The following is a 121,896-nucleotide window of genomic DNA, read 5'->3' as shown; positions in this document are numbered from 1 at the left end:
AGTTGACTATCCACTCCAGGGTAGGGAGAGTCAGCGGAGATGTTGGAGCTGCTCCTCCACCTGCAGGGTTGCTTTGCCTTTAACACTTATTTAGACTTTCCTGGAGTTGTTGTTGGACATGGGAAAACTCCCAGAAACCCAGGGCCTCAGTTAAGCCACCTGGTCCATGGTATTGTCCAACTCCTAAGCACCCTGACACAATGCATGGAGAAGAAAGGATTTTACTTTAAAATTGGGATTGGGAGCTACTTTGGCTCCTAACCACCTGCTAATGTGCTGTCATGCCCATGGGCCACATAGTGTTAAGATTCATCTGTTCCTGTAAATAACATTTGGGGTTTCTTTGAATATAGAAGTACTTAGAAAATTAAAAATAGTCATTCTTATCCGAATAATCAAATTACACCTACACGATGCAAATAAAACATCACTAAACACCTTTTCTTTTCTAGGCTGTAGGCTGAAAAACCTTGCTAAGAGTGCAAGCAAGCTTGCAAGGCCAAACGTGGAAGAAAACGGTCAGAGTCAGATATACACTTGGGAGGAAACATGGTTTTGAGAGATTATAAACCAATGCTAACACTCACACCTGCTGTCTCACAGACACCTAATTTGGAAAACATGTTCTCAAACAACGAAAGACCAAGTAAGAGGAGTGATCAACAATGAACATGTTTGTTAAAAGGGGGCAACAAATACTCATCTTTTCTAATAACGATAAATCCATCTCCTCTGCACACTCCACAGATCACAAGTTTGATTTGGTTTAGCTTTCAAAGATCACTGAAACAGAGACAAGGTAGAGAGGGAAGTTTACTGCCGGCTTTGCAAAGGGCAGCATCTGTTGGGGAGCGGATGCCGCTGTCCTGTCTGAGGGTGGTCTTCTGGGCTACAGTACAAGTGCTTGTGCATCAAGTATAAAATACAAGCCTTTAATCACATAGATCAGCTTTTTAGCTTCTGTAAATTTATAAACAAAAAAAGGATAAATAAGGCACTGTACTTTTAAAAACTAAAACGGCTTGGTTCCAAGTTTAAAACCCAAGGAACAACCAGAATATAACATATAACTTCCCTTCCTCGGCCACAGAGAAAGGCATTCTGCAAGTTCCCTTCTCCATCTGAGACGTAGTTTAGTAGGATACCTTACATTGGTGGCCTCCATTAGCTGCAGGGCTGAAAGGCTTGGTAAGCTTATAGAAAAGCAGATTCTGTTAATGCAAAATAAAGGGTCACTTCTACGGCAAGGTGGGACGCTTGAGTGCCGGCCGTCGGGTCACTTGGCATCCAGCCGTCTCCGTTTGCTGTGTAAAGAATCCAGCTTGGCCTTTAGCTTGCGCTTTCTCTGGGCGGCACTGTTCTCGGGGCTTTTGGTCAGGGGTCTGGCCCGGGCCTTCCCACTGCCCTGTTTCCTGTCTGTGGACTTTGGCGGCCTTGCGGAGGACTCACCTGTCCCTTTTTGCTTGGCAGGCTTGGCCAGTGGCTCCGAGGCACTGGGATGGGCAGGCTTTTTGTTGGCATTCTCTTTTTCTTTCCTGGAGGGAGGGCAGCCCTTCCCAGGGGGCTTTTTGGGGACCCTTACTTTATTTTCTTTCAGAGAGATCTTTTTGGGCAGGGGGCTGGTTTTGTCTCGTGCGGCTGGCTTCTTGGTCACAGGGGTTTGGGTAGGGCCATCAAAATGCTTTTCTTTGCTGGTTTTCAAGGCTGGTCCTTTGTCCTTGTTGCAGGGAAGAGCTTTATCCTGTGCGCTACCTTCGTTTCTCTTTCTTTTATTCTGACCCTCGGCTCGAGGCAAGCTTTCCGAGGTCTGCTTCCCCTTTCTCCCCTTCCCTCCCTCAGTACTCTTGGGCTTGACAGGAAACCCATCAGCATCCACTTGCAGGGCAAGCTTGGGGGACATCAGGGGGTTGATGCACACACTCTTCCGGCCCTGTTTGCTTTCTGCAGACACACCAGGTGATCCCTCCGTCTTCTCATTCTTGACCAAACGCTGTTGGGCCCTAAGTTTCCCTCGAATGTTAGAGTATTTCCTCAGGATTCGAGTACTGGCTGGAGTGGGCAAGTTGGTAGGAGGATGGTGGTTTCTCTCCTCCTTGACCTCCTCTAAGCTGTCATCTGAGTTGGGGCCGAGACTGATGTCACTGCCATCCTCTGGCTCCACTGGACCAGGATTCTCTCGGAACTTAGCCCAGAGCTTCTGTGTTTTCCAATTATTCCTAACAGGAGTAGCTCCAGGAAATTTCTTTAAGTGTTTTTTCAAGCGCTCTGCCTGTAGCGAACTCGGATACGGGCTGGAAGGAGAGTATTTCTGAAGAGGGTGCTTAACAGGGGGCGAATCTCCTGGCAGACGGGTGTTGAGCTTCTTCACAATAACTAGAGACCGAGTTTCCGTCGTCTCTAAGAACCACTTGCAAACATTAGATAATTTAAAGTTGGTCATAAATAGCATCTGAACGGGGGAGAACTTTTGTACCTCCAAAGAACCCTTACATTTCCGCGACCTTTTCTTGCTTTTCCAAATCTCCTTCAGTTTATCTGCCTTGTTCCTGGCTTTGGGTGTTGTCTGTGCTTCTTTCTCCAACTGGATCCAGCCTTTCTGAACTTTCATGTACTGGGCATTGAAGTTGGCAATGAGCTCTTGATTCTCCTCCTCAGCACACCACTCCACAAACTTGGGTTGGTCATCCACTACTGTGTCCACATTATCATCTTCAACAGGATCTCCACTCGTGGAAGCTTCAATTTCCTGCGGCACTGGGTTGATGGATACAGTTTCCTTCTCTGAAGTAGTTTTTGTGGTATCCAAGGTGCCCAGGGAATGTGCATATCTTAGGTTGTAGGTTGAAGCAGTCAATCTTTTAGGTCTTGGCATCACTGTTGGTGGTCCAGTAGCATCACTACTTCTACTACTTGACACCCCAAGTGAGCTAGTTGGTGCATCATGATCATCTGAAGGCTGGGCGTTTCCATTGTCTGCCTCACCTACAACCTCCTCCACAACCTCCTCCTGGGCTGTCTTCTCTTCTGATTGTTCTGGCTCCTTCTTACCCAGAATCCTTTCAGAGGGAGCTTGAACATTTGTCATACTTAATTTAGACTCAACACAGATTTCTAGGCTCTCTGCAGGCAAGGGCTGGCCAGCTGTGGTTACAGGATCACGGCTGGGGAACATCTCCCTTTTTTCTACCCTGACTTCTTTTGCCAGCATGGTTTTGAAAGTCTGCCTGGTGATGATCCCACCCACATCACTCTCCTGCTCAGAATCTTTCTCAGAGGGGTTTTCATCAGGAATTGGGTTTTCTGTATCCTCCAGAGTCTTTGCTTGGAAACTGCTTGTCAGCAAGTTGTCAGGTGAGGTCCCCCGAGACTTTCCTTCTTTTCCGGAACGTTTTGTAGGATAGTTTCTTGAGGACCTCATCTCAGGACATGAAGAGGGAGAATCTGAAATTTGATTTCTTAGGCACCTATCCGTAGAGGAAGAGTCTGAAAGTTGACTTCTTAAGCGCCTATCAGAAACTTCGGTGAATTTCTTGGCTTTTTTCTTCTTGTCCAGATTCTCTTCAGGAGATTCAGTGTTAGGGTTGCACTTATCTTTTCCTGAGATTTGTCTGACATCACTCTCTTCTCCTTCTAATTCTCCTGTATCAGCTGTTCCCTCCTTTTCTTCATCGGGATTTTCATCAGTGAAAATATTGCTTTCCCTCAAGGATAGGTGCCTATCGAGCTCCTGAGTGTCTTCAACCTTGTCCTCAGGACTGATGCTAGTGTGAGCCACAGAGCTGACCCTGGTCTCAACCTCAGGATTATCACTTGTCTGGCCCTCAGAACTGAGGCTTATCTCAACCCCTGGAATGACACCTGTCTGGGACACAGGGCTGATGCTTGCTTGGGGCTCAGGACTGATGCTTGTCTCAACCTCTGGACTATCACTGGTCTTAGTCTCAGGATCGATGCTTGTCTTAGTTTCTAAACTGATACCTTTCTCCACCTCAGGAATATCAATTATTTCGGCCTCAGGACTGACACTCATCTCAGCTTCTGGACAATCACTTGTTTCAGCCTCAAGAGGAATGATTTTCTGGGCCTCCAGGCTGACACTTGGCTTAGCCTCAGGACCGACATTTGTCTTGGTCTCAGGACTAACACTTGTTTCAGCCTCAGGAATGACTTTTGTCTGGGCGTCAGGACTGACAATTATCTTAGCCCCCGGGCTGACACTTGCCTGAGCCTCAAGACTGAAGCTTGTCTGGAACTCGGGGTTGGTGCTTGTCTTGGCCTCAAAGCTGATCCTTTTGTTTTCCTCAGCTTGGCTCAGACTCACAGTAGGTTCCAAGTCCATTGGGAGACTTTGATCTTCTGAACACGGAGGACTTTCCTCTCTACTAACTATTTTAGGAGAGGAAAGAACTTCTTCTCTGCTTCGCTCAGAAATGCTTTCAGTAGAGGGAACCAGGTTACAGATTTGAGAAGCAGTTAGCTCCTCTGTGTCCAACAGTTTAACTGGTTGTTGATCTTGCTCATGGAAAGATACCCTACTTGTGGAAGCAACCAGTGTGGAGTGGCCTTCTGGTAAGTCTTTTTCAGGAAGGGGAGCAGGAGGCAGCCACCCCACGCTGGAAGCTATCATTTCCCTTGATCTAGAACTGCTCTGATTCAGTTCATCCACCTCAGGCTCTTGAGATTCATTTTCAGATGAAGTGGTTCTGCCTCCTTCCTTGAGGGAGGTCATCTCCTGACTGGAGTCTTCTCTGGACAGGTGCATACAAGCTCTAAGTCTAGTAGCGGAAACTGGGAGGGTCTGCCTGGGGGTAACTACTGCCTCTGATGCCAGCGCTGAGCAGCTTGTTTTTTCCTGGGAGTGCAAATTCCTGGCCAGTGTACGAACAGTTGGCAGCTCACAACAATCACCATTGAAAAAGTATCCACGGGTACTCTTTCTGGCAGTTTTCCGAGATGACAAGATTGATCTCTGATTCTCAAAGTGGCATTCTGTTATTGGCTGACTGATATAAACGACATCACACTGGTTATCGTAATCGTTTATCCGCAACCCTGATGCCCTTTTACTTTTCCGGGCAGTCTTGATGGAACTTGACGTTGTCTTGGATCGTGAGTGTCCATTAGATGCTTTTTGTACAACTGGCATGGGGCTGGGGGCTAACCAGCCCTCTTTGGAATGATCGTACTGGCCTTCATCACTGGGATATATATGGTACCCCATCTTATTTTTTCCTAGTGAGTGAAATTGGTTCTCTTGCTTTGGCCTTGTGTCTTCTTCATGTGCCTCTAAATCTTGGCGCAAAGGTGTTTTCGAGCTACACTGTAAACTATTCTCCTTGTCAGCATTTCTAGGCATGCTCCCTAGAAAACCCGAATCCAAAGCTGCTTCTGATAAAGTTTTGATTGAATTTCTTTCAGACACAATACAGCTGTTGCCCGCCTCACTGTTCTCAGAGGCAATTAGACTTTCTACTAGGGCTGAGCTCTGTGTCCGGTCTTTATCATCCTCAGATACGCTGGCATTTATGTCTTGCTCCTGTTCGATGGCTTGACTGTCCACACTTTTGGAGATGTGGCATAAGTCTAATGAGGAAGGATTAGATGCAGTGAGGTATCCCAGAGTGGAAGTATCTACTGAACTACCAGAATCAGGTTTAGTGGTTGGAAGTTCAGAGAAATTTTTCTGGACAATAGTCAAGGCATTCTCTCTTCCATCTACCGAGTTTGTCTCAGGAGGAGGCTCCTTAAGGGTCTGGTCTGTCAAGTGCAGAGAGCTGGGTGAGCCTGATGGGTCTATTAACAAATTTTCACAAGGAGGAGACTTCGTATCAAGACACATAGCATCCTTTTCTTTGTGCGTGTTGCTCAGCTGGGCACAGCCAGTAGTACAAGTGGACGCTTCCATTGCTCCAGAATCAGAAGGTGGCAGGTCCTCGTTGCCTGGCTGAGCTTCAGTATACAAGTCGTTCAGAACACGAATGAACTGCTTCTGATGATGAGTGCACAATTTGACCATAAACTTCTCCAGTGGGGACTTCGATTGCTTGTTAGAATCTACTGCTATTGCCTCTGCTGCTGAGTTCTCACTAGACAGACAAGAGAAAAAAGGAATTAGTGTGGTCATTTTCCAAAGAACAATTTTTACATAACGAAATTCACTTGATGCTACTTCTACCATATGAAGAGTAGGTACTCTGAATCAAGCTGCTTCTCAGTCTGCCCAGATACTTTTGATTCCACAAGTATAGAGCATGTCTAATTAAAATGCAAGGAAGGTCAACCACCTTCTTTTATTTTTAATTTTTGGCAACATCATCATATTCATAGGGATCATTCAGAAAAAGATCTTCATCTTACAGAGGAAAAAATACTATTAACAACTTAATTTTTTTCCAACTTATATTTTGGTTAACCCAAGTTTTATCTAGGCCTTCTATTCCTGTTAAAAAAAAATTTTTTTTGGGGGGGGATAGGTAATGGTTTATTAGGTTGAATCAAATTCACTGACCAGATTTTTGGAACTGGACAGCAACAAAGGCTGTGACTGAAGACGGCAATGGCCCGCCGAGGCCTGTTAAATTACTATTGTTTTATATGTCTACAGACAAAAATGCAACAGTATTATAAAACCTCGTGTAGAAGTACCATATATACTCGAATATAGGCTGAGTTTTTTCAGCACACTTTTAATGCAGTTTTTGTGGTAAAATTAGGTGTCTCGGCTGATATTCGAGTCGGATTACACTTCAGTATAAACGGATACTAAGGTAATCCAATCCAACCAATCTAATCTTAATCTAATCTGTCACTGAATCAAAACTGCCTCATAGCAACCATAGGACAGGGTAGGACTGTCTCTGTTAACTCTTTACAGGATTAGAAAGCACATCTTTCTTCTGTGGAGCAACTGGTAGTTTCAAAATGCTAACCTTGCACATTGCAACCCAATGCACAACCACTATGCCACCAGAGTTCCTAGAAAAGTGAGTTAAACTATGTATGAAGTATCAGACATGGGGAAAGATATCTGCACAAAGCCTTCATCTAATTCATAACAAAGCAGAAAAGTGCAGAAAGGGAGACATCGGATGGTGTAAGATATGACAAAATAATAATTTATAAATTATCAAGGGTTCATGGGGGAGAGGGGAGCAGGGAGGGAGGGGAAAATGAGGAGCTAATACCAAGGGCTCAAGTAGAAGGAAAATATTTTGAGGATGATGATGGCAACATATGTACAAATGTGCTTGACACAATGGATGGATACGATGGAATGTGATGAGTTGTACGAACCCCCAATGAAATGATTTTTAAAACAGTAAACACATATACACACGTCTTAGTCTGTGATGTCATGAGTATCTGAAAAGGCCGTAAAGAATAAAAGGGAACTAGGAACTAGCTACCTCACACATACCAGGAAATCTTTAGGTGTGAATAAACGAAGTAGTATTATTACAGAAGCATTACAATAGGTGACTGGTTATCCTGGACTTGAGAACACATGCTGGCAATGGGGCCAAAGACTGAAAAGAACAAAAGCACTGAGCCTGACATACACGTATATGCATTTTTCTGTATGTATACTGTAAGTTTTATTTAGTCAAAAGGCCGATGCCATTCTGTAAGTCAATTCCAACTCTTGAATTTAAGGGATTATATATAGGACTCCAACAGACTCCTTGTACAGGGTAGGCTTCCTAAAGTGCTTCACCAAGGAGTGGTTTAGCAACTTGAGATTGGGGAAACTAGGGCATTAGGAGGGTGGTAGCCACCTTAAGGAGAAGAGAGGTAGGGCCCCTTGTTTAAGGAGTCCACTCAAAAGTAGTTTATGGAGATGTATCAGGTAATACCAACAGCATTAACTGTAGGTATAAGATAGTGTGCAGGAAACAATGGAGGGTAGTTCAACCACTTACTAGCTGGGTGCCCTTGGCTGGGACAATGATTTTGAGTCTTAGTAGGTCATCTACGCCTACCACTTAGGACTGCTACAAAGGAAAACCTGCCATTTCAGGATGGTTTCTTGTCAGTCAGCCAATCAAATCAGTCATGTGTGTGTAAAGCAAACTAAGGGGTCAAGAATACCATTAGTGCTTCCTTACACTTGAGTGCATTTTCTGGATACGAAGCTTACCCTTCAAGGACCACGTAATTAACCTGCTTTACATTCTAGAAGGATTTAAAAAATATTGCCCACTCAACACATGTATTAATGAGGGTCATTAATACAGTCATTATTTTTGAAGTTTGGTTATTTTTATTGCTCATTGATGGATTTGGGGCCATTTTATTAATCCTACTACCAAATGAAAAGTAAAATCTAGTGATACTCTGAATCTTACTAACATTTTTTCTGGCTTCTTATGGGCTTCCAAATAGTCAGATGTTTTCATCAACCTGATTTATACTTATTTATATTTATAATGAGTTTTACTCATTAAGCTAAGGAGCCAGATCCCAAGGAAAACGATATGAATGGGGGTCTAGTCAGTGCCATGCAGTTGATGCTGACGCATAATGACCCTATAGACAGAGAAGAATTGTCCCTGTGAGTTACCAACACAAACTATAGGAGGAGCAAGCCCCGTCTTTCTTCGGGGAGTGGCTGATGGCTTTGAACTGCTGAGCTTGGAGTTAGCACAGCCCAATTCATACCCGCTCAGCCACAGGAACTCCTCTGAATGAGGACATGGAAAGAGTTTTACTACTGTAGGGCCTAACAACTTTGGCTGCTCAAGAGTATTGATTCTTAGTTCAAAGTTCAGAGATGTTGCCGATATTTTTCAAGGTGCTATCGTTTTACTAATGCATCAAATACGCCTAGCAGGCTTCAGACGCTGGTGGAGAAACAGAATGAAAACATAACAGAATTTTCCCATGAATTTCGAAGCCCCCTCATGTACTCTACTTGCATTTTAGCAATGCCTACAAAAGCAGACAAAAGTCTGTGGGAAAAGACTGTTGAGAAACCTCCTGGCATCCTGTTTTGTAGCATACGTACGGGCTGTAGAAAAAGTGAAGACATAACTGGCTCTAATTTAAAGGGACAAGCATCAGCCAAAGCCTGAGCAGCTCACCCGGAGGCCGTTTCACGCCTGTGGCTGCCCTCTGGAAACAAGCTTTAGTGCTTGGGCTTAACACTATGCTTGGACATGAGTGCACTCCAAGCACACATATGCCTAGTGAGAGCGCTCTGGGGTTTAAAAAAAAAAAAGAACCCCAAGGAAGTCTATTCTTCCACAGGGATGCTCACAAAGAGTAAAAATAATAAAAGAGTAAAAATATAAATAGGAAGGCAGATATCTATTTCATAACACTAGAACAAGTGAAGGTGGTGCCTTTACAACTAAGGACACAGAGAGCTTTTAATGTGAAACAATGCAACGTAGCATGTGGGTGTTGGAAAGTACCAGTATCAGAGAAGTTACCAGTGGCTACAGTGCGTGAGGGAAGTCTACAATGTCCTGGTGAATCAGTCAGGTAAGGTGTAGACTGCTCTCATTGGCCACATTATTGGCCAGCTCAAAACCATCCACACATCAGCAGTGATTGCTCCCCTTCTTGAAATTCTATGCCAGGGTGGTCTGTACAATTTATTGGCAAATGAGGGGGCTTCAAAACATTCGTGGAAAAAAATGAAGTGAAAAAGAGATCGTGTAATTTCCCCATTAATTTTTGGAAGCCTCCTCAGTCTTATTTACTGAAGACCGGAATACTGACTGCAAAGAGCAGAGGAGGGGGGTTGGGGTGGTGGGTTGTGTGTGTCTGTGTGTCACTGAAACTTGTCTGTACATGTTGGACTAGGGTGCGGTATACCACTGATGAAGAATACAGCTTTCCTCTAGTTCCTAAATGCCTCCTCCCTGGGGGGACAGACAACAGAACAGGGGGTAAAGGGAGACATCAGACAGGGCAAGATATAACAAAATAATTTATAAATTATCAAGGGCTTATGAGGGAGGGGCAAAAAAGAGGAGCTGATGCCAGGTGCTTAAGTGGAGAGCAAATGCTTTGAAAATGATGAGGGCAGTGAATGTACGGATGTGCTTCACACAATTGAAGTATGTATGGATTGTGATAAGAGTTGTATGAGCCCCTAATAAAACGCTTTAAAAATAAAGAGGTACTTGTGAGGTTCCAATGTCTTGCAGGCAAAGGTTTTACATGACAGCCTTCACGTTAATACGAACCTTTGGTCAGGAGACATTAGACAGCTGTAATAGCTAACTTTACAACTGCAATAACAAAATTGCTTTTGACCCTGACTATGCCTCTAATGATTATCTGGCTTTCCAGGTTTGATTTTCACTAGAACATTTCTCAAAAGGATCAAAGTTTGGATACTTTTAATTTCATACTACTTGAATTTTCAAATTTTGAAATTATTCCCAACTTCCAGAAATGTATTTTTTTTCATTTTTTTAAAAATGGGGGTTTGCCAATTTTTCTAAATTTTAAACTACTCATGGCCTTTAAATCTAGCTACTCAATTTTCTGATAGTCTTACATCTTTAATAGAGCCTAAATATTTATAGCATTTCCATTAACATCCAAGACCTCAGCAGCCAGCATCTAGATTAGAGCAATTCATCACTAACTTAAAAGTCTCTTTCACTTTTCTGCTCAGAGGACTCTTCAACAGATGAGTGACTTTCTCAATCAGAAATACATAAAAACCACTATTAAGGAACAGCTAAGACCATAGGAATTGGTACGTAGGTAGAAAGATGGGAACCAGATTTCCAGCATGACCTTGACCACTTTTGTCTTTCTGACCCCACCTTACTGCTGAATTCTTCAGGGTGTGGTACAAAGATAATATTCATAAAAACTTTGAAAGTTTCAATCCTATCTTTAATGATTTACTCAGTGATGTATTCCTAGATCAGAGGGTAGACACAGCTGAACTTGCTACTTAGGTGAATAATGCAAGACTTTTATTTCTGAAGGAAAGCATTCTTGGAAGTAATAAGAAATGGTGGATGGTCAACACTTATATTTCCTTAGGGTGAAAGATCAAATAGAGGGCAGATTTGTCAGAGAGCTGAAATGCTAAGTTTAAGAATTTATAATTTGGAAGAATTAGATTTAGGTTCTCTCTGCAATATCTGGTTCTCCAACTAATAGTAAGATTGTTTGATGGGCAACTTCAACGTCACTGCTGATACTGTGACTTAAAAAGATCATCAGATATTGAAAATGTTTTGGGATCGGGGTGTACTATGCTTAGAAGAAAAAGGCAATTCGAGGAAAGCAGGGGGTGTACTATGCTTAGAAGAAAAAGGCAATTCGAGGAAAGCAGGGAAAGGTAAGGGGGCAACGTTCTACATTTGAATTAGATGACAAATAACAGTTTTAAATAGTCTCTTATTTTGAATACATAAACACCACCTCATATCCCTTTTAAGGCAATAAGTTGTCATCTCTTGCCATTTAATAATCTGAAATTATGCTCTCCCAATACCTCAGTTCTAGTCCTTTCACCAAAATTTAAGTGTAGTGCTTGTAAAAATTAGCAGATAAGTTCTTGTTCTGTGCCAGGGTTGTCTATTACACGTGTTTTTTGGTACTTGGATATTCCACGGGCTATGACAAAACTGCCCGTGAAGTATACAGAGATTTCTGCCCCCACCTAGAAAGCCATGCATAAATTGCATATCCAAACCACGTAACAACCAAATTCTCTTTTCATAGACCGGAACTAGGAGAAATGGTAAACACTTGGACAATGGTGAGACAGAAAAGTGAGAAATAAAATTAAGATCACACAAAGAAAAGTGACTTTAAAAATTCAGGCTGTTTACTACCTGACTTACAAGTGGCTGAATTCTGTGAGAAAACAATTCTCAGAGTTCTCCCTCCTCAGAGATCAGGAAAGGGTGGCATGTGCGTGAGGATCTATACATGTGTATGCATAGTCCAGGATGCACCTTTTTTACCTCCTGCTGCTGCTCATGGCAGCAGGGCGTCTCCTTCTAGTGCGGTCGAGTGGAAAGAGTTAAGAACTACCAATAAAAACAAAAGGCCTATCTTCATAATAGCCCTGTATGTTTAATGAATTTTCAGTCTACTTCACTAGGAGGGCAAAATGTCAAAATTATCAACTATGATCTAAATCAGGAGAAAGGGAGGTGTTTCACAGGGAGATTACTAGGCACGAAGGTACGTTTGCTAGCCTTTCCTACTGCTGACTGAGTAGAAAATGTTATTCAGCGTAGATCTCCCAAAAGATAGAAAGTACTCCTTGGACTGCTAACCCCCAAAGTCAGCAGTCTGAAAACACCAGCTGCCCCAATAGAGAAAACCAGGCTTTCTACTCCGGTAAAGAGTGACAGTCTCAGAAACTCATGGGCAGTTCTAGTCTGCCCTATAGGTTGCCGTGAGTCAGCACCAACTCAAGGGCAGTGAGTTTTTATATTGTGTTGAGTATATCTTACTTTTCTTCACATTGGCCAGATTGTCCAATTTATTAGATTACAATAAGGAATATATTCTACCACGGTGATTATCATGTTCATTTTTAAGGTATTTTTACTGTATGGGCAAAGGTACTCTGGAAAAAATGTATAATCAGAAAAAACTTTAAAATGGATTTTAGGGACACCCCACAAGGACACTTCCCTACCCCCTACACACACAAACAACTTCACAGACAAAAGTGACAGGATGATCTGAATGGAAAGGGAGTATCACTAACCTTAAATGTGTCAGGGAATCCTTAACCAGCTTAAATGGAGATGTAGACATTAAAGGCACAGATGAGAATTAGAAGGGCAGGATTATGTTTGAGCTCATGGCAAGACAGTGAACCTTTTAGTTTGTGTACGCGTGCGCACACACATGTATGATTAAAATCTATGTTGTTCTTTGGGGGAAATGACTCGAATAATGAACCGAAGATACCATTAAGTATGCACAATGCAGAGGGATGCACGTCACCACCCTTTCCTCGCGACACTGCTTTATAAGAGGAAGGAACAGTGAGTTCTAACACTGATAAACTGGTCATCATTTACTGATAATTTTATAACAAAGCCGCACAATGTAGTGCTGTAATTTGTGTGCATATAAGTTTTATATAGTTAACTAAACTAAAAATTCAAGGAGATCAGAAACTTGTTTTATTCTCACTGTGTACCAAATGTAACTGAACACAGTGAAAGACAATGAAAGACTAAAGACTGGTAAGTAGATGATGATGAGCTAAAATGTACTTCAACAATCTCTTCCTAAAAAGTTACACACATTTACTCAAGTCAAACTAGAGGAGTAGTTAAGATGAGTTGGCTAAGACTGAGCGGAAGAGTCTCTGGGTATTGTCAATGGTAACATACTGTTGGTTTGAGTCCACCTGGAGGTGACTCGGAAGACAACTTCTGAAAACCCAGTCATGGTATGCGCTGTGGAGCGCATTCCTACTCTCACACACAGAGGGCCACCATGAGTCAAAACCAACTTGGGCATGTGGTAAGCAAATTATAAAATCAACATGCCAAAGTGACGGTCCTTCCTTGGCATGAGTATTGTAGGGCAACTCATTGTGTGAAATAAATTCCCTAAGTTTGTCATCTGAAGAAATTAGAAGGATGAGGACAATCGTGACTAAGGCAGAGGGTTCGACGACCACCCTGGAAGAACTTAAATAAAACAGCGTAAACTGTTGGAGGCTCACTAAGAAGGGGACTTGGTACTCTCATGTACAGGGATTTATATTTTTAAAAAGCTGATTTGGAAGAAGGTTTTAGAATACTCAAGGATAGCACACACAGAAAAAGAAATTCCAACGACATATCTTAAATTTGGTCAGGGTAAAATTTTCTTTAAGGTAATTTTTATAAAAGTATCGGCCCATTCATAGTCAACTCTTTATGAAAACTTGTTTTAAGCAAAGGTGCAAAACCCCAAGTTTCTAAGTGCATTTCCTGTTACTTAAGAAAAGGTCTAAAAGAGGCTGCCGACTCTAATTATCAATTTTTGAACAAATTCTTATCTTACTTCCCGCCTAGCAGAAAATTAATTTTTAATATATTCCAAGCTGAAATGAAAAGGCCATTCATAGCCCAATACCCACACTTTACATAGCTTTCTAGAATTCCAACTTGAAAGACCAATTTAAAGTTATCAAATAATCCTTTGTTACCCCGTGCTGATGATTAGAAGTTAGCAAAAAGAGTAGATGTTGGGGGGGGGGGGAGATTGAAATCACTCATCACTGAAGAACAGTGAAGTAGTTCTAATTCCATGCTTATTCACTGATATAAAAAGAATATTGTGAAAAATTTCAGTATGATAACGTCTATATCTCCTCAAACCCACAAAAGGTCCAACAATTTGCAAGAAAATTGAAGACACAACGAACAGTGTGTAGCTTTTGGAAGCAAATAGTAATAGTCTAAAGATAAGAAGAGTTACCTACTATGTTATTAATTTTAAAAAATACTTTATATTAAAGGGGTATTCACTTATTTCAAGTTTTATATCTGAATAAAAGTGTGTCTGAAAACATGATAAAAACTGACAAGCGCTGGGAGGGAGGGGGGCTAAGGGGGACAACGCATGATACAATTTTCCATCCCACTTGCCTTATGTAATTTCCCTGTTTCCCACACCTTGCTAAGGTGAATTAATTCTAAAGTAGCAGCTGAACTACAAAAGAAAATTCAGATGCAAAGTTCTTTCTTTAAATGTGGTCATAACAACAGTGGAGCTCACTCGGTATCACTAAATATCAACTTGAAGAATCATTAAAACAAACAACAAAGTCATTTATGAGATGCTAGATTATAAACCTACTACAGTGATGTGGAATGAACAAATCTTTATTGGGCAAACAGCCTCAAGAGCACCTAACAACACTGATCTAGTCACCTGATTAGAGTAAATGATGATAAGGCAAATAGTTATAGCTTTGAAATCTGAAAAGGAAATACAGTTTCTAGGACAACACCTATAAGCATGTGGCATAACTGAGTGCAAGAAAACGAAGTCAGAGACCAGCTTTAGTATCAACAAAAACTTTGATTTTAAAAACATCAGGGCAGAAGACAGAAGTAGCTAGATAGCCCATCTATCCGAGATAAAAAATAGTAACTAAAGGATCAATTACCAATAACAGTACCATATTTAAATACTTAAAAAAACCCACTATTATTTCAACTTGTCTAAGGATAATTACATCTTGACCTTGAAAACGCACCTCTATGTCTAATTGTTATCACTACAATCGTTTTTCACCTCGATCCACGTAAAACAAATTCTGCACAAGATATAATACCCCACCATTTCATCAGGTTGCTCTTTATTTGTCTTAAGAAAGGCACTATCGGAATCCTTTCTCATCAAGAGCACAATTACTATGTCAGCGGGCAGTGCTGCACCTACAGATTGAGACAGAATTCGGTAGTAGCAAGTGCTACAAATTTATAACAATTACCAACTTTGGTTGCCAGGTACATTTAGAGTACATTTCTTTTACTCCCTTTGATATTTTTAAAAAGAGAATGAAAACCTTATGTAGAAACCAAACTTTAAAAACAGTTTTTCACAACAAAATTTATTAGAAGAATAGTGGTTTTGAAAAGTCTAGCATCCAGTGAGAACTACCATACACAACATTACAGCTGGGAATGTTTCTCCAAAATGTCTGGTCAAATAATACAATGGAACCATTAAATCTTACACATGCACGAAAGAACTAGCGCTTCTGACATACAATGCAAAGAAAAGGGGAACCACATGGATTAAAGTTTTAAGTACTCATCACATACATTAAGACACAGCTTATTTTAGTCCAGTCAAAAATCAGAACTGCATTAAAAATTTAATGTAGTGCAATCAAACAAAAAAACTTAATTTGTGATCTTAAGTGCCCTACTACATAAACATTGATCACAGCAAGGAACAAAAAGTTCAAATCACACAGTACAAAAAATCTGTAAATAAATATAAACTACAGTACAAGAGAAATATTAAATTATACAATTCTGTCAAACTGTAAACAGTATATTGAAATGAGGTCCATAAGAGTAAAGGGGTTCCTGTTTTGTTGCATGACACTTAAACTTGTAGAAATCTGAAAAATGCCATTTTCCGTATCTTCAAAGGCTATGGGGCTTTAAATGTGGAGAGAATTCCTTTTAGATGTAAGATATCAAATGTTAAAGCAGAGGCATAATCTACATATTGTTAACCACAGAAAATACTGCAGAAAACAACAAGGCGAGTAAGGACAAAGACCTCTTGTAGACAAGTCTTAACATTAAAAATGAAAAGGGTTAACACCTGGAGTTAAGAACATCAGAAGAGACTTGTCAGTGAGGACTTCAAAAATTCAAATTCTGACAAAAATGGTCTGCTGCTAAGCAGATTTAGACCTCTGCTCATTTCTGACATTTTACATATACAGGTTGCAACACCAACTTTGGCAGGATGACTACTAATAAACTCAAAGCACTCCTGGCCCAATGGTTCCTTCACAGTGGCCAGTGCACAGAATTCTCAAAAGACATTGCATAAACTAGAATGTAGAGGTCAGATACCCAAGGACCAGTGCTTGAATTTAGTAGTAGTTATGGTGCAGAAGCAAGAGCCACATTGCAGAAAGGCTGCACCTGTTATCGCTTACAGAAGCAGCAAGGAATGTTACTTTCATTGTGCTGGCTGTAAGTGGCATTTAAAATATATATATATATAATTTAACCTTTGTATGTGTGTGGCATGCAGACTGTTGTTTTTAATACACTGTCAACAGGAACCCCCATATTATCTGCTCAGTAGTAATAACTGAATATAAAGAATGCCACTATAAGAGTGTGAGGCACCGTGTGCTGGAGAGTTATATGCAGCTTTAAAATCTGTTTGGCTGAGTTATACCTGGATACCTGAACTGAGTTTTTAAGTTGACATTCATCAAAGATGTGCTACCAGCACGTTGAAATAAAAGCAAAACAGAAAAATACAAGTCACTGTTAGGTTTAAGAATAGCATTAAAGTACCTGAATTGAGTGAGAATAGTGTGTAAACTGTCCCTGAGGGTTTTTACAGTGTGTATAAGATGGATTCCTAAGAACATCAGTTTTATTTAACAGTGTGGACTGATAAAATACCAATATCTGATAATTTAAAGTGGAGGTTATAAAGAATTGTATGCAAACACTCCAAATGTGTATTTTATACATTTCTTCTCAAAGCAGCAATAAGCTGCTGTAAAGTGTACATCCCATCAGAACAAGCAACATGTGGGAGTCAGATAAAGGTTTCTTAATCTGGTTTCCTGACAGCACAGTATATCAATATCCAATGACTATATCTTTCCTAGATCAGAATGTAACTAATTTTGACTAGCAATATAGGATTAGATTTTTAATCAAACACTTTGCTATTACATACTAAAATTCCTTAAACTTACTAATGCTGGTATACTAACCTATTTAATTATCCCCCCTCATTTTAGAAATATACCCTTCTACAACTTAAAAACATTAAGATCCATTTTCAGTCCTCTGATGTAAAAAGCATGTCAGTGAATTATTATTAAAAATTTACACAGTAAAAAGGCTTGAATTTCAGCCAAAGATTCTAAATACTGCTCATTCCCTGAAGACTTGAAGGGAGAGAGAATCCCTACCCATTTTCCTAGTGGTTTATTTTTCTAAAAATGATCTGAGACAGTTTTTCATTTGGGGTACTCTCCCCTTACCTCCTCTCAAATTCCAATTCTTAAGCTCAAAATGCTTAATGAAGTGGTGGTAGTGAGGTAAACACCTAGAAATGTTTAGAAGGTACAAAATGTTGTTTTTAAAATTAAATAATAATTACTTATATAAATGTGATCTGACGCCATATTATGTTTTATTTTCTTAAATAAGTATCCTAAAACTTACAGTACCTAAGACTCTGAAGATAAATTAAGACTTTAGTGTTGTAACAGAAAAAGTGCTAAATTATCCCTTTTCTAGTATTTTAAGCGATTCAGACAAGTGCTTTCCTAGTGAGAGTAGTTACTGTATACCTTTTAAACCAAGCAGGAAACAGTCAACTGGATGAACAAAAGAAATGACTTTTCGGAGTGTAGCACCATGTAGTCAATAAATTTAAACAGGAGTTGTTTCACTTATTTGGGGGGTGGGGAGTAGGGCAAATATATTCTAGATTGCAGTTCTATTTGGCTATTGACAGTTAAAAATCCCTGCTCTACTCTGTCAGTGTCCTGTGTCCAACTACCCCACTCCCTCCCCCAGTACACACTATCCACTGAGAATCTATAATCTCTACAGAGATTAGCTTAAAATTTGTTTTCAGGACATACCTGAGAAAGGGTGCAAGTATGCAGAACAAGGAGCCCAAGACTGCACTAATACTGGTTATAAGTTCATAAATTCTTTCCCAAGACAAATCTAAAAAGTCTAAGAGGTATGGATCTTCAAATATGTCTTACTGCTTCAGGTTTTTTTTGGTATGTGTGTAGGGTCATTTCCACTGTTGAAAAGATCATCTTGAACTTGTTCGATGACAGTTCAAGATAGGGTAAAAAGTTCATTTCCTCATTCGAACAATAAAGATTAAATACTATGATTAAAATATTTGTTGCATCCAATAAATCTACCATTAACTAAAAGTGCTTGCTTTTCAGCTTTTATTAATAATACAGCTCTGAAAGAACTGGAAACCTTAAAATTACCCCCAAATAGTTGCAAGATGAACTGATGATCAATTGTTTGTCAAATCAACATCAATTAGCCTTGATTCTCATTTTCAAAACAATCTAAAAGATTTTTATGAAAATAGCCCAGCTTTACCACATTATCAATCCTATGACTCATTTTTAGTATGTTAGGGGCAGATTCTTTATTTAGCCTCTTCTCAAAAGCCTATGTACTTTCCCACCTTCCTTTCCTTTCTCAGCCCTCAATCTCCTTTTTAACATTTAGGGCACACAAATACAGTGTTATGCTACAGGGCTTGTGTCTGCTTCTCTAAAAGGCTACAAGATTATTGGGGAGTAAAAGAGAAAGGATTAGTACAGATTTTCCTTCCTTTTCTCTTCAGTCGCCACGTTCAAAAATCTTACTCAAGCTCAAAGATAAAATGAATCTGAAATAAACTAAGAAGAAAGAGTGTAGAAGTCTGCATTTCTTGTAGCAAAATTATACATTTTCCTTTTCAGTATATTTTAAAAAGCAATGATTTTTTAAAATCCCTATGTAGCTTGATAAAGAGAGCTGAAAGAGAGTTGTTTGACTAAAGTCCTTGTTGATAACCAGAGTATCCACCCAAACCTAATTCTAAAGGAAAATTGTATTTGCTATCTTCAGAAAGACAAATTTTAACACGTAATTTTGACCATTTCCTATGAAACAATTTGGTCTATTGCATGCAGTATTAGCTTACCAATGGCAGTAATATATATTTATATGAAAACGACCTCTGGCATTTAGAGAAAAAGAATTACAAAAGCAAAATTAAATGATTTCTGAATGAAATCTATTGGGATAATACCATGTATATACTTGTGTATAAGCTGAGTTTTTCAGCACATTTTTAATGCAGTTTTTGTGGTAAAATTAGGTGCCTCAACTAATAATTGGGGTCAGCTTATATTCGAGTATATAGTTACTATTACATAAAATGATACCTGTGATATATCCATTGTTAATGACTGAAAGTAATTTCATGTTCTGACATGAGTTAAGAGCCATTAATTTGTTTTATAAAAAATAACTGACTCTAAACTTCACTCTATCATGGGTTAATAAAGATACGGAAATGACCGAGGTTTAGAACAAGACCTGGCACCGTGTGCTTACTTGGGAGTAGAGGAGGAACAGAGTGCCCAGCAGCCCAATGGTTGCCATGCACTGCTTAATGACAGAAGGGAGTTATGATAAAGGGCTTTACAGGTAGTTGTTTTCCATTTAATTTAGAGTTCTCTCCAGAAAATTGGGAATGAAACTTCTCATTGTGCCTTATTCTTTCACTAACTGATCCCATACAATTCATGTTACAGCTCAGGTAAAATGTTGGGGAATGAAAATGCCAATCGGTTGAGGTAATGGTTTATATAAGATAACCAGAGTCTAAAAGCACTTCAATATTGGAAAGCAAAAGTGTACCAAATAAAGCTAATACACACTTCACACTTGTTGAGCTTGCTCACCAGAACTAAACAGTAATTAACTTCACATAAGGACCCCTATTATCACACAAAGCCTTACTCATACTCATGATCTGCTGCAGCAAGTTTATCGAGCAACATCTAAAAACTTCAGAACAAACTTAATATTAAAAAGTATTATACACACAAATATAAATTATTTTTCCTGAAAGAGACTTTGTCCTTCATAGTATCTGGGGAACAGGAAAAAAGTGTATAGCTCATCACAGAGTCCAGTCACTTTTACTACTGTCGAGCTTGATGTCTACATTGTCTCAGAAATGAGAAAGCCAATGACAAAATACCAGCAAGAATCCTTCCATAGAATTTATAGTGCTTCTGATTTCATAATGTCATAGCCTATCTATTCTGTAATATTAATGTTCTCGCATAAAAATGCAATCATTGACCTTAATACAGTATCTCCCAGTTATTAGTTGAAGTAATTTCATCACCTACCAATTGGAAAAGGAGAGACAAAAAAAGGCTTTTGTGACAAAGACAGTTGTGAACTACACTTTCTCATAATATAAAAATGGCCAAAAAAAATTTTGGGCCATGCAAAACTCTGATTAGCAGAAATTAAGCATGCGAAAGGCCAATCTCTATTACACATTTATGGGGACATCCCCAAATTAGAATATCTACACTGAAAGTGCCAATACAGGATAGTGGCAAATCAAGAAATAAATCAAATATCAAAAAATCACTGCGGCACCAAGACTGACAACCAGCCATGTGATGAACCACCTCTGAGAAATACAAGGTATACTGGAATTCTGAACACAAAATTGAACATTAAAAGTGCACCTGAATATTACAAACTAACTTTACAAAACCTACAATAAGGGAAAATATAACTCTTCTGAAATATTCAGCAGCTTTAATTTTTTTCAGTTTATTTATTTTTGAGAGGCTCATGAAATTTAAAAGGGACCACTATCTAATTTCAACCATGCTTCACAAAACAATAATGGCTATTTTATATTGCAGTTACCAGTGTAATGCAATTAGTGCTTTAAAATAATCTACACATTTAAAAAAAAGAGAGAGGCAGAGACAGAGACCTTTGGAGGAAATATGCTTATTCAAAAGCTTCTTGGAAAGGAAAGGTTACCTGAATATCAAGTCATGACTGATCTCAAGTGTAATGTTTAAAAGCTTCACAGACATGAATATTACAATCTTCAGGTCTCAGGACTTTAATCTGAGAAACTTTAGAGTTTGGTTTGTTTCTTAAATTCACTTTCTAACCAAAACAAATAATAAAAAGTACTCAAATTTTCACTATTTACAACTCTCAGCCTACAGTCTGAAATGACACAATACAGTTCTCTTATTTAAACTGCAGCATTAAAGGGTAGGCACACCATTCTTCTGCTGCTCGATTGTCATCCACTGAAACACACATAGAAAATATTTATGTTAGTAAAATGATCACTCCATGTACACTACGACAAAATTTACATAACTCAACTCATACATCACTTCTATAGACTACTACATAGGATTAAACCTCTCTGAATAGTAAAACTCTACAAAATTTGATTTTTAGGGCCAGATTTTAAAATGGGCCTTTTATGATGCCTTTCTGAGGGGGGTAATAAAAGTGAGCACAGAGGACCTTTTTTGCAGCAATCTTGGGCTACTGAATACCCCAAATAGCATACAAAAAGATGGCCGCAGGTTGTGTGCTGACAATGTCTTAGGTGTGGAACAAAGTCATTTCTTCATAAGCTTATCCTTTGCTTTCAGCAAACTTTCTACACCTTCCTTCAACTGCAGATGAAAACCACGTATCTCATGTGTTTTTATTGCAACTTCCAGCTAGGCTGGAAAAGCAGTCACAGACTGCTATGGAACTCCACCTGCTTTTCTTGTTGCAAAGACGAGAAAGCGAAGAGGAAACAGGCTCAGTCATCCACTCATTTGAACTGCTACATAAAATAAACAAACCAAGAAGAATGCAAGCCCAGGCTATGTTAAGAATGAGCAGTGCATGTATTTAAAAAACAGCAATGGTGTGCCTAACCTTTGAACACACAGACTATGGAGGGAAAATGTCCTCCACGTGATTTAGTTATAACTGCTTCAAAGTTCCCAGACAATAACCTATGCCTTGGGGCTATCTGGATCTACTTTTCCTCAAACTGCCAGTAGTCATCTGAAAGCAACAACATCAATTTAACCAATGCTCTGATCTGATTTTTCTAAGCATTTAGAACACTACAATGGCCAGCTTTGCCAGAAGAATAGAATAGAGTGTATGTGGTGTGAATTTTGTTTTGCGCAAATATTAATTTGGTCAGTGCAAAATTAAATCCCATGGGCTTTACTTATGTTATTCTTGAAATAAAATTGTATAAAATCAAATTTCCAAATAAAATTAGTCCTATTATAAACACCTGTCTTTTACAAACAAAACCCCCCAGATAGATGTTCTTCAAGGAATGTTTGTACAAATGTGATCTGAAATTGTGTGCTAAACAACCCTGAAAACCAGGTTAGTATCTGAAAGAGTTAAGAAGTGAATATGGATGTAGGATGCCAAAGAGAAAAGAATTAACCTAACAAAATCAAATAAAAATGAAGACCCAAACCTGCACTATTATTTGGATTAAGAGAATTTCTAATGAGTTTGATTCCTGATTGAATTACTGTTAGAAATGACATACAACCTAAATCTATATTAGGTTACTGGGGGTCGCATTTTTTTCTCACCAGAAACATGAAACCTTCCCTAATGTGGATGTTGGGGCAGACTACTGAGGATGTAATACCTAGATATCGCTTTTGCAATACTCTATGACTTATACACATTTAATTCCCTGTTTCTCCCATCCCCCAACACAGATCTTGAATATTTTAAGCTAGTTCATAAAACAACATTCAATCGCTAGTTAGCAAAAGATCCGATCTGCAAAAGGATTTAAAGAATACAAAGAAACCTATTTTGCTAAAACTGAAGCATCCACTCTCTTTTTATGCAATGTACCCTGACTGCTCCTGAGTAAGAACGGAGCTCGTCCTCCATGAGATAAGGCTATAGTCTCACCTGTTGGTGAGACCAAATTCTACCCTTTAAAATCCCAAATGAAATTACAGCAAAGGTAGTGTTATAAAGTAATTAACTGAAGCATTTCTGAAGGTAGTGTGTCGACCACCTTTCCCACCTCCTTCCCCTTTGGGTGAGCACTGAATAAATTGTTAATTTATTAAGCAAATTTTAAGAGTTAGAAGAAATTATAAAATATAAATGGACCCAAACGATTATTTATCATTAGGTAACCAAATTCTTCAAGTTCAAAGAGTTCATGATTCTTGTGCGATTTCTTTAGTTTAATCCCTTCAATAGTTGTGTCAGTAAATTTTTAAGATGGCTTTCTAATTTGTAATGACGAAGCTCCCAGTGACCGAGGAGGTGGCTTCTACAAGGGGGCGCTTTTTTCCTTTTTTTTTTTTTTAAATAAAGGCAAATATAATTTAAGGGGGGAAAAACAAAAACAACAATAAAAAATGAAAGGAAAGCATGCAGGCTCTACAGGCAAGGAGTCCACTTCCATGTAACTGGGTTCTGTGAGGTAACTCAATTCTCTTTTGTAGAGAAACATGCAAAAGGCGAAACAATATTCTGAGCCATACTGCACATGGACATTTTAAAATATGCACATTCTGAATGCACCTTTCATTTCTGTACTCACAAGTCAATGCAAATTCTGCAAAAACAAAACAAGTGTCACAGTAAATGAAGCGAGGTGCACGCAATGATAGTTCAACAATGCAGTAGTGCTCACCCAGTTTGTACAGTAATTGGCACTCTACAGTATTCCTACTCGTTTTTTGATTCATTTGCACTTTGTGCTGCCTCTCCCTGGGGATCTAATTCAATCTTTACAGAGACATCTGGCCCCTCCGACCTCATTAATTTCATCTTTTTCTTTGGAGGGTTTTTCAAAGTGCCCAGCCTCTCCTTTACTTTGTACTCCAGTGTACTGTGGGGAATCCCATAAATACTCTGAGCTTTGGAAACACTCATTTTTCCACTCATAACTACTGAGATCGCTTCCTCCAGTATCTCACTGTTGTACTGTCTGTAACGCCCTCTTTTCTTCCGAGGCTGCTTGGAGCCAGGGTCTCCTTCTTGATCCGATGTGGGATATGGCTGTCCAGAGGTAGACTGCTCAGCATCTGAGCCCCAAGAATCAGGTCCAGCATCTAGCATGCTTTTTCTATTTTGTTTTGGAAGAATAGCCCTTAATTTTTTACTAAGCGCGCTCTCCGTTTGTGAACCCATTACCAAAGAGCTATAGCTGTACTGATCACCAGTGCGAGACTCCCAAGAAAGATCCATTCCTCGAACTTGTGGTATCTTTAAATCTACAGGAGATGAATGGCTCGCATCCTTTTTTCCATCTTGTTTTGCTTGAAGTGCCATTTTTGGAAAGGCAGAGTTTTCTGCAAGAAAAGGAAGGTCACTGATGTTGCTGAGTGCACCATTCCCCCTGAATTTCATACGGCTGAGGTTGAATTCATAGTGTGGTTTTGCCCAAGAGGCTTCCCTGGATAATATTAAGTGTTGTCCATGATTCTGTAATCCAGATGGCCCAAGGCTGGCAGCTGTGGACAATTGGTTTCTGCTCAGTAATTCTTCACTAATCTGCAGAGATCGAGCCAGTGGAACTTTGAGTGATGTGGAGTGTCCAAAACCTTCCCTGGTTCCATCCTGTAAGCTTCTTGGGGGTACCCCATCACCACTCCGAAGTCCGTCTGGGCGGTACTGGCTGGGTCTCCCAGGTCGCCTAATTGGATGGAAGGAAACTGATGTGAGCAGGACTTGCACAGGTAGGGAGGGATGGGTGAGGGGACCACTCCTTTATTAGAAGGCCTTGCTTGGGTAACATCACTTTGTTATTTATTTATTTTTCTAAAATTAAAAAAAAAAAGGTCTCTGCAGTTAGTTTTAAAACTTGTTCATGAAAAAAGAAAAAAGGGAAAAAAAGAAAAACAACAAAAGAAAAAAAACCAGAAGCTTTGGGGGCAAAGAAAAATTAAACCTGTCAGTTGGTTCTCTCTGGCTGGGTTCACAAATTTTCGGAGAAAAAGTATCGCGCAACTGTCTGAAAATAGCACCTTAATTATGAATTACAAAGTAATCATCAGTCTCCATAGACCTACACAGAATTGTGTTACTAATGTGACGTTACCACTAAACAAGTACAGTAATAAAAGAGTAAGCCAAATCATTTATTTTAATGCAACAGATTAAACATTCATGACAAGAACAGCTACAAAACTGAAACTGTTTACATTGGTGGAACCCATAGATAATTGCTCATTCAACCAACAAACAAGCTGAAGTCCATTATCAAAACTCAGACAACTTCAAATAGTATTCCTTATATTGCTTAGAAAAAAACCTCAGCTGCCAGCCAAAATTTAATAACAAAACCAAGATACCTATTGTATTATAACTTACCATACTTCTTCACTTTAAAACATTATCAGTTGCAGATACATGAGTATCACTGATTCTGCATTTAAAATATATCAGGCCTAAATTACCCTCTATTTACCCTAAAACTTCCCCCCTTACGTTCGAGTCAAAGTAATTATCATCCAATACATATAATTTTGTAGTAATTTTCTTTGGTTTTAAAAAAAAATTCTGAAAAATATTAAGTGCAATAAGTTTTCAAATAAGGCTCTCCATACAAATTCTTAGGTTTTGAGTTTCACAATGAAGATGTCAATATTAAAAATGGCAACTAGCAAGACGTGCTCAAGGGGAATGATTTATATGAACTAGGCACAAAAGTGAATTTTGCACAGCTAACGGTACACCACATATCTTCTCCATAGGCTTCCAGGGACTCTGTGCTGTCATAGCAATACCATAAGGATACTGGTGTATTTATCTCCCATAAAACAAAACCAGATAGAACATATTTTCCAAAAAAACAGAAAAACACTTTCCATTCAGAGGGATTAAATAGAGCAACTTCCAACCATTTAATATATGGGCCTGTTACTCAAATTTAAAGTAAGCTGTGAGAGTTATTTATGCAAACTATACTTGGTTTTCTCCTGCATGTTTCCTTAATTATACAACGTTAAGTCAAAAATATATAGCTAGATCTATAGGTATATGAATGAAACCCAATTATTTGGAAACATGTTGACTTATATGTAGTGTAAACTGCAGTAAAAAGAAGGGCTTAAGGGAAAAAAGATTGGCAACATACAAAATAGATTAATAGTTATTTTTAGATGAGAAAAAAAGAGGGAGTTACAGAAAAATGATAAAATTTTAGAGAAAATAAAGGGAAGTATTTTAGAAGTCAGTAAAAGAATCCCTCAATTTGAAGGTAATCAAGAGTAAGTTGGAAAAAATTCGTCTACTGTGGATATTACCTGTTACTCTAATATCTATATAGCTTCTTAAATTTATATTCTAAAAGTTTCATATATCTGTTTTAACTAATTTAAACTTATTGAAGTTATTTTTCATACATAGATGAAGTTCATTTTTAATCACAATACAATTATAAGGAAATGCTTTTCAACATGGCTTCTGCTACAATCTTCATGGTCTGATTTTTCTAAATGGTTACAATGTACGTAATGTTGGAGGATTAGATAAATCTTTTACTGTTCAAATTAAGTTGTCAGAATTAATTTATGCATATTAATATCAAAAGTGAGCATGTAACACTGTCCTGACACCATAAAATAGCTATCCATCAACATCTACAACCAGGCTAATCTATTAGAAAACAAACAAAAAAATTTTCTGAACTGCAGTACAAGGTTAATATTGCAGTTTAAATCAACAAACAAAACCAAAGCAAAAACAGACAGACAACACCCTACTAGAGATGCCAAGTTAAATACTGGAGTACAATTTTCATTGTAAAGCTACAACATACACCACATTGCCTTTACTTTAGGGTTCTTTAGCTAAGGTTTCACGTTCCAAAACACTCCACAACAAAAAGTCCAAAGACATAGTCTTGACATACTCCTACTCTTTGTACTAGATTGAGAAACATGATCTACTCTAGTTAGCTTCAAGCTCCACAGATTATAATTTTACTAACCAAATAGACTAAAAGTCATTTTAGAAAAGTCCCACCATGGCACAGTCTCTTTACTGGGTTAATTCTTACAATATTCAAGGGAGGCTGACATCAATCTTTGATCAATGATCAATATAAAATTGTTAGGCTACAAGTATTTTCCCTTACCCGTTCCCTTGAGTACTGGAGCAGCCTGGAGAATGGCTCAGGGAAGTGCTGCCAGCACATGGACTTTTCTTAGTGGACAGATCAAGGACACCGTCTGTAAAGACACAAAGAACATCTGAAGATATTAAACCCTAGGGCAAATGTGAATTGCTGCACAGGCTAAAATGAACAGAGCAATGGGTCTAGTCACCTGTACAAATAAATTTGCCTTATCTATTGTATTGTTTTTCCTCCTGAAACTGTACACATTTAACAAAGTGTATCACCACCAAGGGTTATGTATTTTATTAATGGAGGCGAAAAATAGTGGGCAATAAGAGATCTTAGGAGAGTGAAGAATTAGAAATGCCAGTTCATACTATATGAGCTGCTGCACTGGAACTACTAGGCTCACTTTCTAAATTCTTCCTCATTCAATGTCATACACTACAAAATAAAAACTCCCAAAATCATAAAAGTTGGATTTTTAATAAGTCACATCTATATACTCTATAATGCAGTTGTTTACAATCTGGGTGAGGGTTTTGAATAAAATTGCAAAAAAAAATCCTATGTATGTAGTCAGTCTTTTGAAGAAAGCTACAGAGATTCAAAATTCACCTGAGATATTTTAAAGTCAGGTTTTTCCAATAATAAGTATTGCAAATTGGTGGACAAAGTTTAAGAAAAGAAGGGATAATGAAACAGTTTTGGAATTGGTGAGATTTTTAAAATGTTAGATCACATAAAAAATTAATTACTAATATATAAGATTTTACCACTCCAAGACTTTTTCTCTTATAAACATATTTAGAAATCATAGTTTGGACTTTTAAAACTACTATTAAAAAAAAAGAGCTATTCATTGCAAAATTAACAGAGCAAAATAATTTCCAATGCATCTGATTTTCAGGCAACCAGCAGAGAGCGACTGTTATCTAGTTACATTAAAACATTGCATGAGTATAGAACTTAATTTATAACGAGTGTCTGAGGTTACTAACTCCCTACTTCAGGCTATTAGAAACATATGAGGGGTCGCTCCCCTCCCCCCCAAAATGGAATTTCACTGAGAAGAAAGAGCAGAGCTTTTGAAGTACACATTTTTCCTGCTAGGTGAGCTTAGAGCAACTCGCTGTGTCGCCTTGGAAGGTTCTCTCTGGTCACAGTGAAATTTTTTATAAAAGCAGATTCACTAGAACCCCATTTTGTTGTGATTGCCAGTTTAATAAAATAGCATGTGGCTGTGAAATTTTGTTTCCTGCTCAGGGGAAAATGCCACAGAAACTCTTGTGATGTTGAACAGAGCCTGTACGAGTGATTTTCTCATTTCAAAAAAGGTGAAATGCAGACTGATGACAAAACTCATTCTAGGCGCCCATCCATTTCCTGAATAGATGAAAATGTCGATTCTTAGTGCATTTGGAGTTACAGGTTCTGAAAAGATTGACTAACAGTGTGCAACAAAAAAGGCCCAATTTGTGGCAGACGGGGGACTGGTTTTGCTAACATAACAATATACCTACTCTTGCAGCCATCTCCATGTGCTAGTTTTTGGCAAAAAAAAAAAAAACCCAGCATGCCTCTCTTGGCCCACACACCTTACTCACCTGACTGACCTCGCTGTGTGTGACTTCTTTTTGTTTCCGTGAATGAAGAGGGACATGAAAGGACAGCGATTTGGCGATGTAGAAGAAGTGAAGAAAATGAGGGAGGTGCTATCAACCATCCAAACATTGAAGTTTGAAAAAATATTTCCAAAAATGGAATCGAAGATTGGAAAAATTATGGAGAGTACTTTGAAGGTGATAAAATTGTTTTGTAAAAAAAATTAAATACAGAGCTTGGGGAAGAAATTCCTATTTTGGGGGGATACCCCAGCGTATATGCTCTGAGTTTATAGACAAGCAAAGTTTGCTTTCACCAAGATCTAAATCTCTACCTCTTAGAATCATTAACATTTCAAAAAATATAATTGTAATCTTATGGAAATAAGTATCCTAACACATGTAGATATCTAACACACAAATGCACTGCTTCAAAAACTCAATCTGAGTATTATTTAGACTTTTCAGTGTAATTAAATAGGCAACATATTTTAAGTCTAACATTTTGATTAAAGCTGAAAACATACTAAAATTCATTAAAGAAATGTAGTTTTAAAATGTTTCCTTTACATGCTAGTTACTATATAATCTTCTATCTCCTTAAAATTTATCTTTGTGAGAATACATTGTCAATAAACACCTCAGTTATAACACTAGTGATAGGGAGTTAAATTTGACTAAGTGGCTTCTTTGTAATGCTATCCTTAACTATTACTAAAATTAGCCTTTAAATATAGTCTCAGTCTATTATTACTGTATTCCTACAATAAATCTGAAGATTTTAATGCCATATTCAGAGCAGCAAAAGCTTTATAATCATTAATGTGTATGTCTATGGGTCCCTAAGTAAGACAGATGCAACAAAATCAAAGGTCACTGATCAATGTAAATATTGGACAATGAAAAAAAAAATCACCTGCTAAGAAATCTCTCAGAATTAAAAAAATCTTTGTTGTTTATAACATAGGGAGGGGTGGGGATAGCAAAAGAAAACTACTTAAAAAATACATCCTTAAGTAAGCAACTAAAGTCAGTTCACTAAATGCAAGCTCTTCAAAATAACCTAGGCTAAGGAAGACAAGCTCCTTTAATTAGATTTTAAAAATTAATTTTCCAAAATACATATTTCTCATCAACAAATCCATACATATTTCTCCAGACTTTTAAATTTTCTACAGCCATAAATCAGTATAGATACCACCAATTTATAATTTATGATAGTACAATGTCTGTGTTGAAATATTTGATATATCTTGTAAAATGAGATAGCAAAGCAATATTTGATTTAATCAAACACTTCAGAAACTAAAACACTTGCTAATAAGCTATTCAACTTAAGATCTTCACCAACATATAGTCATTTTGAAATACTCTTTAATAATATGTGTGTATATTGTGTTAATCAAATAGCGAATAAATCTATTATTTCCATAATTCCAAAATTACTACTCAACCTACAGGCAGTCCCTGGGTACAAGCATCTGACATAGGGGCAACTTACTCTTTAATATTATGTAAATCTGGCCTCACTGTGAAATGAGTGAGCCAAACCCTAATCCACAATAAATTCTTCTAACAATTACATTCACTTGCTGAATATTCAGCTTTTAAATCATGGGAAAGGCCCCAAACATTTTGTGGCAATTTAAGTAAGATTAAATAAGAATCATGAGCACCTGGTCTGACTTACCAACAAATTCAACTCCAAGAAAAGGAAAGTATCTTCTTCAAAACTTAGGAACTGCCTATACCCCAAAATTAGTATCTCAATCTACAGCGTGTTCCATTGTTGTCTTCTCATTTAAAGACTTCTGATATCTGTCAGTTTCTTTTTATAATACACAAATGTTTTATACATTTTTAATGTATGGCCTTCATTTCAGAGCTTAACTTCTAACATAAAAGCAAACTTATTTCTAAGGTGTTGATTTTAAGGCTACTGGTGCATCTGGGAGAAATTAAAATGTTTATAGATGTTCAATTAAAAGCATAAATGACACTGTTTGCAGAGTGTAAAATGCTTACAGAAATATCAAGAAGCCTAAAGTTCAGTAACAACTGTAACTACTTAAGTTTCCCAGGTTGTACATTAATCATTACTAATAACTAACTGCTTGTGGGTAGGGTAACCACTTTCTCCATCATTGCAGTCAGGAATAATTTAAGAATCACATTAATTTTCATGTATTATTGCTGCTGCTGCTGCCCTACTGGCCAAAAATTTCCTTCTCCCCAAATTAGTGTGATTAGATAGAGGAGACCTTGACATCAAACCATACCTTGTCCGCTAGGATCTGACTGAGACTTTCTGACAGTAAGGTCCAGAGGCGAGTCTTGGTCAGCCATGAGAAGTTTGCTGAGCACAGGGTTCTGAGGAGTCGCAGCCGAGGGAGAGGTGGCGACTGGAGATGCTTTCGGCAGGCTTTGGTTCTTTGTGCTATTGGGCTGGCTGGGGTCCTGAGTAGAGCTAGTTTTTGAGGTATATTCAGCAGCAAATTGTTGGATCATTCGCTGCATGATCTCACGGGCCACTAGGGGGATTTTGGGGTTGGAGACCCAGGGACTGTCTGTAAACAAAGATTTATTTACTTTTAAAGTGGGACATTTACTAAAAAAGACAGCTTTCAATCAAACAAATTTTCATCTTATTTTTCCCCTCAAAATGCAATATCCTAAAAATAGTATTCCTTCTTTGAATTTTATTTTAATTTCTAAGTTTATGAGTTCAAATCATTATAAACAAACATTTTCATTAAAATGTTTCTAAACATTTTCCACCCAGGATTACCAACTTAAATAAAGGGAGAGTAAATAGCATGTCTTGTGGGCAAGCATCACTTACCTGATATAAAAATCCCAAAGCCTCTCTTATGAAATAATCACCCTTGTGTTTATCATCTAGATGAAAAAAGACATTGCCTCAGCTACCCCCATCTAATTTTAATTTAATGGCCACATGAATTCACTGACTCACAACTCAGCATTGGAAAAAAAATTTTTTTTTTTTAAAAAATCTTAAAAGGCAAAAAGGATGAAATAAAAGGGGCAGTGTTTTCTAAATATAGTTACTATCACAATTCTATCATTATCACACTTTAACAGTGTAATCAAATCAAGCTAAGTTTCAAAAGAGTGGGGATTTTCTTGTGTATATTCACCACCTAATCTTTCTTGGTATAAAGGATGCATTTACACTAGGTTGATTAATAAATGGATGAATCAAATTGATTGTCATCTATTCTTTTAATCAACTAGGGACATATGATCTGAAGAGTAAGTGACCTGTTCTGGTTTTTATACATGGTTAAGACTTTTGGGTTAGAACTGATCTTAATATTCCTTCTGTGACTTCTATTCCCTTTTACACTTCTCAAATGTGGCAGACACACCACTGAACTCACTGCCATCGAGTCAGTCCCTACTCATAGCAACCATACAGGACAGACGATGGAACAACTGCCTCCTAGTTTCAAGGCTGTGATCTTTATAGACACAGACTGCCACATCTTTGTATTGCGGACGCTCAGCTTCCTTGGTTGTTTAAAGATTACGTATACAATGCAAAATACCCACAGAATTTTGGAGTTGTTAGGCACTTAAGGACTTGATTTATAGATTTTAAAGAATGACATTATTAATACCTAAAAATCTCCACCCACACAAACAAAAACATCACAACCTCACAGGATACCTAAGAACTCTCTTCCCCCTGCCCCCAAGACAACATTCAGTGCCCCAAAATACCCATGAAATCAAAATACTTAGGAATTGTCTGGAATTTAACAAGGCTTGCTCTATTAATAAAGTCATCTCTGTTATATTAACAAGGATGTAGGTATTGAAACTTAGTCCTTTCTATAGAGATTATAAGTATGAATAGGCATTATGAGTATTCTCAAGAGTAAATATAAAAAGTATTCATGTAGGTGCATTTCCATGGTTGACAATGGTTTCTTAAATGTTTTAATAAACAGTCCAGCCATACAGGGCTTTATCAAATGCATACTCAATGGATTTTCTCATTTAACTTTATAGTTAGATAGGTTTTCTCATGATAAGGGCAAATAATGTACAGATGTGGTTTACACAATTGACGTATGTATGGATTGTGATAAGAGTTGTATGAGTCCCTAATAAAATGTTTTTTTAAAAGATAGGTTTTCTTTCTGTACAGCATATTATCCCCAATAAAGAAGTTTGCATTAGTATATATTATTAGATTGTATACAATTTCATATTTTAATATACTGTTATTGTTAGGAGTATCTTGTCCTCTTGTAAAGACTGAAGATTATATACCATACAAAAAGGGAAGTTGCCAAACAAGAAGCAAAATGTGTTAAATTAGGTCAATAAAGTTAACTCAAAGCTTTGTAAAAGCCATGGATTTTTAAGAGTGCAGATCATAAATCACTAAATTTGAGTTTTGCAGCACATTTTGCCTCTTTTTGAGGGACTAAATCATGAATATGTGACATCTCTGCCACTTGCATTTCTATGTCTTCTGAAAATTCTTGAACAGTTCATTCTTTTAGTTAGTTAAAACACAATGTCCATGAATACATCTATGCCTAGGGGAACACCCACTGATAAAAATTAGGACTACATTTAAATACTACTTCACAACCATTATATATTTTAAAATACAAATTTAATGCTTAAAATATGGCTTAATTTTCCAATGGAAGTGACAAAGGAGGGTGGGAAAATGTGATCATCACAGCTGTGGAAGGTGCAGGCTTTTTGAATTGGAATCTATTATACAGTGCACAACCCAAAAGTCTACTTTTAACTGTGCTTCTACCTCTGAAGTATACCATTGTATACTTAATTAAGACATACAAATAACAATTCTATAAACAACAAAGCATCTTACTTATTTTCAAAAACCAAAATATCCTCTTCAAACTAAATTGCTTGTCCTACCTCTGGATCCTTAATATTTTTTAGATACTAAACAGTACCTATGGCCATTATTGAGTTATTCCCAAGATTTTTAAAAATATTGTAAAATAACAGCATTATTTCCTAGCATTCAATTCCAAAGCAACAGATCATTTTCCAAGCATCAGATGACAGGTTATAGACATATATACACATTTAACTCACATACAGTTTCATAAGGGACTCAATCCTCTTTAAAAGTTTATTGTGAGACTAATTCCAAGAAAACCCCCCACCCTACAAAGAGAATGTACCCCAAAGAATGCTTTATACTTCCCTGGCAAAGCAATGGGAGTAAGAGAAGTTGAATAAAATTTCTCTTTGGTAATCTTGCTTATGCACATTGTTAACTCTCTCTACTCAGACAGGACCCCTGGTGGTACAGTGGATTACATGCGCTAACCTTGAAGTCAATAGCTCTTATCCACCAGCAGCTTTTGTAGGAGAAAGATGCAACTTTCTACTCCTAAAAATATTTATAGCCTCTGAACCCCGATACAGAGTAACTATGAATCAGAAAGAACACAATGGTAATTCAGCTTTTTAATCTTTTTTTTTATTATTCAAAGAGTGGATGAAAAGTAACTTAAGGAGAGAAGTTCTTTTCAGATAAAGAAAGCTTGAGTTAGGACCATATCAGACCATGATTTAATATACATCCTAAAGAAGAGCTACAATGATATTATTTGGTTTATTAATAGAATCTATCTACCAGTCATTAATACTTTAAATATGAACTGCTTTGATAAGACAATCACATTCATAAAACTAACCAAGAAAATAAGATTTACAGACAGTATTTTGGAATTCAAGATGCTTTATGGGAATGCTAAATTGAGGATGAGACCCTAGGATGAGAGTTTTAGGCCAGTGTGCAAGCGCGCATTAAAAGAGTCAAAGTGTAAACTTCTAAAGGAAGAAACTGGATCAGTGAAAAATAGCCTCCTATACACTCCTTAATTTTATGACTCTTCAACTCAAACTGAAGTCTAGCAAATGAACAAATTTAAAGAAAGTGGAATCAAATTGCTGAAAACTTTTTTTACTTTAAAAATATATATCAGGATAATCTTTATGTTTGAACTAGAAGGGGAAATGTGCCTAAAGAAAAATTCTTTGAAGGAAAGATTTACTAGAATGACTCTTGATAAGAGGTCATCTTGGCGTACGGGAAATATAATGTGTTGGTAAGGAATAGAGCTGAATGTTTTCCTAAAGACCTTCTATTATCAACACATTAGTGAACAACTTTCCTATTTTCATACATATTTATATCTTTTAAAGAACTATTAAAGAATCTGACAAAAGTTTCAAGGTGAAAGATTATGTGGAAAATGCCAAAAGAATAAATTATTAAAACACTACCACAAATATAAAGTAGAGCCAAGTTATATGAGTCTGTTTCTCTAATTTTAATAATTAAAAATATTAATCATAACAAGAGTATTAGATCAAAGAAAGTTGCTTTAAAATTTAATTTCAAGATTATGGCACTGGTTTTGTGTATATAGAAAGCAATCTACCTAATAAAATACATAAATACAACTTCCTTATATTTTTCACATTTTAATAATAATCTGAACTACATAGGTAACATTACATGGCACCAACACTTCAGAGCAAAGGAGGGAAGGGGCAGGAGCAGGGGTTGTCTTACCCTACCCTAAATTTAATTTGATTAGAGAAATACAAAGTAAATAATTAGATAAAGTTTTAAAACATAATAAAAGACAAGCAGATGCAAAATGTTATTCTTCACTGAAACCAACCTTTTCTATAAAAGACTGCATTGAGGAACTCTTCTGCTTGTCTCTCGAATCGAATGATTTTTGCTTGCTCTTGTTTAAGTAGAGCTTCTTGCCCAGCTCCCGAAGCTGGTTCATCCAGACCAACTAAGTGTCCCTGCAAAAATATTTCGTAAAATATTTGCACAAAAATGTCCCCGCATTTAACATCAAATGCAAAGATCCATAAATAAACAAACAGCTATAAAAAAACTAGTTTCATTTAAATAATTTAAAACTTCAAATAAGGATTAAAAACATCTTCACAAAAGCATGAAAACAAAATGAATATATACATATCTTTTAGACAGTTTTTAGTTTGTGGTTTTTATTTTGAGTTCTTGCTTTTTACTTAATTGCAGGTAAACTCTACTTAGACTATAATTCCCAAAGGGAAACTTACCTGAGCATTAAAATATATTGGTTTGTATTATACTTGAGCAAATTTCACTGATGACCCAGACAGAGGCTATTTTAAAATAGTTAAAAAAAAAAAAAAACCTTTATATCCAAAATTTCATTATACTTGAGAGCCATTTGTTCGTTCTACTCTTGATTTTGTTTTTTTCCAGATACAAAATGCAAACATTTTTAAAGGCCATTAAGAGGAAACTCAGAATGAACATATCTGAATTCAAAATCCTTTTCAAGAATACTGTTTATAAAACCATAGCTCTCACGTGTTTAGTGGGGTATAAAACTGATTGACTGGATAGAGAAACAACAGAAAAAGAAAGTCTATTTTTAAGATTCATGTAGTGAAGATAAACATGTTGGTATCTTTTGTTCCAATTATATATACCTATGTGTGTGCTTGTATATGTTTGCAATATGGAATATTAAGTCCCCATCAAGAAGTTCCAAGATGCCACACTGGACTATTTTAGGACTACCCTCACCAGTCCCCAGACTGCTGAACAACAGAACTGAATAACAACACACTTTTCACGTACTTCCACTCTTGCAGCTAAACAATAATCAGGTCACTAACAATGGAGATTAGATTAAAAGTAAAACAAAGTTAATATTTTAGGGGTAGTTAAGTTCTACTGAATACAATTTACTTAAAATCCCTGTATTGTACCAACATATGAATTGGGACAATGTCAGCACAACAAAAAGAAAGCAAACAGCTTGAAGATTTAAAATATATACAAGATACTTGGACCCAAATTTCTTTTTGATTTTACAGCACTCAAACTGTTCTGTATGTTGTAAACAGTTTAAGGTGGAAAACTCTTCTGAGTACTCTAGCTTAAATAATTATCCATGAATCTCTCCAGATATGACACTTTAAGTTGGCCACAAAATTTGTTTTAAAATGTTTAGGCAAAATATTTTAAGTGTTACAAATCATCATCCACTACAGGAAACTTTATTATTACCACAGTACTGGCCAACTTTTGTAAAGAAAGTTTACAGATATTTTTAAAATGAGTCATAAATAAAATAATATGCATTAAATAGTCCAATAAAATTCCCAATTGTTTATTCTTGGTGTCATTTCACTGGCTTTTTAAAATCATACATTATGGGGCTCAAAATGGTTATTAACTAAATATTACTCCTACTTTCAGAGACTTTGAGCCAGACTTTTGTGAACAAAATAAAAACTTCAATGTACTCTTTAGCTACCTTCTAATTTAAAGGCAGAGCAACTAAACTAGGACACAGTAAGAGTTATTTGAATCAACCCATAGTAACTACCTGGACTGGGACATATACAGAAATTACTTTCATTGATTCATATCAATAACGGGCACCACGTTTATTTGTTTTAATAATTTATTGTCGGGTGTATAAGCAAATATGGAGAAGAAAGCAGGTGGTGCCCCGGCTAAGCAAGTGGCCATCTATCTCAATAGCAACAAAGCCCAAATGGAAGAAGCACACCAGCCTGTGTGATCACGAGATGTCGATGGGATCAGGCACCAGGCATCAAAGAACAAAAAATCCTATCATTGTGAATGAGGGGAGAGTGCGGAGTGGGGACCCAAAGCTTATCTGTCCCGGGGAGGAGACTAGTCAGTCAGGGTGCAGTATAACAATGATGAAACATACAACTTTCCACTGGTTCTTTAATGCTTCCTCCCACACTATCATGATCCCAATTCTACTTTACAAATCCGGCTAGACCAGAGAATGTACACTGGTACAGATAGGAACTGGAAAAGCAGGGAATCCAGGACAGATGAACTCCTCAAGACCAGTGGTGAGAGTGGCAGGAGAGAAGTGGGGTAGGAAAGAGGGAACCAATCACAAGAATGTACATATGAAGCCCTCCCTGGGCGATAGACATCAAAAACGTGGGTGAAGGGAACTGTGTAAGAAGGAAGGGTGTAAGACGACAAAATAATAATTTATAAATGATCAAGCTTTTGGGGGGGAGAGGGGAGATGACCCGATACTTGATTGCTCAAGTAGAAAGCAAATGTTTTGAGAATGATGATGGCAACCAATGTTCAAATGTGTTTGACACAATAGATGTATGTATGGATATGATAGAGAGTTGTACGAGCCCCCAATAAAATGATTTTTAAAATAATTTATTAAATTATAATTGACATGACATTTGATTCAACTATCTTAAAGTTTGGTGTACTCATGGAGCCATGGAAAGATTAAGATAATTTAAATTAGATCATTTCGTTCTAAAAAAGAAATTCTGCACCCATCAACGGTTCACCCTCATTCTCCACAACTACCACACAAAAAAAGGTCAAAACCAAACCCACTGCTGTGAGTTGATTCCACAGAACTGCCTCAGAGTGTTTCCAAAGCTGGAGATCTTTATGGAAGCAGACTGCCATGTTTCTCCCTCAAAGTGGCTGATGGATGTACATGCGCACCTTTGGTTAGCAATCGGTGTTTAACCACTGCACCACCAGGTCTTCTACTCCAACCATAAGCAAACACTGAACTGCTATTTGTGGCTCTAGGTTTCTTTATACTAAACTTTTTAAGTAGAGTCATGCAAATTTTTTGCAACTCAATTTTTCCATTTAGTATGATGTTTTCAGGGTTCATTTGTGTTGTGGCATGTATCAGTATTCACACTTTCTTTTCACTGCTAAATAATATTACCTTGTATGGATTAACCTCAATATGTTAATCTATTCATTAGTTGAGGGACAGCTGGGTTATTCCCACTTGGAGCTATTCCATTATAAATATTTGTGTTCATGTTTTTGTGTGGATGTGTATTTTAATTTCTCCAGGAATATAATTTGAGAGAAACTGTTGAATCATATGGTAACTAGATAACCAAAACCAAAATTATCCACATCATCATCAAATCAGTACTGACTCATAGCAACCCAAAACAAGGCAAAACTGTCCCTGAGGGTTTCTGAGCTGTACCACTGTATCCGAGTAGAAAGACCTTTCTCTGGGGAGCCACTGGTGGTTTCGAACTGACCTTGTGATTAGCAAGCAGCCCAACTGGTAACCACTACATGCCACCAGGGCTCTTATTTTCCAAAGATGCTGCCCCATTTTATGTTATCACCAACAGCAATGTCAAGAGTTCTTGCTACAGGATCTACATGTGACCTTTTCCCTGGGGGACGAACAGAAAAGGGGGTGAAGGGAGACGTAGGAAAGCATAAGATATGACAAAATAATAATTTGTCAATTATCAAGGGGGCAGCGGGGAGGGAGAGGAAAAAAAGAGGACCTGATGCCAAGTGCTTAAGTGGAGAGCAAATGCTTTGAAAATGATGATGGCAATGAATGTACGGATGTGCTTTCCACAATTGATGTATGTATGGATTGTGATAAAAGAGTTGTATGAGCCCCTAATAAAACGTTTTTTTTAAAGTTCTTGCTAATATCCTTTTCATTATACCAGATGCTAAATGTTATCATATTGGACTTAGATTTGCATTTTCTACACCTAATGGAAATGGTTAAGCGCTGAACTACTAACCAAACATAGCAATTCAACCCACCCAGAGATGACTCAGAGTATTTTTCTATATTGTTACTGGGTACTTGAGTCTCTTTTTTGGAGATATGCCTATTCAAAGATCCTTTGTCTATTTAAAATTCAAGTTGTTTTCCTTTCTATAATTGTTATTAAAGAATCCTTGAGGTATTCTGGATATAAATCCATTATCATATATACAGAGTCTGAAAATATTTTCTCCCATTCTGTTTTCTCATTTCATTGATGGCATCATTTGTAGTACAGTAAGTGCAAAATTTTCAGTGGAATTCATTCATTTTCCTTTTGTTGCTATTTTTATGTGTTTGTTTTTGGGGGGGGCAGGGGAGCTTGATATAAAATCTAAAGAACTACTGCCACGGACATGAAGATTTATTCCCGTGTTTGCTCTTATGCTTAATTCTACTACATTTAAAGTCAGTTTTCTGCATGGTTTATGATCAAAGTCCAGGTGCATTCCTTTACTTATGAATATTCAGTTGTTTGTTTCACTACCATTTTTGGAGTGCCTTGGGACCCCATTTTTAAAAAAAACTGAAGAATTAAGGGTTTATTTATAGGCACTTAATTTGATTACATTGTTTTTTATGTGTATCCATATACCTTTGCCACATTACCTTAAATATTGTAGCTTTATGGTGTTTTAAAATTAGCGAGTTAAGTTCTTTCAATTTGTTCCATCAAAAAGTTGATTTGACGGGAGTGTAAAGACCCAAAGCCCATGTGAAGGCTGCTGTACATCCCCTTACAGAAGGGCCACAGGGGGAAGATGAGCCAGTCAGGGTGCAGTAGAGCAATGATGAAACAGACAACTTTCGTTGTATGAGTTTCCTCCCCACCATCATGATCCCAATTCTACCTTACAAACCTGGCTAGACCAGAGGATGTACACTGGTACAGACAGGAACTAGAAACACAGGGAATCCAGGGCAGATGATCCCTTCAGGACCAGTGCTGAGAGTGGTTATAGCGGGAGAGTGGTGAGGAAAGGGGGAACCGATTACAGGGATCTACATATAACCTCTTCCCTAGAAGATGGACAACAGAAAAGAAGGTGAAGGGAGACGGACAGTGTAAGAAATGACAAAATAATAATTTATACATTAATAAGGGTTTATAAGGAAAGTGGAGCAGGGAGGGAGGGGAAAAATGAGGAGCTGATACCAGGGAATTCAGTGGAGAACAAATGTTTTGAGAATGATGAGGGCAATGAATGTACAAATGTGATTTACACAATTGATGTATGTATGTATTGTGATAAGAGTTGTATGGGCCCCTAATAAAATGATTTAATTGACTTGGTTACCTGACGTTGCTTGAATTTTCTTGTGAATTTTAGAACCAGCTTGTTAATTTCTGCAAAGAAATCAGCTGGACTTTTGATAGGGATTACATTAAATTTGCAGATTGGGGGTGTATTGCTATCTTAAGTCCATTCAATCAATGAACATGACATCTACTTCAGATCTTTCATTTAACGTTTTGTTAAAACATTTTATCTACCTTAATGCTACTATAAATGGAATTTTTAGAGGGAGTCTCAGTTTGTTTTCAGGATGCTCTTTGCCAATGTTTAAAAACAAATATTGTTTTCTTTTTTCACCTAAGAATTTACAGCTTTGGAAAAAAAATTTTAAATTTACAGCTTTGACCACAAAGATCAACTTTAACCCCCTCCCTGAGAGATGAATAACATTAAAGTGGGTGAGGGGTAATGGAGGACAATGTAAGATATGAAAATAATAATCTATAATATATCAAGGGTTCATGAGGAAGGGTGGGGCAGGGAGCAAGGAGGAGAAATGGAGAGCTTAAGCGGAAAGAGAATGTTTTGAAAATGATGATGGTGGCATACGTGCAAATGTGCTTGACACACTGGGTAAATGTATGGATTCTGATAGGAGATGTAAGGTCCCCCAATAAAAGAAAGAAAAAAGAATTTACAGCTTACAGAAGCCCTGGTGGTGCAGTACCTAAGCGTTCAATTGATAACTGTAAGGCTGACAGTTTGACTCACCAGTCATGCTCTCGCAAAGACAGTGGTATACTCTATCCCATAGCATCTCTATACTGCACTGCAACCTAGGACAGGGGTCCTCAAACTTTTAAAACTGGGGGCCAGTTCACTGTTCCTCAGACCCATTGGAGGGTCGGACTATAATTTTAAAAAAACTATGAACAAATTCCTAGACACACTGCACATATCTTATTTTGAAGTAAAAAAGCAAACAGGGTAAAACACCTGGCGGGCTGGATAAATGTCCTTGGCGGGCTACATGTGGCCGTAGTTTGAGGATGCCTGAGCAGCGGTTCTCAAATCTGTAGGGCACGGACCCCTTTAGGAGTCAAACCCCTCTTTTCACAGGGGTCACCCAATTTATAACAATAGCAAAATTACAGTTAAGAAGTAGCAACGAACATTAATTTTATGGTTGAAGGGTCACCAGAACATGAGGAACTGTATTAAAAAGTCGCAGCATTAGCAAGGTAGAGAATCACTGCTCTAGATAGTCACTATGAGTTGAAACTGACACATTATCATCAAGTTTGGATTTTTGTTTATTTGCAGCTTATCTATTACTCCCTGTATACTGGAGGTTTTTTTTATTTGCTTTCATTTCTTTCAACATACTTTCTACTTTTCTGAGATTTCTCTCAAGTTTAACTGATTATTTAGCAATATGCTGCTTAATTTCCTCACTTGAGAGGGATTCAAAAATTCATGCAAAATAGAATCGAAAGATAATGGAATAGAAGAGAAAGATACATTTTTAGTTGTGTATTTCTCAAATTTCCTGCGTTACTGGTTTCTAATTTCATTCATTGTGGTCAGTGAATATACTTGGCATGATTATAATCCTTTTGAAAGTTACTTACTGGTGCAGCATATGATCCATGCATGTTCTGTTTTAGTTGGGTAGGGTCCTATAGATGTCTGCCAGGTCTAGTGGACTCAGCATTATTTAAGGCTTTCATATCCTTGTTCATCTTTTGCCTAGTTATTCTCTCCATTACTGAAAGTGGGTCTCAGTGTATCTGTTATTGTTGGGTTGCTGCTCCTGTAAAATTCAGTCTCAGAAACACTATACAGGGTTGATTGTAAGATGGAACTAACTCAATGACATTGTTTTTGGGTTTGTTTGTTTTAGGAGGGTGGGTTATGAACATACGTGTATTAACATTACTTTCAGAGTCTGTTTCTCTTTGTTCCTTTCTACGAATTCCAATTACCATTTGGATGTTTTCCCCTTTATGCCATTTCATTATGAAAAGATGGTTTTCCCTGGACCTGCTATTTTTTGTTGGTAATTTTTGTTCTTGCAGTGCTTTAAATGTCATACCAATGCTTCTAGGTCCCTTTGCTACTGATGAGAAGTTAGCTATTATTCTTATTGAGGTTTCCATTTACAAGATTTGTCTTGATTTTCTATTTCTTTCCTCTTTTTTTTTCTGGCCTAAATAAAAGACCCATACCAGGGATGGGGGTGGTGGGCAGTTATAGCAGGCAATTACAAACCACCTTTGAGAGAGTCTAGATGGTGATCTTAGCAGACTTAAAGGATTTTGTTAAGCAGTGCAAAGTGATTAATAAGGCATATGTTTAATAACTCCTCCTTCTTTCTCTTGTTCCTGAAGTACGGGAGAATTGAGAAGTCAGTTAGGGATGGCAAACTGATGGCTTGAGACCTTGAACTTGGGCCTCACAATGTTGAACATATTTGAATTAATTTAGGCTTAAATGTGTTTTCCTCTTTTCCACATATTCTACCACTCCCTATTGTTTTACTATAGCAGCTTTTCATCACTATATTTTGGTTCCTGAACTACTTGTACTAAGGTCCCCTGAGCCACGATGATTGTAATCTGCAGATAAACTGCAAGTAGGCCACAAGGCACAGAGTTGGATAAAATACAGCTTGTTGGCTTGACCAAATTAGGTATGGCTTCTCCCTGCCCAGCCCCTAGTATTCTAGTCACAGCCAATATGGTAGTAAAAGGAACAGCGAAGGACTTAGAAAATTCAGGAGGTAAAACCTTCCTCACCGAGCATAGGAGCCCTATTCAAACCACACATGAGCAATGGAGGGGGCCACAGGAAATCCCAAGAGCATAGGCAGGAATCGCATCAGTGATTCTCAACACCTGATCCCCAGAGCAACTGCTTAACACTTTGGAGCTTGTTAGAAATGCACAGTCCCAGGTTCCCCCAAGATTTTCTATTTCTTGTTGCTTTTAAAAAAATTTTGCCTTGAATTTCAACATTTTGACTATGATTTGTCTGACGTGAGTCATTTAGTTTATCCCATTTTGTGAGTTTTTTCTTGGAGGTGTAATGTTTTTCATAGCATTTTGAAAATTTCGTCTATACTTTCTTAGAAACTATTTTACCCCTTCCTGCTTTTTGATTCAATCACGATGTATACCATGGTGTGAACTGTGCACATTTCTTTGAGGATGTTTATTTTTCTGTGTTGTTCAGATTGCCTAATTTCTTTTTTTTTTTTTCTAAAACACTTCGATGTGGCTGTTCTGCTAGCTCAAAACTATTATGGAATTCTCTAGAAAACTATTTCAACTATTCTACTTTCAATTTTAAAGTGATTACTATTATTTCTCAGCTGATCTCTTCTTAAAGGCTATCATCAGCACACTTTCATTTAATTTGCTTTAAAAAAAACATCCTTTAAGTCTGCTAGGATCAACATCTAGACTCCCTCAAAGGCAGTGTTTAATTGCCTGCTATGACTGCACACCACTCTCATCCCTGGCATGGGTCTTATTTAGGCTAAAAAGAAGAGATTTAAGGAAATTTTTCTCTGGAATTTGATCACCACCTTGAGTATATGCTATTCTTCCTGTCCACCAGGTTTTTCTGGACTTTCTCTGATTGTCTTTTTCATTTTCTCTCTAATTTCCACTAAGGTTCTGGCTGATCTGCCTCTACTGGTATCACATACCTTGTGACAGAGTTTATCTTCCCCTAAAGGGTTCTAGGCTGTAATTTGTACAGGAAGGAACACTGGTGATACTGTGGGCTCGTACTGGGTTGCTAACCAGGAGATAACAGTTCAAACTTATTAGTCACGCCATGGGAGAAAGATGAGTCTGTCAGCTATGGTAAAGCGTGACAGTCTCAGAAACCCGATAGACTGGCATCAACTCAATGGCAGTAAGTTTGGATTTTGCTTTTATTTTTATAGGAGCATATTGCTAATTCTTCCTCCCATGGAACTGCTAGGTAGACTCAATTTGCAAACCTTTTTGCTGCACTGGGGCTCTTTACTTGCAGTCTGCCTCCATGACTGTCAACTGACTGCCTTACTGTTTATGCAACACTCCAGGAATGAATGCTCCTGAGTCTGGTCCAATAAAACTTGGGTCTCTTTTACAGAGTGCTTCCATTCTATAGTTTCATCCAACCCCAGGAGATTCTTCTCAGCTGTCTTTTCCTGGTTTTCTGTGTTGACTATCTTCATCACTGCTTCCCAAAGTGGGCGATACTGCCTCTCCTGGGGAGGGAGGTGCTGAATGATCAAGGGAGGCATATATCTACACTTTAACCTGGGTTATGAGCTATATAGTAAAAGAGATTTTCATTGCCAGGGGAACTGAGTATTTTTTTTCTTTCTGAAAAGGGGATAGGAAGCTAAGTAAATTTGGGATGTATGCCCAATTCTACCTTACAAATCTGGCTAGACCAGAGGATGTACACTGGTACAGATACAAACTGGAAACACAGGGAATCCAGGACAGACAAACCCCTGGGGACCAGTAATGAGTAGAGATATTGGGAGGGTAAGGGGAAGGTGGGGGAGAAAGAGGGAACCTATCACAATGATCTACATATAAAACCTTCCCTGGGGGACAGACAGAAAAGTGGGTGAAGGGAGACAGTGGATAGTATAGAACATAAAATAAGAATAATTTATAAATTATCAAGAGTTCCTGGGGGAAGGAGGGGAAAAATGAGAAGCTGGTACCAAGGGCTCAAGGAGAAAGCAAATGTTTTCAGAATGATGATGGCAGCAAATGTACAAATGTACTCAGAACAATGGATGGATGGATGGAGAGTGATAAGAACTGTACGATTCACCGATAAAATGATTTTTCAAAAAAATTGGGGATCTATGAGCTAGAGTATGAAAGATGCCAGCAGCTTGCCCCTCCCCCTCAGTGAGGAGCTCCACCATACTCAGTGGGAGGAGTATACCAGATTTTGCAGTTCTGAGAATTAGATTTTCTTGAATACATTTTTTTTCTATTTGCTGTACGCGCCTAAGACAATGACTCCAGAAACATTTAAGTCATTTTAAAAAATAAATTTCACCAGTTAAATGGTTTGCTTCCCCCCCTTCAGAACAAAAACCAAAGATGAAAAATTGTATAACCTATCTTTTTCCCCAGCTGCATCCATATTAGCCAAGTGAAGAATTTTAAACAATGGCGTATTAACAAATTATAATTTATTCCGATTGTACACAAATACACTGATAAACAGCAAAATGTTCATGTAATATATAACTAATAGACAATAACAGACAATAAATAGAAAGTGAAATAATTCCTCATACCCCTTCCTCTAGCTCTGAATTCAGAGGCATTGCTGTATGGCAAAGAAAAACAAAATAACCGGTTTTACCCTTACTAACTCAACAGCTTTGTTCCTTGCATTTAATGTACTTATTTATAAAACACAACTTGTTGGCCCACAACTATATAGAAATGAAACTAGCTGGGATTCCACACATACAAAAAATCATACAATTTGGTTCACCTAGACTGGTTGGTTTTTGTCCAGAGGAACAAATAAATCTGTAGTAAAACGTTCCTTAGACTAGAGGAGGGCAAGACTTCATTAGCTTACTTTAGACTTGTTATCAGATGAGGCCAACCCTTGGTGACAAAGATCATGCTTGGTAAAGTAGAGGGTCAATGAAAAGAGGTCACTCTCAATGACGTGGCCTGACACAGTGGTCACAATAATAGAGTCGAGTGTGTGCACAGTATTAGGAGGACGGCTCAGGACCTAGCAATGTTTTGCTCTTTTACACACTGGATCACTGTAAGTGAAGACTAGAAGGAATGGAAAAAAACACATAGATACTATGTGTCCAAGAGCAAAGGCGAGAGGACAAGGAGGGGAAGGAATGCTAGATCAATGGACATAAACAAGAGATTGAAAATAATAATGATTCAATATGAATTTTTAAAATTTTAACAAATGCCCCCAAATAATTTAAAAATTGTTAAATGGGAAACTTGCTGTGTGTATACTTTCACCTTAGACACTTTAAAAAATTTTTGTGTTTGTTTAACCGTCAATGACATAAAATAGTCACCCTTCTAAGAAATTCCACTTATGTCACTTATTCTTTCATGGTCCTCAATTAAAAATCTGTAGTCTATTCACATAGCTACTACCTAATAGTCATTTTGTACTTTCACTGACATTATGAAAAAAATTTTCCTTTGGTTTTCTGTGATTGCTGATATAGATGTGTGTGAGTAATTTAATTTTGTATACTGCTTTCTGGGTAAAGCAAGGGATATATATCTTTAGTTTTTCTGTTCTCTGGTACCTCGGTAGTTTGTGTCAATTTTCCTATATCTTTTTTTAAAATAATTTTATTGGGGACTCCTACATCTCTTATCACAATCCTTACGTACATCCATTTTATGTCAAGCACATTTGTACATTTGTTGCCGTCATCATTCTCAAGACATTTGCTTTCTACTTGAGAACTTGGTATCAGCTCATTTTTTCCCTTTCTCCTCGCTCCCCTCTCCCTCATGAACCTGTGATAATTTATCAATTATTTTGTCATCTTACACTGTCTGATGTCTCTCTTTACCCACTTTTCTGTTGTCAGTCCCCCAAGGAGGAGGTTATACGTAATCCTTATAATAGGTTCCCCATTTCTACCCCACCTTCCCTCCACCCTCCAGGTATCACCACTTTTACAAATGGTCCTGAAGGGATCATCTGTCCTGGATTCCCTGTGTTTCCAGTTCCTACCTGTACCAGTGTACATGCTCTGGTCTAGCCAGACTTGCAAGGTAGAATTGGGATCATGATTGGGGGGGAGGAGGGGGAGATTTAAAAACTAGAGGAAAGTTGTAGGTTTCAGCGTTGCTACATTGCTTCCTGACTAGTGCATCTCCTCCCACCACCCTTCTGTAAGGGTCCCTAATCTGCACTTCCCCTCCATCACAATGGTATGGTTTCTATATTCTTTGGTGCCTGATACCTGATCGCTTCGACAGTAAAAGAATATAGAGGAAAGAACTGGGAAGCCAAGGGCATTTACAGAGGTCTAAATACAGGCATGTACATATGTAACTATATTTATATATATTAGGGAAATAGATCTATGTGCATATATTTATAGGTTTAGTATTAAAGTAGCAGATGGACATTGGGCCTCCACTCAAGTACTCCCTCAATGCAAGAACACTTTGTTCTATTAAATTGGCATTTCATGATGCTCACCTTCTCGACATGATCACTGAAGACAAAGGTATATATAAGTAAATATGGCGAAGAAAGCTGATGGTGCCCGGCTATCAAAAGATATAGCACCTGGGGTCTTAAAGGCTTGAAGGTGAACAAGCGGCCATCTATCTCAGAAGCAACAAAGCCCACATGGAAGAAACACCCCAGCCTGTGTGATCACAAGGTGTCGAAGGGATCAGATATGAAAGTGTGCCCACTTTCCCAATACTATTGCTGAAGACTAATGTGTGCATAAGCAAATGTGGTGAAGAAAGCTGATGGTGCCCGGATATCAAGATACAGCATTTGGGGTCTTAAAAGCTTGAAGGTAAATAAGCAGCCATCTAGCTCAGAAGCAACAAAGCCCACATGGAAGAAGCACACCAGTCTGTGTGATCCTATATCCTTTTAAGGCAATTTATTTCATGAGTACTCCTGGGGGTGTTAAATAGGTAAAGGAGAGCTGCAGAAGCTTCCAACACTGATGATCATCACTGAAAGTGGGGAAGAAAATACTGAATAAGTTGTTAAGTTTCCAATAGGAAAAATCTCCCGTTTTTAATTAAGCTGCCAGTAATCTCGAACTACACTATCCATGTGATATGCCCTTTATCATCAAATTACTACTGTTTGATAATGGTAATAAAACAAGTGGCCAAAAGAAGTTTTAAAATAAGGGGTTTTGTTGTGTATTTTTCTCCATAGTGTGTAACTATCTATTTGCACTACAAGAAATGCTAAAAGAAGGTCTTTAGGATAAAAGGAAATGATGTCATAGAAAAGACTGTTGAGACTAAAGAAGGCATAAACCAAGGTGAGTTATATCATGATCATAAATTGAAAGACAATACTGTTAATGTGGAGAACCCTCTCCAAAATAATCTAGCGAGTCAATGCAATTATGATAGGTTTTCTAAGAAAACTGACAATTTTATAGAAAAGGCCTCATATTAACAAAACAATTTTGCAAAAGTTACCAGATTTACATAACCTGGCTTCCAGCAATGAAGATAATAGTAACTAAGAAAGTATTATTTAAGAAAATGGCACACAGAAAGAGTACAAAAACCCACTCACATGTACTTGGTCGATGCAACTCAATGCCACAGGAATTCAATAAGGGGAAAAAAAGTCTTTTCAACAATTGGTGCTAGAACTTATAACACTTATCCACATCATATAGAAAAATGAACTCAATATGGATCGCAAAGTAAAATAGGAGAACACTATTAAACATCTAGAATAAAATATATGGCTTTGTATCTGGAGGTGATATTGAATTAGGCAAAGATATCTTGACATTAAAAACAAAAATTATTAAAGAAAATTGATAAAAATAGATGCCAGAAATGAAATGCTTTTGCTTTTAAAAAGATCATTTAGTAATGTGCAATTAAAGATATTAGATACTGAACATGTCCCAACTTACAACTCTTGAACTCAAAAAAATAACCTTTACTAGCCTTTTCAGTTTCACAAAGGAAATGGGATGCTTACTTTCAGAACCTATATAAATATATTTTCTCAAGAGTAAGTATTTTTTAGGTTGATAAACAGTGATTTACTTTCAGCCGATTTATTTGCATAGTATTCTAAAACTACACCGTCAATAAAAATGAATCAATATCACTTTATAGTGTTTGCGGTATCTTTTCACACGAATCAAGCTAGGAAGGGAAGCCTTTCCTTGACAGCTGATCTTTGTGAATAAGCAGGTACGTGGATTGGCCAGAAAAGAAGGTCAAATAGTGGCAACAATTCCTCACCAATGGAACCAGATCTTCTTTAAAAAATGAATGATTCTAGTACTAGAGCTTAGAGAATACAACATGAGCAGGGACCATTTTTTGTATCAGAAAATAAGGAAAACCTTTAAAAAGAAAACCAGAACATGCAAAACACACCTAGAGTTGGGCTTAAAAAGCCCTCACTAATCAAATTTGGGGCAAGGAATTATAATGTATGGAACAGAATAAAAATTGACTCAAATGATTGGAGAAGAAGATACACAAAAGTATAAAGCAACCCCCCCCCCCAAAAAATAGCATTGAATAACAGAATAGGAAAAAAAGTAATTTTAAAATTATCAAAAACAAAACAAAACCTTGAATCTGGCAAAAATGTACATTTAATAATAAAACAAAAACATGAAAATCTGACAAGCAGGGGACATTCACAACATTCTAAGTATTTTCCCACAAATTACTTAAGAATTATTATTGGGAAAGCTTAAGTTTGTAGCAGAGAACCTGACAGATAGCAGCACCTAACCAAATAATAAAAGTTAGTATCACTTGCTAAGCAACGCTGCATATGTTATCATGTTGTTACTGGTGATACCAAATCAAACCACTGCCATCGAAATGATTCCAACTTACAATAACCCAAGCGCATAGAATAAACTGCTTCTTGGAGTTTCTGTAAATCTTTTATGTATTTATTTATTTATTTGGGAGCTCATATAACCCTTGTCACAATCCATTCATATATACATGTGTCCAGCACATTTGTACATTTGCTGCCATCATCATTCTCAAAACATGGACTTTCTACTTCAGCCCTTGGTATCAGCTCATTTTTCCCCTCCCTCCCTCCATGGTTACCACCCCCTTCCCTCATGAACCCTTGATAATTTATAAATTATTATTTTAAAAATTGTCTGTAAAATCTTTACATCTTTCTCCGATACAACAGATGTTACGTTTGAACCACCTACCTTGTGGTTAGCAGCCCAATACTTAACCCACTGCATCAACATAACATTAATTTTTCCTTACAAAAGAGCAGGATCTGCATTTAATCACAGGGAAGTATCAGACAAGTCTACAGTGACGAGCACTGTACAAAGCAAATGGCATATCCTATTCAAAATGGTCAGCCAGCAAAACAAAAATGTTGAGGAGTCACTGCAGATTAAAGGAGACTAAATAGTATGACAAATCAAATTCAAAGAACAACGCTCAGTGGGAATTTGGGCTAAGATGAGAAAAATGAAAAGCTTATAAAAATCTTGGATTTTGTAAAATCTGAAGGTCCACATATTAGATACTATTATCAAGATTAAGTATCATGGTTTTGAAAACTATACTAAATTGGAAAAGTGGATGTCTTTATTCTTAGGAAATATACACTTATATGAGCATAAATAAGGCAAAATGTAGCAAAATGTTAACACAATTGCAAACTCTAGGAAAAGGATATAAAGCTTTGTACTAGTCCTCTTCTCTAAGTGTGAAATAAGTTAAAATAGGATGAACAGTTGCGGAATCCTACTGTCATAAATCAGGCTCTCCCTTTGTCTCTCTCCCAACCCCACCCCCTCGTCCATAATCCCAGCTGACTTGACATTAAGGTGTATTTGCTGTGGTTGGGGTTGCTAAGCTCTGGTACACAATTTAAAGGGAAAAGGCAAAGAGAAAAATAGCTAGGGTATGGAATTAACAACATTCAGGTTTCTCTAACACAGAATTAAAGAAATTTCTGTTATGAGCCAAATAGTATCTTAGGCTTTGCAGGCCACATAGAGATCTCGGATATGCATACACACACACACACACACACACACACACACACACACACACACACACACTATATGTGTGCACAGGTACAGAAACTATGAAAATTAAAAGGATGCCAAACGAAATCCACTGCTGACCCATCAATTCTGAATGCATAGGAAAACGCAGAACTATCCCTTACGAGTTTCTAAAGGTAGGAATCATTACAGAAGTAGACTGCTACCTCTTTTTCCTACACAGCTGGTGTTGGGTTTGAACCACCAAACTTTCAGTTAACTAATGAGCCACTTGGGTTCCCGTATATAAGCAGATGATTATACTGAAGGACTAATACTCCAGTAGATCACGGGCCAATAGCTACAGTCATGTCTGCGACCCATGGCTTACTGATATTTCAAGTAATGCGCTTAAAATAAGCTGACAAGTTGCAACTCACTGATTTAAATGCCACTTTCCCTCATCTAATTATTTTAAATGCCAGCAAGTCTTGGGAAAATGGCTCCACCATTTTAAATGCCTATACTTTTTAAGGTCACTAATCTAAAAGAAGAAAATCGTACTTCATCTAAATTACCTTTTACATTAACAAAATGTGACTTCTATTTTCTTAAGCAGACAATCGAGTTAATGAATTGGAGGGGGGGGACACAAAATTAAAGTCTGAGCACACTTCAAGTATGGAATATGGTACTCAAAATACAACAAAAAATTTAACATGACTCTAGTAAGCATATATAAAGTAAGCCTGACCACTAGACAAGTAACTTATTATGCTTGTTAATTTTCAATATCTATAACCAAAATTTTCTGTTACTTTTCTTATGTGTCAAAATTCTTTTGGGGGAAGGAGAGGGGAAGAGGAGTTGACACCAAGAGCTCAATAGAAAATAAATGTCTACAGAATGCTATGTACAAATGTGCTTGACACAAATGATGTATGGATTGTTACAAGAGCTGTTAAGAGCCCCCAATAATCTGTTTAAATAGAGAAATAAAATGCAAAAAATTACTATTAAAAATTTCTAAAAACATTTAAAAATTAGCAAAACAGTTAATATCAAGGGTTTCTTATATTTAACTTGTTGTATACTCCTTTGAAGTTTTACTCGCAATGCAATTCCTGGATTTCTATCTGCTCTCCATCAGATGGAAATGGCTGTCCCTATATGTCCACAGCTATAATAAATACAAGTTTAACTCGCTGTATATTTGAGGCAACTGCATTATAGTAAAGCCTGGATGAGGTTAATTTTGCTCTCTTCTAAACAGCTATAGCACTTTATCTGTACTATTTTGACAGCATGCATTTTATAATCAATATTGTGCTTATACATATACTGGATATATTCAAACAGAAGCTGACTCGAGTATAAGCCGAAGTACCTAACTATTACCTGGGAAACCAGGAAAACTGATTGACTTGAGTATAAGCCTAGGGTGGAAATGAGGAAGCTATTGGTGAGTTTCAATAATCAAAATAAAATTACTAAAATTAGAGGCATCAGTGGGCTAATGTATTTAAATATTTATTTTAAATAGAAAACATAAATAAAAGGACAAGTCATTTAATATTAGTAAACCAGCACAGTAAGTGGAAAATAGGTTTAACAAAAACAAGAAGGTATCAACAATGATACCTTAAGAGTACTATTCCCTGAGCTCAATCAGCAACCAAGCTAAAATGTAAAGAGTTGAAATCCTTCAAAACTGGATTCCTCATCATCATCCGTATCCCAATGCAGAGCTTCAGCTGGTGTGAGGTCATCATAGACGCTGTCCTTGCTGAGATCACCATCATCACCATCACTGCTGTCATTTTCATACGAAGCACAATCTTCACTGCCATCCACAGCATTACTAATACTACATTTCTGGAAGTCACGTCTCACCGTGTCTTCTGGAAGGTCTTCCCATGCATCTTGAACCCACTTTGCTATTAACGCTATGTCAGGCTTCATGAGATTTCCTCCTTTTATTAGTCGGGCTTAATCAGACGACATCCATTCATGCCACATCCTTCGCACACGGTCTTTAAAAAGCTTATTCAAAGATACATCCAGAGGCTGCAGTACAGTTCTAAGTCCATCTGGAATAACGGCTAAAGTAACTTTACTAGATTTTGTCAATTTTTTATGTCATCCGATAGATGGGCTCTGAACATATCCCAAAAAAGTAGCGATGACTTTTTCTTTGAAGCACTAGTCGATGGTCGTTGGTTCCACATTTCTTCCAGCCACTTTTTGGTTCCGTCTTCATCCATCCAGCTTTTAACGTGTATACGCACAGTAATTCTTGGTGCAAAATTGATCTCTTTAGGCAAGGTCTTTCTTTTAAAAATGATGACAGGACGCAGCTGTTCCATTAGCCAAACATGATAGAACAACTGTAGTGTGTTTTTGCTTTGTTTTTTTTCATTTACTGTGGTTTTGAGAAAAATGTTTTTTTCTCCTAAACTTGCCACAGTTCTGTTGCTTGGAAGATCGAAAGTTATGGCAGTTTCATCCATATTCCCAATATCTGCCAGGTCATAATTGTAAATTCCTCTTTATTTTACTAGAATGACATAATTTTTTCCTTCAAGGTCTTGTGGCAATTTCTGGGAAATCTTTGTTCTTTGTCTCAAACATAGTATGGCAAACCTATTCATGAAGCGGGCACACCATCCTGCTGAGGGAGCATATTTTTCAATGCCTGGTGCTTTATATTTATCATCTTTAACCATCTGTAGAGCATATATGCAGATTCCCATGTGTGTTACGCAGTAACTATTTTGACGACACTCCATAACCCATTTATGCAATTCACTCTCTAGAGCCCCATAAAAAGACATTAAACCACGACGAGCTTTTTTAGCTTTGGAATCTGTTCCAAGTCAGCCTTCATTTTCCGCCACTCTCTCACTTGCTTTTCGTCAACACAGAATTCCCTACTTGCAATACTGTTATTGCTCTCTTCTGCTCTTGACACAACCTTCATTTTGAAACCAGCCTCATATGGCCGGGGTTTTTGTTTTGGTTCAAGATTATTCATTTCTAATAAGATAAAAATACCAAGACTTTGTAAGAGCCCCCCAAAAATGATTTATTAAAAATTTTAAATGCCATCAATATCCTTTGATATTTAATGTCAAACTGAACAGAAAATTGATTCACTTTTCAAGTGATTTTCCTTAATTATTCCAAATAATCAATGACTCTATCAAAAAAAAACTCACTATACAGACTTGATTCTAACTCATATGGGGTTTAGTCTTAAATTTTTATGAGAACAATTTCATCTTTCTCCTACAAGAAGCCGGTGGGTTTGAACCACTGATTTTTGCAGTTATCTGCTACATAAAAGGCCTATGAAAATAGTACAAGGTTAGGGCCCCGCATTTTAGATTTGTACCATTCCCCAAGCAATTAATCAGGTCCTCCCTTGTGGTACTGGTTTAACTTTACCTTTATCTATTTAAATCTTATAAATAACTACAACTTTTGAACATCCCATATTTACCTCCTCCCATTCCATATAACTTTATCAATATCAACTATAGTGATATATTTTCCTCTCTGTTCCTTTTATTTTAAACAAATTACTGTGAACACTGTGACAAGCAAACAAGTCCTATTAATCAACGTTGAATAACAAATATAAAACAGCAATTCAGGAAGTGAAAACATATACCTAAACTTTCAATTAACGTATAATCAAAACACGAGATACAAAATGCTCAGAGTAAACAAATGGTAAAAATGAAATTGAGTATCACCAAGTTCACTTGGTATTCAAAAATCTCTGGTCTAACTCAGTCACATACAAGAATAACCATACCACAGTCAAACTAATAGTCTTTTGAAACTGGTCATCTTCAGGGACTTTAAACACTAAGAATAATTTCTTCCTACCTGTCAAACATCCTTTCACTACTACTAAAAAAGCTCTTTGTCCTAGCAAGGGGATTGGCAGCTAATAAATGTACCTTATGAAATGTTTATACACAGATTATAGAAAATTATAAATTTATGTGCTTTAGTAAGCTTAATTTTTCAGCTCAGACAACAGAGACAGCCTAGAAATATTAGTACTCTGGGACCAATGATTATACTTAATACCCTAACCTTAATTGCTTATACTTTCCAGTTAAAGAGATCTAGTGTTCCTTAGTTCTCTAAGGCTTAGGCACTGAAATGCAAGTTGAGCCTGAAACACTTTTTTGGTGGAAAAAGCACCTACAAAAGTAGAGATGTGGCAGAGTGCACATGAGCTAACTTAGTTAACTTGAGTTCTCGATGGTCAAATCTGTAGCCCTGTTGACACAGTGGCCACACATCAGACTGCTAACCCAAAGTTTCTAAGCGTCGGCATCAGCTCAATAGCAGTTAAGAAAGAATGACCAATCCTAGGACAATTTGAAGTGGAAAAGAAATATAATGCAATGAATTATAATTATGAGAATGAAACAAAAATACATGTATCCATATTGTTAAGTAAACAAAATATAAATATCTGATTTGAAAAAAGATAAAGTTCTTTTTTACAGCAATATACATCAATTTCAATACATACAAAAGAAATAATGAAAACAGAAAAGCTAACATTCAGTATAAGAATTTTTTGTGGGGGCAGGCAAGAATCATAAATGGACATTAAAATTAATGTATGATGAAAAACACCGATGATGAAGAGGCTATTCACAAAAACTGAGTGTATGCTCTCCAAAAGATGCCTAGTAGAAAGGTATAGCTAGAGAAATTTGGCAGATACCACCTTAAGCAAGTGACCATATGCTTTTTGATATGAACCAGTAGGGGGGATATACATCAATTTTGTGAAATTCTTGCCCCCAAAAAGTACAATGTGAATTCAATCATAAGGAAACATCACATAAACCTAAATTGAGGGACAATCAACAGGTTAGTGGTCTTAAATTAAAGAAGATAAAGATATGACAACTAAATAAAATGTGTAGTCCAAGATTGGGTGCCAAACCAGTAAAAGGACATCATCAGTGAAGAAACCAGGGGGGAAACAAGTTTTAAGTCTTCAGGGGGAGGAAGGTTCCGAGAAAAAAACAAACAGAAAACCTGCTAGACAAATTCTAAAAGGACTGTAACACTAGATAATAATGTTCTATCAGTGTTAATAACATGGATTTTATACCTCTACTGTTAAAGATGCTAACATTAGAAGAATTTAGCTGAGGGGTATGTATTATTTTTATGAATACTCTAGAAGTAAAAAAGAGGCTGGAAACTTGACTGTTGGCTGAATATTACAAAGAAAATTGTAAATATATACTTGGAACATACAAGCACTCAAATAATTTAGCATTAATGTATTTCTGAAGCATTTATTTAATAAATGTTTACAGTGTGCCTACTATGACCCAACAAGCAGAAAAGGATGGAAGAAACAAGAAAAACAAGTGAACAAGCCCATTAATTATTCATTTACTAACAGATTCTTTACAAAACTAAGATTAGGTACTTAAAATATGCTTGCACCATTTATTTGTAAAAACTGGCTAGTTTACCAATGTATCGAGTTGTAAAGATTACACCAGAGTGCATAAAATTGTAACAGCAGTTGCTGAAAAGTATTAGTTACCTTCCCCTTACAAATTATATTCTCTAACTTTTGTAGGATCCTTCCTATGTGTAGCTCAACAACTGTTTTACTAATCTGTTACATTTCCCATAGAAGCTATTTATGTTTCACAATTTTATCTAGTTTTCAAAATAAATATGCATAATAATTATACTATATTCATTCTAACTGCTTGCAGAGAACATACATTAACTCTCATCTTTTCCAACAATCAGATTATTATTTAACAATTTTTCCAAATACTTAAATATTGCCACCAGGTTAAAATCAAAGTCAAGAGCCATTATCTTGCTCTATGCTGCCATCTATTGCCTATTACCATATACTTTGGATATATCCTTCTATTTTAAAAACTTAAGTAAGACTTAAAAAACAAGCTTCAATCTATTGGATTTATTTAATGTCCGGATTCTTATCCTCCTTGGATGAGATGGCCAAATATCTACAGAACTGAAGAACTTTTTTATCCAACATGATTTAAAATATCCATTTGACTATGTACATTAACTAGGATCTCTCTTTTCCTATTTTCCATTATAGGTGGTATATTAGTTGTCAAGGATTCACAATCAACATGTACAGAAAACCAAATGACATCTTGCATTAGGAAAACCTGCTGCAAAAGATCTCTGTAAAATTTAAAAAGCAAAGCTGTTACTTTCAGGACTAAGGTGTTCCTATTCAAGCCATGGGATTTTTCAATCACCTCCTATGCATAGGAAAGCTGGGCAAATGAGTAAGGAAGATGAAGAAGCCTTTGAACTATGGTGTGGCAGAAAAATATTAAACAATGGGCTGTCAAGAGAATGAACAATTCTTTTTGGAAAAAGTATAGACAAAATGCTCCTTTAAAGGGTTGATGATGAGATTTCTTCTCACATTATTTTGGCCATGATGTTCTCAGGAGAGACCAGTACTTCAAGGAAATCATGTTTGCTAAAGTTTACAGTATCAAAAAAGAGGAAGAACCTCAACAAGATGGATTGACACAGTGGCTACAACAACGGGCTCAAGTATAGCAACAACAAATGATGGTGCTGGATGGGCAGTATTTCATATTCTATTGGTTAAAGGGTATAAAGACACAACTCCATATCACCTAAAAGCAATAACAAGCAGTCTCTATTGACTGGCAGGTAGTACAGTGTACAATGGAGAAAATCCATTTTGCTAGAATTAGCTGATTTGTGAAATAGGAATATTCTGTATAACTAAGTAGATCAAATAAACTTATAACTTAAAATGGCAAAAAGTTATTTTTAAACATTACAAGGTACCATGATTTACCTCATAATACAGCAATGGGGAAACTTTTAACCATAAGAATGTATTGTACCAAAATAGCAAATATAAATAGCTACCCAATTCTAATGGGGACTAGGAAGTCATTCATCTAGTCTAACCAATTTTAAGGCTTCATTTTTGAAATCATACTGAATTAAATTTGAAGATGCTTTTCTCATTAATGCAATGAAAACAGATCACCCCTGAATATAGCTGTTGAAACAGATACTTCATATTTGAAAAAGAAAAAGAAGCCACAAAATAAAAGCATTACAAAGCTCTGGACATTGGTTACACATTGACACTCAGTTTTTAGAGTAACTTGACAACTTGGTAAATAATCATATACTAGCTACATTCAGGGCTACAAAGAAAAGAAATTGCATGGTCCACAACTTTCAGAAGTTGGCCATTTATGTAGAGAATATAAGATTTAAACACAGAAAAGGATGAATGAAATAAGTAAAATATTAATGGACAAAAAACTGGTCAAGCTTATTAGACTTTCACAGAAGTATTTAGAGTTGAAACAGTTATGGAAAAGAGCTTACAGAAATTATAAATATATAGTTTTCCCATTAATAGGAAAGGTAGGTCTAAGACTGGAACAAGAGCAAGGGTCTTTCAAGTTATGAGGAACAGTAAATATACCATTGGGTAGGCCAACGAGTAGTAAAATCATGTTTAATACATGTGTACAAGAACAATTTAACAAAAGAAATTGTACAGGAGACACCACTGGAAAGTGAAAGTGAACTGAATTATAAGGAGACACTAACGCTGAGAGCGGGGCTACAAAATCTAGATAGTTAAAAAAGTCACTGACAACCAAGTACTGTACAACATTGCTACACAATCTGAGGAGAAGAGGGCTTAACCCAGTAGAAGTGTTTAAAAATCTCTCTCTCTTTCTTTCTGAATTAAATTGAATTGAGTTTATTTTGGCAGTCCAGGGATAATGCAACACCTGAACTATGTTGATGACTATGAAAAGAATGAAATTAACTATGAGAAATGAACTGACAAGATGAGGTCAATGATTTGAAATTGTTAAGAGTGCAAGGGATAAAGGAAGAATCGCAATGTTTCCAAAGCTTAAAACTAGGACAGAAGTAAGTACCGTGAACAGAAACATAAAACAGTAAAAACTATTGGTGTTTCCAACAAGGTTTCAAAACCAGTTATTTTGTTCTTAATGATTAACACAAAGCAGTAAAATAGAAATCATAAGGCACTACCACTTTCTTAGGTGAATATAAGCAGCGTTCATTCAATGTATGAAAACATTACACTGACATTTTCTGCCCAGGTAATAACAGAAGCATCTTATTCTAAAATATAACCACAGTTCATCGTACACCTACATGAATTACTATCAGTTTGAAACCTAGTTAATTAATCTGCCTTGTGAACTGTATCAATAAACCAATGCATGCTGGGATTTACATTACTCAATAGAAATAATCAATAAAAAGAAAAGCTTAAATTGTAAAACTATCATGCTCAATTTAAGCAAATATGGAATCACATCTTCCAAATCCTACCAGCAAATCCCTTAAAATCATAAAAAGTTTTTTAAAGTCTCTTGGTTACCTTTACTTTATCTCTTCTCAAGCAACAGAATAGACAGTTTTCATCAAAAGTCCAATCAGAAATGCTTTCAGGTTCACAGTCTGCAAAGTAAAATAAATAACAAATTAGTTGCCAAAAACACCATTTCAGAAAATCAAAAACATCTTCAAAAATATAGCTTGTTCAGAAGCAAAAAAGCCCACATGGAAGAAGCACACCGGCCAGTGTGATCACGAGGTGCCAAGGGACCAAGTATAAGGCATCATGCAAAAAAAAAAAAAAAGATATGTGTGTATGTATGTATATGTGTGTGTATGTGTACATGTGTGTATATTTATGTATATATGTATATGTATATACCATATTAAATGAAGGGGGAAGTGCAGAGTGGAGACCCAAGGCCCAAGTGTCGGCCAATGGAGATCCACTCATAGAGGGGTTTAGGAGAGGAGATGGGTTAATTAGGGTGCGAGGTAGTACCGATGAAGAACACAGCTTTCCCCCAGATCCTGGATGCTTCCTCCTCCCAACTACCATGATCCGAATTCTACCTTGCAGGGCTGGATAGGACAGAGGCTGTACACTGGTACATATGAGGGCTGGAGGTACAGGGAATCCAGGGTGGATGATACCTTCAGGACCAAGGGTGTGAGGGGCAATGCTGGGAGAGTGGAGGGTGAGTGAGTTGGAAAGGGGGAACTGATTACAAGGATCCACATGTGACCTCTTCCCTGGGAGAGGGACAGCAGAGAAGGGGGGGAAGGGAGACTCTGGATAGGGCAAGATATGACAAAATAACGATGTATAAATTACCAAGGGCACATGAGAGAGGGGGGAAAGGGGAGGGAGGGGGGAAAAAAAAAACGAGGACCTGATGCAAGGGGCTTAAGTGGAGAGCAAATGCCTTGAGAATGATTGGGGCAGGGAATGTATGGATGTGCTTTATACAATTGATGTATGTATATGTATGGATTGTGATAAGAGTTGTATGAGTCCCTAATAAAATGTAAAAAAAGAAGAGAAAAAAATGATTAGGGCAAAGACTGTACAGATGTGCTTTATACGATTGATGTAGGTATATGTATGAACTGTGCTAAGAGTTGTATGAGCCCCAATAAATTGTTTTAAAAATAAATAAATAAATAGATAAATACATGTATCCTTCAACAAAAAAAGTTGTATGAGCCCCAAATTAAAAAAATATATATTGCTTGTTGTAACCAAAAATATTTGTATCCCACGAATTGTAGACCAGTTCTTTAATTGCCTTAAAATTCTTAGTTCTGTACATCTTGCTAGTTTTCATAAATACAGCTTTAAGCTACATGAAAGTAGGAGCCAAAAAAAAAAAAGAATGGAACTTCAATCACCATTAATCATACAGATGGTCTCCTAAGTTTTGGACTTACTCGAGTTATGACTAATCAGCTCTTACAAGCTGTGTTTTTGTTTTAGTGGGCAAATAGTTCATACTATCAGTAATATGTACTACATACATTAATTACTACTGCAGCATTTTATTTGCTTTATCATTCGATGTTCAATGTTTTTATTTTTAATGATACCGATAATAAAAGGTAATGATTGAAAATTGGAAGAAAAAAGATATTTAACATATATCAGGACCAACTTATGGCATCATTAGAATGTAACCCTGTTAGCTAGGGACTACCTATATGTGTCCATAGGAAGGAGGTGAAATGCCAAAAATAACTTTAATACCTTTAAATAAACTGAGATCTTTTAATAATCCAGGTCCAAATAGCCCTTCAAAAATACTTTCAAATCCTGAAAGAATAAAAAAAAATCCATTATCACAATATATACATGTAACTTAGTATTAATATGTTGGGGGGGCTTAGCCCTCACCCAAGTGGTTCACAAACTCTGTCTTCAATAGTATCTATCCCCCAAGAGGTTTAATCTGCCTCAAAATTTTTACAGCTTTCTGGGACTATAGTGTTTTTCTAAGTATAGATCAAGATCATATACCTTTTCAAGCTATATTTCTTGAGGAAGGAAAGACATCAATCACCAAAAACAACTTCAATACCACTAAGCAAAAATGCCACAACACTATCATATTAGAGGAGGTTTTGTAGTTATTTTAGTTCCACAATACTACTTTCATCAAGACAAAGCCCACTATAGTCAGAAAGTGGGCTGCCAGTATTTCAAATATGAACAGGGTCACCCAGCATGACTATGGTTTCAGTGGAGTTTCTAGACTAAGACAAATTGAAGAGAAGAATCTTGTGGTCCACTTCTGAGGGGAAAAGTGGAATATTGTCTGATAGTGTAAGAAAAATGAGCCCTTCCGGCTGAAGGCACACAAAATATGACTGGGTAAGAGTTTCCTCCTCAATGTTGAAACTACCTTAATGACATGGCATGGTTTAAAGCTGAGAGACCTTCATTTACTGGTATAAAACAACTCAGGAGCGGGTGGGGGGGGGGGGGGAGAAGAAATGGGAACTGACATCAGGGGTTCAAGTGGGAAGAGAATGCTTTGAAAATGATGATGGCGGCGTATGTGCAAATGTGCTTGACACGCTGGATTGTGTATGGATTGTGATAAAAGATGTAAAAGCCCCCAATAAAGGGGTGGGGGAGAACATTGTCAAAAAAAGAGAGAATGTTTTGTCACTTTAACAGAAAGAAATGTAATTTCTTGATACCAACACTCTAAATAAAAATCTCATACATTGACCTATCAAACTTTAGCCGTGGCAGACTATACTTTAAATAAACATTTTAGCTTAAAAAAAAAACCTCAAAATGGAAAGGGGGAGCTGCAAACATCTATTGATAATCAGTACATGGAATGTACAAGTATGAACCTAAGAAAACTGGAATAAAAAATAAAACCATCACATAAAAGAAACTAAAAACTAATGAGCTGATTAGCTGATATTGGTCATTCTGAATTGGACAAATGATTGGCTGTGCTGGGAATGATAAATTGAAGTCACTTTCATTGTCTCCCCCACCCACCAAAAAAATCCTAGAAATATCCTGAAACATAATGCAATTAGTCTTGAAATACTATGCTCCTACAAGAAAGATCCGTGAAAACTATTTCAAATTTACGCACCAATTGTTAATGCCAAAAACTATGTGTGTAATTGGCAAATTTTACCAATGTGTATGTGCAGTCTGAAATTGATCAAACATGAAATCAAAATGCATTGATAATAGTGATTGGAAAGAAGTTGGAGATGAGTTAAAAATCAACAACTGATAGTGCAATAGTATACAAAAGGAAATAACGTTTTATAAGATCGATGATTTATTCATTGCAAATATTTTTTTCATTAATATAAACTGTTGACTACACATGAGCCTCATCTGATAGAACACATAGAAATCAAATTACCACATCTGTGGTGATAATGAAGGAGTTCAATGTCATCCCTAGGAACAAGGCTAAGGGTCAACTTCAGAACAGACCAGCAATTTCTTATAAGCTAGTTCAAGTTGCAAGTGAGAAACCTTAAAACAAGTTCACATGAGCCAAACCACAGTATCTTGAGTAAATCTCATATGAAACCATATCAAGAACAGGTTTGATGCACTGAGTGTTAATAAGCAAAGACTAAATGAGTTGTTGGATGATGCATTAAGGATATCATAATTATGGAAAGGTCACTAAAAGATGGTTTAAAAAAGAAGAGCCCAAAATGGAAGAGACTTTGAAGCTTGCTATAAAATACAGAATTACTAAAATGAAAGGAAGAAATGATGACATGAAAGAGATAGCAGATTTCAACAGATAGCTTGAGAAGAGAAAAAGTAAATTATTATAATGAACTGTGTGTAGATCTGTGTAAGAAAACCAGAAGGTAGGAAAACACTTGGCATTTCTCAGGCTTGAAAAATATTCAAGTACCAGTTGCAATACTAAATAATCCCTCCCACCCACCTTGGTTTAAAGTTTATTCTTTTAAAAAATAATTTTATTTGGGACTCTTACAGCTCTTAAAACATTCCATAAATTAATCGTATCAAGCATATTTAGGCATTTCCATCAACATTTTCTAAACATTTACTTTCTACTTGAGCCCTAATACTGAATGATTCTATGAACAAAACATTAAATCATAAAGGAGGCATCAAAAGACAACGCAAGGGCAGATGAATAAGCAAATGTGGTGAAGCAAGCTAATGGTATCTGGCTATCAAAAGATATAGCATCTGGGGTCATAAAGACTTGAAGGTAAACAAGCGGCCATCTAGCTCAGAAGCAACAAAGCCCACATCGAATAAGCACACCAGCCTGCGCAATCACGAGGTGTCAAGGGATCAGGTATCAGGCATCATCAGAACAAAAAATCTTATCATAGTGAATGAGGGGGAAATGCGGGGTGGAGAGCCAAAGCCCATTTGTAGGCCACTGGACATCCCCTTCCAGGAGTATCCGGGAGGAGACAAGCCAGTCACGGTGTGATGTAGCAACAATGAAAAATACAACTTTACTCTAGTTCCTAAATGCTTCCTCTTCCCAGCCTACCCCTGCCAGCCCCATCATGATCCCAATTCTACCTTGGAAGTCTGGCTAGACCAGAGGATGTACACTGGTATAGATAGGAACCGGAAACACAGAGAATCCAGGGCAGATGATCCCTTCAGGGCCAGTGGTGCTAGTGGTGATACTCGGAGGGTGAAGGGAAGGTGGGTTGGAAAGGGGAAACCAATTACAAGTATCTACATGTGACCTCCTCCCTGGGGGACGGACCACAGAAAAGTAGGTGAAGGGAGACATGGGACAGTGCAAGATATGACAAAATAATTCATGAGGGAGGTAAGTGGGGAAGGAGGGGAAAAAATGAGGAGCTGATGCCAGGGGGTTAAGTGGAGAGCAAATGTTTTGAGAATGATGAGGGCAATGAATGTACAAATGTGCTTTACACAACTGATATATGTATGGATTGTGATAAAGAGATGTATAAGCCCCTAATAAAACTATTAAAAAAAAGACGACGCAAGGAATAGAGTCCCTGTACCAAAGTGAACTGGCCTATGTTCAACCATTTCAGGAGGTAGCTTATGATGAAGAGCCAATGGCACTGAAGAAAAAAGTCCAAGTTGCACTAAAATCAATGGTGAAAAACAAACCTCCAAGTATTGACCAAATACCGATGGAGATATTTCAATAAATGAAGCATACACTAATCTATCCTAAGATATTTGGAAGACATGTCTGGTCAGCCAATTGGAAAGATGTATGGATACATGCTCATTTAAAAGAAAAGTGACCCATACGAACACATAAATTATCAAGCAAAACATCAATACTACATGTAAAATTATAAAGATAATTTAAAATGGTTATAGCAGTACATTAACATGGAAGTGCCAGCAATACAAGCCAGATGCACAAGAAAACATGGAACAGAACACTGCATTGTGATGTCAGATGGATCTGTGCTAATAGCAGAGAATAGCACCAAAAAGATATGTACCTGTGTTTTACTCACTATGGACCAAGACAAATTATGGAAAACACTATGAAGAATGGGTATTACAGAACACTACCGTATATACGAGTATAAACGAGTTTTCAGCACATTTTTAAAGCAGTTTTTGAGGTAAAATGAGGTGCCTCCGCTGACATTCAGGCCAGCTTATACTCAAGTATATAGAGGAAATGTGCTCATACTGAACCAGTAAATAGTTCAAAAGGCAATTGTTTGAACAGCATATAAGAAAAGTATGCCAGGGTTGTATTCTTTCACCATACTTAATTGATCTTTATGCTGAGTAAATAATCCCAAAATGTGAACTACATGAAGAATGCCTTATCAGGATTGGAAGACTCATTTAAAACCTGCAATACGTACCTGACTCAAGCTTGCTTACCAAAAGGGAAGAAGACTTGAGATATAGACAGAGATCAACAGCTACAGTCTTTGGTACAAATTATACTTCAACATCAATAAAATAAAAATTCTCACAACTGGACGAATAAGTGACATGATACACTGAATACAGACTATAGTTGTCAGAGATTTCCTTTTATTTGGATTGATAACTAACATCTATGGGAGCAGCAGTCAAGAAATTAAATGGCATTGTGGACACCTACAACAGACCTCTCTCTTTAACATGTTAAACAGCAATGACGTCATTGGAGGTATGCCTGATCCAAGTTATGGTATTTTACTTCAATCACCTCATCTGTATGCAAAGGATATGCAGTGAATAAGGAAAACTGAAACCCTGATGTCTTTGAATTACATCACGTCATTGTTGGAAAATACTGAATATAACATTGAATTCCAGAAAAAAATCTCTCTCCGGAAAAAAAGTATGACCAGAACGCTCCTTAGAAACAAGGACTTGGGGGGGGGGGGGGGCGTCCATTTAGTCCTATATTCCCATTTTTATTTTTAGTTCAAGGGCTGTTTGTTGACCTTTAGGAGTGTTTTCCAGTTGAGTCTGATGGGATGCCACGCCCGGGCCCCAAAGTTTATTTTTAACATTCCCTTGGGACACTTCATTGCTCTGTTCCCCTTGCTGTTCTGTTGTGTGCCCTTACTGTGTAGCCTTGGGGTGGTGGGGTCAGATCAGGCGTAATTCCCACATTGTGTTTCCATCTCCTCATGAATTTTTTTTGAAGCCCCACATATATGTAGAGCTAAAGATTTGGCAGCTAAGTGGACAGTAAAAATGGCCTCTGGAAAGAGTATTTTATGTGACTGCAACAACACATAAGGAATGTCTCTAGTCTGTAGTGTTAAACCTGTCATATGCGGTAAAGAAATCTCACTTTTGTTATCTGCACTGTAGTCATTTGGAGAGTTGACATTTTTGACATTCGCTTATTCTTCATCTATATCCTCTCCTCATAATTATGCCAAGGATATTAGCACTATCAAACCATCCACTCAAGCAAATGGGAGATTTTTGTGTGTTCATTATTTACCTTTTGTAATTAAAGTGTTTCTGACTAATCCATACAATATCCTCTTTTTTCCACAAGGCAGGACAAAGTGTGGAGGTGTGGGACGTAAAGAATTACTAAATATTCTTATCTTGACCCTCAAAATTTGATAGTCTCAACACCAGACTTTTTTTCTTGAGAACACACTTTTAAAAATTGTGTGAGCATTATCATTTTGTACAATTCGAAGGTTATTTGTTACTGACTTTTAAAATACAGCTCTACCAAAAAGGGAAACCATTTACTGCCAAGTCACTTCTAACTCATGGTGACCCCATGGGAGCAGAGTAAAACTGTGTCCCCAGGACTTTCTTTCTTAATAAATCATTTTATTGGGGACTTTTACAGCTCTTCTAACAATCCATACATCAATTGTATCAAGCACATTTGTACATGTTGCCTTCATCATTTTTTTTTTCATTTTCTAAATTGTCTTTCAACTTGACATCTTGATATCAGCTCCTTTATTTTTCTCCTTCCCCCACCCTCAAGAACCACTGACAAATTATAATTATTATTTTCATATATTACATCTCTCTGCTGTCTCTTCACCCACGTTCCTGTTGGGGGGGGTGTTACATGTGATCACTGGATGGGATCACTACTCCCATTAACGTTGCTCAGGGGGTTATCTGTCCTGGATTCCGTGTGTTGAGAGCTCTTATCTGTACAAGTGTACATGCTCCAGTCTAGCTGGATTTGTAAGGTAGAATTTGGAGTCATGATAATGGGGAGAGTAAGCATTAAAGAACTAGAGGGATGTTGTGTGTTTCCTCAGTGCTATACGGTACCTTCGCAGGCTCATCTCTTCCTTGTGACCCTTCTGTGAGGTAATGTCAAATTGTTTACAGATGGGGCTTGGGTCTCCTCGCCAACTCTCTCATTAGCATTGATATGCTTGTTTGTTTGGGGTCTTCTGGTGCCTGACACCTGATCCTTTAGCTACCTTGTGATCACATAGGCTGAAGCTGGTGTTTCTTCCATGTGGGCTTTGTTGCTTCCTGCTAGATGGCCGCTTATTTTTAATTTCAATCCTTTACGACCCCAGATGCTCTATCTTCTAATAAGCGGGCACCATCCATCAGCTTTCTTCACCACATTTGCTTATGTACCCATTTTGACTTCAGTGATCATGTCGGGAAGGTGAGCGTTAGATAATGCCACTTTGTTATTAGAACAAAGTGTTCTTGCAGTGAGGGAGGACCTGAGTGGAGGACCAATGGCGGGGGACACATTCCTGACAGAGTCTCCAACTCTGTATAAAGCTGCACTATCTCTCCCCAAAATGAATTCTTTTTTAAAGAGTATTGTTCTGATTTCATAATTATTAATGAAAATATTTTAATAATTTAAAAGTACCAGACACACTGCAAATAGTTGTAAGAGATTAAAATTAAAAGCAGTTCTTATTCTGAAAAGCAAACTAAGTATTTTCACCTGTATTTACAAGAAATTATATTCCAAACCTACATGCTTAGCATAACACTAGAAAAGCATAAAGGTCTTGGGAGATATCTTTTTTTTTTAACTACAAAGAATAGAATCTGAAAAAGAAAATAGAGTAAGAAATTAGTAACACATGACAACTAGCAAAAATCTAATCAAAGTAACAAAATAAAGGAAAACCAAAATGAATCAAACACCACAAAAATCTGATCATAAACTCAAAGATTTAACCACAGCTAATTTTGATCCAAATATTAACTGTTGATACGTTATTCTTCTTTTGCTCATACTTACAACAGATTAAATCTTATAAATTTTATGTATTGAATATTGTAAAGCTTTGTTTTGCTACCCTGTTCACTAAATGTTAATGCCATTCAGTTTTATTAATATTAAATATTGGATTTAACAGTTGCATAGCAACAGTGAATCTCATGTGCTATGCCTGACATTAACAAACAGCAAATAACAGAAGAACAAATGTATTCAAAATTTATACCAAGGTCTCACAGAAAAGTCATGAAGCTCAGCTTAATATCAAAATGCCATGGGAAACTTAAATTCTGAAAAAGACAGCCATGTCATGTTTAATCATTAGGACTTAAAAGATATTTTTATTGGGGGGAACATGGAGGTAGGGGAAAAAATGAGAAGCTGATGCCAGGGGCTTAGGTGGAGAGCAAATGTTTTGAGAATGATGAGGGCAATGAATGTACAAATGCGCTTTACACAATTGATGTACTTATGGATTGTGATGAATTGTATGAGCTCCTAATAAAACGATATTAAAATTTTAAGGTATTTTTACATAAAAATTCACATTAAAATACCTTATTGGATACGATTACTATGCAAAGAATTCTTGTCCAAAATTACATTAGTTTTCAAAGATAGTCTCTAGCCTCTTCCTTATTCCAGCCTACAATACCTTTAATATAACACTCCTTTGAAAACGACAGTGTCTGTTGAGAAAAATTGCAGACTGCTTTAAAACAAATCCCAAATTTCTAAATCCAGCAATCAAAACTGCTTATAATTTGACCTCAATTTACGGTTAGCAGCCTTATTTCCTAGATCTTTCCTACTGGTTCTGAGAGCTCCTTACAGGTTGATCGGTTCACAGTGCTTCAGTATTCAGCAGACATTCTTACCACCTCTATTTCCTCAAGCTAAGTATCTCACCTTCATCCAAATAATCTCCATCACGGCCCTCTTCCCATTAAACTTGCTCAACAAATACATATGCTTATTCATATATATTAAGTGATAGCCTACCACCAGCGACTGTGGTGCTCCCATGCAGACACTTGTCAGACAAAATTTGATTTTCCATTTTCTGACCTTAAAATTCCCATTATTCCCTGCTTTTAAATAACTCAGTTGCCTAAAGTCCTCTTGCTTTCTGCCATGTGTAAAGCACTGCCAACCAATTATTTCATAAAAGAAAGTCTGTAATACAAAAAAAAAAAAAAACTCACGGTCATCACGTTAATTCTGACTCACAGCAACCATATAGGGTTAAGGTGGAGCGGAAATGTTTCTTTGGGTTTCCAAGACAGTAACTCTTTACAGGAGTAGCAAACCTCATCTTTCTCCAACAGTGCGGCTGATGGTTTTGAACTGCTGACCTAAATTTAGCAGCTCAATATGTAACCATACCACCACCAAAACTCCAAGTCTATCTAAATCCTATGTTTAAAATTTTCTTTCCATGTTTGCGTCATGATTTAAAGAGAGGGGAAGAGTAAGAAGTCTTTCCATTTCCTGAAGTGTTTACCTTATAGGAGGTCTCTATATGTTCTTTTAGATTCTGAAAGATTAATAAAATGTCCCACATTTCCTCTTTGAATTTGAATCATATTCTCTACACATTCTATAGTCACCCAAAATAACAGTCCATTATGAAAACATGATAGGAAGATACCAAATGCATAAGCCTTTTAAATTAGCAATATGATCTGTACTTTTGAAAGAAAAATATTATGGATGGGATGGGAAAAATTCATTCATGGTTCTTGGGAGCTTCTCCAAAAGTCTGAAAGACTAAGGAGGAATGGGAAAAAAAACAAAAATAGTAGAAGTACATCAGAAAATTACCAATTTCTACACTGAGGTTCATGATTATCTTGCAAACCTTGCTGCTAGGTATAAAAATGGCTACTTTGTCGATAAAGTATGATAATTTTACATAATTCTAAAGGACATCTGGTAAAAATCACTAACATTTTAATAAAGAGAATGAGAGTTATGTTATAACTTACTATCACACCACAATGAGCAACAAAATAGAACTACTTCCATACCTAGTTACTTAAAATAAGAAAAACACCACTAGCCATCTCACTAGTAATATAAATGCTAAAAGGTCTACGGTGCCATGCTTATAAAATTCTGAGGAAAGAAAACACTTCATGTAGGCAATCTATTATTCACAGATAACGGTACATGAAAAGCACTTAGAATATGTGCTCATTTGGAGAGGAGGACACTAGGCAGCCTTAAGGTGAGGGTGAAGCTCAGAATAGTTCATCTACATAAAAAACGATTCAGAACAAAAGTCCCCCCCTAAAGAGAAAATGCTCTATATACAAGAAATAATGGAAATACAGCAAAGAAACGAATAGCTATATTTACTACTAATACAGTTTAAAAGAACTGATAAGAATGATTTAACTAGATGAACAAACTATTTTAAATAATTAAAAATAACATCACAAATTATTAAAACAAAATCTAATGTCAAGGAGCCAAAGTAAAATATGCTATATAAAGTGCATCCAAGACCAAGACTGTGCGTGTGGGGTGACGGAGGGACTTGTAATAGTCACCTGTAAGGAAATCTAGGTTTAAAATATATTTGTTTGAAATGTATATGTTAATATATATATGTGAAATATAGAAATAAAATGAAAATGTTCAAATTACCATAGGGAAAGAATGAAGAAAAACAACAAAAGATAAACTAGGAAAAGCAAATAAAATTAAAAGGTAAACAAAAGTCTGTACTATAATTTAAAAAAAACTATTTTCAGTAACTAAATAGGTAAACATAAAGAAACCAAAGTTTATTGATTGATGGTTACAAGGAACAAGGGGAAGTGATAAGTAATTTTCTGTGGGGCAATGAGTTTTAAGGGTGTTGTTGTTTTTTTTAAATATGGATAATGATGGATGCACAGCATGACAAATGTCACTGAACTGTCCCTGAAAAAGATGTTGAAAAACAGAACTCATTTTAAAAGTGATTTAACTGAGCTGTGAGAGCCTCAATAAAATGACTCATTTTTAATGCAAATTAAGCATAAAAAAGGGAAAATGCTCTAAAATTGATTGTTTAATTCTCAATCTGATTGAACTATTGAATTGTATGATGTGGATTATATGCCAACAGAGCCGCTAAAAAAAAAAAGTTAAAATGGAAAATGTTTGCTATATATTCTTAACACAATTTCAAAAAAAAATTTGGTAATAATACCAATTACATATTACAATTACTGCTGACAGATTAAAAATTAACGGGTAGGAAAAAAAGAGACATTAGACAGTCATATGCTGTTTATAAGTGACTCAAAACAACATACTTAAGTTGAAAAATTAAAAGACAGGGATATGAGAAAAGCATTTTTAAAAAGGAGAATAAAACCGCAAACAAGGAAATACTTAGATGTGGTAAAATAATCATAGTAAAGAATTTTTCAATGATAAAATCATCAAGCAAAATAACTTTCTTATTACTAAACAGTTTACTACGTGAATGAGCATGTTTTTTTCAATAGCTCCACCTATTTTGGGTGTTCAAGAGCCCTGGTGGTGTCGTGGGCTCCTCGGTGGACTGCTAACCATAAAGTCTGCAGTTTGATTCCTCCAGCTGAGGGAGAATAATGAGGCTTTCTGCCCCTATAAAAACTTGGTAAACCCTGGCGGGTGGTTCTCCATCCTATCCTGTAGGGTCCCTATGAAAGTCAGAATTGAATCCTAGTGACTAGTGAGTGAGAATTGCTTTTCTTCCCTATCTAATCTCTGCAGGAGGTGAAAAAACATTGAGATTCTTCCTTAAAAGTTGGGAAGAACTTACGTGTAGAGATCACAGGCTTGTATTTTCTTTTTTAAAATATGTTAATTGGTTCAATTCATTTAAGCAATCACCGAAACACACTTTTTGTTCTTTAGTCAATTGTGGCAAATTATATTTTTCTTTAAGCTAAATTTCAAATTATCGGCTTGTGTTGTTTGATTATATTCTCCCTACTCCTTTGACTCCGTTACCTGTAATGTTTACTTTCATAACATACTTACCCTTCTTATGTCTTTTATTTCTTGAAAAGGAGCCTTGGTAGAGTGGCAGATTTACTCTTTGGGTTGCTGAGGTCAACAGTTTGAAACGACCAGTTGCTCTACGGGAGAAAGATGAGACTGCCCTTGCACAGCAACAGTTTTACCTTGTCCTGTAGGGTCACTAGGAGTCAGAATAGCAGCAGAATCGACTCAATGGTAGGGAGTTTAATTTTGTTTGGTTTTATTTGTTGATTGATTTTGTTAGGTCCCATGCCAGGAATCCATTTTTTACTTTGTTAATCTTCTCTTTCACGTTTTTGCTTTCCATTTCACCAATTTTTCCTTATCTATTTTCTCTGGGTTCGTTTTGCTCTCTGGTGTTTTCATTTCTGTGAGAAATTTAGTTCATTCATTTTCAAGCTTTCCTCTCTCCCTCCACCTCCTCACAGAGAAATAAGTACAGTAATGAGTTAGGTCAACTCCACCTTTAGTTATTTTGTATTTAAAAGTAACCCAGGATCTGAGATTTTCTTTAAAAGCCATTTATTAGTAATGGAACATGTTGGCATGCAAAATAAAGGGAACTGTCCATGAGGTAAAAAAAAGTAATCCAGGACACAGGAGGAGGAAGAAACTCAGGAAGCAGAGAAGTAAATGAACTACAGCATTAATTGCATTCATAAATTACTAGTTACTTTGGCATGAGACCAGAACTGGTGCCCAAACATTTTTATCACGGCCACGATTCATATACCCTGATTAAAAGGGAGAAACATAAAGAGCAGAACTTCAAACTCTTAATGATTCCAGACTTTCTTGACCCACTGAGACTGGAGCAAATCAAGCAATACCTGCCCTGAGAAAATCTTTACATCTCTAACCAAAACTATCCTCTGAAGTTAACTTTGGACTAAAGAACATTTCAACTAAATTAGTAAAATTAGTAAAGAATGCAAGCCTTCAGCATTGCACTCTCTTAAAAGATTGGACGACCAAATTAACAACAATAAATCTACAGCATAGATGAATCATAGAAAAAACTAGGGAAGCAATACATTTAAGTCAAAAGGGGTAAAAACAATGAGTAGAAATAGCAAGAATGCTGACAGTGAATATAACCAATGTTACTAAAGTATACACATAAATATTGCTGAATAGGTCCATGTTATGCTATGTATATTTTCAATAAAATTAATAGTTTTAAAGCGATCTTGTATAAGTAAAATATGGTATTATAGCCATATTTAACCACTATTACAATATGTAGCAAACCTCAAAAATACTATGCTGAGAGAACACCAAAAACAAAAGACCACATATTGTATGTTTCCATTTAATATGAAATATTCTGAAAATAAAAGAGAAAATAGAGAATAATGTATTCACTGTACAACTTTCACATGCAGATGAGGCAAATGAAATACCATGGTTTGGGTGAGGCACACCTTGCTTTTCAACACTTTAAAGGGGTCCCCCCTGTGGATTTGTCCAGTACAATACATCAGTTGATTTCTTGAATGCTGCTTCCACCAGCACTGATGATGTATTCAAGAAAAATGAACTCCTTGACAACATCAACCTTTTCTCCGTTTGTAACTATATTGTCTACTGGTGCAGTGTGAAGATTTTGGCTTTCTTAATACTGAGTTGTGCCACACTGAAGCTGCAGTCCTTGGTTTTCATCAACAAGTACTTCAAATCCTCCTTGCTTTCAGCAAGCAAGATTGTGTCATCTACACATTGTGGGTTGTTAATAAGCCTTTCTCGAATTCTAATACAACAGTCTTAATACAAATCAGCTTGCCTCATTTTTAATCATGCAGCAATCCCTTGTTTGTTCACACAACTGCCTCTTAGTCCATGTACAGGTTCCACACGAAGACAATAAACTGCAAGTTTGACAATGAATAAGGAAAACTGAAGAATTGATGTTTGAATTATGGCGTCAGTGAAAAATACTGAAAAAATATTGCAAGAAGAAATTTGTCTCGAAAGAAGCACTGCTAGAATTGTCCTTAGAAGCTTTGTCTCTTGGGCCTCCACTCAAGTACTCCCTCAATGCAAGAATACTTTGTTCTATTAAACTGGCGTTCTATGCTACTCACCTTTCCCGACACAATGGCTGAAAACAAAGCGGGTGCATATAAATGTGGTGAAGAAAGCTGATGATGCCTGGCTATCAAAAGATATAGCGTCTGGGGTCTTAAAGGCTTGAAGGTAAACAAGCTGCCATCTAGCTCAGAAGCAACAAAGCCCACATGGAAGATCACGTGATCGCGAGGTGCTGAAGAGATCAGTTATCAGGCATCAAAGAACAAAAAGTCATATCATTGTGAATGAGGGGGGGAGTGCGGAGTGGAGACCCAAAGCCCATTTGTAGGCCACTGGACATTCCCTTACAGAGGTCTCGGGGAGGAATCAAGCCAGTCAGAATGACATGTAGCAACGATGAAATATACAACTTTTCTCTAGTTCCTAAATGCTTTCTCCCCCCCCCACCCCCACTATCATGATCCTAATCCTACCTTACAAATCTGGCTAGACCAGAGGATGTACACTGGTACAGATAGGAACAGGAAACACAGGGAATCCAGGACAGATGATCCCTTCAGGACCAGTGGTGCGGGTGGCGATACCAGGAGGGTAGAGGGAGGATGGGTTGGACAGGGGGAACCGATTACAAGGATCTACATATAACCTCCTCCCTGGGGGACAAACAACAGAAAAGTGGGTGAAGGGAGCCATGGGACAGTGCAAGATATGACAAAATAATAATAATTTACAAATTATCAAGGGTTCATAAGGGAGGGTGTAGCGGGGAGGGAGGGGGAAAATGAGGAGCAGATGCCAGGGCTTAAGTGGAGAGCAAATGTTTTAAGAATGATGAGGGCAATGAATGTACAAATGTACTTTACACAACTGATACATGTATGGCTTCTGATGAGTTGTATGAGCCCCTAATAAAATGATTAAAATAAATAAATAAAACAAAGAAGTAAGCTTTGTCTCAAGAACTTTGGACATTATCAGGAGAGCTCTGTCCCAGGAAATAGACATTATACTTGGTAAAGTAGGGTTTGCAAAAAAGAAAGGCTTGCTAAGATGTATTGACACAGTGGCTGCTATAAAGGGCTCAAACATCATAACAATTGTGAGGATGGCAAAGGACTGGGTAGTGTTTTTTGTTGTGCACAGGATCACTATCAGTTGGAACTGACTCAAAGGCACCAAACAGTAGCAGTAATTTCATATATTCCCTAAAACATACCAAGAAATCAAAATCACAATCATACAACTCCTTTCCTACATCTCAGCGAGACTCCTGTGTTCCTAACCAAGTAAATAGCACCACTAACTTCCTCTTCCAAGTCATTCACGTTAGAAATCTTGGTCAGACATAATTCCACTCCTTCCGTAAATTATAAGGAACCCTGGGAGCACTATCAAGTGTTGGACTGCTAGCCCAAAGGTCCATGGTTCAAGCCCACCAGTTGCTCCAAGGAAGAAAGATTTGCTCCTGTTAAAGTTTAGTCTCAGAAACCTTATATAGGAGCACTGAGTTGGAATTAACTCTATGGAATTGGGGTTAAATCACTAGGTCTACCTCTGTCACTTGAGTCCTACTTATACTACTTCAGAAAGATCCTTCCAAACCTGTCTTTCTATCCCTAAATGAGAGTCTTCACCATTTCTTACCTAAGCAGTAAATTCAATTTGCATCACTAATAGTAGTTAACATTAACTGAACCTTTATGTGGTATCAGCAAAGCATTATGTCAAGTACTTTATAATTGATCTCCATAGGGACACTGTAAAAGTTATTAATCAACTACATATAGAACACTGAGAAATCAGGGCAGCTCATTTGTTCAAGGTCACATAGCTACAAAGAGGCAGAGCCTAGATCCAAACTCAGGCTTGTGATTCAAAAATAATTCTGATTGGGGAGTCACCACAACACGAGGAACTGTATTAAAGGGTCACGGCATTAGGAAGGTTGAAAACCACTACTCTATATCAATCAACAACTCAAATTTTTAAGAACTGATCTAGTTTGTCATCCTGTTTCACTACTTTCTCCATCAGAATTCATCCTTTACATGGATGCCAAAATTATCCTATTCTTTCTGAATTAAAAAATCTTTGATGCCTTTCCATTAACAATATTGAAGACTCAAATTCTTGGAAAACAGTGGAGGGAGGGTGGGGTGGGAAGGGGGAACAAATTATAAGGATCTACATATAACCTCCTCCCTGGGGGATGGACAACAGAAAGGTGGGTGAAGGGAGACATTGGACAGTTTAAGATAGGACAAATTAATAATAATTTATAAATTATCAAGGGTCAATGAGGGAGTGGGAAATAGGGGAAAAAACTGAGGAGCTGATATCAAGGACTCAAGCAGAAAGCAAATGTTTTGAGAATGATGATGGCAACAAATGTACAAATGTGCTTTACACAATGGATGTACATATGGATTGTGAAAAGAGCTGTAGGAGCCCCCAATAAAATGATTTAAAAATAATTCTTGGCAAACATGAAAGATCATTTAGGGTCTTGGCTGAAACTACCTAGTAGTCTCCCCTCCTACCTTTTTCTGCCTACACACATTATTCTCTGACCACACACATGCCAGAGCTTCTATATTTCTGAGCACAGAATGCTTTTTGCCTAGAAAGCTCCTTCCGCAGCTCTCAAACTAATTAATTCCAATGTATTTCTCACTGTACAAGTTAAACTGGAAAAATCTTTGCCAGGGTTAAGGTTGTACTATTTATAAACTATATACATCTTAAAGCATTTTATCCAGATTTTATAAATGTATTTTCTTAATTCTCATATGTTTACTAAAGTGGTTTTAGATGTATGATGACTCCATTTCGTGAGCCTGGCATGTTGAAGGTGTAAAGAAATAAAAAAAATAAAAGGATACTAGCTCCTTAATGAAAAATGGATTACTTTTGGCCTCAACTCAATTACGTTTTGTACATACAGGAATTAAAACCATGCACTCTATTTTGTAACCTAATAGAAAACATGTACGTGTGTGTGTGTGTAATGAAAAGATGTGATCATAGCAAAGACAAACTGAGAGATTAAGTGCTGAAAAATAATGGTATTAATGCAATGAGGGTATAGGAATTGACACTGTGTAGCTCGTACAATACCAAAATAATTCCTGCAATATATAAACATAATGCCATAAAACAGATGCTAAGTAAGATCACAAAGGTAGATGAATTTAACTATTTGTAAATAAAATAGTTTTTGTGTGTTATGAAACTGTTTTGTACAGAATAACTATGCCATTTAAATGCAAATCTAAAGTTGATTAGGAATGAGTCAGCTACATCAGGAGTTCACAATCTGTTGGGCCACAATTCCTTGGAGAACTTCAGTCATTACAAGGCCAGTAAATCCATGAGTCATGTTTATAAATTGAAGTGTGCTTTCAAGTAATAAGTATTTTAAGATCAGTGAATTCAACAAGTCTTGTCACCTCATTTTTTCTCAAAGATATTAAGGATACAATATAATGTGAGAAATGCTGGCAGGTTTTTGTTTGTTTTTTAATGACAGATGCTAGAAAGATGAGGCCTCATACTCTTTGGGAGCCATGGAGTTGAAAATGCAAAATTCTATGAGAGAAAAACTAAACCGTAAAGGTTCTTAGGGAACATCGGATCCTTTCTACCCATCCTCTGCAGTGGTTATGCATAGGGCTACAAATCCAGATGGTCCAAAGTTTGAAACCACCAGCAGTTCTGTAGAGAAAGACTGGGCGTTGTACTCCTGTGAAATTAGTCTCAGAAACCCATAGGGGTTGCCTGAATCAGCATTGACTTAATGACAGTGAGTTTGGTTTTTTGGTAGTTCTACCCATCCTCATCTTCTATCCCTGTTGACTTGGTTTTCGATTTTGAGGATTCATCCCAGGCTGCACCTAGCATTCTTGGATAACAATGAGATCTACATATTTTCAGTGTGGACTTCAGTGGTGTTTCTGGTGGCTGTTAGGGACCCAATGCTTAACCCTGCACCTCCCAGGCTTCTCTGGGAGCTTCAAACTCAGTTAAATGCTCAAACACCTGGCTTTGCTGCCTTTCACTAGGGCTGCATTCTTTTTTACTTGTATTTCTTTCCACTTCCTCTAAGAAAGTACACGATTAGACTGAAAATGGGTATTTCCATGCAAAACATTTCTGAACAACAAAAACTATGGGCCTTAATGAAATTATGTGAAAAACAATAAACCTATGGATGACACTGTTATAGCTATAATAAATGTTGATACACCCTTTCCACAAATGCCAACAAAGGTAATATCCAAATAGTCACCTTTAGGACAGGGTTTATATGTAGGGGAGAATAAAATAGCATAGCATGGGTAGGGTAAGGAGCCTGGTGCTAATGCATTAGGCTACTAACCACAAGCTCAGCAGTTAGAAACCACCAGCTGCTCCATTAAAGAAAGAGAAAGCTTTCTACTCTCATAAAGATTTACAGCCTTGGGGCCTGGGGGTGGGGGAGTGGGGAGAAGGAGGAAGAGGAGGAGGAAGAAGGAGGAGAGAAGATTATTATTGTTATTATTATTATTTACAGCCTTAGAAACCCACAGGGGGCAGTTCTACTGTGGTGTCCCATAGGGTCACTATGAACCCAATGGTAGTGGTTTTAAGGAAAGCGTATTTTATCTTCTTCAACAACATCCCCAATTGAAAGTGTCTCCAAGCCTAGAAAGTTTGAGCAATTAAGTTAAATAAACAAAAGTTTTCTAAGGTCACTGGTTCAAACCCACCAGCCACTCAGTGGAAAATGAGACTATCTGTTCCTGTAAAGATTTACAACCTTGAAAATCTTATATAGGATCATTTTGAGCTAAAATGGACTCAATAGCCATGGGTTTTCAGTTTTGACACTTATCACCTACAATGTGTTACATATTTTCCTAAGAACTTTTACATTATTCAAACTATCTGGAATCTTTTGGGTGCTTCTTTAATGATACTTTTAAAAAAATCTTACTTCAAGCTGTATCACACTTTGGCTACAGCTAGAAAGAACTGACCTGATCATATCCTTACTCGCCAAAAACATGAAATTAGAAATAATACTTGGCTATTTCAAAGATACAAGTCCTCCTTTACAGAAATAACTACAAGGGATACACAAAACATACAACTTCCATTCATGATTGATTTAAAAGCTGTTGTCTTCTTAGGTGTCATCTGTAGGTTCTGACTCACTGGAGCCCCGTGCACAAAAGAAAGAACACTGTCTGGTCCTGCACCATCCTCATAATTGATCCTTACGTTTGAGTCTATTGTTGCAGCCACAGTGTCAATCCCAAAGAACTATCGTCTTTATTTGCTGACCTTTTCCTTTAACAGGCTTGATATCATTTTCCAGGGACTGATCCAAAACCAGAGTTCCAAAAATAACCCCCATTCTGTTACAAACTAGCAGGATAACTCTTTAAGCCTTTATTTTACTTCGCCTGTGGTTTTGTCCTATTATTGATGAAAGGATATCTATTAAATAATAGTGATGACTTTGAATTTGGGGGAAAAATCCTTAATTTCTCCCAGATATGCTGTGGAGAAGACTGAGATAAACAAAGATGTACTCCAACTTCTAGATTTTTTTCCTGATTTTGTTTTATAGGCTTCTCTCCATCCATGTTCGTCTTTCCCTTCAGTTACTAGGAATAAAGAATCTCTTTCCACTGATGTCTAATTTGGCTAGCTCTTATCCCTATTATATCATCTTTTATAGTCATATGCATACTTGATGTTTTTGTTGGCTACCCCTTTTTAAAAGCTCAAAACCAAATCCAATGCCATCAAGTTGATTTTGATTGAACTTATAGCCCCTGCACAGCAGAGTAGGCTTGTTCCTTGGAGATCTGAGACATTAAACCTTTATGGGACAGTCTCGTCTTTCTCCTGAGGATGGCTGATGGGTTTCAAAGCACAAACTTGCTGTTAACAATCCAATTCTTAAATCAATGTGTCATAAAGGACTCTTTAGGCACTTCAAATTCAGTTAAGTCCTAAAACCCATCCTCTTTCCCTTCATTGTGACTGAATCCCCCCAACCTCGACGCCAACCCATTTTCTCAACCAGCTGTTATTCAGCATCCAAACTCCTACACTTGAGAATTTTCTTTTACCCACTTTCTCTCATGGTCCTACAACTGACTATTTACTACTTTAAAGAACTTCAAAGACTCAACTTACTATTCTTACTGTAGTAGGAATTTTTACCAACTGTACTCCAGTATTCAAAGTCCTGCCTCCCCACCCCCACTCCAAGCTGATGCCACAAGGGCCTCAAAGAGTCAGGGAAGGAACAGGGGTACATTATCAAGAATTCCAAGCCCACTATACTTCTGACTACTTGTTGGTTTCATATATTGGAAGTTTCATATAATTTTAATTTCAAAGATTCCTGTTTAAAAAATCATCGTACTCCTAGCCTATGCCCACATACCCCCTCTAAATATCTAACCTATTGGGTATTTTAAACAATGTTTTTGATAATCAAATGATAATATCTTACATACCATGCTGTTCTACCCCTAAAATATCTACACTCTGCCAAACATTCTTCCTCTCACTCTTTTGACCTGATTATTTCTTTTGTACTCATGCTCCAAGACTCACCTTTCGGCATCACTGATGCTAGAAAACTTTCCACAGCCCTTCTTTTTTCATTTAAAAAAAAAATCATTTTATTGGGGGCTCATACAACTCTTATCACAATCCATACATACATCCATTGTGTTGAGCCCATTTGTACATTTGTTGCCCTCATCATTCTCAAAACATTTGCTTTCTGCTTAAGCCCTCCACAGCCCTTTTTAAGCTACTTCCATTCCCTTGAATATCTCTCCAGCACTTCACTGATCTGTTTCTAGACTTCCTTTCCCTAATGGACGGAAGGCCAACTATGAGCCAGAAAATAGAGATGTAGCCATGAAAAAGAGACAAAAGTCCCTATCCTCTTAGAGTTTTTTATTCTCGTAGGGGAGACCAAGGTGTAAATGAGTCAGAATGGATTCAATGTCACACAACTACTACTCTAAGTAAAAATAATGGTAGAGGGTGGCTATACCTCTAAGGAGACACATTGTGAACAGTGAATGGAATGAAAGAACAAACCATGCAAATACCCAAGATAGGAACATTCTAGGCAGAAGAAACAGCAGTGAAGTAGGAGAATGTATGAGATTCTTAGAAAATTGCAATAATGCTAGAATGGTTGAGCAAATTGAGTAAGAAAGGAAGTGGGAAATGTGATCACAGACCCGAAGGCAAGATTATATAAACCATAGTAAGAAGTTTAAAATTTTAATTTAAAAGAAAATTCACTTGAGTTTTTTAACCGTTAGAGAGTTAAGATGGCCTAATTTACAGAGAATAGACTATAAAAACTTACATAAATAATTACAAACACCTATGCCAAACCGAGACACAGACATGACATCCCTCACTGACCCATAGCACTACGAGGAAAAACACTGGAGACACAGTGCGGAAATTGTGCCTGATCTGACCCTATCGCACTGGGGCAAAACACTAAGGGCATGCAACAGAGCAGCAAGGGGAGCAAAGCAATTAGTCCCCGGAGAATACCAAAAAGGACTTTGGGGCCAGGGATTGGCACCCCATCAGACTCAAACAGAAAACACTCCTTAAGGTCAATAAACAGACGTGAAACTATTTATAGGCTTTTCTTCTTTTTTGGTTGGCTTTTTGTTTTTTTCATTTTGTCTTGGCTTTGTCCTATTTTGGCACTTGTTGTCTCTGCATGTATATCTAGTTAAGATAAATGGGATAAGCAATCGGGAGGAAAAAACAAGGGGGCCTACGATTCCGGGAGGTCACAGGAGGGGGGAGGCAGGAGAAAGGATGGGGGTGTCAACCAACCCAGAGACAGGGGAACAACTGATCTTAAATTGATGGCGAGGAAAGTATAGGATGCCTCATGGGGCTTAATCAAGGGCAATGTAACCAAGAGGAATTACAGAAACCAGAATGAAAGCCGAACATGACAGTGGGACAAGAGGAAAGTAAAATGAAATACAGTAAAGAACTAGGAGGCAAAGGACATTTATAGAGATCTAAATACAGGCATGTACTTGTGTAAATATATTTATATATGATGATAGGGAAATAGATTTATATACATATACTTATATGTTAAGTATTAGGGTAGCAGACAGACACGGCCTCAATTCAAGTATTCCCTCAGCGCAAGAACACTTTGTTCTAATAACCTGGTATTCTGTCATGCTCACCTTCCCAACAAGATCACTGAAGACAAAAATGGGTGCATGAGCAAATGTGGCAAAGAAAGCTGATGGTACCTGGCTAACAAAAGAAATAGCGTCTGGGGTCATAAAGGTTTGAAGATAAAAAGGTAGCCATCTAGCTGAGAAGCAACAAAGTCCACATGGAAAAAGCACACCAACCTGTATGATCACAAGGTGTTGATGGGATCAGGTATCAGGCATCAAAGGAAAAAAAATCATCTAATTGTGAATGGGGGGAGTGGGGACCCAAAGCCCATCTGTAGGCAACTGGACATCCTCTTACAGAAGGGTTGAAGGAAGGAGAGGAGTCAGTCAAGGTGCAGTGTAGCAACAATGAAACATACAACTTTCTTCTAGTTCTTTAATGCTTCCTTCCCCCCACTATCATGATCCCAATTCCACCTTACAAATCCAGCTAGACCAGAGTGTGTACACTGGTACAGATAGGAACTGGAAACCCAGGGAACCAAGGTCAGATGAACCCCCCAGGGCCAGTGGTGAGAGTGGTGATACCGGGATATGGAGGAAAGATGGGGTAGAAAGCGAGAACCGATCACAGGATCTACATATAACCCCCTCCCCTCCCTGGGGGGTAGACAACAGAAAAGTGGGTGAAGGGAGACATCAGGCAGTATAAGACATGAGAAAATAATAATTTAGAAATTATCAAGGGTGAGAGAAGGAGATAGAGTAGGGGAGGAAGGGGGAAAAAAGAGCTGATACCAAGGGCTCAAGCAGAAAGCAAATATTTTGAGAATGATGGCAACAAATGTATAAATGTGCTTGATACAATGCATGGATGTATGGATTGTGATAAAAGTTGTAGGAGCCCCCAATAAAATAATTTAAAGGGGGGCAGGAGTTCCTACAGGGTAGAGGATAAAAGGGAATTTTTATCAAGGAGTTCAAGAAAAAAGAAAATGATTTTTTAACAGAATGTGGTAACAATTAAACAATACTGTTTGATGTGATTAACTATGGAGTGTTATGATATCTGTCAGAACTCTCAAAATTATTTTAAAAAGAAAAAGTAGATCTTTGACGAGAATTGGCACAGGGCCTAAAACAATGGGCTCAAACATAACAATTGTGAGGACGGAGTGCGGCTGGGCAGTGCTTGCATTCTGTTATGTATAGGGTTAATTAAGTCTGAGCCCAATTGACGGCATCTAGATACTAAAAAAACTCCAACAATTCTCCATGCCTGCTTTGCCCAGTCTCCCCTGTACTTTTAAAGTTTTATTAGTATGTATATCACACACTTCAATGGTTTAATATATCAAAAAATTGTGCTATCATGATCACAATCAATTTTAGAACAATTTCCTCATTCTTGTACCTATCAGTATTAGCTCCCGCCATCACCCCACAACCTCCCAGCCATAACCCTAAGGAATCATTAATCTATGGATTACTATCTCTATGGATTTACCATCCTGGATCTCCTATAATTTAAATTGCTTAAACCAAATTTTTTGTAATCCTCCTTGGCTTTTTTTCTCATTCCCTTCATGTAATCCATCAGGAAAGTCTACTGGCTCTACCAATTCTAACCTACCCTCTACCAATCCAATAAATTCACAATCCTATCATTTCTCCATTTTTCACAATTATCTTCTCTGACTTGAACTGCTGCAGTACCTTCAAACTTAGTACTTTTGTCACTACTCCTGCTGCCCCACCCCACAAGTCTGTTCAAAATATAGCAACATGAGTGTTTTGAAACTAAGCCAAATTATGGTTCCACTCTCCTCAAAAGCCTACACAGCCCTCCATTTTACTCAGTTTTAAGTCTTTAAAATGGCCTGCTGACCTTACATGATCTGCTCGCTGATAACATTATATGGTTAGTCACACAAATTCTTTCATTGATATATTTTCGTATAGAATATTTCAAAGTGGTACAAATCCGGCTAGAACAGAGGATGTACACTGATACAGAATGGAACTGGAAACACAGGGAATCCAAAGGGTGGAGGGAAGGTGGAGTATTATGGGGGAACCAATTACAAGGATCTATATATAACCTCCTCCTGGGGGACGGACAACAGAAAAGTGGGTGAAGGGATGTGTCGGATATGACAAAATGCTAATAATTTATAAATTATCAAGGGTTCATGAGGGAGGGGGACACCAGGGAGAGAGGGGAAAAATGAGCTGATACCAAGGGCTCAAGTAGAAGGCAAATGTTTTGAGAATGATGATGGCAACAAATGTACAAATGTGCTTGACACAATGGATGTACGCATGAATTCTGTTAAAGAGTTGTACGAGCCCCAATAAAATGATATTTAAAAAAGAGTATTTCATGGTGGTATAGTGCCTTTCTTCAAATCAAGAGGCACATAAAGCCTGCTGGCCCCCCAGTAAATTCAGGGTGTTAACTTGCTTCCATCACCTTTTACCTAATAATTTTACCAAACATCAATAATCTGCCTAAACCTATCATTTTATTAAGGACATAAAGTGGTGATGTTCTACTTTTATCACTTCTTCCTTTATAATTTGGAATTCTTCAATAAAGAAAAAGCATTCTATAATCCACTACTTGATTACTCTGCAACACAGCTGGCAGGTAAAAGACCAGATAAATGATTTACATTTTGCTGTAACAGAGCGAGAATGAATATCTAAGTTTCATTGACTAAGTAAAATAATTCAACTGTGTGGATCACCACACCTATGGCTAACATTACAAAGAGTGGGACTTCCACAATACTTTCGTGCTCATGCAGTGTCTGTACACAGAACAAGCTGCTTCATTTTAACAGAACAAGGTAATGTGTGTTTTAAAATCAGCAAAAATGTATGTCAGGGTTGTTTCCTTTCACCAAATTTATTCAATTTATATGCTGAGCAAATTTCTAAGCAGCTAAACTATCAGGATTGGAAGATACCTCATTAACAACCTGTGAAATGCAGATGACACAACCAAAAAGGCTGTGAAGAGAACTTAAAGCACTTACTGATGAACAAAAACTATAGCCTTCAGTACAGAGTATACAAACAAAAATCATCACAACTGGACCAATAAACATCGTCATTGGCAGAGGAATGATCTCAGTCGTCCAAGTCACAATCAATGCTCCTGAAGCAACAGTGAAAAAAAGAAATATGTACTGTATTGAACAAATCTGCTGCAAAAGATCTCTATAACTTGTTAAAAAGTAGAACATTGTTTTTGAGGCTTAAGGTGTGCCTAACTCAAGCCACAGTAGTTCCAATCACCTCATAAGCATGTAAAAACTACACAATGAAAAATAAAACTAGACAATGACTAATAACTACATTTTTATTAAAAGGATTTCCACCCATCTACTCACCACCTACACACATCACTCTTACAATTCTGCTACCCATTTATCTGAATCTATGTACTAAGATGTCTAGAGTGTTAATTATAGTCATTTTTGTATGTTGGGATTTGGGAAGACTTTTTGCTCACCGAACACTTCCATCTCGTACTTTTAAAGATGTATTTATTGTTTTAACAAAAACCCCTTTTCATCAACCCAGTGCTCCAAGATGTGAATGCAGCATGCCGGCATGCAGTAGGGAACCAGTAGGTCTGAGGACCCCCCTCAAATCCCAACTACCTGCATAGCTGCCCCTCTCTACAAAAGAATTTATTTCAGAGGACAGCACTGAAGCTGCAGCTCCAGGAGAGGGGCATGTCTGATCAGAGGACACGACATGGGAACAAATGAAGGGAGTGGGGGTGGGAGAGAATGGAGCACCTCCTGGTCCACCAAGCCTTGAGGACGATATCCCTGCTCAGAGCAGCCAATCCAGAGAAGACTATATGGTTGGCGCCACTATGAGAGGCGACATCCCTCACTGACTCATAGCCCTAAAGGGGAGAACACTGGAAACACAGTATGATCTCACCACAGCAAGGCAAAATACTAAGGGCATGGAACAGAACAGCAAGGGGAACAGAGCAACAAAGTCCCCAGGGAATACCAAACAGACTTTGGGGCCAGGGCTTGGCACCCCATCAGACTCGTCTGGATAAGACCAACAAACAGTCCTGGAACTACCTACAACTTTTTCTTGTTTATTGTTTGTTTTGGTTACTTTTATTGCTTGGTTTTGCCCTGTCATGTTTTTGTGCATGTTATTATCTCTGCAGATCTGTAAATAAGATAGGTTGGAGAAACAATCAGGAGAAAACAGCAGGACTGACAGTTCTGGGGGGACAAGGGAGAGGGGGAGGTGGGGGAAAGAAGGATCTACATATAACAACCTTCCTGGGGGATGGACAACAGAAAAGTGGGTTAAGGAAGACGTCGGGCAGTATAAAATACGACAAAATAATAATTATAAGTTATATCAAGGGTTCACGAGGGAGGGAGGGAGGGGGAAATGAGGAGCTGATGCCAAAGGCTTAAGTGGAAAGTGAGTATTTTGAGGAGGATGGCAACAAATTTATAAATGTGCTTTACACAAGTGATGTATGTGTGGGTTGTATGAGCCCCCAAGAAAATGGATTTAAAAAAAAAAAAAAAGACCATGGCTACTCTGGACCAAGATCTGAAAAGTGTGCAGCGACCCAAACGCAAGTGGAACCAATCAAGAACATAGGAAGAATGATGGAAAACTGTACTTTTCAAAATGAGGCCTCATTCTTGGGGGTGTGGCAGGGGGTATATGATAATGTGCAGGGAGTCAAGAAGTTATATGAAATGTACATATTAAGAAATACAAACATGTGCTCGCCACAAAAATGAATGACCTCAAATAAGAGCACTAATTTACCATCTTTAAGGCGTGATGTTTGCTCCTCAGAAACATTTCTGTTGAGAAACTGTTTTCAGTCTTTAAAGCGTTTCAAAAGAGAGAAATATCCCTTTAGTTACATGTTTTCTGAAGACTTTTCAGGGATTTGTTATTGGGTAATGAAATGATAATTCAAGAAAGAGCAGCTTCTAAGTTTCTTAAAAATACAGTAATTTTCTTAAGTCAGCACTGCCACCCCATAGAAATCTAGATAGAATTAGGGTTACTGCCTCATCACATCCTCCTCAACTAAAGGTGCCAAATCAGATTGAAGTTATCTATAACACATAGAATCACCTTGTATGAAGTACGGAATGAGAAAAAAAATGATTAGGGCAAAGAATGTACAGATGTGCTTTATACAATTGATGTATGTATATGTATGGACTGTGATAAGAGTTGTATGAGCCCCTAATAAATTGTTAAAAAAAAATAAAGTACGGATTTCCCTTACACTAGCTAGCTTTGTCCTTCTGAAGTTGTCCTTCAGTCTGTTGCTAACTCACATGCAATTAAGTAGCCATGTCTGATAACCTATATCGCTGTAAACTTCACTGTTAAGAGCACATGGAGCTCATGTCATTCCCACAGTGTCAGTGAAAAGTAGTGACCCTGCAAGTCTCAGCAGCTGAGCAGAGCAATGTAGGTTAGCCATTGCTATTAAGAAATTGTAGAGTGACCAAAGAATTGGAGCAAACAAACTGAGCAAAGGTTTTTTAGCAAGGTACAGTGGTAATGAAATGAAGAAGGAAAATTAACTCAAAGGACCCAAGTTAGCATAAAATTCTGACAATATAATTATGGTGGTGATAGAGATTACAAGCTAATGGCTCATACAAGAATAAGCACTGGTTTGTTTCAGAATTAGAATCGAAGGATGTTCATGTATAGTTGCTCTGGAATAAGCAGATATTTAGTGATTTCAGCTGAGTTTTTTAAAAAGGGTTTTAAAAAATCATTTTATTGGGGGCTCATAACAATTCTTATCGCAATCCATACAAACATTGTTTTTTTAAAATCATTTTATTAGGGGCTCATACAACTCCTATCGCAATCCATACATATATCAATTGTGTAAAGCACTTTTGTACATTCATTACCCTCATCATTGTCAAAACATTTGCTCTCCGCTTAAGCCCCTGGCATCAGGTCCTCATTTTTTCACCTCCTTCCCTGCTCCCCCATCCCTCATGAACCACTGATAATTTATGGATCAAGTAGTTTGAATTGCTGGCTACTTAACCACTGTGACACCAGGGCTCCTGAAATCTGGATTAGGTTCCAGAAATCTGCATTTTATACATATAGTTTCAGTGGTTTTCTTCAGGGGCTCAATAATTTGAAACAATGGTTTAGGTGGTTTTTTAAGTAAAGGGAGCACTTGGGAAATATTCACCTCCATCAGAGCTCCATTTTCATTGAGCTCAAGATCACCAGCTGAGAAGTAGGAGAAAATGGATGTTTAAAAGAAAGCCACTATGGAAACTACAGGGGACTGATCAACAATATACAAAAGAAATTCCCAGTATTGAGATTCCATCATCAATTTGCAGTAGCATCAATGGACAGTTACTTCTCCATCTACTCTATCTATAAAAGGTAAACCGTGCCTACCTAGTAAGGTTATCATGGAGCCCTGGTGGCGCTGTCAGTAAGTGCTGCACTACTAAACACACACAAAGTCATCAGTTCAAAGCCACCTATAAGAGAAAGATGAGGTTATCTGCTCCTGTAAAGATTTATAGCCCCAGAAAACCTATACAAGGTCACTATATAGTCACTATGAGTTGCAATGGACTTGGTACCAATGGGTTGTTTTGTGACAATATTATAAAAATTAAATTACATGTGCTAACAAAAGCAATGGTATGTTGGAACTCAAAATGTCAACATTTCTAATAAAAATGTCCAAGGGATGGCCTTGGGAATAGGTGTCTTTCTTTTTTTTTTTTAACATATTATTTAAATTCTATTTTGTTTAACTCGTGTGTGTGCATTAAGCTGGTATTAAAGCCAACCATATTAATACTTTCATACTTAAAAATATTATGAGATAGAAATAATAAACATGGATGTGTTTATACACGTTAAAGAATTCAAATAAATTAAAACACGTGAAAGTTTTATTGGCAAATAATTCACATACCATACAATCCAATAGTTAAAATGTATTTAGAGTTGTATAATCAGCACCACAATCAATTGTAGAACCGTTTCTTCATCTTGTACCCATTATCATTAGTTCCCCATTAGCCACGAACATCCTCTTCCAAAATCATAAGGAATTATTAATCTAGTTACTTTTTCTGAATTACCTATCATGGGTTTCACATAAAGAAAACCATACAACCAAACACTTAAGTAGAAAGCAAATGTTTTGAGAATGATGGCAACAAATGTACAAATGTGCTTGACACAATGGATGAATATACAGATTGTGATAAAGAGTTGTATGAGCCCCCAATAAAATTATTTTTAAAATAAAATAGAAAAAATATATACAAAATATGACAACAAATGCACAGAAAACTCCAATCCAAAAGAAAGGAGACACTAAAATTAAAAATGGGTCAAAGATGAAAGCAAACTATTGTATGTTAAATTTTAACCAAACTATAGCTGCAGTACTCCACTCAAACTCATTGTCTGAGACCAAGATTATTCACATCCCCACTCAATGGTCTGAGGGAACTCAATGAAGGCTTAATCCATATCTGGACTGAACTATGAAAATGGATTTTGGACTTTCACTGTCATCCATAGCCTTGTGCAAACAATGTTCAGAATTTAGGCTCTAATACAATTAATGCCCTCTTCTGATCTTGAATTTTATTATTTATAATCCTTGGATCACAAAGGTTCATGTGCTCTTTACATGTGGACTTAGCTAACAACTCACTTCGATGGCTGCTTGTTTAAAGACAAACCATTAAGACTCCATACTAATTACTCCTGATAGCCAGGTACCATCTGATTTCTTCACCACACTTTGCTATATCACTCATATCTTCAGTGATCACTTCATGAAGGTAGGTATTGAGCATGGCATATCATAAGAACTAATTGTTCTTAGTCACAGGCTTGTGATTAATGCAAGCTCAAAATCCATTCATTCATCCCTGGTCCACTTTAGGTGCAAACATCAGGTTTTTGAGAAATAATTTAAGTAATCTCCATAATTTGGTAATTCTAACGGTATAATTCATCTAACCAGTGGTATAGATTTTAAAGTACTATTAATAAAAGATAAAGATAATATATAGGAAAGCTTTTTAAAATAAAATACATGGGATGTTCACTTACACAGATGAAAAAAACTTAACTGAATACTGATGAAGAAAGCAATGAAGGTTAGACCAGACAAAAATTTCAACCACCGTTACACTAAGGTAAAAATGTGTCTGCAGGACTAAGACATGTCACAAAAAGCATAGAAAATATTAAAATAGCAAGTATATGGAAATCTAAGTTGCCAATTATTGAGAAAATATTAAATTTTTAAATCAATTATGAAACCACAAAAAAAAGGTCAACACTTTTTTTTTTAGGTCAACACTTCAACACAGACAAGTATCCCAAGCATTTGTTTCTTTCACTTTTTATTCTTAATGAAGGTAAGGTGTTTTTCACTTACTGTATATACTCGAGTATAAGCCCACCCAAGTATCAGCCAAGGTATCTAATTTTACCACAAAAACTGCATTAAAAATATACATGAGTATATATGGTAATTGTGATGAAAAAGTATCACCTTTGTCTAAACATCCTCCTATGTCTAATAATGAAGCATTATTCTACCTATGACTGGAGACGTTTGAATTGAATGTAGTACAGTTACAAACACGATTTGCTCCCAGAGAGTATGTGAGACCCAGGTCAGGGCAAACACAGGCTTTCTACTCTCCTTACAGTCTTGGAAACCACAGGAACAGTTGCACTCTGGTCCAACAGGGCAGCTCTGGGTCAGGATAGACTCCATGGCTTGAGTTTCCATTTTGAAGACCTAGTACATGCGGTTCTTAATTTGCCTTATTTTAATGCTAGATAAGGCAGCAAGTGAAGTAGATTGCGATGAAGAATTTGTTGTGAATAGGAAATTGGTTCAGTCATTTCAAACCGAGGGGTAATTTACAGAACATTAAAGCGCAAATAAGAGCTGCCAGTAAATAGAGGACCTAAACTCCAAAATCAAATTAACTGTCCCTGAGTGGATCCTGAGGACAAGGTAGAACTGCCCATTGGGCTTCCCAAACTAACCCTATATGAGAGTAGGAACCTCATCTTTCTCCCACGAAGCAGCTAGTAGTTATAAACTGCTGGCTGTAGAGTTAGCAGTCCAGTGCATAATCATTATGCTAGCGGGGTTTCTGTCTATCTCATTTTTAAATTTGTGAAATCTCCTTTTAACAGCAATTATACATTACTAAATTACTTCCTTTACTATTCCATTTCAAAGCATTTATTACTAACTGCACCATATTTAAGTCATAGTTAGTAGGTCAGAAATCAGGAGGTATGTAGCTAAAATCTAGGAATCCTGACTCTCTGGGAAGGATATAAATAAAAGACCATATGCTATATACAAAATGTTACTATCAATCTTGAACATTAATGTCCCTTGAACTAAGCAGTCCACACAGAAGACTCACCAAACTAGAATCAGTATCATTTAATTCATTTCCTTACTATCTTTTCCCTAATCTAGGTTCAATGGTGAAGAAATATCTGTCTAAAACCAAGTGAAGAAAAGCTAAATCCGTGGAAATACTGAGCTCAGAAACCATACATAAATACTACTAACAAAACTAAAAATGAGAAGAAAAAGACAAGCTGAAGAGTAGGGTGGAAGGCATTCAGGCTAAGAAATATATTGTATGGCAAGATGATGGGTAGGAAAAAAACAATTCTTTCGTGTAACATAAAGCAGGTAAACTCAACTTGAAGTAATTAGTAATTGGGAAAGAAAATGGGTAGGCAACTTGATGAAATCAAAACAACCCCTGGCTATCCAGTATAGTCCTATGGGATCACAACCCTATGGGATGCAGTAAACGACCCTATGGGATGCAGTAAAACTGCACCCTGCGGGCTCCAAGGCCGCCAATACTTAACAGGAGGCAGACTGCCACAACTTTCTTCCCTGAAGCATCTGGTGCATTCAAACTACCACCACCAATTTATTTCTTGGCTAATAGCACTAACAAACAGCACATTAAACACTTTTTCTCAATGTGCCACCAGGGAACTCAAACCAAATTCATAAAGTCAAAAAGAGCATGTGCATTAGACTTGAGATAGAAGAGCACAGGTTTTGTAAATCCAATCTCAGCTCTACCACCCCCCCCCCCTTTGAGTAATAATGAATGAAATCCTTCATCTCTTAATCTGTTTCCCTACCTGTTTAGTAGATGCATAGTATAATGTATATAGATCTACATTAAAGCTTTTTTGTCTAGTACATATTAACTATTAGCATAGAGTAACTTTTAAGGAGCACTCATAAGAAACAATATTAATAAAAAAGCCTTTACTCCACACAACAGTAAATTAAAAAGTATTGCTTCAGGTTCCAGCTCACACATGCACAGGTTTATTCCAAATGAAGCATGTTTAAAAATGTCTCTGCAATCAGTGGGTGACTACCAAGAGGTTCTCTCAACAATACACTTCTCTTAGCATCATAGGATGCCTTTAAAACACAGAAGAATCCATCAAAACAGAGGCTTCCAAGAAGATCCAAAGTGCCATCTTGGTAGATTTGCTAGGACACAGGATGACTACAGGTGCTATTATGAAGTAGTTTTAAGAAATTTAAAAACTCCAATGGAAAGAAAAAGGTTAGGAAAGTTGGGCTGAGGGATGTGAGGGGGATCTGGCTGCAACGATCTGTCACCCCATTGATCGCCAGGGTTGATTCGGCTGATCTGGCTGGCTAGGCAGGTGTACCCTTCCTCCCTCACCGCTCCAGGTGCCTCCCTCTCGGTTGAAGAGAACGACCTTCCCCGATAGAAGGAAGACCGTCCTTCGGTCAAGGGTACACGAGTAGCTGCGCTCCCCTGCTAGAACCTCCAAACAAGTCTCAAGGACCATTTGTAGGAGAACGCAGGGTAGTCAAGCTTCCAAGACTCCAGACACATCCAAATGAGGCGATGCATGTGGCAGTCTGCCTTTCTTTAAAAAAGAAAAGAAAGCTGGGCTGAGGAATTTGTTTCTATCACAAGGCACCTGCTCACTCTTTGAGGGTAGCAAAGGAATCATCATAGCCGAACTTCACTGAGAAACTATACAGCCTTATCTTGCCCTTTCAGCCTTCTTTGTGCTCAAATCTCAAAATCAAAGAACATGAAAGGAGCACACTTTGAGTGCCTTAAGGTTTTGACAGGGTGTAAATCAAATATTGCAGAATTTTGGGGGGAAAGAGATAGGTGGAAGCAACACCTTCAGAAATACGTAAACCCAATGGAGGATATGTTGAGAAACAAGTTTCAGATTGTGACATTTGTGCTTAATTTTTTTTAACATCTTACATTCCTATGCTTTGTAGCAATTATGTTTTACTCACCCTCATATTTATATTATGGCTTATTTCTTTAAATTTATTAACTACTTAATGAGAGTGGTATGGAAAGAGAGAAATGGCATTACACAAAAGGTTTTTTTAAAATATTCAGTATTAAATATGATGCCTAGAATTTGCTTAAAATAATCAGTGGGGCTATGTGTTCACTGAAATATTCTAACTTTTATTATCTTTGCCGTTTTCCATAATGAAATGCTTGAAATTCCTTTTACTTAGTTGATAAGTTTGAAGAGACAACTAGGAACTGGTAGGGGGAAGTGTCTTTTAGCAATAGAATGGATAATATATCTATTCATATATGTTAATTTCAGCAATAGTTTTTAAATTCGTGGAAAATGCTATTGAAAGGAATTTTTCCACAAAAAATTTTTGAAACGCTATTATGTCGTAATCTGATTTAACAAATTCAACCAGTCCTTCCTCTAAACATATTATACTTTTTTAAAGAAAACTTTCATAAGCCAATAATTATATACTAGTGAAGCTATTTTTATATTAAATCAAATGTAAATTGTGTTGTAAAAGGAAACATCAAATTTTTAACATGGAATTTTTATTTACCAAGGAAGATACACTCACATTTTTTATCATTATAAATAATGCTATGCCAACTTTGTGTGGACATGTTTTTCATTTTCCTAGGTATATATATCTAGGCTTGGGAGTTACAGGGGCATATGGTAGTTTTTTGTTTTTTTTTTTAACTTTTGGGGGAATATAAAAATGATGCAGTCACTTTGGGAGTGTAGCAACTCAAATGTCCATAAACACAAAATGTGGGTGTGTCCACACAATGGAACAGTATTCAACCATAAAAAGGAATAACCAAAAGTCCATTGCCATCAAGAAGATTTTGATTCACAGTGACCCTATATAGAATTTCCAAGGCTTTGCAAATCTTTACAAGTGCAGACAGCCTCATCTTTCTCTGAGTGGCCAGTGGGTTTGAACCGTCCATCCTGTGATTAGCAACCCAATGCTTACAGGACAAACACTAATTTTATTCTCTGTATCTGCCAACTAGATTACCAATTCTGTATGTAAGTCATTTTATATTGATGAATAATGAACATACTACAGTATTTTATCTATTCTATTGCTGATAGACACATGTATTGTTTCCAGTTTGGAGCTAATATGAATAAGGCACCTAGAAACATTTTCATTCTCGTAGGTAAATACCTATAGTTGAACTGATGGGTGACAGGTGAGAGATGTGTTTAACTTTATAATAAGTGTAAAACCATTATTCTCCAAAGAGATTGTGATTATTTTATGTGTCCTCCTCAAACGTTCAAGCGATTAGTTACTCCACGTTCTCTAAAAATTAGGTTTGTCAGGCTTTCCCGCTTTGACTATTTTAGTGGTTATAAGTTGGTTTTAATTTAATTTCACTAATGACTAACGATGTTGGACGAATTTTCATGTCTCCTAGGAATTCACAAGAGGCTTCCAAAAGTTTCTGGAAAATGGCATTACCATCTTTTAATTTTATTTTTCTGTGAACTTTTTGAAGCCCCCTTATATACATTGCTACTGAAGTGTCTGCTTAGACCTTTTGCTCAATCAAAGGGAACAAAGAGATTTATCTCTTTATTTTTGATATGTGGGAGTTCTTTAAATATTCTGGAATTGGAAGCTTGTAATACTTTTCTTCTTTGAAGACTTTTTGCCAGTTTAGATCTTTGCATCTACACATAAATTTTAGAATCATTTCATCTATTTCTATTAAACAATAACCCATTGCCATCAAGTCAATGCTGACTCGCAGTGACCCCTCTTTAGGGTTTCTGAGGTGGTACATCTTTCTGAGGGCTGCGTTTGCACTGCAGATCTTGTAGTTAACAGGCCATTGCTTATCCAATGGCACCACCAGAGCTTCTTAAAAAAAGGAATAAATGCTACAACATAGAGGAATCCACACACAAAAGGTAACACATTCAGTATTCTATGATTCCATTTATATGAAAAGTCCACAACCAGCAAATCCACAGAGGCACAAAGTAGATTAGTGGTTGTCAAGGGGCTGGGAGTGGGGAGGTGGAGAGTGACTGCTTAATGGGTATGGGGTTTCTTTTGGGAGTGATGCAACTATTTGAAATTAGATAGTGAGGTTTGCAAAACCTTGTGACTTTACTAAAAACCACTCAGCTACTTTAAAAGGATTTGATTTAATATGTGTATATCTCAATAAAAGATAAAATATTTAGGAATAGACTATTGCACTTGAAATACTTCCTATATACAAGATATGGTCAACAAAAGGAGATAATTAGTTTACATTGTAATTATCCCAAAAGCGATGTGCAGGGATATACAATAGTCAAAAAGGTTTTTTTAATACTTCCAAATAGAAGATCCTTTTGGAGGATAGTGATAGTAAGCTTTCAAATTGAAACAACAAGACTGTACAACAAACTCAGATTCCATATACAAAGGTATGGGCGCAAAGGAAATATGGAGAGCGACCTTCAGAGGGCTCCCCTTTACTGAGCTTTCAAAGCAACTTTTCAAGCCAAGGATGAAAATCAACCCCATCATTTCACATGTGCCTTTATTTGCCATACTTCACAGCAAAAACTGTTTCCAAATATCAAATATAACCTTTAATGATAAAAACCTGTCAATATTAAGAATTTTCAAAAGATTAAGTGTGACACTGGTTTTAGAATTTAAAAGGGTGTGCGCACAATGGAATAAAGAATAAACTCCAAAAGAACTTAATTTGCAAAAAACACTATTGTGCATGACAATTGTCCCTTTAACCTGATTTCTTTTAAGTCTGTGTCATTATAAAATTCCAAAACGTGCAAATAGAGGAAACATTTTTCCTTGAGCAAAAGGAATGTGTTGCAAAGCCCAAGCTGCTTATTAGCAAGAAGGCTCCACTTTTTATCCTGCACTTGAAATCTCGCAACCTAGCTTAGCAAACCCCTATGATCGATTTGTCCCTACACTAATCAGTCTGTGTCCTTTTCGTAGTCACTTGCTCATGCTGTTTCATAACTGAATGCCTCGTCCATATTCATTAAAAAGCAAAAAAAAAGTCACTTCTTCATGAAACCTGCCTTCATCTGAGAAGAGATTTCTTTCACTACTATAAACGCCTAGCACTTGCTTGCACCATTGACTAGCACATTTTACTTTGTACTCCATCTGAAAGCATTATATTTTCTGTTGACTACAAGCTCCTGGAGGTTAGGGCAGATTCCCCAACATCATTGGTTCCCCACATTGCCTGGTACAAGGCAGATACTTAATATTCAAAAGAAATTATGTACTTAGCCAATTGCCTTTCACTTCTAAAAACAGAACTGTAATAAGTAGGCAGATCTCAGAAGTGTAGGCTCCCATAGACATTGAATAACCAATTCTAACTCTGGAAGAAATTCTGGCCATGCTGTACAGTCACTAGGATGTAAAGGAAAAAAATGACATTATTCAAATGCTTCCTAGAACTGCTCCAGCTACAAGCACATTTGAGAGAATTGGGGCAATTTGACAGAACTTTCTAAGTCAAGGAAAATCATCCTGCTGCCCTTTTCCAGGCAAGCTCGAAAGAAACTGGCACTTCTGACACTGCACTCTCCCTCAGGCTGAGAAGATTCGGAGCAGAGCAAGGGTGACGAACCTCTACGAAATAGGTTCTCTAACAGCAGGCAGCATCAGCACCTAGACCCCACTGGAACCTGAACTGATCATGGTAGCCCCAGAGAACCCCTCAACAACCACCTGGTTACCAAATATCCATCTTGATCATAATCACTGTCTAAACCTCCATACTCCACTTCAGCTAAACCTAATAATGAAGTCACCATCATCCCCATCACCGACCCTCTGCCCCCATACCCAAAAGCTTAAGGGAAAATTAGATTTATAAATGAGTAACAATTCATTTTTAATCCAAAGATTGCTATAAATTAAATGTCAGTTGGAAACCAACTAACTCTAAAGTAGTCAGATAAAAAAATTAACATAATCAAATAGGTAAATTGTTTAGTATAAATCTCCGTAAGGTAAAAGAAATTACAGTTGTTAGTAACAGTTAATTTCCTTCTGGTTTGTGTAAACTCACGGCTAGCTCTTTTAAATAAGTTCTTAAAACAACAGTTAATTTACATAGAACGTGCCTCTTAAGGAACATGATTACATATAATGGAGAAAATAGGAGTTTGGATTGATCTTAGTTGGGGAAGACAACCAACCATAAATTAACTGCTCAGATTAAAATACTACTTCTGTACTCTGGACTCTAAATATCTCTTGAACTTTACCACCTTGAATGTGGAAATTTGGAGATAAAAGTATGCTGCAGAAATCCAAATTGAAACGGTCCTTCAAAACAAGCAAATAATATTCTAAACTTTGACATTCACTTCAGATATTAACAGAAAGGTTTAAACTATATTACACCAAAAAACGCCTTGTCATAATGCAGCGGTTAACTAACCACTAAAACCAGCAATGACTGATGAAGAGGGGACTTGAGAGGAAGGCAAGATCTCAAAACAATTAAAATATGATAAGCAAGTCAGCAAGGTCTGCTAACCTATAGCAACATTCACTTAAGAAATCTACAAGCAAAAGGATAATGGGCAACATATATACAAGTGTGCTTGACACAATGGATGTATGGATTGTCATAAGAGCTGAGTCCCCAATAAAATGATTTTTTAAATCTACAAGCCTGCAGTTGTCAATTTCAATTCCTTTTAAAAACCAAATGAGCTCAATACCAATGACTAAAGAGTGGAACAAATATACAAGTACCAAAAACTCTTCCAAATTCTTTCAAGATTTTACAATTTAAAATCACATTCTGAAAACGCATTAATTTCATGCTTCTCAAAACCGTTTATATGCTTCTTATAAATTCCCTTCCGTGATGGTTACAAATAATGCATAATTCAAAGAGTGCTTAAGCTGATGTAACATTTTACCGAACATATGACAGGAATGAAAGAATAAAACAAGCAGAGGCGCAGCACAGTAAATGAAAACTGATAACCAAAAAGCTGTTCTGTGCAGGGAGGGTAGGACTGGGCTGGGATTGGCAGGAGGGAAATTTTTAGGGATCCCCAAGACAAATGATGCCTTAAATCGGATCGGTGCCTTTAACATTTACAAGGGCATGTTTGAAAAGGTACTTTTAACCTTTGGACAACCAAAGCTACCTACCTTACAGCATTGCTGCCTGTGTTTGTGTTGATGCTACAGTTTAAACCCCGAACATAATTCACACTATACCTTTTCCTAATGAACCGCTGCAAAAATGGAAAGGCTTCCCTTCTCTAAGTAAAGCTTACCTTATTTCTCACTTGTTTAAAGTTTCGGTTTAGCTTTTCGTCTATTACAGAAAACATCCCTTGTGGGACGTTGTAAAGGGCAGGCCCTCCTGTCAAGCCAGAAGGCTCAAACACAAAGACACTGAGCTAACCAAGTGCTGTAATTCTTCCAAACTGAGCCTCCACACCCCCTCCACCCTTCCCCCCAACAGATATGTCTATTAAATCAGTGTCTGTTCTCCCCCTCGCACAACAAAGAGAACTTCTCACCGCATGAAATTGCCGCTGAATGGACACCAGAAAGCAGGATTTGCATAATTCCTTCCAACGAAACCCGGTCGGGAAGGAGGGGATGAGGGCCCCAAGCGACCGGCTAGAATCTCCCACATTCTGCTGGGGAAGACCTGGTTCCCGAGCTGAAGGCCCACGGGGCGGAGGGCACTGGAATTCGGGGCCTCCCCGAGGACTGGGCGTGGGGGAACGGAGGGCGCCGAGGGAGCGTGTGCCCCACATCCGCAGCACGGAAGCAAAGAGTGGGGAATAACAATGCTGGAGGACAGGCGAGTCAGACACAAGGGGGGATCGGGGCTGGGGGGGGGGGCGGCGGGCGGAGCGGAGACACCACACGGGCCACTTACTTTTCGGAGGGGGGTTAAATATATGAGTTAAGCCCTTATGGTCCCGCCGGCCGCCGCACAGAGGGAAACGGGACCTTGGGAGAGAAAAACAGACAAAACACACAGTGTGAGAGGCGCAGCCCGGCCGCCGGGCCCCTCCCGGGGCGCCCCTGTCCGCACTCCCTCCTGCCCCCCCGGGGGCGAGGGGGGAAGCCACCCGAGAGCGGCCCAGGCGGCGGGGGGCAGGCGAGGATCTCGGAGGCCGCGGCTCCGGCAAGCCCCCCCGGAGAAGACAAGAGCGACCCCCGCTCCGACTCCGCGGACGGCCCCGAACCCCCGGCTTCCCGTCCGCCCCGCAGCGCACTCCGCGCACTCCGATACACACACACACCAACCCGTGCGTCCAGGAGGCACTCCCCCGCCGCCGCCGCCGCCCGCTGAGGAAGTGCAGCCGCTGCCCCCCGCGGCCATGACACCCCACTTGGCTCGCTCAGGCGGACCCGGGGCCTGTGACAGCTCCCGCTCCCTCCGCCCCCATCTCCACCTCACGCCTCGCACACGCCGGAGCGCCGGACGCCCGCCCACAGCCGCGGCGCGTGCACGCGGGGAAGGGCGCGCGCGTGCCGCCGCGCGTGGGGGAGGGGCGGCGCGGGACGGGAGAGGGGTGGGGGGGGGGACAGAGAGGAGACGGCGGCGGGAGACCAGGTGGGGGCGGCCCCCGGCGCCCCCGCCCCTCGCGCCACCCCGGGTGCAGCGCAGGGCTCGGCGGAACTGGCGGCGCTCGCGCGGGTCTCCACAATAAACCTGCGGCGCCGCCGGGACGCCGGCCGGGGAGGAGGGGCCGGCGCTCCCGCCCGAGCTCGTCGAGGGGAGGGCGCGCGGAGAGGAGGGGCCGGCGCGCGCCCGGGCGCCGAGGGGGGGGGGAGCCCCCGGGAGGTCGCGCGCCGCTCGCACTCCAGGGGGTGGGGGAGGGGGACGCCGAGCCCCAGAGGGCGTGCGGGCCGGAGGAGTAAATCCCTCCGCCCCGGCTCCCTCCCTGGTCCGGGGCGGCCCGCGGCGCGGCGACCCGAGGGCCGGAGGCGGCCGGAGGACGGTCTCACCTACACAGTGAAGGAGCTTGTGGCGCCACGAATCCAGTTCCTGCCGAAAGCCGCGTCTCTCAACGGAGCATTGCTGCCGCCTACACACCCTCGCCATCTTCTGCCGCCCGCCCGGCCCTGCCTCCGCCGCGGCCCCGCGCACGCCCAGCCGCGTCGCCCGGGGCCGCGCACGCACCCGCGGCCTGGGCGTCGCGCCTCCCGCCGGGGGCGGTGCGGGGGCAGGGCCAGCCTCACCTCGCGGCGGCCCCGGCGTGGCCCCGGGGGCGACCTGGGCCTGCGCGCCCGCGCCGCACGCACCCCGCCGCCGCCGCCGCCGCCGCGCCTCGGTCCCGCGGGTGCGGGCCACGCGCGCCGGCCCTGCGACCGCCCCGGGAGGCGCCATCCCACGGCCCGAGCTCGTCCGCTCCGGCCCCACGCCGTCCCACCGCCCGAAGCCCACGGCTGCCTCCTCCTTTCCCGGGTGGTTTTGTTTTGAATGCCGCCCCGCTTATCATTTCCAGCCTGCACCTCGCACCACGCCAACTGTTGCAAGTTCCGTACTGGTAACTGCTTTTCGGAACTTCTGCATCGAAACCGCTCCTCCCGGGAGCCAGGTTCCGAAACGAAATAAAGAATAAATACCCGGATGGCGTGGAAGCCGCCCGAGCCCTCAGGTTTGAGAGGTGAAGCGGATGCCTAGCAACTCCTGTTGGAAAAGCTAGCCAACATTCGGAAACCCAATGAAAGCTGAAGACATTATGAAATTTTTTTTAAAAAAGAAAGCACTAGGTTATCACAAGCAAGGTATTAATCGTAAAGCGAATTTCTCAGGTTGACATTCAGAACACTTCCTATATCGTGCGGAAGGACGTTGGAGAATGGCATTTCAAAAGGCGGCTTTTAAGAATACGTAAAGCGTAATCCTGAAAAATTGCAACATTTCAGGTTGTAGAAAAAGACTAAAATGCTTCCGCGGAGGAGGGGGTTTTGAGCGTAGCTCCTGAAATCACCCTACACAATTGTCTTTTTAAACATAATACTGATCTTTTTTGTAAGATTAACTACTGTTAGGGGAAGAAATGAAGAGAGAAGGAAATGGAGGGAAAGGGAAAGACGGGGCGAAGATACAATACAAAACCAAGAGACTTCTTTACCAAGGGGCTCTATTTCTGAGCTCTAAGTTCCCCGTCTCCGCTTTTCCCCCCTGCCCCCCAGCCCTGGGGGTCTAAGCTTAGGACAATGCATTCCCGATTTTACATATTTAAATTTCAATTCGATGACTTCAGTAAAACAAAGTCGGTAAGGATGACATCAAAGGATCTCACTGATGCACTGATCTTTGTGTTTTCAAAGGTAGCGTCTGAATTCTTTGAATGGCAAAAAAAATCCATCCATGTGCCATTTGGCTGTCCAACCTTTGGTTCCCCCTCAAGTTGGAATGGTTTGAGATTAAAAGGTACCTTTTCTCTCCCGAGTCCTAAAGCAAATGAGCTATACCAAATTCCAATATTCTCCATGGCTTTTAAGAGTACTGCCAAATGAACGAGTCAGAAAGTATTGCTTTTCTGTATACATAATGCTATGCTGAGTGACGAAGGGAAAGGACACACTGGATGTTTTTAATAACCATTCTTTACATTTAACGGCAGGGCAGCTTAGATTGACACCCTGAAATTTCGTTTTGTCACCACTAGATGGTGTGTACGGGTCTTTTGTAGATATTAACCAAATTTGTATGGCAATTGGAGCAAGTATGTCTCAAAGTTTCAAAATAAATCGACAGCATGCAACCATGCAATGAATTGATATGAATATATTTTCCAGTCAATAGTCGGGCATATTTTTAAACACAAACTAAGGATAGCACTTCCTCAACGTGTCTTGGATACGTAGGTTTGGAGGATCGTACATTTCAGAATACCCGATTTGAGATTTGAGATTGGAAGCCCTTGACTTGGCCAAGGTCACATAGCTGGTGGGTGGTTACTGTGCTTAGATACTTAACAGTCAGTCCAACTCACAGCTACGTGATTATGTAGGGCAGAAGGAATGACTGTGTGCACCTGCACAATCCTGACCATTGTTGCTGTGTTTGAATCCATCTCCTGGAGGATCTTCCTCTTTCTCAGTGAATCACTTCCAAACAAGATGTCCTTCTCCAGGGACATATCCAACGTGCATGAGATGAAATCTCATCTTCCTTGCTCCTAAAGAGCTTCTTCCAAGACATACTTGTGCATATTCTGACAGCCCGTGGTACTTTCAAGAGTCTTCACCAACGCCATAATTCAAAGGCAAAAGTTCTTCAGTTTACTTTATGCATTGTCTAGCTTTCGCATGCCTATGAGGTGATTAAAAATAGCAAAGATAAATGGATTATGATAAGCCCCTAATAAAATGTTTTTTTTTAAAAAAAGGTTGGGTCAGACTTACTGTAGTCCTCAGTGACATTTTTGCTTTTTAACACTTTGTAGAGGTCTTTTGCAACCTATTTGCCCAGTGCAATATGTCCTTTGTGTTACTGTTGCTTTTGTGGGTGTTCATTGTGGATCCAAGAAATATGCAATCATTGGTAATTGCAATCTTTTCTCCGTTTATCATTATTTTGTCTCTTGGTCCAGTTGTAGGGATTTGGGTTTTCTTTACATTGAGTTATAACCTGCCTTACCCCTTTGTTCTGTCCAAATGACTGCATTTTGATCTATATTCCAAAAACCCAGACTCACTTCCATCAAGTGTTTTCTGACTCATACCAACCCCGTAGGACAAAGTAGAACTGCCCTATGCTTCTCAACCTGTGGGTCGTGACCCCTTTGGAGGGCGAACAATCCTTTCACAGGGGTCACCCGATTCATAACAGTAGCAAAATGACAGTTATGAAGTAGCAACAAAAATAATTTTATTGTTTGGGAGTCACCACAACAGGAGGAACTGTATGAGAGGGTCACAGCATTAGGAAGGTTGTGAACCACTACCTATGGGTTTCCAAGACTGTAATTTTTTATGGGAGTAAAAAGTCTCATCTTTCTCCCTTGGAGCCATTGGTGGTTTCAAACTCCTGACCTTGCAGTTAACAGCCACTACACCACCAAGGCTCGATGCAAGTGCCACATACGCAAAATTAAGTATCCTAGATCCCCATTCTTATAGTGTTATGATCCGCACAGTCCAGTGCTTTTGTATGGTCAAAACATAAACATCTTTCAGGTATTCTCTGCTCTCAGCCAAGATCAATTTGACAGAAGAAATTATAATACTCATTCCACATCCTCTTTTTAATTTCTAGCAGTTCCCTGTCAATTATGTTTAGCAAAATTTTACTTACTTGTGATATTAATGATATTGTACAATAATGTCTGCATTCTGCTGGATTATCTTTACTTAGAATGGATACAAGCATGGGTCTCTGAGTCATTGGCCAGGTAGCCCATCTTCCAAATTTCTTACTATTGACAAGCAAGCACTTTCTATGCAGCATTTGTTTGTTGAAACTTCTCAACTAGTATTCCACCAATGCCTGGAGCCTGTGTTTTGCCCTTCCCATCAGTGAATCTTGGACTTCTTCCTTTAATATCATCGATTCTTGATCATATGCTACCTCTTGAACTTTTTGGCTATTGATCAATTATTTTTATATAGTGAATTTTTTATGCTTCTTCCATCACTCAAGATTTTGTCCATACAATCCTTCAATCAAGAAAATACTTATTCAATCTGTATGCTGAGCAAATGATCGGATTTTGTCTTGCTTGAATCCACAATCAGTGCTCAAGGAAGAAGCAGTCAAGGACCAAAAGATGCACTGCATTGGGTAAATCTGCAGTGCAAGAACTCTTTAAAGTGTTGAACTTGCAGATGAGTAATTGATGGTCTGTTTCACAGTTGACCCCCTGGCCTTGTTCTTAATGATGATACTGAGCTTCTCCTTCATCTCATTCCATAGATGTCTGGGATTTGACTCCTCTGTATTATGTCCAGTGAGGTCGACATGTATAGTCACCATACATGTTGTTGGAAAAGGCATTTGTACTGAAAAAAGCATTGATTTTGCCATATAGTTCTAAAACTGGTTGTAGTGATGACTGTACAACTCTTCTTGATGTGATTGAACTATTGAATTGTATAACATGTTAATTATATGCCAATAAACTTTTTAAAATTATATCATGTGACCTCTAGCACCAAGGCCAGACTCTGCAGCTACTGAAGCATTTTATTTGTTTCCAACCTTTTTTATCCACCGAACCATTTTAATAGGAGCTAATCCAGACATCATACCATCCACAGTTCAATCACGTCAAGTAGTCTTGTGCAATTGCTTCCAAACTCAGCTTCAAAATATTTTCTTCCTTCTTGAACTCCTTGATATCAGCTCTCCCTGACCCCTCCCCGCACCATACCTCTCAGGAACCCTTATTCTCGTTGTTTTCCCTATAGGTTCATCTATTCTGGGTTTCATGTACCAAAAAACACATAACAAAGATTCAAGAAGGCTATCCACAATAACAAATTACAACAGAGATACACCCCAATATGAAAAAAACACAGGAAATATTAACTAGATCAAGTCCAAAGTATATCAGAGGGGAGATGAAGTAACAAGGTTTTTAACCCCATGAAAGTCAGATTTATCATTTTAATCTATTATAGTCCTCTCTCCAATACTCTCTTTCTGGTAACCAGTTTGCTCCCATCCCTCATTTATGGTTAGAAGGAAATTACCAGGTTTATCCCTGTGTAGGTCCTGCAAATGTATTTTGGGTTTCCACTACTTCCCTAGCCTTCTGCAAACCAGAATCTCACACTTGAAGCTCTGGTACTATTCTCTCCTTTGTATTTGGATGCTGTAATTTACAATTCTTGGGTCATGGATGTTGGTGTGCTTCCATGCGGAATTAGTTGATGTCTCACTGTTTCCAACATTTTTTTCTTTATTTGTTTATTTATAAATCATTTTATTGAGGGCTCTTACAGCTCTTATACAATCCATACATCAATCATATCAAGTACATTTGTACGTATGTTGCCATCATCATTTTCTAAACATTTTCTTTCTACTTGAGCCCTTGGTGTCAGTTCATTTTTCCCTCCCTTTGACCCTCCCACCCTCATGAACCCTTGACAAATTATAAATGATTATTTTTAGATATCACTCAGACCACCATCTCCCTTCACCCGCCTTTCTGTTATTCATCCCGTTTCCAACTTTCTAATTCCAACCACCAATAATTGTGGGAAGGAGAACCAGGAACAGAGTGTATGTGGGCAAATTCTCTATGTTCATACGTCGAGGAGACCAGGAGGCCAAGGCTCCTGTGGAGGGAGACTTTCATGTTTATAAGTTGGAGATGCATTCCTGTCACATTCTCCTAAGAAAAAGTGATTCCCCACGATGCCCACAGTAATAATGGCAATTTTAAGGTGCTACTTGCAAGCACATGGTTGCTACTATGTATGCTTGAAGGTCAACTGCTTGAAGGCTATGCATGCCTGAAGGTTGTCTGCCATCCAGAGCAATCAGACCCTATTGTCTGTCCCACCCTCAGTAGGGCCACTCCTTTCTGATAAAGATCATAGATTGTTCCCCTGGAGAAGAGCTCAGAGACACCTAAGCCTTAAGGTCAAGCCAGTTCAGAAGAGACAAAGGCTAGGCTGTCATCTTGACTCTAGAACTCTTCTTAGATGTGTACCTTCTTGTCATGTGTCCGCCTCTAATACCTCCCCTTCCTATTGCATGTGCACCCCTACCTCTAATAGAACCCCTTCCTGTTATGTACACGCTTACCATGGCTTGCCTGCCCCCAAATTATTTAAACCTGTGAAAGAATCCATTACTCTACTCCCTCATTCTGCTTCTGGTTGCCATGGAAGAAGTGAGCCCTTGCATGCTTTTTCTTGTCTGAAGTCTCTTTAATGTACCCCTCAATTATACAACCACCCCCTTGGACCCATTCAGTTGTGGAGGTGGTCCCCACAAGAAATTGTCAATGTAACTATCTACCACCAGTATCCACCTATCTACCAGTAATATAAAACTATCCACCACTGATCTGTGAGTTTACACTATCTTGTATGATGTTTACACTATCTTGTATGATGTTTACAGTATCTTGTAGGATGTTTACAGTATCTTGTAGGATGTTTACAGTATCTTGTATGATGTTTACAGTATCTTGTAGGATGCTGCGATGCTGGCAGCTATGCACTGATATTTCCAATAGCAGCGAAGCTACCCATGGTGCACAGGTTCCAGAGTAAGAAGACACGGAGCACCCAATGATCTTACTTCTGGGGAAGAAAAAAGAAGCGCAGGAAAAAACGTTAGGGAACATCTCAGGCTGGAAGTCTCTCAAAAGATGACTCGGGCAGCAGGGTTGATGAGTGGTTTACACGGCTGAGGGCAGAGTTAATGGTCTGCCATGTAACCCCCGACTCAATTCACAATAATAATAAATAAATACATCTGGGAGAGAGATGTCACCTCTGAATTGAGTTGACCCTAATAACATGGACTGGATTAAAACTTTCAGGACCTTCTTTTGCGATTGTAAGACAACTCAAAATAAGAAGAAACAACTGTAGACACATCTATTAATCGAGTACAACGAAAAAGTACAAATCGAGGACTATTGGAAGCCATCAAAAATTAAGTGAACATAGTAAGCCTGAGATCCTAAGAATTCAGGAGCTGAAACGGCCTGCGGTTGGCCAGTCTGAAATGGGCAGTCGTGTGGTCTGCTGTGCCAAGGATGACAAACTGAAAAGGAATGATGTCACATTCACTGTCAAAAAGAACATTTCAAAAGAATTCTGCAGGACAATGTTTCCAGTGAAAGGATAATATCCATCCACCTACAAATGAGACCAGTTAATATGACTATTATTCAAATTTACTCACCAACCACTAATGTCAAAAATGAAGAAAATTATTTCTGACCAACTTCTTGTTTGAAAATGATCATACGTGAAATAATGATACATTGATCACTACCTATCCTACAGCCATCACTGAAAGGGAGAAGCCATAAATTCAAACTGGGGTCAGAAGAGAACACTGTACAAGGTATCTCCTTGTTAATGTCAGATGAGTCTTGGCTGAAAGCAGAGATAAGAGTAAGTTGGATTTTATTGGCTATGCAAAGGCAATCTGCTGTATGAATCATGACTCATTGTGGATAACACTGGAATTTATGGAATGGAATTCCCAAAATGCTCATTGGGAACCTATGCCTGGATCAAGAGGCAGGAATTTGAAGAGAACAGGGGAAGACTGCATGGTTTAAAATCAGGAGGGGTGTGGATCAGGGCTGTGTCCTATCACCATACTATTCCATCTGTATACTGAGCAACTAATCCAAGAAGCTGGACTAGGGAAAGCAGAGCGCCGCATCCATCTTGCAGGAAGGCTTATGAACGACCTGCAGTGTGTACATGACACGATTTGGCTTGCTGAAAGCAAGGAAGACTTTAAGTACTTGCTGATAAAAATCAAAGACTACAACCTTCAATATGGATCATGACTCAATGTAAAGAAAATCCAGATCTTCACAACTATATGACATGATAAACGGAGCAAAAGCTAAAGTTATCGGCGATTTCATGTTGCTTAGACTTACAATCAGTATTTATAGAACAGCAGTCAAGAAATCAGACCACTCATTTCACTGGGAAAATCCGCTCTACAGATCTTTTTAAAATGTGGAAAAACAAGGATGTCACTTTTGAGACTAGAGTGCATCTGATCCAATTATTATATTTTCAATCACCTCATATGGATGTGAAAGTTGAACTATGAATAAAGATGACCAAAGAAGAGTCGATGCATTTGCATTATGATGCTGGTGGAGAATTAAAAGTACCATGGACTGCCAGAAGCATACACAAATCTGTCATAGAAGAAGTACAGCCTGGAAAAGGGCATCATGCTTGGTCGAGTAGATCAGCCAAAAGGAGGAAGCCCCTCGGGGAGATGGATGGACACAGTGGCTCCCCCCATGGGCTCAAATGCAGCAGGAATTGTTAGGGCGCAGGACTGGATAGGGTGTCCTTCGACTGTACACAGGGTGGCTGTGAGGGAGAGCCTACTCAAGCCTTTGGCATTGGAGTGTCCCTGAAAGCCAGATGGGTCACCAGTAGCTCTACTGGAGCCACCCGCGAAAATCATGGTATATGGTCAAACAGGCACTGTTTGATCTGGAAATACAGCCTCAATGTGTGCCGCCAGTGATTCAGTCAGTGCAGAGTATACCGGCCAGACCACGTGATCCTTGAATGGATCATTCAAGACAGTTACTCAACAGAACAAACACCACCCAACTATTTGTACATCAAATTAAAAATATTCAAGCGGTAAAAGCAACCCTACTCCAACAGCACCTAACAACAACACACTTTACAACATAAGGCTTATGTTTCTCATATGCTTTTCTCAGCCACCCATCTGGCTTCTCCTCCTCCCACTGTTCCCCTCCCTAATCCTTCAGACGTGCAATCTAAACTCTTCCTTCACTCCGTGGGTTTGAATCCTAGAGTCGGCATGTACTTAATCCCTTGGAACTACAGTTTGCTCATTATTAAAACGTTACTAATACTAATTCCTATATCATAAGGGTGTTGTTATAAGGGTTAAATGAGTTAAGGTATGCAAGAATCGTCTCTCTCTGGCACATGTTACTGAATATAATTTCACTAAATAAATCTGTGAATTATTAATATCAGACAAACACATTTACCCACAAACTCACCGAACTCATTGTCCTTGAGCTAATTCCAAGTGACCATGACCCTCTTGGACTGTGCAGGATGACCCCATAGAGTAGATGAGGCCATCTACTTCATAAAGGCTGTCGGTTGACGGCCACCTCTTATTCCTGTGGGGCCCGTGATGGGTTTGATGGCTGACCTTTTGGCTAAACATCTGAGTTTTTCACCACTACACCACCATGGCTTCTATACACAGACACACAAAGAGATACTACTAAAACCTTCCTAGATTCAGCCCCAGCAGATCGTGCTGAAATCTTGATAATCTTATCGTAAAATATGCATGCCCACATCCCACTTTGCACTTTTAGGAATTTATCCTATAAAAGAATTTTAGCAAGTATATAAGCTATAGGTTCAGGGAAATCTTACTTTAATGGTGAAAAAATGAAAATAGTTTAACAAGCCCTCATGTACTCATTCAATGTATTACTAGGCAGCAAGAATAAAATAGCTCTAGTGGTTAACTACCAGGCACTCCATGGAAGGTGAGGCTTTCTATTCTCAGAAAGAATTACAATCTCCAAAACTCACAGGAGCAGTTCGAACATGACCTATAAGGTTGCCATGAGTAAGAATTGACTAGATAGCCCTGAGGTTTGGTTTTTGGTTTGAGTTTGAGTTTGTACACAGATGTAAAATAAGATCCATAATGCATTTTAAATTCCAAAATAAATTCCAAAAATGTAAGTATAGCATTACACAGTTCATGTTAAAGGTATAACCTAATACATAGTAGGTACTCAATAAATGTTTATTACATGAATGAATGAATCTGTATAGGTATATTTGGGGGAAAAATACAGAAACATAATCCACAAACTGTTTAGATTGGGTCTCTTTGTGAGAGTTGAATTATGGAGTCTTTATCTTTCTTACTTTATATATTTTCATATTTTATAACAAAAATTAATCAATTGGGAAGAAATATGATATCAAAATGAACATAGATAAGGCAGTAATGCAGCAGTATACTTGAAAAGCTCAAATTTAAATATTTTTTAAAAGATAACTTTCTTATAAAGTGTTAATAATACCCTCACTTATGTGGAAAAATTATAATATAGCACAGGAAAAATAATGAGAAGCTTAATAAGTTCATGTTAAAAATTGGTAACCTTCAGTTTGAACTTCAGTAAGTAAATGTTAATTTGAACTTAATCTTAGCTATTCAAAAGTTAAATCAATATCACAGACTAATGACCTAGCCAATTAGAATGATAAATACATGAGATCTGGTTATTCACATTTAATGTAATACTAACACAAAGCAAAGGAGTGCAGCACATTCCGAAGATCATATTGCCAGGAAGATGTATAAATAGGCTTTTGAAGAGTCCAACTGTGCACACAATGATGTAAATAGGTGAAGTCTTAAGTTTATGAGCTCCTTTTCCTAATTATGAGAGAATTGGCTAGCTAAGATGTATGTGGCCTCAAGAGAATGAAAGGGTAACATGTCTGTGACATTATTTTCCGTTTTTAACGCAGTGAATGAATCTCTTTTTCCATGAGACCTGAATATATTTTACATTGACCCATGTGTATCTCCACACAATGCAATTCTCTTCCTCTGGTTTTCAGGAAAAAGCAAGCACACAATTTACTATTGTCTATGTTGGGTGACTATAAAAATTCATTTTCAAAAGCACCCAGAAAGGAGGTATTTATAGGTACAAACAAAAGCGGTTTCCATGGAAAATTTCTCTTACACTTTTTGATGCCTGAAAAGACGTAAAATGCATTCAAGGAAGAACATCAAGGTCAACTGCCATAACATAGTTCACTAAAACAATGTTTTACTTCCTAACATGAGTAGCAACCGCGGTCTTAAAAGCTCGTGAGCAGCTACCTAAGATGCACCAAGTGGTCTCTCGCCATCCAGAGGAACGAAGAGTGATGAGAAGGGAAAGACACACAGACACCATCGGTGCTACGGAATGATGGACCGAGTCAACATCAGTTTCCACAGCCCTGAGACCAGAAGAACTAGGTGGTGCTCAGCTACCACCACCCAACTGCTCTGAGAAGGATCACATTACAACGTCATGAAGGAGTGGGAGAAAAACGTGGAGTAAAGCTCAAAGCCACAGATACTGGTCAGACAGCCTGGCAAAACTCCCCATCCTTCCGAAGGGAACTCACCTCCTCATTACAATAATCAACTACTTAGATCAAAGGAGTGGCCCTTCCCCGAGGCTACAGCTCAGAATGTTAGAAGGAATGGAAACCAAAAAGCAGGAGGAAGTGGAACAAGTGACGTACATGGAGAGGATCAGGAGGGATGCGGTCAATCCGAATGTATATGAATTGTTTCATCTGAAACTAAGATTTCCTTTACCTAATTCACAATAAAAAGCTTTTTGAGAATGCATCCAAGGTGGATAAAAAAATGGGTCTACAGCCAAACGTTGTCCTCAAAGAAAATTTTAGTTTAAGTAAGAAAGGTGTTTTGTTTTTATCACAGAAAGCATTTAAAGATTGTAGCTGAGATTTAGCCAAATGTGTATTTCAAAGTTTACCTCTGACTGTCGTCCTATGTAACAAAAATAATTCACTGCTGAGCAATCTCTCTAACTTGACTTCACTTCATTCTTTAAACAGACTGGTTTTGTTAGGTTTCTGGAGTGGTTTATACCTCCATTCTTGCTTCGTAACGCTGAACGAATTCACGTGGCAGAGGACTTTTATAAATCCAAGTGACTTTTCTGAGGAAAAGGGAAGTTTCAGGTACTCACAGGAAATCCCAGGGCCCAAGAGCAGGAAATGCCAACGGAGCGCCCAGAGGCTCGAGAGGGAGCCAAAGGGAGTGAAGAGGCTGGGCCCTCCACGTGGCCGGCTCTTATCTTCTGCGGCTGGGGAGCACGGTGGAAGGGACTGGCCGACCTCATTGGCTGAGTTTAAGCGCACTTGAGTGATGTCATGAGCCTGGGCCTGGTCTGTGCACCGAGGAGAGCCTCCCAGCTGGACCGACGGGTTTGTGCCTGAGCATGCTCAGTTTGGATCTTTCTATGGGTGTCTAATGTGCCGATTTCTTTCCAACCCTTTTGTTGTGGCTCTATGTAGGAATTGGGGCGGCAACCCCCCCTTAGCCTCTATTCTAGCCCCATTTCGACAGACAAGAAGGTTCTCAGGGGTCTGAAGATGCAAGGTACGGAGTCCCAACCTTTAAAAAAAAACTACCTAATGACCTTCGGGTTGATTCTAACTCAGAGACCCTCTCACTGGCATCAAGTTGATGCCAACTAATAGCGACCCGAGTTTCCTAGCCTGTGACGTTTTACAGCAATAGAAAGCCCCATATTTCTCCCACGGAGCAGCTGGTGGTTGTGAACTGCGGACCTTGGAGTTAGCACCCCAACTTGTAATTACACCACCACCAGGCCTCCTCTTAGAGACTCTGGGGTTTACAAGGCTATACATCTTTACAGGAGCTGATAACTTCTTCATTCTCCTGAGGAACAACTGGATTTGAACCATCAACCTCGTGGTCCATATCAAACTGATAGCGCCAACCAGGATTCCACGGAGTCTTTGGCAGTATTTCATCATCAAGGATGGAATCAGAACATAGAATTTACATCCGCTCACCCCTTGTACAATGTTCTTGCAACTTTGGCCTTTATAATTAGTTATTATAAAGAGTAGTTCTGTCATCATAAAACCCGCTGCTATTGAGTTTGTTCGGACTCATCATGACTCTATTTGGAGCTTCCCAGACTACATCTTTGCAGGAGCAGAGAGCCTCTTGCGTCCCCTGGAACCCCCCTTGCAGTTGGCAGCGCAGTGCCACCCCGGTCCTTAGTTCATCATCATGGTGAGTATTCATGATGCTGCTTGCATGTAACACAGTCCTTATTGCTGCAAAAAAAGACAATAAGTATTCATCAGTTTAAGGCAAATACTGGAGTCCATGCATTTGTGAAACCATGACTGTTGCTGTCTTCGGTGTTGTGGAGCTGACTGCAAGGCACCGTGAGTGCCCGATTCTGCATCATCTTCACTATCTGTGACCTGCTGCTGCTCCTAGTTTCCTTCGTGCTGATCTGGACTCATGGGTATTGATGTCTGCAAACTGATCAAGGATTCACACGGGTTGGAGGGGAAAGTGAGGAGCTTAAAGCAAGGGCTCAAGTAGAAAACGTTTTGGAAATGATGATGGCAACACATGGACAAGTATGCTTGATACAATTGATGTATGGAATTTTATAAGAACTGTGCAAGGCCCCCAATAAAATGATTATACACCTATGTATTCTAGGCAATAAACTGAGATGAACAGGTTTAAAAAAAAAAAAAAAAGACCTTTGCAGCAGAAGCCAAAGCCAGAGGCACCAGAAGTTGTGGCAAAGTGACAAAGCGAAAGAACAGTGCAGAGTCTGAGGCTGTGAAGTAGACCAGGAGACTGGCTTCTGGCCCACGTCACAGAAGCCAGAGGACCACATGTTTGACAGGCTGAGGACCAGTGAGATTTGGCTGTTGGCTGGGTAGAGATGCTGCTATGGACTAATGATTGTATCTTTAACAGTTTGTGATCCTGACCTGTGTTGACCTGGTAACTTCCCTAATAAACCTTACTCGTGGGTCTTGTCAGTGAGTTCTGGGTTGCCACTTCAGTGGATCAAAGCCTGCAGAGAAGCGGCATGCCATCGGAGGAAGGATTGGCATAAGAGTAGGCTAAAAGAAAGAGGGTGGAAACATGTCTGACCTCTGCCTTGTGGCAGTTGGCCATGGATTTGTGTGGAACTGGATTCTCCTGCTCCCTTGTGTAGCTGGAGGAGGTCAGACATGGCCTCCCCGCGGTTTGCCCTCCACCACAGTAGGACAATCTGACAGGTGGCGGGGAAATGGCTTCGTTTTGTTAGGTGCCTTTGAGTGGGTTCTGACTTACATCAACCCTATTAACAACAGAAGCAAACACTGCCTATCGTGCACCATCCCCACAATTGTTCTTAGCTTTGAGCCCATTGATGCAGCCGCAGAGTCAGTCCATCTCCTTGAGGGCCTGCCTCTTTTTCACTTCGCCTCTGCTTTACCAGGCACGTCATTCTCCACAGGTTGGTCTCTCTGGTAGTGTGCCCAAGGACACTAGATGAAGGCTCACCATCTGTGTTGGTCTGGAGTGACTAGAGAAAAAAATTCATAGACACTCATATGGGTATAAGAGTTTTATATCAGAAAGTAATTGTACATTAAGAAAACATCCCAGCCCAGTCCAGATCAAGTCCATAAGTCCAATATTAACCCATATGTCCAATAGTTATCTAGAAAGTCCTCTTCAGAATCACAAAACATATACAATGATGCCGAATGTAGGAAGATCACAGGTCGGGGCTGGGAAGTCTTGTGGATGCAGTGGCGTTGTGAATCTAGTGGTGTTGTAAGCATCTCGGCGCTGGTCTCTACATGGCTTCTCCAACTCTGAGGCTCTGGCTGCCATCAGCCTGTCTCAATGTGGCTTGTCAACAAGAATGTCTCACAGGGACTGAGCTGAGAGAAAGTGTGTTTCCTGCCTCCAAGGAGGAATACAGGAGTTCCCAGAATCCTCAGGAGAAAGCTATGCCCACACAGAGGCCTCATTGACTATGAACTGATTGACAGGCTAGACTCCATCCCTTCACTCTTAATCCTCTCAAATTGACACACCATCTTTGCTAGGAAACAATCTGGCTATAAGTCTTGCAAGAGAGATTTGTTGATTCTTTTAGCAGTCCATGGTACTTTCAGTATTCTCTCCAGCACCATAATTCAAGTGTATTGATTATTCTCCAATCTTCTTTAGTCAACATTCAACTTTCACATACATTTAAGACACTTGAAAATACCATGGCTTGGGTCAGGCTCATCTTAGTCCTCAAAGTAACATTCCTGAAGAGGTTGTACAGCAGATTTACCCAATGCAACATGTAGTTTGATCTCTTGACCACTGCTTCCATGAGCATTGATTGTAGATCCAAGCAAGACAAAATCCTTGACAACTTCAATCTTTTCTCCATGTATTATGATGCTACCTATTAGTACAGTTGTGAGAATTTTAGTTTTCTTCATAGTGAATTTTAATCCATACTGAAGGCTACTATCCTTGATCTTCATCAGCAATTGTTTCAAGTCGTCCTCAGCAAACAAGGTCATTTCATCTGCATACTGCAGGTTGTTAATAAGCCTTCCTCTAATCCTGATGCCACAGTCTTCATATCAACCAGCTCCTCTGATGATCTGCTCAGCAGACAGACTGAATGATTATGGTGAGAGGATACAACCCTGACACACAGCTTTCTTGATTTTAAACCCTTGCTTGGTTTGCACAACTGCCTCTTGATCCATGCACAAGTTCTGCATGAGCACAAAGAAGTGTTCTGGAATTTCCATTCTTCTCAAGGCTACTCATGATTTGTTATGAGCCTTTGCACAATGAAACACAAGTAAACAGCTGTCTTGTATTCTGCTCTCAGCCAAGATCCATCTGACAACAGCAATGATATCCTTTGTTCCATGTCCTCTTCTGAATCTGTCCTGAACTTCTGCTAGCTAACTGTCAATGTACTGCTGCAACTGTTGTTGGATGATTGTCAGCAAAATTTTACTTGCATGTGATATCAGTGATATTGTTCTATAGTTTGAGCATTCAGTTGAGTCATCTATCTTTGGAATAAGTTCAAGAATGGATTCCGGTCATTTGACCAAGTAGTTGTCTTCTTAATTTCTTGGTATAGAAGAGTGAGTGATTTCCATTCTTCGTCAGCTTGTTAAAACATCTCAATTGGTACTCCATCAAGTCCTGGGGCCTTGCTTTTGGCTGATGCTTTCAGTGCGGCTTGAACTTCTTCCTTCCGTACCCTTGGTTCTTGCGTATATACTATCTCCTGAAATAGTTGAATATGGACTTGTTCTTTTTGGTACAGTGACTCTGTTTATTCTTTCCATTTTCTTTTGATGCTATATGTCATTCAAACTTTTGCCTATAGAATCTTTCAGTATTGTAACTCAAAGCTTGTTTTTTTTTTTTCTTGAGTTCTTTCCATTTAAGATATGCCAAGTGTGCTCTTCCTTTCTCATTTTCTAACTGTACGACTTTGAACATTTCATTTTAATATTTTACTTTATCTTCTCAAGCTTCCCTTTGAAGTTTTCTGTTCAGCTCTTTGACTTCACCATTTCTTCCCTGTGCCTTACCTACTCTATGACTAATAGCAAGCTTCAGAGTCGATTCTGACATCCACTTTGATATTTCCTTTCCTTCCTATCTTGTTAATGACCCTTTCTTTCTTCATGAATAATGCTCTTAATGTCATCCTACAGCTCATTAGGTCTTATGTCTTTAGTGTCGACGCAGCATATCTGTTCTTAAGATATTCTCAAACTTCAGGAGAGATAGACTCACAAAGTCATATTTTGGCTTCATGGACTTGTTTCAGTTTTCTTCATCTTCCACCTGTACATACATATGAGTAATTGGTGGTCTGTTCCACAGCCAGCCCCTGGTCTTGTTTTAGCTGCTGATATTGAACTTTTCCATCATCTCTTTTCCTGTTGCATGTATGCCTTTGGTACCTCCCCTTCCTATTACATGTATACCCCTAGCTCGTCCACCTCCTGTTATGTGTATGCCTCTCCAGTACACCCCCTTCCTGTTACATGTGTGTGGCGTGGCCTGCATACCCGAGATTATATAAGCCTGTGAGAGAATATATTCGCCCCTCACTCTGGTTCCAGTCACCGTGGGAGAGGCAAACACTTGCATTTTGTCTGTGTTTTTTTTAATTTACCCTTCAATTACACAATACCCCCTTGGACCCATTTAGTAGTGGAGGCTGGTTCCCCACCAATGCCTCAAATCTTAATATTGCATATTAATATTATACATTATATTAATATTTCTTTTTATTACTTCCAAACTTCCTACATAGTTCATACATTCCAAGTTCTGATTCTTAGTAGATTTTTGCAGATGTTTCTTTACATTTTGAAGTGTGCCCTATCAGCGAATGAGGGTCACAAAGGCTTTCTTCCCGTAGGCTTTATTCCATTCCCAGCATTAAACTCATCTCTACTTTGAGAAGGCAGCTCATCCTCGGTCACATGCTGGGAGCCGTCTGACCTGGGGGCTCATCTGGCACTGTCCCCGACAAAATTCTGCTTCTATTTATTAGTCCTTCAGGATCTCACACTGTTTCAATGCTGTTCATCAGCTTTTCAGTGGCTACTTTATCAGAAGTGGACAGCCTTTTCCTTCTTCGTAGTCTGTTCTTCATCTGGAAGTCCTGCTGAAACCTGTTCACTGTGGGTGACCCTGCTGGTATTTGAAATACCAGTGACAGAGCTTCCAGGATCACACGAGCAACTACAGTAGGACAAACGGAAAGACAATTGGTGGGTGAATAATGATAGGAGCTATTTATTGAGTAAAAGCTCTAAGTTAATGATGAGCTAGGTACTTTAAGTTGTTTTATTCCACTTAATACATTTCATGCTTAAAACAATTCTACAAGGTAAACAGTATTTTTTAAATCTCATTCTAGAGGTAGGGAAAATAAAGTTTAAGTCCCTTATTCAACGTCACATAACAGGTAAGTTAAACAATTTGAATTCGGGACATTCTGGTAACTTGGAGTTTTTTCCTCTTTTACTGTAATACCTCTCAAATCAAGGGCAATGCTACCTTGCCTCAGTACATTATTAAAAGATACTGAGCAATTCCCATTTTATTTAATCTGTACAAATTAGGGAGCCCTGGTGGAATTATGAAGTACAAGCTGGGCTGCTAGCCGCAGGTCAGTGGTTTAAACCCAGCAGCAGTTCCTCGGAGGGAGAAAGAAGCTGGTGTCTGCTCCTGTAAACACTTACAGCCTCAGAAACCCACAAGGGCATTCTACTCTGTTTCACAGGGTCACTATGAGTTGGCATAGACTCAGTGGAAGTGATTTTCTTCTTGTATACAAATGAAGCCCTATATTATTGACATTCTAATGCTTGACCAGTAAATCCTTAATGCTTTATATCACTTCATTGAAATATTTGTATCTTCAGAGAATAATAAACTTAAAGATTGAGTAACTACATACTTATCTTTAGAAGATGATAGAAGCACTATAATACATTCAGTAATTATATTAACCAAGCAACATTCTTTTATAAGATAATTCTTGGTGATATCTTTTATTTGTTAAAGCTCATTGGGATGTTTCTTCAAAAGTTCAAACACTCCCCTGTCACCAAGCTATGTTATGCTCAATGTCATGCATAATGACATAGACTATGATTCTTACGTTACCTGAGGCACTGGTTTATAATTAAAAAAAAATTTTTTGTGTGATTTAATTTGCTTCTCACATTAGATCTAATTTGCTTTATTGATCTAAAAACAATTCCTTTTCAAATCAATTCCACCGCAGAAATAACGAAGTCCAAAGTAAACGTGTGAAAGACTTGAAACGCAGAAGACCAACAGCATAAGCTGAAGCACGGCTCATTATTGATGGAATGATTGGCATTTCATATTCAAAATGAAAGAGATTAAGTACACTCTAGTGATGAGTGACATCTCACTCTTTTCTACATATTTATGTACTTTATAAAAGAAAACATAATCTCTGCAAGTTTTTTTACACTCGATGTCACCATAGCAAAAAAAAAATTCCCCTTACAATCATTCTTGAAAATTACTTGATACATATGTCTGATAACCTTTTTTGCCTCAGTCAGATTCTTCTTGATAGACACGCTCCTAGACGTAGTGCTAATGACTCCACTGAGCTTCAGGCTGTCCAAACAAATAATGATGTTGCTGCACAATTGCTCTTCCAAACTCCCCGACACTATTAATTCTGCTCATCTCTATCGGACGGTTCTTTGAGCTCTCACACTTTCAGAAAGTTGAGGACCGTAAACATCATTTTACTGGGATTTGTTTACATCGCCTCCTTTAGTTGTCTGTTTGCTTTATAGCCTTTGACTAATCACTGAACTTCTCTGGGATTTATTTTTTGCTTCTCTCAAAGGAGAAGGTTGGACTAGCTATCACTTGAGTTGTCTAAGTCACTGTAATTGCTGTCACAAGCCCCTGAGTGTATTCTGGCTCAATAATCCTAGGTGAAAGAATCCGGTGCCGTCTCACATGTCTGAGCCGATTGTTGCAGCCGTTGTATCAGTTCATCTTATTAAGGATCTTTCTGTTTTCCCCTGACTTCTCCTGTTTCAAGTATCATGCCCTCCTCCATAGACTGGTCCCTTCTGATAAGATGTCTAAAGCATAAGACGGGGTCTCACTATCGTCCCTTCTAAGGAGCATCCTGGCTGTACTTTGTCCAGGGAGATTGTGTTTATGCTTCTGCCAATACATGGTATAACCAATATGCTTCCCAACATCACAATTTAAATGTATCGATTCTTGTCTGATTTCCCTTATTCATTGTCCACCTTTCCAAAGCATATTGAGAGAGTTGAAAATAAATCAGGTGCACCTTAGTCCTCAACGTGAAATCTTTGCTTCTTAACACTTTTAAAGATCTTTTGCAGTGGATTTACCCCATGTATTATATCGTTTGATTTATTGACTGCCACTTCATGGGCACCGATTGTGAATCCAAGTCAAAGGGAGCCCTGACAGCTTCATTAGCCTATCCATTTATCCAAGACATTAGGATTCCTGATTATAATAGGCCTTAAAGATTCAAATAAATACTTTTATCCTCGTATTTAAATGAAATGTCCGAATGTGAATAGAATTGCAAATCATATATATAATGGTATATAAAGTAAAATAAGTAGACTCAACTTTGAATGAATGATACATTTTAATTTGATATATTTGACATATTCTTTGATCTTTCTTTTCCATGTTATCCTGTGACATTTTCAAACTTCAAGGCATTAAAAGTTTCCTAATAAGGAACCCTGGTGGTGGAGTGGCTACACATTTGGGCATCCATTTTCTGCAGATAATGCTGCTGTCTTCTTTTTATCTCATCTGCCTCACTGCCATCAAGGCAATTCTGTTCCATAGCAACCCTATAGAGCAGGGTAGCACTGCCTCTGGTTTCCTAGACTGTAATTCTTTATGGAAGCAGAAAGTCCCATCTTTTCCCTGCTCCTGGAGGGGCCCGGTGCCATAAGGTCAGCAGTTTAAAACCTCCAGCCCAAGGAAAGACAGGACTTGCCACGCACCTGTATGGTCGCCGTGAACTGGCCTGGAGTCTGTGGCAGGGCGGTAGATGAGATCAGAAGATAAAGGGGAGAGGGAGCACCTGAGCTGATTGTGATGATGGATCTACAACTCTTTCTAAAGCGACCTGACTATGGAAGTGTGTGATATGTGAATTTTATATCAAGAAAATCACTTAAAAAAAGAGAAAGAAACCAAAGTTAACAATGGTTACCATGGGTGAAGGAGGAAGAGTTTCTGCTCAGGGGTATTTTTATGTTAAGGGCAGTGGACTAATTTGGAAATGCATATCACTAATGGTTGCACAACAGGAAGAGTCTAATCAGTGACACTGAATAGACATGTAGAAGTTACTGGTGAATTGGAGATTTTGTTGTGCATATTTCTGCCATTATTAAAAATAATTACACTAACAAGTAGAAGGAAGAAGAAAATGTTCAAAATTGATTGCCAAAATGATTGTACAATTTGTCATGATGTAATTAAGTTACTGAATTGCATGATGTGTGGATGAAGTGCCAATAAAACTG

The 121,896-nt window shown here is 38.3% G+C and overlaps 1 protein-coding gene and 1 pseudogene across 12 annotated transcripts; both read right to left on the bottom strand.

Moving 5' to 3' along the window:
- Nucleotides 1–911: 911 nt before the first annotated feature.
- LCOR (ligand dependent nuclear receptor corepressor) lies at nucleotides 912–101,591 on the bottom strand. Of its 12 annotated transcripts, none has more exons than XM_075533677.1 (8): nucleotides 101,468–101,571; nucleotides 100,385–100,458; nucleotides 61,842–61,907; nucleotides 60,141–60,220; nucleotides 35,699–35,831; nucleotides 31,265–31,552; nucleotides 27,400–27,493; nucleotides 912–6,086 (listed from the first exon to the last, which is right to left on the bottom strand). In XM_075533677.1, exons 6-8 carry the CDS (start codon nucleotides 31,500–31,502, stop codon nucleotides 1,277–1,279), a joined length of 5,142 nt encoding a protein of 1,713 aa, XP_075389792.1. In that variant the 5' UTR covers nucleotides 31,503–31,552; nucleotides 35,699–35,831; nucleotides 60,141–60,220; nucleotides 61,842–61,907; nucleotides 100,385–100,458; nucleotides 101,468–101,571; the 3' UTR covers nucleotides 912–1,276. The 12 variants fall into 12 exon arrangements, with proteins under 12 accessions (XP_075389792.1, XP_075389794.1, XP_075389793.1 ...); XM_075533679.1 differs by having other exon boundaries at nucleotides 101,464–101,520; XM_075533678.1 differs by lacking the exon at nucleotides 101,468–101,571 and adding an exon at nucleotides 100,759–100,850.
- LOC142430047 (U7 small nuclear RNA) lies at nucleotides 56,710–56,774 on the bottom strand (annotated as a pseudogene).
- Nucleotides 101,592–121,896: the final 20,305 nt, after the last annotated feature.

The sequence above is a fragment of the Tenrec ecaudatus genome, chromosome 16 (genome assembly GCF_050624435.1).
Source record: "Tenrec ecaudatus isolate mTenEca1 chromosome 16, mTenEca1.hap1, whole genome shotgun sequence".
NCBI lineage: Eukaryota > Metazoa > Chordata > Mammalia > Afrosoricida > Tenrecidae > Tenrec > Tenrec ecaudatus.
This window is presented reverse-complemented; position numbering and strand designations above follow the sequence as displayed.

What these genes read in the sequence shown, in the direction of transcription:
- LCOR (XM_075533671.1), bottom strand. Translation starts at nt 101,560, where the DNA reads ATGGCGAGGGTGTGTAGGCGGCAGCAATGCTCCGTTGAGAGACGCGGC. An exon ending in TGAGAAGAGATAAAGTAAAG is followed by an intron (nt 35,832 to 60,140) that starts GTAACCAAGAGA and finishes ATATTTTTGCAG; the next exon opens with GGACACTTAGTTGGTCTGGA. An exon ending in TCCAGTACTCAAGGGAACGG is followed by an intron (nt 6,087 to 27,399) that starts GTAAGGGAAAAT and finishes TTGTCTGTCTAG; the next exon opens with TGAGAACTCAGCAGCAGAGG.